This window comes from Cataglyphis hispanica, chromosome 6 (genome assembly GCF_021464435.1).
Source record: "Cataglyphis hispanica isolate Lineage 1 chromosome 6, ULB_Chis1_1.0, whole genome shotgun sequence".
Taxonomy (NCBI): domain Eukaryota; kingdom Metazoa; phylum Arthropoda; class Insecta; order Hymenoptera; family Formicidae; genus Cataglyphis; species Cataglyphis hispanica.
In genome coordinates this window covers 1,716,229-1,820,000 of record NC_065959.1, presented here as the reverse complement: position 1 = coordinate 1,820,000, position 103,772 = coordinate 1,716,229, and the positions used below count along the sequence as shown (strand labels likewise).

Here is a 103,772-nt window from a genome sequence, read left to right as displayed (position 1 = left end):
CTTGTTTTTGTGAAAAAAGATTCTATGATAAATTAATAAGACTCCTTGTACAAACGCATATTTTATTTTGAAAATACCTTATTTTGATATTATTTTTGTTTTTATTTCATTTTTTGTTTTATTATTTATTTATATGTGTGTGTACATACATACATACTATATATATATATATATATATATATATATATATATATACGTTTCTCTTTTTTCCTTTTATTTAGATTATTTTGAACATTTAACTTGATATTTTATTAAGATACAGTATTATTAATATTTTATAGTAGAATTAATCGATAAAACGAAAATATATTCTGGTGATATTTAGTATTAAACAATAAAAGGTTTGGCTGTATATTTAGAATTAAAACGAAATTGAAAAAACTTTATTTAAAAAATTATAGAACTGAAAAAAGATATGTTAAATTAAGAAATTTGTTTTAAGTCAAGAAATTTTTTAAGAAATTCCAGATATTGGAAATAATTTAATTTTCTCTTTTTTTTTATTGTAATCAGTATTATATAATAAGTAAAATTTTAGAATAATTTCATAATAATATAAAAGAAAATAAAAGAAAATGAAATATATATATTTTATATAAAAAAATTAGTTAGCAGTACTTGTAGACTCTAATGATATTTTAAAATAAAAAATTTAAAATCTATTTAATCGAAAATCCAAGGATATAAAAGGAAGGATCAAAAATCTCAAATACATTATAAATTTAAGCTATAAACATTTTTTCATAAATTAATATTAGATTTCTTTCTTTAAATATATGTGTTTTATATATTTTCCTTAAAATTTAAAAATAATTTATTTAAATACATCTTTAAAAAAATTATGATCTGCAATGAATTTAAATTTTAAGAAAAAAAAGATCTTGTGAAATTTTAGTTTTAATTTTGAAAAAATTGGACATTTAAAGTTTTTAATAAATATATATTCTTGGGGATTTTTTTTTAAATTAACAGCTGCAATATTGAAAATATTTGAAACGAATTTGTGTAATTTTAAATTTGAAATTATACAATACCTTAACAAATACCTTGTTAACTTACTTAATTATGCTACATTTTAATTTTTAATTTTGGAATATAAAAGATTCAACTCTTAGAAAAGATTAGTTAACTCAAACAAAATATCTTTAATAAATGCAACTAAAAAAAGATTCGTAATTCGAAAATTTGATTTTTAAAAAATTGAACATTGAAGTTAAATATAAGTTAAAGGGTTAACTGTATCAGGATTGATGTAGACGAAGGACATAAAAAATACAAATACACACGGATAAAAAAAACGAGGCAATTGCCAAAAGGACAGTAGAATGAGAGAAAGAAATTGCGAAGATGATAAAGATTCACAAAAGATCAAAGGACAAGGTCAAATCCCGCCGAAAAAACGACCAAGCCAAGTGAAATATTTTCAGCGAGGCACGCCGCGGTTTTTAATATTGAATCATATATCGATTGTTGTATCAACAATCGTCTATAGTTAAATCGCAATCATATTGGTTGTTGCACGAATTTATCGCGGCGAATACATTACATTTACATATGGCGGGTTTTGGCCGCAATTGTATGACTCTATGACTTTATCTTTTAGCACAAATTTGGAATTTTAACTTTTTTTTTTTCTTAAAAATTGCAAACAGGGCAATTTTCTTTATTTCCTTATTCTTTTATTATTTATTTTAACGAAATTTGAAAGAATTTTCTGAAATGAGAACTAAGGTCGTTGTTCCATAAAAGTCTCAATCTATGTTTCAGTTAAACGAACCATATAGTTTCGGCAATGTCCGGAATTATTTAAATTTGAAGGTACACGTTTTGTGTTATTTTAGAAACAACAATATTAAAGCTCTTGTTTCTATAACAGCAACATTGGATTACAACGTTAGACGTGATAAATGTGAATCTTTTGCTTGAAAATACGCCGAAATAAATTAGTGTTTTTGTATGCCATCTATACGCGTTTGATATTCACATGATTTTTCATTTCTGACGTTGTAATTCGATATAATTGCACTAAGGAATCAAGAATCGTAATCTATAGATTGGTTTTATCAATTTGAGTTTCTTGAGAAAACAGTGCTGTCTGTTCTTTGCCTAATTACTGATTATTAATTAATGGAAGGGGAACTTGAAAGTACTCTATACTGAATCGCCGTTGATCTTCGTATGCCAGAAACATTAAAAAGTTCTTGAAAAAAATTTGCGCAGAACAAAACGAGGGAATCACGTGAAGAACCAACAAAAAAACTAACTATTACACAGAATTAAAACTCAAAAAAAAAAAGAAAAAAAATGATAGGCGTAAAAATAAACGAGACCTCTGCGTAGAATTTTAAAGAAACCATTTAATTAAAACTGAATTTTTTTTTGACGTAATATGTGCCGCTTTCATTTTAACTCAGTTTTGTATAATGAACAGAATAAAAATTTTATTATAAATAAAAAAATTTTATATATATATATATATATATATATATATAATATAAAAATAATTATTTTTAAAATTTTTTGAAAAATCTCTAGCTTATAAATAATAAATATATTATTAACTGTTTCAAACATTCTTGTATTAACTTATTCATTAAAATTAATAAAATTGTTATAAATAAATTATTTTCTGGATTCGAATTTCATATGGTTTTAGTAAAAATTTTTTTCTTTTAATTTTAAAATATCTAATTTTCAAAAATATAATATATTTGATCTATTTAAAAAAATGATTCTAATATTAATCTGAAATCTTTATAAAATAAAAATAATTTTATATATCTTTAATCAATTTATTTAAATTATTGTCATAACCTTTAATAGGTTAAACAAAACATCTTGCATTTGCTATAGAATTTTTTCAAAAGAGAAGAAAAATCGTACGAAATGTCTAAGAAAGCAGTATAATTATGGGGAACTTTTTCGTAATATGCTAAAATTGTTAGAGAAAACTGAGGAAAGGAATGAAACTGAATGTTAACGAATTAAACATCGTTGAATTGAACACATTGTCCTTCTTGAATTGTTGCTGAAAGGCCATCCAAATATTCATATTCAGTATGTAATTGAGAATCTAGAGAGAATTTAAAAAAAACCGTTTTCTCTGGGATGTATTAAATTGGAACGATTATTGCGGTTGTAATAATAAAAGTAAATAATTATTATAGAATAAATCATTAAGGGGATATGCTAATCTAAAAACAAAAATGTCTTAAAAATATATAAATTAATATTTTTAGTTTTTAATAATTATGGAACTTTTTAATAAAAACATTTATTAATATATACATTACATTATTAATATGTACATTTTAAGTTGATGCAGAAGATTTGTCTCATATTTGTCAAATAAAGTTCAAGACGAAATTACACAGTTTTAATGGGAACAGCCATGATGAACTTTGATATCCACTTCGCCCATTAAGAAAAAAAATCCATCGATTTTCAAAAATATGACACTTGACGTTATTTAATGTAAACAAAACTTTATAGAAAAATGTGACAACTCTTTGCATTAACGCAATAAACCAACGTAAATTTCAAAAATTAAATTTTTTTTAAATTTGAGTAAAGAATTTTTCTTGTCGCTGTTTTTTACTAAATCGTTTACTAATTTAACTTTATGTAATTTTTCAGATAATTATTTACATTATTTCCACATTTATAATGTTTTTCGAAATAGTTTTATTTTTGTGTTGGATATCCTAATTTAAAAACAACTATGACGAGGAAGATATATATATATATATATATATGTATTTGTTAATTTAATATGATAATGCTCTCTCAAATTATCATCGCAAGCGTTTGTATTATAAATTTATATGGTTTAAATTTTAAAAATTTAAATTTATAATATAAATTTACAACTGCAATAAAAAAGATGTGAAGATAGATACAATAAATAGAGCATTAAAAACTTTCACATATATTGTGATCATACATTTGTTGATTTACTTAATTTCATTTATAAAACTTGGTTTAGAATGATGTATTTAATTTAGTATTTAGATAATTTTTTTCTTTGTATTATAAGAGAGGAGGATGAAAGAGCATAGAGGAAAAAAAAGAGAAAGATGAAAAAATAGAAGCTGAAAAAAGAGAAGAAAGTAAGAGAAAAGGAGAAAAAAGATGGATGAGGCAATCCGGGAAGTAAATAAGTAGAAATAAGAAAGGTAAGAAAAGAAAAAGACGAAAAATCGAAAAAATGTTATATTATTTTGGTTTACAATTTAAAATAGTTGTCGAATTTTTCTATATATTTGGTTTACATTAAATAATATAACTAAAATAATTATAGTTTTACATGTTGAAATGTATACATATTTCTTTCACGAAAAACTTACTAATTATTTTCTTCTTTGTTCAAAATATTCACCAATATCAAAATCAAAGAAATAGAAAGAAAGACTAAATATAGAAGAGAATTAAAGAAAGTGAGAACAAAATAGGGAGAAGAAAAAAGGAAAATATTGGAAGAAAATATACAAAAATCAGAGAGAAAAAGTTGAAATGATTGCAAAAGCAGCAATAAGTATTGATATGGTATTGAAGATAAAACGAATGATGAAAATTCAAAATGTATAAATTTAATTAAAATTTCAATTAAATTAACAAAAAATTATATATATAATTGATGTTTAAATTAAATTTATATTAATTTTGAAGACTTACTTATGTCATTTATTGATTAAGTTGAAGAAAAGTTGTGTCATTAATTGATTTAAAATTTAATTGTTTAATTAAAATTGTGCGATCGTCTCGTGCTAAAAAAATTAAATTTGTGAAATTATCACTTTTAAAATTATTAATGCAAATTAAGTGACAAATAAAAAAATAATTCGTCTGACTTAATCGACAATAACAATGTTAATTAATATTAATTAATGTTATAAAACCTATTGGAAGCTTTAGTGAACAATATTGTATGATATCGTCTGTTAATCAATATTGATTAATATCAATATCTCTACATATCTTGCAGTTGTTAATAAATAATATTGATTAATAACCGATTAATGATCGATGACGATAATTTAACATATTGTTTAATAATTGACTTTGATGTCGAATAATATTAAAGCCGATTACACTGATAACTGTAAATCAATACTAATTATTATCAACATCAATCGTTAAACCAATACCAGTCAATACCGAGACTTTGAGGTTCGTCTGTTGTTATTTGTTAATTTCAATAATTGTTCGAACTCTGCAGAGATTTTACATATTTTTTCTTTTTTAATTAAGACGTTAACGTCGAGGAGGTCTTCGAGCGCAGGATAAAATTTACAAAAGGAGTCCCTTAAGTTACGCTTGCTTGAAAAAAAGGAACACAGAGAAGAGACCGAGGATAAAAATACAAATAGTAATGAAAACAAAAAATAGGTGTTATTTTTAGATGTCTGTTAGATTACCAGAAATCAGAAAAACTAAAGGATTAAAAAAAGATGCTTAAGCAGAAAAAGGAATAAAAAAATGGACAACCTATTATTAATACTACTATTATTACTACTACTATTACTACTATAACTATTACTATTATCGCTGCTATTACTACAACTACTACTACTACTACTACACTACTATTACAGTACTCGTAATAAGGATTTAAAGGATGTAGATAAAAGTTAGTTGACGCGATTTTTAGCGGGATACGAAATAAATTTAAATTTAATTTTCTATTAATGGAGTGAGGTTTTAATTTCTCGATTGTTTAATGTGAGAATTTAATCTTGATTTGTATGATTGCGAGTTAAATTCAAATTTTCTTTAAATTTTAATATGCAAATTAATTTTGAATTTGATTTTCCAACAATATGTTAATTTTTAAATGGCTTTTTTCAAATCTGCTCATTTAGCCCATATTTTATACATATATAAGATTTTTTCAATCATGATAGATAAATGTAGAAAATAAATTGGAATTCAATTCTGAAAATATTTAAATCGTGATTTAATTTTATGATTAATGCAAAGATGTATATTGAATCACAATATATATATATATATATATATATATATATATATATATATATATTAGATTTGAATTTAATCTCTTAATTAATACAATCTTGAATTAAATTTCAATTTTACTTTGACAATATGTGAATTAAATTTGAATTTAATTTCGATTAATCCTTTGGAGTGTCGCTTGGGGACATCTTTTTCATCGTTCGACGTTTTGTCGCTTTTATTATTTAGATAATTAAAGGGAGATGGAGGATAGACACATTCACACTGAAGAAGTGAGTGTGGTGATAGATTTTTCACAAATCGTTGAAGGCCGAGATCGATTTTCGGTCACACCTCGAAGATCGTCCTCCTTTAAGGTGTTCCCTTATTCGGACACCATCCAAAGAAAAAATTATTATTGCAACAGCAATTTTGCAAGGTTTTATCCTTTATTAGCAGTTTTGAACATGGATATCTGAACAGCTTATTTCAAGTTATTTATAATAACAAGCTGTTGGTGTCTCACAACATTTTTAAAACAGTGGTTATATATAATACTTATATAATTGAGTGTTTATGTAATACCTTGTACATCGAAGTGATGTACTTGTAAAGAATGGACTAATAAAGAATAATAAGTTAGGGAAAAACGTAGAGAAAGCTGTCGGTGTATCAACATTTTTATGGGTGCGATAGTTAATCCCTGTACGTGAAAAAAGCGATGTTCTTATAAAAGAAAAAATATAAAGCAAGTTAGAGGAAGAAACTATTTAATAGAAGTGATAATATAGAAGCACGATAATGTGAAAAAAAAAGATAAAACGCGAAAGAGGGATGAGAGATTGGAGAGAGGAGGACGAATTTTGCGTGGCAATACTCCTTCAGACGAAAAGTGCGGTCCTTTTCTCGGTCGTTGTTGAGCCATGCGAACTTCATGCGAGAAAATGAGAGAGTTCTCACCCAATCTCTCATTCTTCTATGAAATACAACAAAACAAGACAAGACGATGGAGGATGATCTTCGAGCAAATTTGGTATGATAAAAGAGAAAAAGGGGAAAAATAATAGAATGAGGGTGATGATAATAATGGACAGTGATAAAAAAAGGGAAAGTGATAATAATGGGATGGAGAATTTTCTCATTAGGCGAGAGACTTTATGTTGAGGGTTGTTCCAAAGTTTCGTCAATTTTTGCGTAGCAACTTTTGATTCCTGAGATTCAAAGATCCTCAGATTTCGTTGATTGAAGAATCTAGAGATTCAAGGATCTATAGATTTCCAGCGAAAAATGCTTAAAAGGCGAAGATAGGAAGGAGAAATTTCGAGGAGAATATCGTCTTTATGTAGAAACTGATGATTATATCCTCGTAAAGTTTTAGTTTTATCCAGCATCTAAGATTTTTTTATGGATTAAGAAATCCGAAGATGTTAAAATACAAAAATTTAAGAATTTTTATTTAAATTTATTGTCATTGTTTATTCAAATCATGATTCAATCATAGATTGACGATCCAGAGGAAATTCCCGAGGATTAAACAAATGGATCAAAGAACTCTCAAAGATCCAAAAGTATGAATTTAGAATAAAGTAGGAGTATTTCAGGATTCAGAGAAATCCAAGGAATAGTCTAAAAGGATCAAGAATATAGAAGGCATGGATTTAAAGTAGAAAGACAAGTATCTTAGAACTTGAATATCCAGGGATTTTACACTTACGCGCAAAAATTGACGAGCATATTGTTAATACAAACGATCCAACAACAGAAAAGTAAATAAATCGACGACAAGAACTACACTTTGATAAACAAGCTAGTAGCAAAGCAAAAACAAAAAGAAAAAAAAGAAACGAATTGTAATAAGTAGGATGAACTGTGTACTCGTCGGTTATTTTCCTTAGCTCGGATTAATGACAAGTTTAACAATGTCATGTCGTCCAGTGATACGTGTCGGATGTTTGCCTGAAAATCTAAAATTTTCATCTCGAAGCGTGTCCATTGGTTATTCGAAGTAAAGTGAAATGGAATAATTGTAGAATTGTCATATTTTATTTTCGATAATTTTTTTAATAAAAAAAATCGAATTTTTCGATTTTTGAACAATGAAAGAAATAAAATTTTTCCACTGCTTCAAGCAGTAATTTAATTTGATCTAACTAATATATAAATATAAGGAAGCAAATTCTGGTTATATTTGATATACAGATATCCATTTCACTTTATATGAATTGCGAGCAATTAGAGTCGATGAGAGTGAATGAGAGAATGAAAAAAAAAAGAGGTAAAAAGATAAAAAAAGAGAGAGAAAGATTTGAAAGAAACAGATAAATATAGCGTTATAATGTAATATTTAAACGAATGTGCAAGTGTGTGAGTGTACGGTTTTAGACAATGAAATATGTTTAAGACCTGCGAGAAAGAATTTTACGAAAAAAAAAAAAAATAAATAAAACGGAGAAGCTTAAGCGGAGGTGAAAATACAATTATCGAGTGCAACATGATGGTCGCAATAAGTGAAGCTAGTGATAAAACGAGAATATTGGGAGCGATGTAAAATGTTAGCATTCTGGGAATCGCTATTTTAAGATCATAAAACGTAAACCTGTAAAAGGAAAAAAAAAAGATAAGATTGACAACATCCCCTTGAACGAATGATTTAAATATCTTGCATCGCGATTGAAATTAATTGCGTGAATTTTGTGCTGATGATGATTCCGAAATGAAGAGAAAGAGAGAGAGAGAGTACGGTCAGTGATTTGAACATTGATGGCTTGAATGAGGAAAGCATTTCTGTCAATTCGTCGATACCGTCGCGATATTCGATGATCGATAGTGGTTAATGCTTAGATGGAGATGGATGCGTGGGAGAGATTATATTGATTATTGCGAATTATTACGGTTAAAATATGCTAATTGGTTGACTGTCGTCGAGCGAAGTAAGACGACTATTAAAAAAAAAGAAGAAGAAAAAAAGAAGGGCAACCATCACTTATTATATATTATTGTACATATTTATCTGTAATTGCTATTCGTATCGCAGAGGTTCTGTTCTCTCAAGATCATTTCTTCGATGATTCAGCGGAAAAGAAAACAACAAAAAAAAATGTGAATAAAGTTAGATTTGTGTATTACTAAACCAATCCCTTTTCTCATCTTCGTAGAATAAGGAAATATATATATTATAGCGTAGATAATAAGACATTTTTATTTGAAAATAGAACAAAGTTAACTATTGCATTATTAAAATGTTGAATTTCAAACGTTTGAATTTTATACAGTACTATTATAAAGTAAAGATATCACAGAAACTTATAAAATTATTGAAAATTTATTTGCAATCAGAAACGTTTAAGTACAACATAATTTTTTAACAAAAAATATCAACTTTTGTGAAATACACTTGTGATAGCTTAAAAGAAAGATAATTATTTTGTAGAAATATGATTTTATAAAAAGCTGGAGAAAATAAGTACATTACTTTATAAATTATTTGATGAATCAATATTTAAATTTGTAAGAATTAAATTTTGCAAATTGTGAATGATATTATTAAGAAGTTCAGGATTCTTGCAATTAGAAATCAAGAAAGCATTTTTCTTAATATAGCGCGATAATTAATCAACTTTTCGCTCCTGCAAAAAAAAAATGTGCAGCGAATAATAATCGATTGATTGTATCATTTATCGTGTTTTAAGTGCAAGAGTCTTTTATCTCTCGATTTTCTTGCTATGCCAAAAAACTGCATTAGACGCCAAAAATATCTTCCCACATTTTGAATGAATCGACATTTATTCGTATTTAATTTTATATAACATTCTCTCTTCATATTTCATATCCGATATCCAATAGAAAGACTTGTTCTTTTAGGACGAAAAGCGTCGTATTATTAGCTAATATTTCTAGAAAGCGCGTATTCTCATTGGTTATAGAGAGTGAATTCTTCAGTTCCCGGCAGGTGGCGCGTTCACGCGAGCTTCTTATTGGTCAGCGATGACTTTTGAGATAACATGGCGGCGATCGTCGCGCGGTGCGCACATCGTAAACGCAAGCACGGTCAGTAGCCTGCGCGACTTCGTAACGTTAGTGTCGGTGTTGTGATTTGGCTAAACCTCGGGTCGATTTAACGGTGACGGAGGTGCGGTCAGTCGATGCTATTTCGAGTTACGAGCGCGCAAAATGGCGCCAACGCGTGTAATTCTGATGTCGTGCGGCAGCTATAACCCACCGACAAACATGCATCTGCGAATGTTCGGTACGTATATCACCGTTCGCCATCATTTCTTTCGAATACCTAGTGCTGTTCGTATTGAACAGCGAATGTTGTCATATTTCCTTATCGCGCGTGACGTCACATCGTTGTCACGCGTTGTCACATAAAGTCAACGCGTTTGCGTAATGCGACTTATTCCAGTTATCTATTTTTATATATTTTTTTTTAATTTGTGTCTTCAATATGTAATTGGAAATAAATGCTTAATTATAAATAAATAGTAAATGCACAGTAAATATGTAATGTAAATTTTTTTATTTTATATGAATTTTATATATATAATGTATTTATATATACATATGCAATATTTATATACACATTATATATACATTATGTATTTCAGAAATTGCTCGAGATCATTTGCATCGAATGGGTACATATATTGTTGTTGGTGGAGTGATTTCACCGGTGCATGATGCATATGCCAAAAAGGAACTGGCTAATGCGACACACAGATGTGCAATGTTGCGATTAGCATTGCAGAATAACGATTGGATTCGACTGAGTACATGGGAGACTAGACAAAACTGTTGGACCAAGACTCGCTTGTGCTTGCAACACCACCAAAATCTGCTTAATTCCATGCTATGCAATTCCAATGATATCAAACATCACTTGCAGATGGATGACACAGAATGGATTCCAGAGAATGTTAAAAACAGTTCAGATAATACACCAATACAAATCAAATTATTGTGTGGTGCAGATCTCTTGGAAAGTTTTGGCATTTGTGGACTATGGCTCGACGAAGATGTAAGTTATATACAGTATATATCAAAAATAATTGCTTTGGAAATGAATGTTTATTGACAATCACGTGAAATCTATTTATTTTTTCTTTTTTAATAAGCTTTTAAATTTACTTCATTTCTATAACTTAAAATTTTACAACTTAGAAATAAATTCTTTACCTGTGAATTATTGCATGTAATAATGAAACTCAAATAAAACAATAAAAGTCACAACAAAGAATTAATTGATTTTTGTTGTAGATTGATGCTATCGTTGGCGAGCATGGTCTTGTGGTTATTACTAGAGAAGGTTGCAATCCTAACAGGTTTATCTATGACTCGGATATTCTCTCCAAGCACATGGTAAATATAATAAATATTTATATTTATTATATTATATTTTTTTTTACTGAAAGTGACTCTTATTAAATTATGTTTGCTTGTACTCCATAATATATTAAATTATTCTTATGGTATAAGAGATTTAAAAAATTATATTTTATTAAATATTTGTTTTGAAATTATTGCAAATTGTAAGTATTATACTGTAAAAGGATTTTGTGTTAGGATAAGTTGATAAATTATTTATTAGAAGTTGTCATCTGGCATATTTTAAATAAATGTTTTGTATTTTGAAAAACTTTGTATTTAAATAAATCTTGTCGACAAATATAATTATCAGATTATGTATGAAAGAAAGATTTTTAAAATTATTGAAAAAACAATACTGATAATTACAACTTACTTAATATAAACTAATCTTTATAAACAGTCTCGATATTACTCTGACGAATCTTTTTTCAATTATTATAAATTTTTTTTTTTTTTTTTGATTGATGTATTTTATGTTTTCAGCACAATATCTGTATCGTAACCGAATGGATTCCGAATGAAGTTAGTTCGACGAGAATCAGACGAGCTCTGAAGCGCAGTCAGAGCGTCAGATATCTGCTACAGGATTCCGTTATTGATTATATCTATAAACATGAAATCTTTGATGCGAGAGCACCAAATACAACAATGTGAGTCTCGAAAATCTTGTTTAGATGTATTTTTTTTTTTAAATGAACATAGGTTTTTTTTAATGATATTTTAATGAATAATAAGTTCTCTGTAAATATTATTTGTGGCATATTGTCACAATTTTATAGACATTTTGTAAAGAAGATAGTACGTTTTATTTTTATATAACATCTACCATGATATAAAAAGACATGATAACATTATGCATAATAGAGACACTCCAGTAGCCTAATGAAACTGGTCCGAAATACAGTCACATAATAAAAACATCAAATTAATGATATATTAATAAAAAATAATAATTTAATTAGAATTAAAATTTATAAAAATATATGGTAAAAAATATAAAACTATATATAATTATGAAAAAATCTAACTAAATTAGATTTGGTAAATTATATTATTTAATTTCAATCTATCAGCTAATCATTTAACGTAAGTATTAATTTTAATTGTATTGCTTTTTATCTGTGATTTCTTCTTGATTGATCATTTATTGTGCATTTATGAAAATGTTACATCTTACTTTTTTATGTCATGGTATTAATTGTAGAACGATTTTGACTGTATAAAGATAAGGTATTTGAAAAGACTTTGTATATATAATTCAGCCATATGTAATATTGCCACATTTTGACAGGCTGATGTACAATATTCTGCTGTATAATATTCCTTAATCTAGTCTTCTTGTCTGTCTTCCGTCAAAACGCACAATACTTAATAAAGAAAAGAATTTATGTTTTGTTTATTATAATTAGTTTAAATATACAATGTCTTGTAACGAATTTATTCTGTTTATTATAATTAGTTTTAGAATTTTATTTGAATGTGCATTTAATATTCAATAAATCTTGTTATACATATGTTATATACATGTATTTTTTTTTAGTTTTATTTTTTTTATGATATTCGATATGTATAACGTGTAAAATTATTCTTTATATAGTTTTTAAAATAATGGTAGAGAAAGAGAAAGAAAGAAATATATATGTGTATAGGTGTATGTATGTATCTCTTTAGTAGATTGTACGAAATTTTTTAAATTTTATAATATTAAAAAATGTTGCTGTTATTAACAATGAGAGATATATGTATACAAGCTTATCTATAAAGTAATTGATCAAAATTTATTTGTGTGTAATATTTTTTAATCTCAATAGATTTTTTAAGATTCAAGAATTTATGATATCTACTAAAGAATTGACATAACTTCACATAATTAAGGCTACGTTCGGGAAAGTACGCTTACACGCTAAAAGTGTCGCTCTATCTTTATTAGTTACTGAAAGTTGTACATGGATAGTGCACGCTCATAGCGCTAAAAGCGTACTCCCCAAACATATCCTAAATTATCATTAAAATTAACATTGACTTTAAATAATTCTATTCACTGACAGGGCACAAAAAAATTAAAATTATTGCGATTACATTTATCGAAATAATACTTAAGATTTTATTATTGACAATACATGGATAAAAGTACAAAGTTTTGCCCGTTTAATTTAAGATTTCAAATCAGTGAATCGAATTCGGAGAAGACAGTTCAACTATTCAGTAATTGCGTGAAATCGTTGCGACCCCATTCATTTCATTTATTGCATAAAGAATATGATGAATAAAACCAAAGATGCTATCTTATATAGTCGAAATTCAAATATTTATAATATATTATAATCATTATAATAATAGAATCATTAAATTTTTTTATTTAATTTTTAATTATTTCTATTAAATTATTGTATAATAATATATTAAATTATAAAAAGTTCAAAAATATTATTAAATTTTTATAATTACATGCATATTTTGTTTCCACGGAGATTTGAAAATTAATTGATATAAGATTTGATATTTTATATGCAACAATGTAAAAATTCACAATTGCGAGAAAGAAACATGATGAGATCGTAATGAGTTCGCATTACTGAATTGTGTTATATGAAAGTGTGATTAAACAAACTGAATGTTCTTTAAAAAGAATTGTCGTGTTTTTCACGCTGCCGCTGCCTTGGACACCAAAGTAAGTTGGAACTGCCGTCACCGAACGCGAACAATTATCTGCACATAGATCCCCGATATCTAACCGCGTTCCTAACGCCGTCACCCAGCGATGTGACTATGGACTCGCCGAGCCCGATCGAGATTGCCGCGTCCATTGACGTACCGGACGCGGTGGTGCTTCGCAAAAATCTGCAGAATACGGGCAGTGGTGGCGGGCTCGACGAGATTCGCGAGCACATCATAAACGCGATCAGCAACAACGCCGACAACGGTAACGTCAAGCATATAGCTAGAGCCGCGTATCCCGGTCAGGCGAAACAGGTCATCGCCAGCGAAACCGGCGTCATGCGAATCGTAGACGAGGTAGGTCCGCTTGACGAACCGATGGCGAAGTTTCAATCTGGTTCTTCGCCAGAAGAAGGCCACAGGCCGACAGTAGATAGTGTTGCGAAGAATAAAGGAGCCTCAGATCTTAAACCTAAGGGTGCAGATTTAGGTTCAAACGAGATAATAATGCAGATTCAAGCAAGCCAGTTGAGTTCTAATGAACCAGCGTCAATAGAAGATTGTAAATTATTAATAGGAAGTATAGGTAAAGATAAAAATGAGATTGGACAGAGAGAAGTGTTAGATTTGAGATCCAAGACGGAAATTGCTGTTGTAGATTTAGATTCGAACAACGATCGCGAGATAATAATGAAGATTCAACCTAGTCAGTCGAGTTCTAGCGAACTTCGACTGGGAGAATGTTGTTGGCCCACAAAAGAAAGCACAGCGGATGATAAAATTAAAATTTGCGATCGAAAGATCACTTCTGAAAGGGAAATAATCGATGTAGAACTAGGATTAGATAAAACCATTCTTGTCTCGAAGGAAAGACATAGGTCGACAGTAGATGCGATCAATGACAAAATAGGTACCGACCGATCTAGTTTTAGTAAAATTAAACCGGAAAAGAGTCCTGAGTTGGTGAAAAATGTCGCGAAAGAGAAAGTTGATATTAGTAACAAAAAAATTAATGCTAAAAAAGAAATAGTCGATATAGAATTAGATTTTATTGATGCTGATGATGTTGTCAAAGTTCAACCTGTTCATTCCAATCATAGTATCATTAGATTACAGGAAGATCATAAGTTAATGATAGAAAAACTCACAAACGAATTTAAAAGTAAGCTCGACAAGGAAAAAAGTGAGTCTAAGGAAAATTTACAGCTGGATAAGACAAGTCAAGATGATACGGAATTAATAAGATGTAATTCAGAGAAGAAAAATAACGTTGAAATCGACGACGCGGGAATCATTTCCGGAAAGGAAATAGCCAGTCTTGAAGTGGATAAAGTTGAACATCTAGAAGACAAGGCAACCACTTCATCACCAAACATTTCTATCACATCATTGGATGGTCGTCACGAATGTGCTCTCTCCGATTTCAGCGTAGACAAAGAAGATTATCGACTCAATCAATATGGTCTTAATGAAGATGAAGAGGAAAAAGAATCTACATGTACCGCCAGATCAAGTTTGACGAAATACATTAACGATCAAAAAGAAGATACCATAGATGACTTTGCAAGCGATGACAAGACTATTACTAAAGAAATTCAAATATATAATAGTAAAGCATTGGTCAGTACAATGATTCACGAGAATCACGAAAAAGATTCTGAATATTTTATAACCAAAGAGATTGACAATCGTGCAAAATCTTCTGAAGAACTAGACCAATCGAAGTTTATTGTGGAATGGTCTCAAGCTGAGACAGAAGCGGAGAAAGTCAATGTTGAAAACGAAGAACGATCCGAAGAAGTATCAAGAATATCGCGAAAAATCGATAACGAAAGCAGAATGGAAAAAGAATCAGAGTTTGATGCACAATTTTCGGAGAGGCGAACTACATCTTGCGATTCGAGTCTCGAAATAGACGGAAAATACCTCAAATCGATTGTAAATTCGCGCAAGAGTCCAAGGAAGATCACGGTAGATCAGATTCGTGAGTTCGAAATCAAGGAGCAATATATATCCATTGATGAACCGGAGGCGATTCAATCTGAAGAATTGCAAAGTTCTTTTATAAAGACGAAGAGTTCCGAAAGACTCGAGAAGGAGCAAATTTGCGATACAGATGCTGATGTCGAAAAGAAAGATAAAATTTTTTCTGAGAATCGGGAGACTCCTCGTGCAGAAAAAGTCTTCCAAAGCTCTTCAGAATCGACTTCTAAGGGGAAGAGTTCTAAAAAAATTGAAGAACCTCAAGATGAGCGCAAATTCAAAGAATCCAACGATCGAGAGGCATCTCGATCTGAGAAAGCGTCTCAAAAGTCTTCAAAAACATCCACAAGCGCAAAGAACTCCAAGAAGAGCAAACAGAGCCAAATATTTTACAGAAACGACGAAATGAAAAATTACGATCGATCTGTCAACGATCGCGTTATTTCTCAATTGGAGGCAGTCTTCCAAGATTCTTCGAAGAAGTCTTCAACAAAAACGGAAATTCCCAAGAAAGATCCTGAAAACCGTATTGAATTGAAAAAGCAAACTCGACCTGCCGACAATCGAGAATTCTTTCGATCCGAAGAATTCTCTCATCATTCTTCCAGAACATCTTCCACAAAGAGCCCGAAAAAAACTAAGGATCAAAAGACCGTGAGACTGAACGATGACAAAATGCAACAAGGACAAGAAACGATAAAAACGACGAAAGACGCCGATAACAGAACGAAACGCGATCTCAACGATATTAAAGACGTGTACACGAGGAAGGTGCGGCGTTACAACGTACCCCTTCAGGGTAGCTTGGACTCAATGATCGTATCTGACGAATCGTCCGCGCAAAAGCCGAAGAAAGATGATGCGTTTTCAAAGAAGTCAAAGAGTTACGAGTCAATCAAACGCATTCAAGAGGTGTTTTTAGGCGTGCCATCGACAAAGACGAACAGTAGCAGTTCGCAGCTTGACATTCCGGATGAATTCTGCTCAATTTGTTGTTACATGAATGAGATCACCTTTCGAACAGAAGAGGAAGTGAGCAGCCCGAATCAGGAGACATTTTACACGCTCAGGTCGACCTGTAGCTCGCTAGCTGACGATGATGACAACGATTCGATCGAATGCGACATTTGCGGTTCGCTCAATCTTCAGGAGTCCACAGATGACCTCGAAGATAAAATTCAGGAGATTCCCTGCGAACTTTGCAGAATCTGCGGCGAGGTGGACGGTAGTTATGACCAGGATTCCATGCCGATAGATAGATATGCTTTCAAACTTGTCGAGCATCAGGATGATGATGATAGCTTTGAGATCGAAAATTGCGGCTTTCAGAGTGGCACAGAATCGGCTGATGACCGAAGTAGGCTCTCGGAGAAAGAAAAGATCAAAGATACTGGAAGATCAAAGTCGCAGTCCTTATTCATTCACGGTTCCTCGATGATCAGGGATCAGCCGCGAGAGTTATACTTTATACCCAAGGATGAGATTGCCATATTGACGAGCGGAACCAGAAAAACCGGCCGCAAAGGCTCTTTATTCAGGAAGAAGGAAGATTCTGACGGAAGCGCTCGAGATAAAAGAAGATATTCTTCAGTGGACAGTCTTCAACTGGCGAAAATGTCTCCGAAAGCGAATGACAAAGCGCTCAAAACCGCAAAGAATCCGACACTGATCGGATCTGCAGATAATTTGCTGATAACGAAAGATTCAAGTAAATCCAAGTCTCTTCAGAGATCGACTGATAACCTGGACGTTCTAAATTTGCCCACCGATAATTTAGACTCGACGGAAAATCTAGAAAAGGTAAGCGATGCTGAAGGATTGGCCGAGAAATCAAATATCCGAGATAAGGAAGCGGTGAAGATGATTCTTACGCAGCACGGAATCAAGGTCATCAGCGAGAAGGAGACTGCCTTATAACTGACCGAGTATTTGTAAATGACTCGATTTGAGGAGGGATGGAATATTTTAAGCAGTTTAGAAATTAAAAATTAACCAAAAAATTCAATATACATACTTATATATGCGAAGCAAGAAACGCGTTAACGTCTCGCATCAAATGATATAGATATGTGACAGTAATTTTATAGAAAGAAAGAAATTTTTTTTGGACGTGTACCGAATGAATAAGTATGAAGAAAATGTGCAAAATTTTTCTGTGACTTAGAATTCAATATATATACAGGATAACAGGATAAATATATACAGGATAGAAATTTTAAAAAATGTTAAATAATGGAGTTAAAATATTATAAGGAAGTTTTATCGGTTTTTAAACACAAGTATTTCCGCACGACAATTATTTCGATAAAAACCGATAAAATTTTTATAACAAAAGAAGGAAAAAAAGAACGATATATATAATTTATATCTAAATATATTACACAAAAGAAATGTGTATAGCAGTTTAATAGAATTTGCAAAATTAAGATTTTTTTTTAGGAGTATTAATAACTAATTAACACACTAATAGTTTTTTTAAACAACTTGTATAATTAAGTAAATATAATTTGATATGTACTTTTTCTGTGACAGGTCACAAAATTAATTACATAATTAACATATTGTTAATTATTTGTAATTTAATTACCTGAAAAATTTTAAAAATGTATTTTACTATATATAATATTAATTTAATTAATTTAATGAGAGGAAAAAAGAAAGATGAGTGTCAAATTTATAGTATAGTAGCGCCGAACCGTAATTATGTTATTATATCGGTATCTCGGCTTTGCATAAATATTTGCGCCATAACAGTATTATGCAATTATTGCAAAACAGTTATATTATAATTATTATTAAAGATTTAATATACGATTTAAATCGATAGCCCAATATTTAGGAAGGACCAATGGTGGAAACTGTTATTCTCGATAAACGATCGGGAAATTGTTGGATGATTTAAGACGCAAGACTTGCATATGACATAACAAGACAATCTTAATAACATTTTACAGTCAATATTGCACAGAACAATTGTAGATATAAGTGACATCGATTTAACATCGATTTAAGGATAACGCTTTGCTCTGAATTTATACAGGGCGAAAAATGAAAAAATTATTTCTTGGATGTGTCGTTTCTCTTATGTAGATTCTTCCAGATGTTCTTCCATGTAGAATTTAATTAATTATTCAAATTTTGAGGTACATTTAACATATAAAACTTTGATACATTTATTGTTTATAATTTAATAATTTAACAGACTGGTTTCTTAATGTAACTTGTCAAATTGAAAATTTACTTCTCCTTGACAAACATGTCGATTGTTTGGGGGATATTTTCTTAATAAAATAGTATAATAAATTAATTAATTTAATTATTTGGCTAACATTGAAAACTAAAAAGATATACATTAAACATAGTATCAATATTTTTATCTCAAAGAAAAATGAATTTTAAACTTGACAAAGAATTTGATTTTCACGTTTTTTCGGAATATCATATACGCGAAATATATAGAAGTAATGAAGTGTTAAGAAATTGTGAAAGAGTCTATATTATGGCGTAACAATCATTAATAAGCTCTTATGCATTTTTCAGCTTTTTACTTCGTTATCTGTACGTTTATTTATTTTTGCATGCAAATGCGGAATATGTATGCGCAGCTCTGTATTATTACGAAACACTTTCTCTCTATAACAAAAAAGTATTTCGCGTGCATATTTTTTAGCTTTAACTGCATATAAAGATATTTTATACCAGTAGAAATTTTTGTATCAAGCTTGTCAGGTTTGTTGTGATATATAAAACAAAAATAATTTTTTTAAGGATCCGTAGTGCGATCAGTAGTTTATCAATTAACCAAATAGTAGTTATTATCAGCTTATTCAAAATGTTGATATATGTCATTGATCGTTTGAAAACTTCTTTACAACGTCTTTCCCTCCCACCCTTTTGTAATCTGCTTAATATCTCTTTTTATTCACAGACAATGTTTTGATAACATCTTTTTAAGCTCTATTTACATTAATCCTAAGTATTTAGAATGCTAATGTGAGTTACTTTTTGCTTACTGACTTGATGATGAGAATTCCCTTTCATTTTATTTTATAATAATACGCGTCTGTCATCGCTTGAGGCATTCAACGATGATAAATAATTCTCATCTTGATTAACAGACAACACCAAAAGTACCTTTAAATGTTGAAATAAAACCACCAACGTTAAGTCCCAAAGTCCAAAAGATTGCACGATTGTCGACAATATGATCTGATAACGATGATTATCTTAAAAATAGATTTCTTCCTTCATTTCAGATTCGATGCTTGACGTTTTCATGACATCTTCTGATAGCTTACAGATGTTCAGATCTTCTCTCTGTTCGCTGTACTTATTTCTGTGTTATGTTTACTTTCCCATTCAATTTAAAAATGCATGCAGTTTAATCCTTCGTTTTTCATATACATTTATTAAAGTTCAAATTTAGACGATCTATGTATTTTGTTATATAACAAGATATATAAGTCCGTCTTTTTGGGTTGAATATCGAGTCGTTTATAAGAAAAATATTATATTTTGAAAGTTTCAGTTTTATGAAACGCTCTCATGAATTAGTTATTTTACGACAATCAAATATTAATTAAAATAATATTTTATAAAAATTACTTTAGTTTCGCGAGAGAAAAATTTTTTATTCTACAATTCTGTATCTGTACATAGATTAATATATTAGGAAACTTATTTTGCACATTAAAATTTGAAAGTTTAATCGTCACATCGCGTGCATTCCGATATGTAAAACTTTATTCTTCTCGTTTGTTGAGCTTATGAGATTTTAATTAAACTATTTATTGAATACTTATTGAAGGCGTGTATCTTAAACTTAAAACCCAAAATGACGCGATGACAGCTGGTATGCGTTTTTCAGTTCTGATGGAGCATGTGACGTGTGTTTTCCAGGATACGACAAAACCTGCATGCCTACTATAAGACAGATAGTTGACTGTCTTGTTGCTGCACGACCAATCCGAACCTGCGGCCCCCGGCTTCTTCTTTCTGCTATAAACTCTAATCGCGCTATTAATGATCTTAATCAGGACACTAGCAAAGCTGCCAGCATTAGCAGCAACAACAACAACAACAATAATAACAACGAGTGCGCTGAAAATTTCAAGAACACGCGGAATATGTATCTCGATCATTCTTACATCTAATTCCTACATCTAATGCTTTATTAAAGCAACCATCTATTTTTTTATAAATCTTTGAGACATCAGCTATTTAAAATAGAAAAGATTTATAGTTTATTAATATATTATTTTATCAGATTGGGGCTATCTATTTTTTATAGATTTTTGAGCATGAGCTAGCTTTGAAATGATGGAGATTTAATAATCATTTAATTGTACTGCTACTATACTGACTAGATATCTATTTTTAATTCTGTAGATCCCTCAAGCGAGCTTTCCAAAATAAAAATGTGTGGTCAAAACTTCAAAGAAATTTAAAAAGTTTCCAAAATGAAAAAAACTATAAAAGGCAGAGAAAATAAAAGTTATATATATAGTCTAAATACAGAAAGAAACAAAAATTATTTATAACAGTCAAATGAAAATATATTTATCTATTAATCGACATGTTATCCTATAATTATGTATCATAATTATTATAATAAAAATATATATGAGATGTATTATTATAGTTATAATAATTGTAAAATTAATAATAATAACAATGTAGATTAATGAACAAATTTGTGATAAGAAGCGTTTAATTATAATTATTATATTTATATCGTTGCGATAGTAATCACCAAAATTACGCATCTCTATGGCTCAGGATTATTGTCATGTGTATAATTTTATTATAAAATGATATGATTATTATTACAGAGATGATCATGCATAATTAAAGTGCATTAAGTGCAAAATGAATATAATGAAATGGCACGTTGTATGTTTGTATATAGAAAACAACGCGTATATTTGTACATGTAACATGAATATATTGTCAACAGAGAAGCGCGCATGTTTAATGAAATTTGCGCTGCAGATTTTTCTTTCTTATTTAACTCTCTTTCTATTTATCATCTTTTTCCCATTTTTACACCCATCTTACCTCTATACAAGTATATATATTATTTCTATACAGATTTAACGCGCGAAACAATATTGTATGAACAAGTATTTCGTTATTTGTTATATAATATTGCACTTTTTTTTAATTTAGAATCATTAATGAGGTTACATTTAAAAACTTAAATATTGTATGGTTCAAATAATACATCTTTTTATTGATAATATAAATAATATACGTAATATACAATTAAATAATTATTTTGCCGAAACTAAATATGCATTATAAATACAGAAATGGTTTTCTATGTAAAATATTTATAATTTTTTTTTAATTTTAAAATTAATATATACATATAATATTGTTATCACAAAAAGTAATTAATTAGCTCTTTTATATTATCTTACCTTTTAACTATATTTTTTATTATTATTTAATATACATATTATATTTCTATATATATATATATATATATATATGCAGAATTTATTTGGTATTTAAAAATAAATTAAATATTTTCGAAAAAAAAATATCAAATATTTTCAATTTACATGCATTTACAAATTGGAATTACAAATAACATCAGCTTATTCTAAAAAAAAAAATTATTAATTAATAAGGCGATGCAATGAAATTTACAGACAGTTTCTATTATAAGAAAAAAAGGGAAGAAACGTGTAAAATAGAATTTTTTTAATTTGAAGAAATAAAATTTCACTTGATAGAACTTCTCGTCAAGAAAAGAAATTTTTAAACTTAAATAAAGTTAAATAAAGAAAAATATCGTATATTATATTTACTCTTTCGAAGTAAATAATTTTTCGTAATTATTCAAAGAAATAAAATATTTACTTATTCTTTTGTACCATCAAATAAATATACTTTAACTCGAGTTTGATGAAATACTTTATACCTTTATCTAACTGAATCGTATTCTTAATTAATTGCGAGGCATTGTTGTTTTTCTTTCAAATATATTTCCTTTATTTTCTAAATGCTTCTTTTAAGATTTCAATTTTAGACCGATTAATACGAAAATAAATAACATCGATATGTATGCGCAACTCACTAGAACACCAGTGAAAACTTCCTCTTTGTCCAAGGCATAACCCTTGAAAATGACCGCTCTCAAGGCTATAGAAGGCAAGGTCGTTGGCGTACAGTAGCTGAAATAGCGAAGTACATCTGGCATTCCCTCTATCGGCCATATAGATGCTATAATTTTATCAAATTACAAAAAAATATTAATATAAATGAATAATTCTTTTTTACAAAAATTTTATATATCAAATTAGGTTTATCTTGATAAACTTTATTATTCTTTCTTATATACTATTAAGAATATTATATATATATATATATATATATATATATATATATATATATATAATATATTAATATAATATTAATATATATTATATATATAAAATAATTATACATTCTATTATATATCTATTAAATTATACATTATAAATAATATTTTATATATATATATATATGTGAGAAAACAAAGTACGTAATTTTAGAAAACTTTAGCACAATACTAATAATAAATATAAATAATAATAAATAATAAATAATAAATAATAATAATAAATAAAAATAAAAAGTAATTGTCGAAATGAAGAAAACATGGAGCCTTACCGCTTATTATTATTAACGGAAAAAAACTACCAGTCGAAGCATAATTCGCCATAGTATGATCTTTGCATGTAACGGAGATGAAAAATCCTGAGAATATATTATGCTGATGAGAAATTAATTTAATTTATAACAATTTTTTTTTTATTACTTTTATTATTTTTTTCGAAATATCGTATACCTACCGTACATTAGTCCAGTAAGACCGGAAAGAAACATGATGAAGAATACAAGGATATATGACCCTTCACAGACCAAGTCCCATATAGGAAAGAATAGGATCATTGTCAATGTAACGTGGATAATTACGAGGCTAGTCTGAGTGAGAATATGAGCTAACAGGATTTCTCCGTTCTTGACACCTATCATATTTGCATGTTATTATGATAAAAATAGTAGGAAATAAGAGAGGTGAATCGATAATTAGGAAATAATTTTAGAGGAATAGTCTCTGATTAAAATAAATTATATACCTTGAACTAGACTTCGATCCCAAACACCCTCCGATCGATCTGTGATTATCAAGGAAGTGGAGACTGTGGTAGACAAAAAAAAGAGCAATCTGGAAAAGTGTAATAAATATAGTTTTAGCAAATGATTGATTATATTTATTATTTTAATTGGAATTGCGTTTACGTGCGTGTGTATGTGTATGTGCTTACATCATTATGAAACTGGGTGCGACAAAATAGTCATAACCATGATCCATATCACTATAAACCGCATCCTCGAACTAAAATTGATTAAAGTTTTGTTGTTTTATTTTCATCCCATTATAATGTTACACGTTAGAGAAAAGTTTTAATAATAATATAATAGAGCAAATATTTATACTCACTCGAATGGGTATATTGCCAAATTTTGGTGGATATTTACATTCTTTCAACACATCTTTGTAAATCTCAAAGAAACGTTCGTACAGCTTTTTCTCCATATATTGCCCAATTTGCATGTCTGTAATAAAAATCATAAACTTTGATATTTATAATTGTATTATCAATTTTAATTAATTTGCGTGCTATTAGCTAAGATATTCGGAATCTAAAATAGCTTGCTCTTAATTTATTTTCTACGTTTTTTACTCGAAATAATTTTCTTCTCTCTCTTCCTCCCTTTCTATCTCTCTCTCTCTTTCTTTCTTTTAAATTAAAAATTTCTTAAGCTTATGAAACAGTATAAATAATATATATACGTACCACCCATATCGAGAAATACGTCAATTTTACCGGACACAATATCTTCTGTCCTAGCGTTTACGAAGTCTTCAGTTCGTCTCTGTAATGCTTCAGAGAAGTTGTGATGGAAATACATCACGCCGACGAGTTCACCGTCGCGAATATCGTGAGTCGCGTCAGACATATCGTCATAAAATTTCTAAAAATGAAATTTCAATAACAGTTTTTTCTTACTCAAAAATATATAGGTTGTTAAATACATGAAAAATGTTTTTTTTTAAATATATTTTATATTAATAAATTTCAGATTATGTATCACAACGATTCGTCAAGCAACACGCATGCATCAGTGTTTTAGCAATAATATCATGTCCAAATAAATTCGCGAAAAAATGCCAAGAGAAAAGAACTATACATATGATCGATTTTCAAATCATTGTACCTGCTCTGCGATAGAATCGCCATACCCATGAAGAAATCTACAGCTGAGATTACTAAAGTGACAGGAGAAGTTCTCCTCGTCGTACAAGACACTACCGATATTGTTACCGTAATCGCAATTGCCAGCTTCGTGATTGATGATACCAATCTTCAAATTTTTCGGATCCCCACCGACTCCAATAAAAAATGAGCTGATTTGTAACAGTGGGAATATTACCGCGAAAATTATACCTCTGGAAAAATAAACTTTATTTATTATCGTTATCATTGTCACGTGAATTTCGTGCAACGATCTATAAAATTGAATTTTCCGAAGTATAATATATTTTGTATGCAACGTGTATTTGTTGTTTAAAAAAAAATTACAAAAGTCGAGATTAAAACAGTTAAAACTTCTCTTATATATATATATATATAAGAGAAGTTTTAACTGTATATATACAATACATTTCCTCCACAAGAAAGTTAATTATTTACAATTACTTACGAATAAAAGCGGAAAAATTGTATGGCATTCTTCCCCATCAAAGCCTTGAATCTTCTCGTTGGCGAGACTTTATATGCCAATCTCGCTTTGTACTCTGCGATTCGATCCTTAATATCCACAATTTATTTTTGTTTAAATATTAATGATTTACGTACATTGTTTTTTTTTATAGCAATAAAAACAGTATAAATTCATATATACTTTCATTCGTTTATAACTATCTTCCTCTTGATGACATGCGTCATCTTCCGTATTTTTGATTGGTTCGACCACCTGCGAAGCACCTGCCAACATCATACTGTTTTGTGCCTGGCACAGTCCCAGGAATGCTTCCTCCAAAGACGAGCATTGAAATCGTTCAAGCAATTCCTGCGGCGACGATTCCGCCAACAATTTACCACTTCTCATCAAACCAATCTGCGTAACGTCGAAAATATATTGAAAATATTTAACGAAATGAGATATCCGTAAAGAATGCAACTCACCACATTAGAATCTTTAGCCTCTTGAATATAATGCGTCGTAATTAACACGGTGATGCCTTCCTCCTTAGTGATCTTGGTTAGATAGATCCAAATGCTGCACAAAAAAAAATAAATTTTATAAAAATATTTTTTTACTATTTCCGATATATATGTAAAATATTCAGGTAAAGAGAGAGCAAAATCTACTTGCTTGTTGCTTAAAATTGGATCCATGCCTACAGTGGGTTCGTCCAAAATCAACAATTCGGGACAGTGAATCATCGCAGCGGCGAAGGAAACCCTCCTTTGTTGACCTCCGCTCATGTTTTTTACTAGATGATTTGCCGGGGGTAGCTGGAGCAATTCCGAGAGGAATTTCTGTCTTGTCTCTTAGAAACAATAAACGCAAGAATCGCAGCCATTTCGAGGTAACTTACGCCATAAAAGCCATAAAAGTTCGCAAACAAGCGCGAGAGATTCAAAATAGAAATTGAAACTAATTCAAGCTCATAAAATTGCTATCATATTTTTCTATTCTTACCGATCTCTTCGTCCTCGAGTCCATTAATCCTGCCGAAGTAATAGAGGGCACCGCTCATGGAGAACTCTCCGACCAAGCCTATCTCCTGCGGCATGTAGCCTACACGAGGTCCAGGGATTCCGGAGCCCTGTTGGCCTGGTTTCCCTCCCAGAACCCATATCTCTCCCGTGTCGATGTGCTTAACTCCGACGACGCAGGATAACAGGGTCGTCTTGCCGCATCCGCTTGCACCCAAGAGTCCGTATCTGTTTCGGGCAAGATAAGAGAAACAGATTGCGCTCTATCTATGATTAATCTTTCATTTTTTTAGACGACACGTAGTATCGAGCATAAATGTATACGAGAAATCTCTTGAAGATAAACCTCCGTTAGTTTCGCAGTAAATGATTTCGCGCAATAATCACTTCCCCTTATGGATATTCCCATTGAAAGTCTCATTTATCTCGCCTTATCTGTTCGCATTTTGTGCCTCGTTGAAGAACAATAGCATTTATGATTTTTCTCGCAAATTGTAATCATCTATACGGGATGGCAAGTGGCAAATCGTTAATAAAGCATTGGCCACAATCTCGGATGGCTTTGGTCATTAAATATATAACGTAACGATCGCTCGTTGGCGAAAACGATTAGCGACCGACTATCGAGTGGCACAGTGGTGCCTAGGTGTGCAAAATTTTCATTTTCAAAGGTTTGTAATGAAATGTCAAAAAATAAACTTAACACTATTATACGTTCAACGTATCTATTGATGAGACAAAAATTAAAAAAATAAAATTTTTGACAAAATTAAAATATTTGACTTTGTCCGGAAAATATTCAAATATGTTGTTATATAATTTTGATATATGTAATCATATATGTAATCATACATCTTATATCATATATATTCCGCTTAGATAACTTCTAATTCATTTGACGATTTCTATTTGATAATATACATATGTATTTGTTTTCTTAAAACGGTATCGATGTCATGTAAAAGCGAAATTCTATATGTTTGTGTGCACAAACATAGACTAAGCTTGCTAAATATTATTTTTAAAGAAGAAAATATTTTTTTTATCTAACATAACGATCAGGATAATATATGCCTTGATAATATAAATAAAAAAAAGATAGGATAAAGCAATTATCTTATCTAAATGTTTATCAAATTACTTTTATCCGAATAATAGAAAATGGTATAATACATGCTCATAAATATTAATATAAAGAACAATACACCTATGTAATCTGAAATCGTCGGCTAAGATTGGGAAATCGATCGATCTCTTTTCCCTCTTAGGCACTAGTGTGATTTTTTTCGTTCCCGTTAGATCGCGATATAACTGAAGATGATATAATCTGGCATGAGCCATAAAATCATCGGGCGAACCCGAAACTCGCTTCAGTTTCGCCGGCGGCACGATGGTTATTAATATCATCGCGATTCTGCTGCTCGCAAGAGGAATTCTCTCTTCTCTTCCAGTCCATGGATCGATATCCTTAATCGATGATGACGTGATATCGATAAATCTGCACGCGAATAAAGCGGGTGTCGGTGATGATCTCGACAAATTGATCGAGAAATTAAAAGTAAATGCAAAGCCGCAAATTTACTTGAATTTGGGAAAAAAGATTATCGAGATTGTTAACAGTGCTGATCATGAACAGGATTGTTTTGGTGAGTTTGTTTGTATTTGATATATATGTAATATTTGTAAAAATGTGTAAAATAATTGTGATTTCAGAGATTTTTGAGCGCTAATGTTTTAAGAAAGCATTTTATGACCCATGTTTATAAGAAACTTTTTGTTCAGAATTAGATTTTTTTATAATTTTTTATTATTATTTACAATTTTTAATTTATTTCAAATTTTGTTTATTTATCGCGTAATAATTTAACAAAAATAAAATGGCTGAAAATCACGATGGAAAATATATCTCTGATTTCATATATAATAATCAATACAGAACACGCAAGAAATTATAATAAAAAATTAATAAGTTGAAATTTATATTAATGTAATTGAAAAGGTTATTCTTTTTCAGAGATGAATTTCGACAAAGTGGCAACTTTGTTTGCTAACAATAGTACGACGAATGAATTCGTAAATATAAGAAAAGGCGTATCAAAAGAAATATTTTGCAGAAATATGTGTAATGCCAATTTTACAAGGAGCATGACGTCGCATCCATTTATCATAAGCAAATTAGTAAATTATTACAAATTTCATTGAGCAATTTAGCTTTTTAATATTTATAGTTTTAATTTTAATTTTTAATATTTATCGAGACAAATGAATTATCAGACTTAAAATATTTTAATTAAAATCAATAGTTTTGATTGATTCTTTTTTAATCTTTTGAACAGGTTGACAATATCAGCAAAATCTTGCGACGTGTAATATTATTGATAGAAGAACGCAGAAAGAAAATAATTAATCAAGACTCGATCCATCATGAAGATTTATATTTTGTTGTCCCTCAAGGATATCAAAATTCTATGAATATTGATCAAGAATTTGAATATTACTCACCTTCTCAGATTCTTTCTAATATCGAACTTGCCATTGAAAGAGAGAGATTAAAATCAGGAAGTGACTTGTTCTTCGAATATACTAAGTCGATTCAAGATAGTTTGTCACGTTTAATCAGATTGTTCGATGTAAAATGGCGACACTTGCACGATGATTTTGATGACAGTTTTAGATGGAGACTCTTAAATTTACAAAAACAAGCAGAATTTCTTCTACAAATTCTAATCAAAGAGAACCAACAACAACATGCTGAAAAGAGTAAAAATTCTGCGAATAATTTTTCAAAAGATAAAAGCAGAAACGGCATTTCAAACGACAAAGAAATCAAAATTAAGAAAACAACGACGTTAAATGTAGAAAAGATAAATAATTTTCATAAATCTGATAAGACTGAGATGGTTAAGAATAAAACCCAAAGAACAGACAAAAATATAACGAATAATAAACTCGCGTCTATAATTGAAACGCGAATTATGAGTTCACAATTATTAAAAAATATCAATAGCCCTAGTTCTAAGAATAAAAATTCTTCTGCTATAAATGCTAATAATTTAAACAATCAAAACTTTATAATAAATAAATCTACCAAAGTTAAAAGTGAATTGAATAATCAAGAAGTTTCAAAAACGAACAAATTCGCAAAGATTTTTCATGACAAATTCTTCGCTGGATTAGAAGAGCGTGGAAACCGGTCTAGCGAGGCAATGGAACGTGCAATTTTATCAGGCAAAAACATCACTTCAAAAAGTATCGAAAAAGGAGAACAAAATAAAGTACACGTAATGCTTCATAAATCCTCGAAAACAAATGTAACAGATAAAAAGATCCCTTCTCGAAGAACGTTACAAATTCTCGGTCCCTTGGATGAGAGCAAAGGTAAAAAACAAAAAATTCATCACGCGTCAATAAAGAAAATCGAAAAAAATTCACATGAAAATGTAAAGGCAAGGATAAATGATATATCGGCGATGGATGAGATTCTAGAAGCGGTAGGTGAAGTCTTACCGGAAAATGTGGAAATATCAAGAAGACTGAAAAGAACGATTCCTGGGATGTCCTGATGTCAGGGCACTGCGAGAAGAAAATCTCGAAAAATTTCTCAGGATTTTCAGAAAACACGTCGACAATGATGATTGATTCTGGTAATAAACGATCAGATCTTAAATGTTAGCCTGTTTCAACCCACTCGCATACACACATATACACATACATTCGATTTTACAAAAAAAAAATCTATGACGTTCTAACGTATTTTTGGGAGTTAATTATATGCGCAAAAGTGTTGAACAGTATTTGAACACATATGCTGTGATACATTTTTATTCCCTTATTATTGGATTCTAATTTAGGTAAATATAGAAAATATTTGAGAATGTAATGAATAAACCTATATACAGGTCACAATAAAATATCGCGAAATATTAAACTATTTTAATTTGACTGTAAGAATGCGAAATTATAAAACTCCGTGATAGAATCCAAAGAATTCTTTGTCTGAACGTTGGTTGTTAGAAAGATACACGATTATCAGTGTCGGTTATTGTGCAATTCACGGCAATTTAAGCAATCGGTGAATGTACATGGAAAAGTGCGTGACGACAATTTTCAGGTCACTTTCAACGAGTCAATGGACGGAGCAATTGAAATAATATTAGCTTTATATGAGAAGTATATCGTACAAAGATGATGATTTTTTTTTTTTTGTATTTGTCGAATAATGTTAAAAATTACTCAAATAATATATTTTTAAATCGATACGATTGTTGCTTTATTGTATCTTTTTTTCAAAAAAGACACGGTGAGCATCTTTTTCAACTTTTTTCTTGCGAAACCTTAATTGCATTTAATTGATTTAATGCAAAACTCGATAGAGAAATGATTAAGTTTTGATAAATTCAATAAATAGTGATTACTTACATGGTACCCTTCGGGACAGTCATGTTCAGACCGTTGAGTATTGGTTTCTCCGGTACATAAAACTTGACAGCATTTCTCACGATCACTGCATTTTGCTGCACCATCTTGCGAAACGACGAGGACTGTTCATTCAGCGATCGAACTGTAATATATTTTGGATGATGGAAACACTGGCTAATCTTCTCTCAAACGACTAGTATTTCAAAACGTTATTGTAAAAACAAAAAAGAAAAATAATAGAGAAAAACTGTTTCAAAATTTTTCTAACTTTTATAGATTGATGTCTTTAATTTTTATTTTGGAAATACTTTTATTATTTAATTAATTTTATTTTTTATTATTTCACAAGATTTATACATGCTGGCGATGTCATATGAAGGGCGAGTCTACTTATATATGTATCAATCTTAATAGATTTATTTATAGTTTCTTAATAGTTTCTTAATAGATTTTCATTTTTAATAAACAAAATTTTTATTTCTAATAAACACAGAACAAATAAACTCTGCGGCAATGAACTAAATAATGAGAAAATGATTGAAAGGAAATATGAAAAATTTTTTAATGAATCATATATGTGTTTGCTGAAGTAATAAATGCCAAAATGTGATTTATCCCAGTTCTTTCAGAGACAATGCTAAAAAAAAGAAGCAAGAACAATGGAAGTTGCTAATGTAATTCTTTTTTTTTTTGCTGACTTGAATTTATTGTTTCGACGAAGGTGAAATGACAAAGTACCTTTTTTATTTGCAATAAACAGCGAATATAATTGTTGTGGAATTTATCAATTCAGTTGGCAATAATTAAATTGATGAAAGAAACATCAGTGGATTGTATTTATTGCACAGAGAATACTCACTAAAATTCTCAAAAACATGAATTGCAATTAATTAATTTCTAGAAAAATTAAATAATACTACAAAATAATATGGATATTGAATCAAAATTATTATTCTTGTCAGATTTTTTCAGGTCATTAAAGTTATTAGGTTCAATTAAAATACAATTAGTAAATGTTAATAAAAACTTATTTTTTGCATATCATATATTTTACATAACATATTGTAAAATTAAATTACACATATTTTTGAATAACAACAAAATGTTTGATAATGATGACTCTGATGTGTATCTGTAATAGCGATCTTTAAAGAATATTGGATAGCGTGACGATAATATTATAATTACTGTGTATAAATTATTAATGTGACAGATGTAATTTCCATAAATCTAGAGATTTGCAGTAGATATAATTTCCATAAATCTAGAGATTTGCAGTAGATATAATTTCCATAAATCTAGAGATTTCACAAAAATTGCAAGATAAAAAAATATTTTAGCTATGTTCGATAGAAATAAACATTGTTTTATTCATAAGGAGAATCTTGCTGTCAACTTGGGATCCTAATTCTAAATATTTACAAACGAATTTCTTCGTTTTATTTCGGATTTTCTAACATGGCAAAAACGGTGGTGAAATTTATTTTCGCTAATGGATAATAGCTACTCTTTATATATTATCGAGAAAAATCACAAGAAATGCCATATCTCTTATACCTTATTACTTGTGTTTTGAACTAAATATGAAGAAATATGATGTGAATGATATATCTTTTATTTTAGTAATACATTAAATTTACTTGTAATTATGTACAAAAAACATTTCACGGTAATAAAGAATATAAAGTACATTATAAAAAAAATATTCAAAATGAAAAATTTTTTTGCATATGCTGGATTTTGTAAATCATGGCTTTGAATGACAATTCCAACAATTCAGAGAAAGTCTCTATCAAAATATCAAAAATAAAATAGATTTCTTTAAAATAAATAAATTTAGAAAAAGATGTTTGAAACAGTTAGTGATTAATTAATTTTTAATTTATTGATGATAGATGATGACATAAGTTTATTTTCCAATGTTAATTTATAATTTTTAATTATGTTTGTTTTGTCCAAAAGCCTCAAAATCTATTTTTGAATATTTAGAATTCGATTTATAAATTGATTTTTCTTGTCAGTCGATTTTATTTTCTTTTAATGTCATTCATATAAATACTTTGTATTTTTCATATAGATTCACTTTCTATCACATATAATCTCATTTTAATAGTGTAATAGAATGAGATTTTCATTTTTAATGTTTATAAACTTTTTGATTATTAGTTTATAAGCCTTGATTATTAATTCACTACATTATTTATGACGTTGATATTTATATATTATATAATATTTATATAATATATATATATATATATATATATATATATATATATATATATACGATTATATCGCATATAATTTGAATTATATCAATATCCAATTCCAATTATATCCAAATATCCAAATATCCAATTATACCAATATCAATTGGATTAAATCATATTACTTTAAGAAGTATAAAGTTTTATTCAATAAATTAATCAAATTCTATGTTATTTAATAAAAAAAATTATCTTTAATTTTGTTAAGCTTATAATTTAATTTTTCTTTATTAAAAAATATTGTGCAAATATGTGTTTAAATAATGTATGTGTAACTTTTCATTATATCTTGATTGATTAATTTAATCTTGTTAAGAAACATTTTTTGATATTTTATTCTCTTTATTTTAAAATTGATTTAAATTACACACAGAGCACATTGTATCGTTTTTATATTTTATTATAACTTATATTTGTTTTTTATTATATTATTATTTGATATATATGTTAGATATTTGTATCTAATGTACCACTAATCTATGTAATACATATCAGACTGATCAAACTTGCAACATTGTTTTCCTTTTCTAGGAAGCACTTGAAATGTATGCAAATTTTCTTTTGATACAATTTCTTCTTTAAAAATATTTTCCCAATCACAAAGGAAACAATTCAATTAATTATCAGAAATTAAGAACAAAGTTATTGTTTCACAGTTCACTGAGATGTTCTTCCAACTGTTTTAAAGATCATACATTGGATTAATTGTCACAAATAAAATGTCATAAAATATGTATTAACAAAAAAATACGAATTATATAAAATATTGTGTATATTATAGAGTTTTAGAGCATTATTGTGTATATTTAAAGAAATTTCAAAGAGCTTATTATATGCGATTATTATACATTCTTTGTAGATTTTATAGAGAGGAATTCACTAGTACGCACTACGCGAAGACTGACGGCTTTCTAAACATGCCTGCTTTTTAATACAGTACGATTTATCCCCACGCACATATATAGTAATGATTGAAAAGCATAATTAATTCGTATCTTTGCAATTCAAATAGAAGCATTTATTTATATTCAATTGTTATGTAACTTATTACGTATAATATTTTATTAATATAACTCAACTATTTTTCCAACTGCGATGCTCTAATAATATGAAAAGGTCAATATTATTAATTTAGATATTTTTAGGTATAATTTTATACTTTTAAAAAAATTATATTTTTTGTTAATCAATTAAATTTTGTTTCGCAAATATAAATATACAAGTATAAAAATAATATCAAACATAAATACTGAAGATTATATTTTATCTTTAAGATTGAAGATAAAATATAATTTTTAATATTTATATTTGCTTTTGAATTATTAAATGTATTTATTCTTTTATGTTAGAAGATAAAATATAATCTTGAATATTTATATTTGCTTTTAAATTATTAAATTTATTTATTCCTCTATGTTCATACGATATATTATTGAATCTTTACTTAAAAAATAATGTATTCTGAAAGTTATATTTTTGTAATGCTTTCATGTCACATGTAATGCTCAATCCATTAAAAGTGCAATGTCGTTCATCGTTTATCCGACATCTGAACGATTGAGAGGAATTAAAAGTCAATTTTTATGCAATATTGTCTTATTATTTTTATATGTTTTGTATTGTCTACGATTATCTAAATTGATTGTAAATTTTTTTTTTATTATTTTTAGTAATAAATGTAATACAAATTCGAACAAATAGTAAAAATTATATGTGAAAAAATTAAAAATTCATTCATTGTTGTCATCATCATCACCTATATTCAAAATATATGAATATTTATGAGATATTTTCACATAGAACAGTGCGTTGACAGGTGCTTTTATTATTAGGCATAAAACATAAGAGAAAAAAAATATTAAAACTAGAAATAAATAATATTAAATATTAGGAAGAGCTATTTGTAATTATTTTACTTTAAACAAGAAAACGGAATAGATTAGTTTTTTAATTCATAATGTGTTAATCTATTGTATTTTATTTTTGTTTTGAAATAAAATAATTCTAATCTCCTAATATTTTTTAATATTTATTTCTATTTTCTTTACGAGTAATATACATTTTTATATGATTATTCTTTTTTTAATTGCTTTCTATTTAATAAAATTAGTAAAATTCTTTTTTTAATTTTGTCATGACTACAATCTCTAAACAAAGTTATTTAAAGACCAAAACCTGATTATTAAAATTTACTGACATTTATAAATTTTAATCTTGACGAAGCATTTAAATATAATTAATTATAATTGATTTGATGTTTAAATTATGTTAAAATACTAGTTAAAAATTTGCCAATAATTTTTATTATTTTAATATCGATTGGATTAGAATCTCAGCTTTACTTTAATATTTGATTTTTGATGTCATAATAATTCGACATTACATTTCAACTATATACTTCTAACTGAGAAGTATATTACATGAATCGTTTGTCACAAAAGACATAAGTCTTTTACAAAAAATTATTTTGTTTCTGTAAATAGTGCGAGTTTTTAAAAATGAACTTTTGTGAAAAGAATATATATATATATATATATATATATATATATATATATATATATATATAAGAGGTTTTACTCTACGATTTTTTAAAGTAGGATACGGCATTACAGAAACTGTTTGTAGTCACTGTATATATAGAAAAAAGTTGTTTAGTATCGGACGTTGCTTAATAAGAGATATTTTCCTTGTTCTTACTATTAAATGACAAATAATTATAATAGTTATTATTTAAAGCTTCATTAGCTATTTTTAACAAGAGATTTTAGACAGAATTAATTCACAATTATTTAATCAGAAATAATTCCCGGATATAGTTGTTGTGCTACTGCTTATTGCTGGGTTCTGTTCAATTTATTCGATGAGTAATATTCGAATGTAAACAGTTACAAATTTGCAATTTTAATGAAGCATTTTTGATTCTTGATATCATTCAAGAATGTTCTGGATGTATAATAGTGGCAAAAAAATGGTCAAAATTAAAAAGAAAACATGTTTCTTACGTTTATACTGTTTGAAAAATTAAAAAAATAAATCCGGGTTATGAAAAAAATTAAAGTATCACTAAATAATATAGATTTTGATATCTTCGTAAAAGAAAATAGTTGTAATTAATATTTTTCCTAATTTATGGCAAAAACTTTTGATTATGGATACTCTCTGAAATCAACTGCAAAAAAACAATGAGTAATTTGCAGAAAGAGAGAAAAATACAATAATAATTTTCTACAATTTTTAGTAAACAATTTTTGAATGAATAAGTGGATCTAAATCAAATTTTGCACAAATATTTATTAGAATTTCCTTAATATATGTGAACATATTTATTTCATTGGTAATATTTTTTTTCTTGTCAAATTTGTCAATAAGTTACAGTAGGCAAATTTCCATCCAAGAATCAATAGTAATTTTAAATTTATATAATTTTCAAACCGTTAAAAGAATTGTGCTCAGTTTTTGCACAAATATTCAGAAGAAAGTATATTCTGTTCTGGAAAAACTGGTATGCGAATTATTTACCGTTAGGAGAATCTTTTTATAACGGAAGTTAGTTGGAATCAGCTGCATAGATAGGACGTATTGCATGTGCAAGAGTGTAGTCTCTAAAATAATGCCAGAAAATGTATAATTTTAGGTCGATGCATTTGTGCCATGATGTTCTCAAAAATTCAAAAAATTCTATTGTAAGAAATAAATTATGACAAAATTTTTTATATTGGTAAATCTTGCTTAAATTAAAAATAGATCTCATTTGTAATATTTAATAAAAATTTAATGGTTAATTATTTTTATATAAAGTTTTTATTTTTATATAAAGTTTTTAATAAACAACCAGGAAAAATTGAAGAAAAATTGCAGAGGAAATTATTAACATATTATTTTATATATAAAAAAAATATTAAAGTGTGTATATTTAAGAAAAAGCATGTATGCATATGTATGAATATTGTAATTTTATTAATTAAAATAACTGACATTAATACTTTTAGTATTTATGCATGTATATATATAATATATTATAAATATGTTATTAATATATCTAGAGTAATATATAGAATTTAAATATCAAATGTGCAATAATCTTTTTTATAGTGGAATAATGTTAACATAAAAAAAGGAATGCAAGGCGTCTTGTTAAATCTAAATCCACGTCTCGTTAAGTCTAAATCCAATAATTTTACGAATTGCATAGATAAGAAGAGAGAAAGAAAAAAACAAAAGTAATTTATTGTTTTAATATAATGTTTGTAGAATATAATTGTAATTATGTATGTAGAAAAATTGTGTTAATTATATCGTTAAAAAATTCTGTTTAATTTGACAAATTCTGTTTAATCTAAACAAAATTAAGAAATAAATCTGAAGAATAGCAAAACAAAATATCTGATAATGTTTTTCACACTCTTTATCTTGTCTATCATTTTCTTTATTTTTTTCATTGTCAGTAAAAGTAAAATTTTTCATAGTCACCTTTTGGATTCCTGCGCATTTTCATAAACAACGATGATTTATAGGAGAAGAGGTTGACCTTTTCGATTGCGCGGTGATATTGATTATATCGAAAAACTTTCTCTTGTAAAGTTAATTAATCATTAACAAATTATGCTACTATCATGAGAGAAGTTTACAGTATCTCGCATAATAACGTAATAATGCAGTTTCCGAAAATGTGGAACACTTTCACACCATAGCAAAGTTATTCTCATTGACGTTCCATTTGCTTTCGATTTAATAAGCAAGCGCTTATTGTTTTTTTTAAGACTTTCTCGCGCGCGCGCTGTTCGTTTTGGTTGCACGTGTTATTATATGAAGCACATAACGTGTATTTTATTATTTTCTTATTTATTATTGTTAACATAATCATCATCGTTCCAACTAATCTAATGTAACATCAGCAAATTATTAAAAAAAAAGATATTAAATAAAAATGTTTTTCACATGATAAAAAAGAATATTAAATTTGCGGAAAAAAATCATGATTCAAATACTATACATAAATATTAATCCCTTGAAATTAGTTTAATACCCACATGTGATTGTATCGGTTTTAATTCTACCATTAATTCTCCAGATTTTTAAAATGTACAGATTAAAATACTTCATAAGCTAATGAAGATTTTGAAAGTGAAAATAATTTAAATTACATATAAATATAAATTTTTCAGAAATTTTAATAAATCGTATAATATTTGATAAAAGAAAGAAAAAAGAAATTAAACATCTAATATCAAAAAAAATTTTAATAAGCTTTTAATTCTACTTTTAACTTTGCAGAAAATTTCAAGATAGCTTTGTTAACAAAATTTGATAAATATCATAGATTTTTAAGATAATTTTATCAACAATATTGTTGCATTTTTAGAAATAGCACTATGTACGAAGTGTACTGTATGATATCGCAAATAATTTAATCGAACGTTCCGTCCGTCGCACAAGCCCAGCGAAGACTGTATTTGACCCCGATTTAGTAGCGCATTAGATTTACCCGGAATACTGGTAATGGCAATATATAGAGGTGGGGATCTATGGATTGATACATAGTACATTCTTTAAAAATTTTATAACTGCCTACGCTTTGTAAGATATTGCGACATTGAGTAAAATATATCCCTTGTACGATGGTTAAGCAATTTTTAAATAATTCATGGAGAAGTAATATATATATATATATATATATATATATATATATATATATTAAATTATAAAAAATCTACAATATAATTTAGTTTCTTCGAATAATAAATTTTTTGCATTCTTAAAATAAATTTAAAGTAAATAAATTTAAAGTAATTATAAATCTATTTTAAAAGCAGATCAGATAATCATGCTAGTGATTAGAAATCAATTCTGTATTTAATTCGTTGAAGAGAAAGAACGTTTAATCATATGAAGCCTTCGAGACTCGAGAAAAGATTTTTTTTTTCAGATCAACGAGAAAATGGATTAAATAATTAAAAATTATAAAATATTTTTTATTTTATAACTATTTTTATTTTATTTTATTTTTTTAGTAGTTTTAATATTAGATGAATTATTTTCTTGTAGTACATTGATTAACATTTATTATAAATATATATTCTTTCGCATTAATGATCAGACCATGGAACATTTTGTATTTTTAATTTTATTATTCAGGAATTACAAAAAATACTTTGCATTATTTTGAATTATTATAATTGTTAGGCAGGAAGTAATATACGCACAATCTGATTACAAAAATCTTTTATTAAATGCATTAAATGCATATAAAATATCTTTGAACTTTTTAAGAACATTTTTTAGAACTTCTTCCATAATTCAATAAAACATAGATGAATGCGAAATGCAACGCTTGACAACAAAGTATTGATAAAATACATCAGGCATGATATATCATCTCTTATTTTAATGTCTTTTAAAATTAATTTTTTTCAAATTTGATAAATGGGTACATATTTGTGGTACATAAAAAAAATTATTTTTGAGCATAAATTAGTAGAATGAACGTAATTTCATTTATCTCGTCATCACATTCATTATGTAATGTTTTTTTTTAAAGCATAGAATAAAAAATAAAAAAAATATAAAAAGACACTAGTAACGGGTTAAAGTTGAAACTTGAAGATTTAAAATGCTTTTTTAGTTTTTTATCTATGATTTTTCATTTAACTTCAGCGGTTTGAAAATAGCATTATATTTAGGATATGAAAAGTATTTCCTATTTTTCTTTTAAGCATAGTTTACATTACATTAGTAGTACAGTTTATAGTACAGTATTATAAAATTAATATTCTTTTATAATATATATATATATATATATATATATATGCTCTGTATATTATACTTGTTTATTTAGAAAATTGAGAAAGAAAGAAGAATTTAGAAAACAAGAAATTAATTACTCTAAAGAATATTGCTCAAAAGAAAACTCATTCTAATAGATGACAAAGGTAGAGAAAAGATATTGTGAACCTCCGAAAGGATCCAAACTGTGTGCAGCTTGTGTCAGAGTTGTCATTGTTTAAGAGTTAATAATTTAAAATAACATATAAATAGACTTAAGACCACAGCACAAATTGTTTTCAACAGTTTTGCAAATCATTGATTATTTTTATTACAAAGTGTATACTTGTAATATTTAAGCACATTTATATCTGTTCTCCTGAATTATCTCCGAATTACACACTCGACCTATCCGCAAACTTTTCCCGACTCGATCAAGAACTGTATAAAATATGCATGTACTGTCAGTTTTGTAAGGAAACAACCTCGATTTGCGAAAGTGGGGATAAAGGGAAAGAATCGTTGAACGCAAGATAGACAACGTAAGTGGGGATAAAGAGAAAGATCGTTGTACACGAAATTTACGCTATTATTTATCAACAAGTACTATTTATGCAAATCTTGGGAATTATACTCTTAGGTAGATATAACATATATGAACAAATTCTTTTCGAGAATCATTTATTGAACTATGAAAAGCAAAATTCCAGCTTTATCTCAGGACATCTAAATTTCTCAAGTCAATTTGCGGTGTAATCATATATATATATATATATATATATATATATATATATATATATATAATAACACAAAAATCAAATAAAATCATTATAAATAAATTTCAAGATTCATCCGTTGAATCGTGTCGCATTTTAAGATTAAAATCTCAGCTCGTTTGCGATTAGTAAACTAACTATTTAAAGTCTAATTTAACTAAAGTTCTAATTTAACTTAATTATTATTTCAGATATAGGAAACATAAAATATGAAATATATTGAAAAAAAATAAATAAATAATATTTTCATATAGTTTAATTATTAATCTTTAGCACATGTTCAAACTGTCAAAACAATTTCTGGGATGATGATTGCTTCTTGTACAAAATACATCAGCACAAACAAGCAAAGAAGCAAATTACTATTAAATATTCAGTAATTTACTTGCACAGAAATTAATCCAGTTGAATTTTATACTTATAAATATATGACTTTTTTGCTCTCGTTTTGCATTTTATATTGGCAGCTTGATTTCAAATTATACAAATTACTGACTGCGCAAGTGAAATAAAAAAAACGTGATCGTTGCATCATGTTTTTGCAAAATATTTAAATTTTAAATCATAAAACAATATAAATATGCATAGTAGAATATCCTAGATTTGCATATAATTGACAAAATGAATTCAAGACATTAGAAAAAGATTTTCTATTTGACACATGCGAGATATATCAAAACAGAAACGATCAGTAAAACGAGATGTAAGTTAATTCGGACAATTACGTAATCACTCTTGCATAAAAAGTTATTATGAAAATGAATTATATGTTTTATATACTAAATATGCAGTACGCAATGTATTTGATAATTTCTGCTGATTAGTTTCTTTATTCATAAAGGATATTTTATTATTAAACGATGATAAGATCATTTGTTTTATAATTTTAAAATTAAATCAATGAAAAATTAAACACTTTTAATCTCTTTGAAATCTCTTTAAAATATATTTTTTAATTTTAATTATGAATTTTATGCTGTTATTGGATTATTAAAATGAATATTGTTCAAATATTGTCTAAATACTATTAAAAAGCTAAACGCTTCTTATTTTTCACGAATGTTTTCTTTATGTCTGTGATCTATTACTGAAAATATAAGTATTCTATAAAGTATTCTAAATATTAAATATTAAATTTCTTTTTATAATTTTTCTAAATATAAAAAATTATAACAGAAGTTTTAAATTTTATCTAAAAAATCTTGAATTTATTTATATAAATCATTTCTTAACTATTGTTGCGTCCGCGCGTCGACTTCGAATTTTATCGAATCGCGCACGTCACAATCCGCACAATCCGCTCCGCGTCGTAAATAACAACACTTATTATAAATAACAGAAGAAACTTTAATATACGAACAGAATACAGAATACACAAAACAGAACAGATAAACTCGATGCAAAAGGAGAACGGGATCAATCGCGAAAACGTTCGCACGGAATCGAATCCGCCGCGAGATTATGATGGCGACTTAAAACATCCAAATGTCAGCCATTATTATAAACATCTCCTTTAGCGACGAGTCAGGGAATCATCTCCCGAAGATGGTACAGCACACCAACACAGGCGACACGCAGGGATGGACAAACAGAAGGCGGACGTAACACTATTATAAGATATTGAATTGTCAAAATATGCCATCTCCACGATAATAGCTACTCATAAAGTAAGCGAGAGAACCAATCAGCATCACAAAAAAGAAATAACAATGTTAATAACATGTTTTTTTAAGAGCTACTAACATTCCAAAACGTACACTCCGAGGAAAATTTTACTCGATGGCCGTTCCGAAACTATCTTTAATCTTTTTGCGATCGGTTCCAGGTCGGCCATCGAGTAAAATTTCTTTATAGAAAGAGCAAAATTTTAATTTAATTTAATCTAATTTAATTTTAATTTTCAATTTTACAATTGTATAAAAATTATTTGCGGTAATGTTAATAATAAATAAAAAATAATATAGTTGGCGAGCGCGAAATAATCTAAACGATAAAAATTGTGCGATTGATTGCTCCTATATATTGATAATCCATAGTCTTTGCGGCTGAAATGTAAGTATCTTGAAATAATCATATGACTCTGATCATTTTTATCATCCGACACCGGCTAATATAAAAGCATTATCTACAAGTGCACTTATTAGAGAGCAACCCGGTATACTTTCCTCTTTATGATACAAAAACAGATGTAGTCGATCAACATATTCTGAATTTATTTAATAATTTGATAATGTCTTAATTGTAATGTTTATATAGTGTATTATATTTATTGTAGTGTATTATTATTGTAGTGTTGTTAGTATAATGTATTATTGATGTAATATATTATTGGTGTAGTATTGTAATTTATTATATTTATAAAATCATTATTTTACGGAAAATAGGCTTGTCTTAATTGAATTCATCTAAGAGGGATTTCCAGAATGATACTCAATAAAAGAAAATAAGCTTCCTTGCCGTTGGAAAAAAGCGCTGATGACTCGAAACTAAAACTGGTTTGCGCAGTAGTATCTGGTTGACCTTGTCTCTGTTTGGAAATGCAGCCGCTGCTCCTGTTTCCAAATAAAAGACTTGCAATTTACTTTGCAGATGATTGCATTCTGCATATTATTATTGGTTGCATGATTTTTAATGTATCACTTTGTAAGAAAACTGTTCATTTGCAATTAAAAGAATATAGTTCAAAACAAATTATGTAATAACTTGATGGTATGATAGCAAATCTTATAGCACAGTTGTCACTGAGAGAAAACGAAAGTATGATCGGTTTATTTCAAGATGATTTTGCATTAGCTTTTCAAGCGTTCTCTTTGTGCGTCATTTCCGCCACACGAAAGAAAGTTGTAACTATCGAGTTGCATAACGATCACCAAGAGAAATGCAAATCATATATTTTTGACGGTAATTTTGATACAGAATAATATTTAGAAGTTCGCCAAATTTTTTGATATAATTATTATATTATTACTTATTTTTAAATTTCCACAAATATTAGAAGATTCAACTTCATTCAACTTAAAATATTTAAAATTGTTATATAATTTTAATTTAGAAATTAATTTGTTTAATAACAAAATTCGGGAAAATTATTTATATAAACTTCTGTAGCTTAAAATTTTTTTCTAATTTTTTTTAAAAATGCGGATTAACATTTAAATAAAAAATAATAGAAATAAAATTAAAGGAATTAAAGAATAAACGAGTAAAGAAAAAATGCATGCTGTGACAATTTGACGTGTTTAATATCCAGTATCCAGATTGTAATGAAGCTTCCTATGTTTTAATTAATCTAATTCAATATAATCTTAATAGATATTATCTCAATAGATATTAAAATAACTTTATGAAACATTTAGATAATTAGGTGTTACATCAAATAGTAATTTTTTATTAAAATATTTTTAATTAGTATTACAAAATAGCATTTACAAAATAGTTTTAATTTTTAAGAAATAGATGCTTTAAAATTGAAAAAGTTTTTTATCTAATATTACATCATAATTTAGAAATCTGACTTTCTCTCTTTTCAATATATAAAACTGATAATATGAATTTTATAAACTAGTTAAGAAATTATATTAAAATAAAAAAAAATAAATAAATAGTAAAAAACAAGTTTCCAATTTTATTATCCACAATATAAAACTGGAAAAAAATGTTTTTTTTTTATTTTTAACTCTGTGTTTTTGAACTTTTTATATTTAATTAAAATTGCGTGTATAAAAATGATACTTTGTATTAAAAAAGGAAAAAAATATTACTAAATAACAAAATTGTATATAATTTATTTTCTCGAAAATTACAAAAAAATACATCATGTTTTATAATTAATATGATACAATTTCTGAATGCATTTTACTTTTTTTCCATTACCAACTTAGCACTTAAGTCTTAAATTATAGTTTTCTAGATCTCATCTTTGTGTTTACAGCACTAATAACTATTTTTTCTATTTTTTGCTATAAAAGATTGCAAGGTGAACTTCTCAGGATTATCAACAAGCGTTCTTAGTATTGCGCGTTATTGATCATAATGACTGCAATTAATACAATTATTAACAATTGGCTGATGCTAAAAAATACCTAATAATAAAACAATTAATAATAAAGATACAATAATAAAGAAAGAAAAGAAAATTCAAATAAAGATTATATTGAAATTCTTTTTTCTTGCGCTTTTTTTACTTAAATTGTTTTAATTTACATTTTTAAAACATTTTGGATATTTAAAAAACTTTATTTTTTAGATTTTGCTATTAATTATAAATAGCAATGTATTTTACATGTTACAATTTTATCAATACTTTATCAATACTTATCAAAATTAGATAAATATCTTTTTACATATTTTTTATTATAGTTTCAAATGTAATATTTATTACAATCATATTTTAAGGGAATCTTGTCTCGCATATTGTCATTTACAAAATATCGGAAACAAAATTTGTGAACTAATACACTATGCATACTGCATATTCTGTGCATATCTCGCCTATGCGCGTCTATAGACATGTATATGGACATCAAATATTGAAATTATCAAATATTGAATGAAGCTATGTAAGCTATGTAAGCTATGTCACGCCTGTACTTGAAATATCGATGCGCTATTCGTTCTACCACTCGTTATTCTTTTATGGAACATTCTGCCTACAGTCTGCTTTAACTTTAAAATTTTGCGGAGACAGAACAATGAATAATTAATAGAATATAAATTAGAAAAAATAAAATCTTTCTTACACACACAAATATATATGTAAATATGATTATATGTATAACTTAGAATATATATATATATATATATATATATATATATATATATATAGTTTTATATCATTTAATATTAAATAATTTTACTATAATTTTATAACTGGGTTATCAGAAAAATATCTACTTTATAGATATCTCTTTTAAACAATAGTTTTCATAAATTTTTGATTTTATTTTGTCTGGCCCTCACCTAAATGCAATTTTGCACACGACGCAATTTTTATATGTTCTCTTAGCATATGTGTTTTTCAAATTTTGGATTATAATTAAAGGAATTGTAAAAAAATATGTTCAGCAAAACATCTCATTATTATTATCATCTTTATGTATATGAGGAAAAAATGGTTAACAAATAGGAAAGCTTTAAAAAGAGGATCGCCTTGATGTATCCAATGTTTACGGCATAATTATTCTTATTATTGGCAAACAAAGGAAAATCATTGTAATAGTAGACTCTTTGTGCGGATATAATTTGTATTTTTTCTATATATATATTTATAGATTTTATATTTTTATTACGCTTATATTATGTTTTATTTTGTTTCATAGAGTCTTTGTATTGTAAATAAATGCAATTTCGTAATTGCGCGCCGATACGTATAATTTGCTTATCATGTTGAATATACCACGCGTGAATATCGCAACAAAAATTTCCAGAGCACAGTTCCGGTTTCTAATCGAATTTCACTCACATTTGGTAATATTGCGAAAAAAGTCATTGAGCGTTACTTTTTTTCTTTCGCTAAATAATCAATAATTGTTGTTGTTATATTTTTTATTTAAGATTAGATATATTAAAAAATTTTTGTTTAAATATATATATATATATATATATATATATATATATATTTGCATTTTTTAACTGCAAATTCAATTCTCTAGACATTCTATAATATATATCGAACATTTGCAATTTTCAAGCAAACTACTATACTGTCCTATAATTTATCTCAATAAATAGCATGTTATATACCCTCTATTTATATAATGAATCATGTAATGTTAAATTATATAATATTATTACTATACTTTGTATTCTAGATATTGAGGTAGAAAATTGTTATATGCGATTATAAAGTATTTGTTACAGATAAAATAAGTTTTAAAAAATTTTTTTAAACAAACAAAATATATAAAAAATTTGAATAAAATATTGGCACGTTTAACACATGATGTAATCAGTTTTTCCGCCTTTCTAGGTTTCATGGCTTAAATTAATGAAAAGTTGCTTATCGTACGATATATAGGACATTGAGTTTAAAATATATATTTCTTAATATTATTTATTCTACAAATATGATTATTTATCCTATTGCTTCGTTTTGTATGTAATGCAATAAATGCATATGACAATAGTTTCAATTTTACACAATGCTTTTATAAAAGAAAAATCTTACAATCGAATTCACATATAAATCCGCATTTGTATATAAATTTTGTTCTACATTTTTAATCGCATTTTATTTAATTTTATTGTAAGGATTGTATAAAACTAGTTTAATCATTTAATTCTGTTTTTTAAAGTGCGTCATCTCATTCGCAATATTCCTTTTGCTTGAAAAAAAAAAAAAAAAATTAATGAGAACAAAAGACCTTTTGGGAATTTCCCCTGTCTAGACAGACTTCTTTCAGATCGTTTTACCTTGAGAATGAAATATAGAAGAATTACATATTTTGAATAATAATAATTTATTATAATTTTGTTATATATTAGTAAAATAATTATAATTGTTGCAATTTTTTAATTTCCATCCAAGATGAATCATTAATATTAATAAATAAATATTTAACATTGTGCGATTTTTTGTTTTATTTTTTCTGATGCACAAATCATTGCAATTCGACGATCGTTTCGATCTGGAATATCTCTTTAAATGAATATCTTATCAGTTAAAAATTTAAAATTATGTTGGCTTGGGCACGTATTGTTTGGATATTTTTTCAGAATGATCCGACATCTGTAGGTAACGTTAAAAAAATATTAATTCTTGATCCCCCTCTAAGAGAAACTGTTTTCCTCAAAAAGAATGATTGCACAAATAACATTTGAGTGTCCGCGAAGTCTGACTGGGTCAAGCAGAGCCAGTTCTCGCTGAGTCTCGCCTTGTTGTGGTCAGGCGACCATTGCTACTCTCGTACAGCCTCTAGGTTTTTCATTCGATCTTCCAATCAGTTCTTCCAGTCAGCCTGAACGAGATAAATACGCGAAACACATCGAATCTCGCAAGTGTGATCGAGTATACAGTGTCTTCACGTCATTCTGAAGTGTCTCTTAGAATTAAGAGTCTTTTATAACGATTTTGTGAGTGAAATTTTAGTTCCCCAAAGTGATTCTGTAAAAATGTCTTTTGAAATTTTAAATTTGAAAATTGAATCTCTGATACTCACGATATTATTCGATAATCGATGTTTGTATTTTTATGATGGAGTGTATTACATATTAAATCAAGACAATTAATAATAAATTGTAACTTTATAAAATAAGTCTTTATTAAATTAGTCTCTTAAAATTTAATTGTGTAACAATTATTCTTTTTTTACTGTAATATACTACTTAAAATCAAGATTTAATATTAGACACACATACACACACACACAAATGTACTTCGGAAAATTCTTTAAAGTAAATAATTGAATGAATATTTTAAATTGAATCTTTTACACTTCTGTAAGTCAATTGTCGAAGAATTTTTTCAGATTTGATGTAATTTTGATTTTCTCTTCAAAAATAGATCTTTCAAAATCTTATGCTTGGACATTTAATTGCGTGTGTTGATCATTTGTTTTAGTTCTAGTAAATATAGAAGTTTAAATTTAATAAATTTTACGTGTACTTTAAAGATAAGATTTTACTTTACGAGATAAGTTGTTCTCAATACTGAACTTTGAATACTCTCTCATGCTGAAGTCAATTAAAATCTCAAAGAATTTCAGCGTCATCTGACAGATAGGAAGCAGCAACAGTTCAATCTATAAATTTAAAACTTTTTACTTTGAATCTTCTAAAATTAAAAGATTCTCATGCCTTTACCTATATATATATTTAAATTTTATCAATGTATTAATATAATCATGCTAAAATATATTACACCAGGAACGAAATATGCATTTCTCAAGAAGAGGCAAAAACTGAAGATTCGAATGCGAATGTTATTTAAAACCAAACGTATTATAAGGATTATCAGCGATCATCCATAATAATGGCTAGAGAAGTGGTTCCGCGGAATAATAGAGCAAGTAAAATAATTATTAAAAAATAGACGCAAAATATAAACTTTAAAAATAAATTGCTCAAGATATTAATTGAAAACAGAAGAAATAATGAGTGCATGTATATAAAACATGTTTAAAACATTCAAATAATCTAAAAAGATTAAGAAGATATATTCTGAAAAATCAAACAAAACAGTGAAAAAAGCTGTTCAAAGATACATCTCTGAAGAATTTTTTTCGATACAGAGATATTCTCGAGGATAATCGGATGAGTAAAATACGATATTTTACGCAGCCTAAACAGCCATTTAAATAGAAGAAGAAGAGTGAAGTACGAATAAAGAAGAATGATTTAAGCGAAAAAAAATCATTCAAAGGTGCTTGTTAGATGACTTTGCACCGATCTCATTTTTCAAAGAGACTTTGTTCGAGGAAATAGGAGGCATCATATTTTTTGTCGTTAAAATCTTGCAGGTTAGTGCAGCCGTCGATTGCAAATCCTATTGAGTCATTACACGTGGAATGTTCTTCATAGTAATGATTCATTTATGACTCATTTTTTAAGAAAGAGATAAATTATAATTTATAACTAACATATATATATATTAGTCATAAACTGTAATTTTATTCTTTTTATTATATATATATATATATATATATATATATATATATATATATATAATATATATAAAAGAAAAAATTGTACAAATATAAAAAATATAAATCTTATAATATTAAATAAATTTCGAAACTGAGATTATTGTATTGTGACTTTTTCGATCGACATTGACATTATCCTTGCGATAACAATCTTCGATGATCGCACCAGCATCATTATCTAGCATTCATGTTTTTCTTCTGTAATGATATAGATCAATCGGATAAATTGTCATTGCAAAAAAAGATTCTGCTACATAATTGCTTTCGACAATTGCGTCAACAAATGTAAGCAATCAATTTTATTTAATTTTATATAACTTCGTAAAGGCCTTGATAAAACTATTGTGCGTATCTAAGTTAACTATTCGTTAAAAATTTGCTTAAGATTGTGTTACAGGTCTTAGTCAAGTTTACAATTAGTACAATTTAAAATATTATTTAAAATTATTAAAATTACTTGAAGAGAGAGATTTTAATGTGCGTGTTTGAATTTTTAATAATGTAAAAAATTTTAATTTTGTGAAATTTTATTTCAAGCATAGTTTCCAGGAATAAGCTCAAATTTCTTATTGATAATCATCATATATGTTTTATCATATGATTGACGAATTCAAATTAATTTACGACAATCTTTTCTCTGAATCTCGTATCTTTTGCAATATTGACGTACTTATTCGATAAGTGATTGCAGCGTAAGCAAGTTCATCGGGAAGAAACGACACGGAGAGTTGAAAGAAAGGAAAGCGATCAGACGTAACCTTAGGCGGTCTCTCTTCGTTGGCCTGCTCTTTCGTAATACATATATATCTCTCTTGCCCGTGTAAAGAAATGAACAAATTACGTGAAAGCAGCTGCGTTGCGTAGTACGTAGCTTACTCATCGCTTACATTTTACCGTTTGATGAAATAACACATTAATACCGGTTTCATAAGATAAATAGTTCGTATTTCTTGGTTATATGCTTATTGTTGCAATATGAGTTTTTTACGTATCTTAAGTCTCAGCAGATAGTACAAAGTTTCTCAAAGCTTATTGAGTTCTATTGACCGTGGATTCTTGAATTGTCATTGTGACTTTGATTATTTCCTCTTTCAAAAGATAAAGATTTTAAATATCATTTCGCAACTTACTAAATGTTAAAAATATTCAATTTTCTTAATGAGCAAGAAATGAGCAGAATATTTTAAGCATTACATATCTGTAATATTAATAATAAAATATTAAAAATTTCTTTTTTTTCTCCATCTCTCTCTTATACGTAAAAAGAAATAAAATTAAATAAATAGATTAAAAGAAATATATGTATCTAAAGTTCAAAAATCTTTTAATATCTTTTATATATATTTTAATAAATGCCATTATACATCACATATACAGAACATCGTGTAAAGTCAATTGCCACAAACAAAATTCTTTGCAATGTGACTCAATTAATGATAAACATAACGATTTCTTAACATATCGATTTCTTAATAAATTAGGAATTTGATCGAGTCATCAAATCGCAATTTCTTAAAAAATAAAAAAAAGAAGAAATCAGCTGTTTTATAATACAAATTCCGACGTTGTCTCTTAAATATTTATCTTCTAATAAAATGAAAAAATTGAACAGATTTTTAAACATTTTGTCTTTTGAATCTAATGACGTCACTGGTATTACTTTTTGACGACTGTAATATGTCAAATATTGAGATGATTATATTTTGAAAAATAATTTATTGACTGAAATAAAAACTAATATATGAATAACGTTGAAACGAATCTCAAACATTTTGAACATAATCAATTTCAAAAGTAGATTATTGGAATGATGGATATAATGAATAGTGTGTTAATTGTAAGGTCAGTTTATTAATAACTGAATTAATTCTTTGATTATTCAATGATGCTATATCGTATTTGATCAGCGGTAACTCATAATTTGTAGTGATGTAACATCATAACAGACATTCTCACTTATGTGACCGATCTAGTCGAAGAAAGGAGAGAGAAAAGGGGAAAGAGAGACTTCGAACTTTCGTTCGAAGACAGGCTTCAAGTTGATCACGTTGTTTAGTTTACCATTTTTAATAATTCAAAAAATACAAAAGATTATCGCTTATAATCACGGGCATGTCATCAGAGAAAAAAAATTAAGACTGTCAATTCTGGATTTTAAAAAAACAACCGAAATGTTTTTAATTGGATGAGTAATCAAATGAAATGGAGAGAGAAGAGAAATGCGAGTGTGATCCTATACCTTTTCTTTAAATCTAGAGATGGAGAGTGCAACGGCACCGAACATGTTGATGGAGCTGAAAACGAGAAGACAGACGCAATTCCAGTCGCAAGCATCGACTTTGGATACCAGAAGAAGGCAAGCAGTTTGCGTTAGAAGGGCTTTCAAAAAATATGGATCCAAGAACAATCCCAATATTATTCTAGATGGACTCAATATGACCGTGCCGAAAGGCACAATGTAAGTATTTTCCTGAAACATTAATGTAGAAAGTTGATAAAATTTTTGTTTTAATGATAATTATTGTAGTTAAATATTAATATTTTATAAAATGATTTAGGTTAAATAAAAAATTAGTAAATAATATAAAATTAGATAGAAAAGTTTCAATATGTTAAATAGTAAAGAATTTTTATTAATAACATTGCAATTGTTTTTATTATTATTAAAAATTTCAAATTGACATATACTAATTATATAATTACTAATTGAATCATTTATACTTATCTGTAAAATTGCATTTGCATTTTTTAAATATTAGTTATTACGGCTAAAATTACTGAAGATAAGAGAAGAAATAAAATATTCACATTTGTAGCATCGTTTTCTGCTAAATATTTGAAGAGCATAAAATTCTTCGATATTTATAAATGTCTTTCTACTTCAGATAACAAAATAATGATTATTGATAAAATAATGATAACAAAAAAAGATTAATTTTGTAGAAATAAAATTAAATTTATAAATATTTTCTAAATTTTGAAAAGACATAGTCCATAAAAGTTTCTCTTTTCTATGAGAGAAATTAATCACATAATTTTTTATATATAATAATATACTTTCTTTACAATAATATATGTAACATATATATACAATTTTTTATGAAAAAAAAAATTAAAAAATTAATATAAAAGCTGGCTTTCATTTACATACAATGACGTCACAAATAGGCATCAATAAACATTTTTCAAATTCAATGACGCGGTAAAAAGAATTTATTAGCCTTTTTATTTCTTGAAAAATAAGTACATTAGTCTTCAAAAGAAGTTTTAGTATGTGTCAGGAACTTTTTATTTTTGTAACATCATTATCATATTTATAATACGTTGGTGAGTTTGAAATTTTATGTGAATTTTATGTATATTTTATGTATAGAAAAAAATATCAACTCACGAATTGATACAATAACAAGTTAAATATTACAAGCTTACATATATATTACTTGATTTTTTGTCACATTTGTGTGAAATTTTAAATTTGTCAATGTATTTTTCTATTATAAATATGATAATGATATAATGAAATAAATAGTTATCGTCATAAAATATATATATATATATATATATATATATATATATATATATATATATATATAAAACAGTAAAATTGTATGCAATAATTATTATTATTATATTATTATGATATTTCTTTGTCATAATTCTAATAAACATTTTCAGTTATGGATTACTTGGTGCGAGTGGTTGCGGGAAGACCACTTTATTGTCATGCATTGTCGGTCGGAGACGCTTGAATTCCGGCGAAATCTGGGTGCTGGGGGGTCGACCAGGCTCTAAGGGGTCCGGAGTGCCCGGTCCTCGGGTCGGCTATATGCCACAGGAGATCGCGCTCTATGGCGAATTCTCCATTCGAGAAACATTCATCTATTTCGGTTGGTGCGCCGGCATGTCCACAGATCAAGTGAACGATAAGCTGGAATTTTTAATTAAGGTGAAAAATCTATGTCACACGAGAGGCCAAATTTTTGAAAAGATTTAATTTTAGGAAAAACATGTCAAAAATATAATTACTCGAAATTTTTATACCACCAATAAAATCTTCCAAAAATTTGTAGTATTTTTTTCTCATAAGGAAAAATTTGTTTAATTTTTTTTTTACTTTACGATAAATACTTTCATCATAAAATATTGTGACTCTCAATAATTATATTTATATTTTGATTATAGCTTTTGCAATTACCGTCGGCAAATCGTTTCGTCAAAAATCTATCCGGTGGCCAGCAAAGAAGAGTATCTTTCGCAGCTGCCCTTTTAGCCGATCCTGAACTCTTGATCTTGGATGAACCAACAGTTGGAGTGGATCCTGTTCTCCGGCAGAATATCTGGGATCACTTAGTGCATATCACCAAAGACGGTAACAAGACTATTATTATCACCACGCACTACATCGAGGAGACTAGGCAAGTTGTAAAATAATCACTTATATTTTTACTATATTTTACGATATTAGTATTCTTTTTGAGAGAGAGAGAGAAGTTTAATATTTACTAAATATATAATATGAAAATTTTATTTGTGGCTACTAATTAGTACTACTTATATGCTTAAGTTAAAGCAAAAGAGATGTTATATTTATTTAATTCTCTCCAAAATACATTCTGTATTATCAATAGAATTGTATAATATAAGTTTTTTTCTATTAAATAATTATAAAAATTACTGAAATGATGGATTGTCAATTTTTCCAGGCAAGCTGGCATAATTGGCTTAATGAGAAGCGGCAAATTTTTGGCGGAGGAATCGCCGAGGAAGTTAATGGAGATGCATCGGCTGGATACCTTGGAAGAGGTTTTCCTAAAACTGAGTAAAAGACAGAATTTAGGATTAAAGAGGCGAAGCAGTATTTTGAGCAATTTGACGGGTGTCCCACCGGAAGACGTGAGTATAAATGTCAAGGAATCTTTTGACACGCTTGAATTATTTAGTATTTGTGTATTTTTTGTGATATATATTTATTGCATGTATCTTTTTTATTACTTAAAATAGATGTTATTTAATTTATCTTTTCTTTGTAGGACATGGATGACGAAATGAGTGGCGAGTTCGGCGACAACGTGAGCGTGTGTAGTCGGAGAAAAAGCGTGGTCATTACGGATGATAACAATGTAATAATTTCTAAAAGAAAAAAACATACACACACACACACACATTTTCTCTATTCTTTTAGATTATTTAAAATTATTTATAAAATAATTCTTTTTAGTAATTATATGTTAGTAGCAATTTTTTTTATATAATCTTATTTTGTCGTCTGAAAAAATTAATTATTTCTAAATGAAAAAACTCTGCCTTTTTCTGTGCAAAACAATATTTTATTTGTTTTCACTTTATTTCTTTTCTAATAGGTGGGGGGATTGCCTCCGGAAGAAGAAGGTTCTTCCAAATTTACTATGCTCGATCCGATGCATATGCAGGCCCTTATCTGGAAAAACCTCTTGTGGATGTGGCGAAATGTCGGGTAATCCGATCTTATATTTTTTGTACCAATTTCATTTTTATTCTCGCGTTTATCATTTTTTAACTGCAATATTGTTATTTCCATTCTTACTTAAGTGTTTTTTTTTAGAATGATGTTGTTCATCATTGCCCTGCCGGTCGTCCAGATAATCCTCTTCTGCCTTTCCATCGGTAAGAATCCCGTAGGTCTAAAAATGGCTATCGTTAACAACGAACTCAACAGCAGCATGCAACCTTGTATTGCCACAACCGGATGCGATTGGTCACTACTGAGTTGTCGTTATCTTCAGCATCTGCAGAAGAAGAATATAAACTTGTTACCTTACGATAACGACGAAGAAGCTAGCAATGCAGTGAAACACGGCTGGGCATGGGGCGCTATAACGTTTTCGTCGAATTATTCCGACGCTCTCATGGCGAGGATAGATTACGGCAGAAATGCCGAGGATTGGGACATTGAATACGCAGAAATGAAAGTCATTATGGACATGTCCAGTAAGCTTTTGAATGTTATACAAGTAGAATAAAATAGAGATAAATGTTAGATCTTTGTATATGATATGTCGCATTTTAATTGTCTCGATTTTGTGAAAAGTTGTTGTAAAATAATAATCAAATATCGACATCTATATACGTTTTAACATAATATATCTTTACATAGATCAACAGATAGGGCAAATGTTGCAAAGAGATTTGATTTACGCCTTTCAAGACTTTGCGAAAGAACTTACTGTGGCTTGTAACTATAGCGCGAAGGTGACAAGCATACCTATAAATGTAAGAGAATAATCATGCAGAGAGATATGGTAGATATTGTATATTCTATTTTGTTAAATTCTATAATCTTGGTCTTTTTTCGTGTTTTGTATTGTAAATTATTATTGACAACAATTTATCTAATTGTTACATTAGTTTGAAACACCAGTCTATGGACCTCTGGAACCTATTTTTACGGATTTTGCAGCTCCTGGAGTGATTCTAACGTAAGTATTCGCATTAATGTCAATGTAATACATATAAAATTAATTTTCTTTTTTTTCTTTAATGATTCATAGGATTAAATAAATTTGTATTTTTTCAGAATCATTTTTTTCCTCTCGGTCGCATTGACATCAGGTTCCATGTTGCTGGAAAGAAATGAAGGTCTGCTAGAAAGAACTCTCGTATCAGGTACATTATAAAAAGAAATATTAAAAACGTATTATAACGATATAAAAGAAGTGTTTGAATAAATGAATAAATTATAAAATTTATAAAACATAAAATAAAAAAATTTTAAATTGATAGACAATTAATATAATTATTATAATTAATAAATAATTAATTGTAATTTTATATAATTTATTCAGGTCTCACTGGCACGGAGATTCTTTTCGGCCAAGTGATCACGCAATTTATGGTGGTGTTCGGACAAAGCGTAATGGTCCTCATAGTCTCATTCCTCATCTTCAAGATCACTTGCGCAGGCGATATAGGCTGGATCACTACTTTGACTGTTCTCACAGGTCTTTGCGGCATGTGTTTCGGTAATTTATTAACTATTTCAATATTACATCATAGAGAGTATAAAAAATTTATAAATTGCTTCTCTATAAAATAAAAAAATAAACGTTTTCTAATACTTTGCAAAAATACGTTTTGATTTATGCGAAATATTTGCGATTTTTCAAATAACAATAAATTGTAAAAATGTATAAAAAATTAGAAAGTTTGTGTAAGAAGAAAAAATTTTACTTTTTTTTTTATTATATCTATATACTTTGTGTTTTTCAGAAATATTTTATCTAAAAAATATAAGAAAGTTTTTTTAAAACACAATTCAATTTTTAGGATTTGTCATCGCCTGTTTCTGCGAAAATGAAAGAAGCGCTACATATGTGGCTATGGGCTCCTTCCTTCCAATTGTGATGCTGTGCGGCATCATTTGGCCTATAGAAGGCATACATCCTGTTCTAAAGTATATTAGTTTTCTGTTACCTCTGACAAAAAGCACAGAATCGATGAGATCAATGCTAACCAGAGGTTGGCCGATATCGGAACCTACGATATATTACGGCTTTATCGCAACCTTCATTTGGATCAGTATTTTTATGAGCTTGTCGATATTGCTGCTTAAATTCAAAAAGGGTTAACTTGGAGTAAGGGAAGGATAGTTTTACAGATATAGAAAGAAACAAACTAAATATTTTTCTGTAAATTGTAATATTATATAGAATTAAGAGATTATATAGAAATAAATAATGAAAAAAATTGTTATATATATATATATATATATATATATATATATTATATAATAAAATTATATGAATAAAAACATATCTAGACGATATGAATAAAAATATATCTTTCAATTCCATTTTATAATTTGATATTTTTATAAATTAATATTGTATTTTAAATTCGAGAATATATATATATATATATATATATATATATATATATATATAAAGTTAATTTATATTTAAAATCAAATTTAAATTTATTTATATAAAAATTATCCAAGAACACACAAAAATATTACATTGCTATATAATTCCCATCCTATGTATCAAAATAATATAATTATATAATATAGTTTAGTATAAAAAATAGAACAAGTTACTACATGGCTATTTGCCGATAAAAAAGACAGAAGACTTGCAACCAGTTGTACAAAGTGAATATTGCTTGCAATATTTCATTGCGTTTTATGTGCAAACCGTCCAGAAAGAATCTCACAAGAAAGATAATAATCTCAACGATGATGACGCAAAGTTGCATCAACAACCAGGGCGTGTGTAGCATTGGGTATTCCTGCTAAAGCAAAGCTGCATATTTTAGATATAGAAGAAATAAAGTTGTTTAATGAATTCAAAATTTTTGAATTAATTTATTGATCGATTATATGTTTTTTAATCCATTATACTCACCGTGATTGCGCCTAACATAATTAAAGTATAATGCTCGATTCCCAGTATTGACGCCATCAGCTTCAAGTCTCTTTCGACGGATTCAGAACAGTTTATTAAAATGTAAAATGGAGTAGAATTATTACCTTCTTGATTATTATTATGTCTGTGCCGCGACGATATTCTGGGAATCTTATAATTTATTGTGCGTATTATATCAAGAGTCGTGATTACCTGACGGAATTTTTAATAATGCATTTAAATGTTACATTGTTTTTTATCCAACACACAGATAAATCATTAAATTAGCATGATGAGAGTATTACGATGGACTAACTGTCCCTATGAAGCCCAAAACGATCACATACAACGAACTGCCCATGACATAATGATCGCACAAAGAACAAGCTATTCGATTACCGATTCTCTACAAAATAAAAAAAGTATGTACATTCTTTATTAAAGTTTTTAAGAATTATGTAAATTTGTTAATAACTAAATGTTATATATATATATATATATATATATATATATATATCAATTTAAAGTTCTTGAATTAATTGATTATTGTTTTTTGTAAAAATATGTTTTTTTTAGTTATTAGTTTTTAGTTTTTGTGTATATATTTGAGTCATAATTAAACGCAATAAATATTTAATTACAAAATGTCCACTATGGATTTTAATGTTTCGTCGATCACGAAAAGCCATAATTTGCTTCATATTCCAACAATTCCTCGTCTGGAAAAATTGCATTCCTCTTTTTCAAATATAAATTAAGCAATTCAATTAATGTGTGTGTGATGTTTTTCATTCCAAATATAAATGTATTAAACAATTCGATTAATAGATTTTTTCATTATATCCGCAGTATGTCTTTCGCAAATTTTTGAGGTTGTTTCTTTCGATTGATCGCAGTTTAACTATAACGTCAATCGATTGTAAGCTAAAATGAGATATTTGATATAATTTATATTATATAAAAAAGTAAAATTTTTGAATAATACATTTTATGACAGTACAATTACAATAAGTGTATGTATGTATATATGTATATACAATTCTAGTTTTTCGTTTTATCTCAATTACATTTACATTCTCATTACTTGGTTTCTTTCTCCATTTTATATTTTTCTGCATCAACAATCTCTTTTTGTTTTTGTAAATTTATTTCAGTCATATATACTTAAAAAACACTTTTATATATTTATGTATTATTTATATTACTTATAAAAAACAATATTTATAGTATATTAATAATAATTAACATTATATATATTTTTTCTTTTATGTTAAAGTATTAGTTTTTCCGTTCTAAAAAATTTATAGCCATTTATCAGTCATGATGGATCGTGTGTCAAGTCGTATTTGCAGCAATCACGAAGGTTATCCGGAAAAAATAGAAATTTACAATGATCGCCAAGCAAAAACGGTATATTACAAAATATTCACAAATTAAATTTAATATTATGTATGGCCTAATATATAAGATTTATTTTTTTCATGATTATGTTGTATATTCTATATTTAACAAAGATGATATATATGTATATATATATATATATATATATATATATATATATATATATATATATATGCTAAAATTAAAAATAAAATGAATAAAAAAATACAAATATATGGAAAATTTAAAAACTTATAAATTAAATAAAATTTAATCTATTTATACAACAACATAATAAAATTTACATATATGTATATATACCCAATGTATATATACCCATATGTGTATATACCCAATATATGCATTTTTATAAATAAGAATATAATGCCATATTTATTTATTAAAAATATGTATTTATATTTTATCTTTATATATACATTTTTCTTCAATTTTCATGCAATTTTTCTTTTCTTTTTGCAGATGATCAAGTCTAAAATATCATCGCATATATTTAAGAATCACTCTGACAGTTCTCAAATGATCAGAAAAAATGATAAATCGTTAAAAAAGAAAATGTTTTTTGACAATGAAATTTTAAAAATAAGCAGAGGAATGTTATTGGTCACATCAATATTGTTCTTATGCTATTATGGACCCATGCAGTATAGTGTCTTGGAGAATGGACAGATCCTTCGTGGTTTTTCTTCAAGAGAAACAATTATGACATTTAGTTTGGGCTATTCTATCTGGCATTCCATAATATCTGTTATTGCAACTGGCATGCTCATTTATTCCATTATCTTAGTAAATAATATTATTTTTGGGTGATGTATATTTTATATTTCCTTTCAAGTTTTGATATTTTACATATTTACTTTACACATTTACATTTTATGTAGTAATTAGTTTTATATATTTATTTTATTCTAATTATCACGCGTTTTAGAAACAGCCGCAATTTAGTTTGCCTCTCATGGGTCTCTTTTTGGCCGAACTTGTCTATGATTCCTGCGATGCGATTGAAATGCTTTGGTATCTTTTTGGATATCTTCGACTACAAACCGCGCTGCTTTATGCCGCAGGAATCCTTGTACTAATTTGTAAATTTCTTTTTTATTCTCTTTTCTTTTTTTTTCGTACTAAAAAAACATAGCGCAAAAGAGAATATATGTATACTTGCTTTAGTTAATATAAGCGATCTTATTTAGTATTGATTAAACTTTGCAAATTAATTAATTTTTAATTAATTTTTATTAGAATATTGTTTTTGCTCTTTTTAAAAAATATTGTCTATTAAAATTATCTTAAAAGTTGACTAATTTTAAAAATTCTAGAAGTTATAATACATTTTGACAAATAATATTAAATATAGAAAATAATTTTGTATTTATATGATAAATATCACAAAAAATGTGTGTGAAAAAATTTCATACTTTTAAAAAAAGATATTTAGCTCTTATAAAATATTTATAACTTTTATTATATTTTATTTATTTGTTACTTTTTTATTCCTTTTATTTTTATTTTGAATTGCTTTCACGCAGTTGTACATTTATGCTACATATGAATCTTTTATATTTAGTGGCAGAAATATGGACATGGCTGGGTATTCTGCGACTCTATGAATATCGAAATTTTCAATCATATTAGATGACATTTGACAACATCAAAACATGAAAACAATGGCTACGAAAAAATTTATATATTATATATTTTGTATTCCGTATATATTATATACATATTTTTCACAAATGGTGCAGTTTCGGCGGTATTTCTTAATTAAAGAAAAATATATTTCTTCTTCAAATTGTCTTATTAATTTTGTGAAAAATCTTATTATAAAAATCTCAATATCGCAGTTCTTTTTCAATTTCTAAATACAAATTTCCAGATCAGTTACATTAAATTCTTCTATGGCACTTCACAGAACCAATCTCTTTAAATATCTCTTGTAAATTTCTAAAAATTTCCAGTCATATGAACTGTAGGACAATCGAGAATATTGATAGAGCATCGTGATTTTAAATCAAGTATTTGCACTTCAGGACATTTATCAATCCTGAAAAAATAAGAGTTTTTATTTTATATTATTTGTGTATTATTATTTCTATTAAAACATTTATAAAAAACAGAAAAAAATAATTTTTAACTGAAAATACCTTGGACAATATTTACGCAAAGCGTCCTTCAAATTATAAATTTGCGTTGCATTTTTCGATATTTCCTGTAATAAAAATCCTAAAAATGCTTGACATTGTACTTCCGTTGCTTGCAAATCGATTGTCGGGTCAATCGTGATTAATTTGTTGGGCGTGTAATCTCGTTTTTCTCCCTTACTTCAGAAATAAAATAGAATCACTTATTGTTAGAATTATTAATTATTTATTATTATTTATTATTCGTCGCACTTACTACCGAAATTTATTGATACTCGATAAGTTGCAATACGCACTAGGATGCATAGCAACTCCGGGCGAATTCCAGAGTAAATATGCTCTTGCTGCCATCAGTAATAATCCGTTGTTCAAATTTTTCGCAATGTTAAATAATTTTGACCTTATAATTGCAAAATAGGATTGAAAATTATGCGAGAAAATATTTCTTTGTTATGTACTAATTTCTTGTCAATACTTTAACGGCTGTACTTTTTGTATAAAAGCTTTTGTTCGTCGCCGATACTTTTCGCGAGATCGCGCTTAACTATCAAATCATTAACACTACATTATTAAAATTTTATTATAATATTTATGTATATGTATAAATATAAAAAAAAAATGTTAAATTTTGACTCTGAAAACTTGGATTAAATCATAAATAAAATTAATTGAATAATGTAAAGAAAACAAAACTTTCTTAGATTAAAAGTAAGTCAAACTAGAAGGAACAGTGTATTACAAAATATATAAATATATTAAATAACCTCATAACATTATTAAATAGCACAAATTTAAATATAAATATACATATATATAAATATACATAAATATACATAAATAAACATAAAATATGTTGAATAAGAAGATAAGAGGTACAAAAAAAGTCACGAATACGTGACAGCTGATAATCGTTGACAGAACAAAATTACACACATGTGATAATAACAGCCGTCAAAGTGTTGTTCTTTTTTTGCATACAATAATTAAATATATATAATATATATTATAATATATATATATATATATATATATATATATATATATATATATATATTATAACACACACATAATTGCCCTCCCATTCACACACAAAGAAAAATATCCTGTATATAAATTAAGTATGTGCATGTTAAGAATTACGTTATATTATTTATATTAATTAATGTCATATAATAATTACTTGCTGAAAAATTCGTCGATCGATAAATCGGCTATACGAATATTGGTGTGTTGAGTGGCTAGTGCCATTTTGAAATGAGCTTCCGGAATATTTAATGCATCGGAAGTGCGCATCAAATTAATCAAATGTATCTATAAAAATTTTTATTAAATTAACTTTTATTAAATTGTGATGCACAAAAATAACATTTTTATATTTTTATATGGCGAAGAGAAAGTCTCGAGTAACAAGCGAACGTTATTTTGAATTGCTATTTGGAGAATTAATAAGAATACAATCGACTAGATGTTCCTTCTAAAAGATATAAGATCAGTATTTTCATAAAGTTTGTAAATTTTCACATTTCTCAGAAAATGTCTGCTCTATATAAATTTGTATTAAAAATAATATTTTACAAAAACAAAAATTAATTTTACTTACACTTAAAAAAAATCTAAATAAAATTAAAAAATATTGACATACATTCAGATCGGGTTGCTCTCTCGCTGCAGCCTCGATATAGCAGAATTCTTTTTTGGACCAGACTTGTGTAGCTTCCTTCACGAAATAGACATTGAATGAATGCTCGTCTTCGAAGAACCTATATTCACTAATGTTAATAGATTACGTCATTATTAAAAATTTACATTACTTACTGATTCATACAGCATGTGAAATATTTCTTCTATCACACATGCAATGTTTTTATGTAAATTATGAAGATTAATTGATTTTTATTTTTTTTTTAATATTGAAAAGATCCTTGATGAGATGATTATATACCAGCAATTATCATCACTCATTGCAGGTGAGCAAAGTATTGCCGTGACGAAGGCAAAAAGGACCAGACCGCTAATAATGAGACACGCTGTCATGAACGAGGAGAACAGATCGTTCGGCCATCTCCTTAAATGGTGCGCGACACCCTTGATCATCGGAGAATTGAATTGAGCACCCTGAATTGGACCTTCGATGTACATATACGGAAGATCAACAATCTTGACTTCGCTTTCGTCCAGGAAGAAAGGAAGTCTGTCCTCGTCAACGTCTGTGAAAACATTCGCACAAATTCTTCTTTAAGATTTCATTTATTATATAAATAATTATATTTTGTAAAAAAAAAATGGTAAAAATAACTTTTATAAAGAAGCAAACATATCGTTCTTCAACGCGATACACACGTGTAATATATTTGAAATTATGAAAAAGTTTCGTAAAATTGAGACACTTTCGAATTTTGACACTTTCGGATACTCACACTTGGCTTTCGGCATTCTGTCAAACTTTATCGAACTGTGTATTACTTCGAATTTTCGTCAACGTTGCTTTAAACTTTCCTAACGCGATTTCGCCGAGTCGACACTTCATAAAATAAAGTCGAGCGCAATTGTATCGAGCCGCAGCGACGTTGAGAAATCGACGAGGTGCCCGGATTGTGTAATTCAAGCGTGTCACACTTTTGCAAGTTTGACGCGAATTTGCCCGACAGACGGAAAGTGCACGCACATTCGTTTGTTAATTTTACTCTTCGAAGCAAAACTCTCTCGTTTTTAATGAAACATTCATTAGATTGCGATACAACGAATTACTACATCATATTTTTTATACGCAAGAATATCATACTTTTATGCACAATAATATGGATCGTAAAAAATACAAGGAGACTCGAACGTGACTCGCGGCGGCGAATTTTATGTCTAACGCCACTCGAAATTTATCGAAGAAACGCGATTCTCGAGATATCGAAACCATCAAGGAATCTCGAAGTAAAACCGAAAGAGGCGTACTTCAATACAGGAATTGATAGGAATAAAACTCAAAATAAAAATAATTGCAATTGGTGAATGAATTGCGTATAATTCGTTCAACATCGATAATTATTTTCTTAAACGAATTTTTTTAAAGCATGTGCCGTTTAAAATAAATATTGTTTTTTTTTGTATATATGTATTTATGTATTGCCACGCGCACATCAAGACATTTTGACATTTTAGGTTATCTCTGCTAAGTAAACAGCGCGCATTTACAAGAAGATTACAAAAAGATTCAGCGGGCTTGGAGAAGAAAATAATGTCGGCCGCAAAGCCAGAATTAAAGAATTGGAAGGAATACAATCGCAACCGAAAGGAACTTCGAAAGCAGTGGAGGGAAGAGAAACTGGTAAAGAGGACTAAGAAGCAGGAACTCGAAAAGGAATCGAAGAACGAGTCCAACGAGCACGTGGAAGGAACAAAGCCCGAGCGGAAGGACATTTGCACTGTGAGCATCGCTGTACCCGGGTCCATCCTTGATAACGCGCAATCTCCAGAGCTACGAACATATCTGGCGGGACAGATCGCACGCGCAGCATGTATCTATAAAGTAGACGAACTCATAGTATTCGATGACAAGGGTGATGTTACGGAGAGTGAGAAAAAGAAAATTAGAAAGGACGATGCATTGGGCGAGGGTAGGCCTGGATGCCTGCAGTTGGCTAGAATATTGCAGTATTTGGAATGCCCGCAATATCTGAGGAAGTATTTCTTTCCAATTCATAAGGATTTGCAGTACGCGGGTGTGCTGAATCCTTTGGACGCGCCGCATCATCTGAGACAATCGGACGAGTCTCTGTATCGAGAAGGAATAGTCACCAACAAGCCCATAAAGATCGGCAAAGGATCTCAGGTAAATGTAGGACTTCTAAACGAAATTCATGTGGATAAGGTGCTGATGCCTGGTTTAAGAGTGACAGTAAAGATACCAGAGGGGCAACCAAATCCAAAGAAATTAAAGGGTATCATTGTGCCACCTAATGTACCACGCACAGAAACTGGAATCTACTGGGGATATACTGTCAAACTAGTTAAGCATTTGACAGAAGTGCTGACGAATTGTCAGTATAAGGGAGGATATGACTTGACAATTGGAACATCTGACAAGGGAACATCGATTGATGAAATTGAAGCGAGGAGTTTAGAATATCGCCACTGTCTCATAGTATTTGGAGGTATCGCCGGATTGGAAGCTGCTGTGGATGTGGACCCGAATTTAGATGTCGATGATCCATCCTTGATATTTCATAAATATGTGAACACATGCCCTCAGCAAGGATCAAGGACAATCAGAACAGAAGAAGCTATTCTTTTGACTTTAGCTGAATTAAGAACTAAACTAGTGTCTAAAGAAATCATTTCCTAAAATAAATAATAATAGAAACAGATAAGTACTTCATATCTTTAAAATCATATTGAATCTTGTCATGTTAGCGCTTTTTATATCGTAAATATATACAGATTTTTGTACATATATATATAAAAATGTTAAATGTTTTCTCAAAAATATTTTGACATATTAACAAAAGTCTTAATTGTTGTTGCTATTTGAATGATTATGACCCAAATAACAATTTACTGTATCTCTAAGAGTTGTAATAACTTTAGCTTGATCAGTGGAACCTATGACAGCTGTGCCAGATACAATCATGTTAGCACCAGCCTAAAAAGATAATATAATCAATATATAATTAATTAACAAATTAGTTTCAGATAAGTTAACTTGAATCTTTTCTTAATGATGTTATTTATATATTGAAATAATCTTTGATTATACCTTTGCACAGGCTTCAATTGTAGTTGGTCCAACCCCACCATCAACCTCTATATCTAATCCAGGATAATTCTCTCTTAACCATGCGACTTTCTGTAACATTGGTTCCATAAATTTCTGTCCACCGAAGCCAGGTTCCACAGTCATTATTAAAATCATATCGGCTAGATCGACATAATCTGTTATCACATCTACAGGTGTCCCTGGTTTAAGCGCTACACCAACCTATTTTAAAATTAACATATAATCCATTAATATTTCACTTAAAATATCTAAATTTTTAGATAGTATTACCTTCATTCCTGCTTCCTTTACTTTTCTACAGATTAGAGGCACATCTTCTACTGGCTCAACATGGAATGTATACTGATCCACACTAGCATCAGCCATAGGCTCGATCCACTGTAATTATTCATTTACTTTTCTTTAATATAAATTTATTTCATATATTGTATTCCAAAATTTATATTTGTAAGCATTTTTCGTGCAATTTTTGAGAAAAATACTTGTGCTAAAAGTATTAAAGTTACTCGAATCCTACATACTTGCTCTGGACTAGATACCATCATATGTGTCTCGAAGAAGGCATCTTTTATTTTACTACGAAGACATTTTACAATAGGATGACCGAACGTAAGATTAGGAACAAAGTGACCGTCCATTACATCCAAGTGCAAGTAATCCGCGCCATTGTCAAGTAACTTTTGAGATTCTTCGTAAAGTTGTGCCAAATCAGCATTTAAAATCGACGGTCCGATTTTTGCGCTCAAATGCTTCGCCATATTACTTTTTTCAAAATTAACAAAGATTTAGAAATTGCTTGTACAATTATAACACGTATATCCAGTGTATAATTCTACACTGAGATAGATTAGAAAATGCGAAGATATGTCTAATGTAGTATATCGCATGAGAGTGATAACCTAACTTAACCTGTATCAGAGATCAGCTGATCGCATATAATATCGGTTATTCTGATTTCTATCCAACACGTGGAGCGTGGAGTTCATCTGCAGGGACGAGTTAAGAGAAGACTGTATGATATGCGAAATTTAGAACATTGTATTATTAAAATGACAGCTTCGAGTTTTATTCTCATACATATTTGATATTTGAAACAATCTGTGCCTGAATTTTTATTTTACAAAGTTATGTTAAATAGCGAGATATATCATCGAAATGGAATATATCTCTGTCAAAAAAGATGATGTTACTACATCACAAAAATCATCAAAGATTGGCTTATTTTTGATTGCAGTCACAGGTTCGTTATTTTATATTATTAATCTTGTATCATTAATTTCATACACATTACTATTTTGACATTTATTTGTGCATTATTAGGTGGAATTGCAACGGCGATTAGTGTTGTGTGTTTTCCATTTATAAGTCCTGCGTTTCGTAAGATATGTTTACCATATGTACCAGCTACGCATCAACAAATAAAAAATGTTATTCAAGCATTGAATGGTCGCTCTGGTTCCTTAATTGATCTTGGTAGTGGAGATGGACGTATTGTGAGTATGATATTTTGTAATTAGGAATTGTGAGAATAGAACATTTATCATTACAAATCTAAAATATACAGAATAAGTTTTCCATTCTTAACATAAAGAAGATAATTCAAACATAGGTTCTTGCAGCAGCAAAGCATGGTTTTAAGGCCCATGGTATTGAATTAAATACTTGGCTGGTATGGTATTCAAAATTTAAAGCATTGATTAACGGTTTATCAAATGATACTGCATTTTTTAAGCAGGATTTATGGAAATATAATTTGGGAAAATATGATAATATTGTTATCTTTGGTGTGGATCAAATGGTATGATTCGTTAATATTTGTTATGACTCTCTCTAGATATTATGAAAATTCATATATATATCAAACAGTTATATCTTTTACAGATGGAAGATATTGAAAAAAAATTTAATAATGAATTGTACAAAGATTCCCTTGTGATTGCATGTAGATATCCTCTTCCTAATACACGTCCTATTACAACAATTGGACATGGAATTGACACTGTTTGGGTTTACAAGATATGTTAGAGCTGAAAGATTGAGAGATCATAAAGGTATATTCTTAAATATTCTTGAATAAATCATGAGAGAAAATGTAGAAATAATTGTTGTATATTTAATATTTTGCATTGACAGTATAAGACTTGTAGCATTAAAAATTTTAATCATACAAAAAAATAGATTTACGTCTTTATCAAGTTGACATATGTGTGTCTCTCTTTCTTGAGTATTAAATTATATTCTTCACTATGACAAAGTGACTAAATACATGTAATCTTAGGTATGTTTTCTTATATCTAATACAGTTTTCAATTTTAATGAATTCTCTTCCAAGTAATAAATTCAATATATAAATTGCATTTAATGCTTTTTTATCCATTATGTTTTTTCTTAATATAATTGTAAAACACTATAGGATTTCATCTCTCTTTCTCTCTCTTGAAGTATACATAGCAATGCATACAATTACTTATATGTAATTAATTTTAAGTATCATATAAACGCAATCACACAGATTATGAGATGATGAGATTTTAATTATATAATCAATAATTTGTAATGAAAAATTGAGCAATGAGATTGATAATTCCAATGACAGGTATACTTAAGTGAATTAATATGGAACACGTGGTTAATTTTTCTTCTTTCTTTAAAATCGACAAGTGCAGTAAACTCGGCAAAGTAAAGACGTAGATAAATCCGCTTAGAGCGCCAGTATATCTAACGATAGTTCCAATGTAAGGCATAAAGGTCGCGAACAAAATACATATAGAAACCAGTATAAGATTAATGATGAGCACTAATGACAAGCTCTTGTTGGATACTCTTTTACATATTGATGAGAGCAATTGCACACGCAGCATATATGCAAGCAAAGGATAGACGGTCATTAATTGGAAAAGTAATACTATACGAGCACCTAATGTAAAGCCATCCCACCTTTGAAAATTATTCAATAGATTCTGTGGAACAAAAATGAGTTTCAGTTTAAAGAATATGTCAAAACAAAACTTTTTTCTATTATATTAAATATTATTGTTGTTTTTATAATATTGTATATACTTACATCTTGTATGCATGATTTTGGCAGAGGAAAGCATATGTAAAATACTGCTCCAACGATGATATAAGTTAATGTGACGAGAATATATGCTATAGTTAAATCCCTTCCCTAAAAATAAAATCATTTCTATCTGATATGCATAAATGTTCAATAAGTGAATTTGAATTAACTTACATTGTTCTTTTGATTACGATTATTTTTCATTATACTGATTATAATATTGTGGATAAAGAATGACATTGCCAGCATTCCAGTGAGGGCTGGAAATGTGGGTCGTATTACCCAACTTGTTGCCCATTCGGTTTGATCCATATTAATGCCCCATGATGCGGATTTTATCAGAATGAAAATAACCAAATATATAATTGACACTGTTCCTAAAGTATTAAAATTTTATAATATTATCAATGACCATTTCAATCTGACAAATCAGAATAATATTTGTAACTATGTAACTTATTATTATTGAATGAAAATATATATATTCTCTCTTTCTCTCTCTCAAATATATTAAATATAAAAATATGATCAATATATATTATATATACTCACCGAGGGAATTAAATTTTGTAAAAAATGTCGTACTATTAAAATTTAATAATGGAAATATCAATATAGCTAAAAACCCAGGAACAGTATTGCGTAAATCCCACGCTGGTCCCAATGCATCAAATGTTTTCTCATATATTACGACAGTATCGTTAGCTTGAGTTTCTTTTGTCGGACATAAGACTATAATAATTAAAGCGATAAAATCAATCAATATTATGTAAAATAATTTTTGTTCGCGAATAATAAATTAAATTTTATATTTTTTACATTTACCTTCTGTATGCGAAATGTTCTCAGGTATAGGATGCTGCGTCGGCCAAACAGCTGCATTATCTGCAAAGCAAACATACTTCATTACAAGAGATCCATGAGAATTTATATTCTTGCGTGCGCATCTTTACAACGACAATTTTTACCATAAATAAAATTCACGCTATTGTACAAGAAATTAGCCATCAATATCCAATAAGCTATAGTTGCGCCCAGCAGCACGGCAATACTAAAGATTTTGGCAATATATTCTGCCCATTTGCCGAGATATATTCGACTCAAGTCTAGGACCTCTATATTTTCTCCTCCACCTTCGGAAACAAACGATCGATTCGTAACATTATATCGGTAAGTTGACTTGTTATTTCGCGAAGAAAGAGATCCATTCTCTTACCGTGATACGCATGTACAACTATGAGACGGTAAGCTGTGTATAAGCATAAACCGCTCATCAGTAAATTGAGGATAATCCCAGGAAAGAATCCGGCCATTCCGATTCCCCATGGCATAGTCAATAACGACGATCCCAATATTGTATTCCATATTGAAAATCTGAAAGAAAAAGGATACAAAAATTAATACCTAAATTATTATAATATTGTCACAATGTTAAATGTTATTACATTTAATATGTGTCATCATATATAAGTCATTTTCGAATAGAGATTTATTTTATCATAATTTTAATTCGAGGATTAATAATGATATAAGAAAATGTTTAATACTACAAATATCAGAGAAGAAGATTGCGAATTTGTCAAAGAATCTCTAGTCTAATGATAAAAGCATTAATGATTGAGACATTTCACTTTTATCAGTTATTTCCTCTTTGATATAATATCCATATTACGTTACTTTCATGTACGCAAACATTTCTCCCGATAATTGATTACACTTTGCACTCGAACATTCGAGCTCGTAAAGATATTCCTATCTATCTTTTCGCAGTTAAGATTCGCATTGCGCATTATAATTCGCATTATCATCAATATTTTTGGGGGCTTTTATCTAATATACGAATCCCATGACTTGAATCATCGCGAATATATGGACCAAGGACAGCGGATATCTTTATATTGCTGAACTTGATTCATCATTGTGACCAGGACAATTTCGCGAATTTTTTACGACCGAGATAATCACCTTTTTTTTTAGAATATTGGCCAAGACGAACTTTGGCAATGCGACAACACCCGATTTCACAAACGTCACGTGTCTTTTTTTCGTTTTAATTTCGTATTTATTTCATGAACGAGCAAGTTTCATCGATTGTAAAAATGGATACTTATTTTTTTATTCGTGTATTGTAAAAACAAATACGGCGCGAATAATAATTAATAATAATAAGTAATAGTGAAAGTAATTATTAATAATAATAAATAGTAAAAATAATATAAAATCACGACTGTGCGCAGATTCAATTTTATATTTTCATTAATTTTGCGCTGCACAAATTTTAATCTTTATTTTTTTAAATATGTTATTTATAACATATGTTACAATATATTTCCAAATTGACAAGTGAAAAAATGCAGTCAAATTTTTTGACAAGAGATTAATCTCCGTCGCTTTCCATCGTCATGAATGATTATACGTAAGAATCGTTTCCAAGATCTAACAATAAGCGCTCTCTCTCTCTATCTCTCTCTCTCTCTGTCTTTTGGAATTGTGGCGCTCTCATTGCGCCTGCACAACGTGCCCGGCGAAACGGGAGCTCGGCGCGGCGGATTGTCGGCTAAGGGCATTCACCTTCGACGGGGCGGTCGTCTGTTGCCCGGGCAACAGACAGAACGGTAACCCCTTTGGGCGTCCTGTCGCGCCGCGTTCTAGACGTCGCGCGGCGCGAGGCGCGCATCGAAGCGCCGAAGGAAAGGTACCTTCGTTCCCGCGTCTCGAAAACGAGCACCGCGTCTTCCCTCCCGTGGTAGACGTCGATTAAAACAGAGAATTCTCGAAATCACGGCGCCAATGTGCGTTTAAAGGATCGAGAGAGACGGCGTCACCGACGCTCGTTTTCCAGACGCGGGAACGAAAGAGACGGAGCGAGTGGACGAGGGATATTGCAGTTCGCGGAAATCGTGGCCCTTAGATTCGACGATAGAGGAGGATACGTTACTCGAGGTAGAAGATCTCGCAAGCGGGGACGATGTTAACGTATAAATGGTGAGTTCTCTGGATGTCTTTGAAAATTCGCGAGTAGCGCAACTGTCACGAGAACCGTTATTGTTCATCGGCATCTAGCGTCTGCATGATCACGTATTTAGGTTATATCACATGTCACATGTAGCGGTTATATATACACATGCCACACACACACACAATACATATATGTATGTATATATGTGTTAGATATCGATTATGTCATGTGTGAGTTTATCGCATTTATCGCACTCGAATTGATTAGACGTAAGATATTTGATTTTACGAGAGTTCATAAATTTGTTTATATATTAACTAATTAACTGATACACTTTCACGCTAAATAAAAAAACAGTTATGGTACGATTACGATTGGCTTTCTTTTATCTTTGACTATAAAGAGTATAATTAATGCAATTTTTTTTTTATTTTTATCTATTCTATAATATATATGTGTGTGTGTACAGGGTGAGCCCAAATGTTTCGGCCAAACTTTGAGATTTTAGGAAATTTAATTTTGAATAAAGTTTTCTATAAATATGTCGAAAGATGCCTTAATTAGCGCCCAAAATCCTCTGAAATCACGGTTATTTTATTTTATATATTTTATATATTTATTATTATTATTATATTATATATATTATTTTATATATTTTTACAAATATCGGGGAAAGTATGAGTTTCTCAACAAAAAATAAAAACAAAAGTTGTAGAGAATTAAATTATTTTTCAAATGAGATCAAAATGATTGTAGTAGGTTTTGAGATAACCGGTTTCAAATGTACAAAAAAATATTTTTTCGGCTATCGATGAGTTTTTTCAAAAATACTTATGCTGTTATGGACTTAGCTAATTTTTAATGTTTACCTTTCTCATTGGTTATCGCACTAAAAAAAAAAAAAAAATTTACTTTTCTGTATTGTTTAAATCAATCACCACAGGAGAAAAGTTCTACCGATAACCAAAAAAAAACACTTTTATACATTTGAAACTGGTTATCTCAAAACCTGTCAAACTACAATTATTTTGTTCTTATTTGAAAGATAATTTAATTCTCTACAAATTTTGTTTTCGGTACTTTTTGTTAAGAAACGCATATTCTTTTGTAAAAATATATAAAATAACGTGATTTCAGAGATTTTTGAGCGCTAACTTTTTAAGGAAATAATTTTCGATATATGTTTATCGGAAACTTTTTGTTCAGAGTTAAATTTTCTATAAAATCTTAAAGTCTGACCGGTACGCTTAGGTCCACCTTATATATACATATATACACATATTTTATAAACAAAAGTAAAAAAGAAGAGATGCATTGTCGTTATACTTTCATGTTTTATATATAGCACTTTCTGTGACACAACGGGTTGTTTTGGAAAAAAATTATGTTTCCTAAATCTATGTGTTGTTTTCCAGCACAGATATAATTAGCTATCAATTGCACGAGTTAATTGTTGTTTTATATGACTATTCGTACATTATCTTAACGGCACTCTCTCCTTTTGGAACACAAGATTACTTAAACGCGATAATGTTTGAAATATAACTCTATCATACACAATTTCGCTCCTTTATGTACGGTATCGCTGGCGATGAAGAAGAAATCAATTTCCAAGATGCGCTGATGCAAGTTACAGGCCCATTGCCATCAGCCATCTATGGGAGATAAACGAGTCATGCGTCATAACATGTAAAAAAAAAAGAAAAAAAGCCGCGATACACACTGCTGTATCGCAAAATATGAGCAGAAATATGATAAACAATATGAGATAAACATTCTAATTTACCACTGATAACACCTCGTATCGATCTCTTTCTATTTCTTTCTCTTCTTCGTGTGTACATATTGTAAAATCAGCAGATTTTATGACAAGGAAATTATTTTTCAATCGAGAGCACGTGAACCTGCACTGTGAAAGGAGACGATAGATAGATTTCTCTTAATAGAGTCCTCTCTGTAAGAGGATTCCACGTGTGAAATTTACATAAGAAAGATTTCGGAATTGATAAATATGTAAAATATGTATTATTGAAAAAGTTATTATTACGAACCGTGTCAAATATTAATACAGGAATATATTTAAACGAGTGTTTTGATAATAAAAATAATAAAACAATTAAAAGACATCCTATTAAATAATTTAAAATTTGACATTTCGAAATACATTTACTCTACATCTACGTAGATAATAGATATAAATCATGTATATAATGATCTATTGAATTTAAGACTCGGGAACTTGTGTGCGATAAAGCGTATCGCTCGGTGATTCAATTGATTTTAAGAAACAGTTGATTATCACGCAGCATGACCATCATTAGTATCATCATAGTGACGCCTGTCTAGAAATGTCCGATATCCGATAGCTCGTGCGCGTCGAGACGATTCCGTATCTCAAAATACTCACATAGTGACCAATGAACTCTGCTTCAGCTTGAGATCCTTGCACGAGGCATTCACCATGTCTGGTTGAAATTGTGATCCACGTGTAAAATCTATCCCGTATGATTTTTTCGGATCGACATTTTCGTTTGTTAATATCTGCAAAAAAGAACGCATACGTGTGTAAAAGATCGAGAATGCTGCATTTAGATGCTGCATTCTAGATCCGCGCGTTCTTTTATCGAGATTTTCATCATTATATTGTTATTTTATATATTTTTTAAATATATATATATATATATATATATATATATATATATATACAATAACAATATATTGGTGGAAATCAATATATTATCATTTTACATATATTTTAAATATATATATATATATATATATATATATATATATATAATGACAATATATTGATGAAAATCTCGATTTTTTTTTTAATATATCGTTATTTTATTTTTACTATTATGTTATTCTTTTTACCAGGTCGATGTTACGCGCCTCGTAATTCTTCTCATGGATGAGATTCACGTTGCAAGGCGAGTGCGCCGCTGCCGAAAGATATAACTCGTTATTCAGCGTTAGAGGGGGCGGCCTTTTTGGTACAGCTGTTAGGGTTGTGCTATAACTGGTGGTGTCGATGCTCCCATATCTAGGCAACACAACGAAGATGCATCAAGTCACGTGTATGTATCTCCTATAAATAATATAAATATAATATTTACATGTCTTAACATAAAAAAGAGAGAAAGGGTGAGAGAGAGAAAGATATCGTACTTGAAAGAACAGCCAGCGGGGTTCGGATCTAAGTCGCTATCCAAGTCATCGGATATCGTCGATAGTTCTAGGCTCGTGCGAGATTCCGAGGAGAGAAACGGTGTGCTTTCGGATCCGCTGTCTCGTGGAGAGGTATCGCTACCACCTCGGTAAATGCGAGACTTGTACATAATACGTTCTTGACGATTAAAGTCTCTGAAAAAGAGTTTAAGGAGGCATATTTGTTTGAACTTTCGAAAAATGAGTACATTTTCTAGACTTTTTGCAACGCAACGACTTGATAAAAACTTTTTATTTTTTTACAATATTAATATAATATTATTAAGTACTTAAATAAAAATTTTCAGCTTAAAATTTTTTTTTTAAGGTATGTAAATATTTGCAGATTTATATTTTCATGCACGGTATGCATGAAAGCTCGGGCTTTCTACGTTCGATGAATTGACTTTAAATTTTGCACGCGAATTCCTAATAAAATTCCGCAACTATTAACGAAGCCTTTTTTAAATCTGGATTCCTCATTTTTTTTGTAAACAAAAAAGATGGATTTATAAAAAAACGAAACTTTTTTCAATATATCGCCATTTTCTTATTTTTTCTTTTTTTTTAATTTTGAAAAGACGCTTGTACAATAGATAATTATTAATGTTTAATAAAAAAAATTTTTGATTTCGAATATGCTAAATGAAAGTTTTCATGCACACTATGCATGAAAATATAAATCTGCAAATATTCGTAAAATTAAAAAAAAAAATTTTAAGTTGAAGATATTTATTTAAGTATTTAATAATAATGTATTAATATTGTAAAAAAAAAAGTTTTTATCAAATTGTTGCTGCAAAAAATCTAGAAAATGCATCAAAATGCTCATTTGTGAAGGTTCAAACGGGTATGTCTCTTTAAACCTTCAACATTTAAGTAGATGCAATTTTCTTTTTTTTTTTAACAATTTATAAAATAAGTACACTTACTATGCAATTAAACGACGCGTCATTTTATTGTTGTGTTAATGAATTACAAGATCCATATTATACACATTACAAGATATGTATTATGCACATGTCATTTTTTAAATAAAAATATCAAATGTACCGTTTAATATCGTTCACAAGGTGCGAGCGGAGATAGCGGATTCAATAACTTATTTCTCAAAGCACATGTACAGTTTTATCGAAACGATAAATGTATCTTTTTTTTTTCAAGTTCAAATTACAGCCGATGATTAAAAAGGAAAGAACCACACGAAAAGTTATCGTAAACTTAGCGGAATGATGTTCGATATCAGTGAACCTTCCGCGACTCTATATAAGTCGTAGGGTAAATTGAAAAATTTCCAACTCACTCTATCTATCTATATCTCTCTCTTTTCCTAATGTACAATCAATCCGATTGATTTCTTCTCATTCCGGTGTGGAAAAATGACCGAAAATATCGTCGGTTTTAAAACTATTCCCTGATAACACACGGGTACTATTGTTCCTGCGCGAACGCGATCGATTGGAAAACTGGGTTTTGGAGCAAGTTGATCTCTGTTTTATAAACTCGCGAACTTTATATCAGCCATCCTTGACTTAACACTCTCCTTCCACCCGTTTTTCAGTAGCCACCAGCGCGCGCGCGTGTCGCTAAAAACCGACGATCGTCGGTGTTGATCACAAAGTGATCGCAATATTTGCCATGATTTTTGTTGCCTTCCCTCTTTCGATATCGATTGGGCAAAAAAAAAATCGCATTGACGTATTTGGCGCTATTTTGTGTGAGATTTTATTTTTTAAACTGTTGTAGGTAGAAATAGATAACCGACCTTTGATCTATGTCGCTGAGTTAATCCATATTCTTGACGTCATTTGACTGTTAATTTCGTTACTTTCTCATACTTCCTATACGCGAATTATGCTATATAATTTGCAAATAATTTTATCCATGTGATGTGATGTTTAGAATAATACGAGCAGCTAAACATATATTAGTACACTTCTCGTAGTATTAGCGATACTAATTAGAGTTTACTGAGAGAGCCTCTTCAGCCAAACGTAGACAACTAACTGAATAAAATGTTTCACATAGTCGTACGTACAATTTCTTCTCCAATAGTCAGTAATCTTGCACTGAATCATAAATAAATAAATATCCCTTAATATGCCCGGAAATCTTATCTCTGAGGATGAAGGTTGTTTAAATATTCTAAAGAAGTGTCTGTAAATACTTTACGGACTATCTGACGGATCATATTGGCTCGTGACGTAAATCTTTAAAAAAAATTAAAATTGTATCTTGTTATTTTTATGTTTACCTTTTTTTAATTAATATTAAGGCATTCCCCAGAAAGGCAAAACCCTTATGAAAAAAATGTTTGTATTAGTGATAGTTAACAAGTACACACATTGAACAACATTTGCAAAATACAGAGTTTCTTTTTTTCTCGAGCGCTATTTTTTGTAGAAGTTAATAACGATGATGTTTACTTTTTATTATTTCCACTTGAAACATCGAACTTGCGACCCTATTCATTTATCTCTCAACGATGTGTATTATATATATACAATGCCCGAGAAATCCTGTACATTTGTTATCTTAATTTGAAGCAATATATGATCCGTGACGTCAAACTCGTGAATTAAACACGCGATTGCTATTATGTTCGATGTCCAGTTTAAGTTTAGTTCTAAATAACGAATTATCATGTTAATGTAATTGTTTTTTTTACTTTTATCAATTATCGAAAATGATAAAAGCGCGAATCCCGAAAGATTATATTCACAATATATTTACAAATCGGAAAAATCGCGACATATATCTATCTCTGTCTCTAGCTCTCTTTTTTCCTTGTTTTTAATTTGTAGGCATAATTTATTTATAAATCTGTTATCTACGCACTGTTATGTACGCACATATGATTACGAATACTGTTTATTCACAATCGTTTTTTTTATTTCTTCGTTTGATAGTTGAAATATGTTAAAATATATCATTTTGCTATTACGACCGAAAATGACCAAATTGAATCTGTAGAAATTAACGCAAACTAAAGTTTATATAATATTTTTCACTTCTCTTGAAATATAGATATCTTCTATTAATTTTTATATAAGAATGTATATAAATTCTTGATATTTCAATCGTTATTAAAGTAAAAATAATCTTATTCACGGCATACATTATTATTTATCCAGCATCTTGGATACAACTACAACAATTATAAAATTATTATAGGAATCTTTACATTTATATGGAAATATAAAATAATCTTAATTTTTTTACTTAGCAAAATAAAAAATTTATTAATATAAAAAATTGAAAGAAAAACGGCTTTTATCGAAGCTCTCTTTCATATGAAGCAGCAAACTTGTTTACCTTACAAAAATATTTTTCCATAAATCTTTTCGAAAACGAAGCCTATGCATTGTCAGATATCGGCTTGCGACATTAAATATGAAGTTTTAAATCCGTTCGATCAAAAATTAGCAAAGACTTGCTTATTTATACAAGCGAATTAAAAATTGTATTTATAAGCGGGAGTCACACTGTATATCGCCAAGAAAATTTTATATTTCCTGGCAGTACTGATAAATCTTAGATCTGTTCTTTATCTATATATTCTCTTCTTCTTCTTATCTTTTCTCGTTTCTTTTCTTTTTTTCGCACAATATACTTTATAGCGTACATTTTTTAATTTCAGAAAAAATCAGAGAACAATCGTAGAAATATTTAAATTTCGCCGTTTAATTTACTCTGATTAAATTTCCTTTTTTTTTCTCCCACGAATCGTATATTTTTGAAGCATTGTTATACATGCGATAGGTCCCTTGACCTATCTATGCAATTTCGACGTTTCGACCATGCGTACATACACGTGCGCGACAGCTGGCGCGCGCAATCTTGCAAGATGGCGGCGACCGGGCGCCTATGCCCTTGCATGTCATTGACAGACAAAGTTCAGTCTGCCGACAGTTGTTGGGTGGCTATTACGAGAGTACGATCTCTCCTTTTGATTCGCACGTTCCTCGATTACGATACATTCTCTTCTAGTTTCATCTAATTACATCGTTTTTTTTTTCTTTTACACCTTTTCCCATTTGCAACGCGCTTGCAGAACATGACCGTGACAACGACACCGGTGACGAGCCTAACGGTGAACACCCGGGTGTACGAAGGCCAGAAACCGGGCACTTCGGGTTTGCGTAAGGCCGTCAAGGTCTTTCAGCAAGAACATTACACAGAGAATTTCATCCAGGCGATATTGCAGGCCCTAGGTGATCAGCTGACCGGCTGCACTCTCGTCATCGGCGGTGACGGACGGTTTTACGGCAAAGAAGCAGTGGCGAAGATCATCCGAATCGCCGCGGCAAACGGGGTAAGATCGATCGACCGGTTCGAGCCTTTTGCGAAAATTCCATGAGATGCTATACACGCGGATTGAATTATGTGCAAGGCAATTGTGGCAATATTGCAAGACTGTAAGAGATAAAGAAATATTGATGCAAGCAACTGTCATTGAACAATTATAGTAAGCTTGATATTTGATATCAATAATGCATACATGTCTATATATAGTATGCAATGTATCTTAACTTCATCATTTTGCTGATTTTTATAATACATGTTATTTAATTATTTGATACTGTAGCAATTTTATGCGATAAAATTATACAAGTGAGTTTAAAAAAAATTTTATAAACAGTTATCTAGAAATACTTATAAATTTAAAAAGAAATTATAGTATAAAAACCAATTAGATTATACAAAACTATTATTTTTCTAGGTAGGAAAATTGATTGTTGGTCAAAATGGCATTCTTTCAACGCCAGCAGTATCAACTATAATAAGAAAGTATAAAACACAAGGCGGGATTGTCTTAACCGCATCGCACAATCCTGGTGGTCCTGATGCCGACTTTGGTATTAAATTTAATTGCGATAATGGTGGTCCTGCTCCAGACAACATAACAAATAAAATCTATGAGATTACTAAAACACTCCAATGTTATAAAATTATTCCTGATATTAGCATAGATATTCATAAAATACAGAATGTTTCTATCGAAGTAGATGGTAGATCATTTACTATTGATATAATTGATTCTGTGAATGATTATGTGGAACTTATGAAAGAGATTTTTGACTTTACAAGTATTAAGAAATTATTGCAAGGCAGTGTGGATAAGCCAGCATTTAAAATTCTCATCAATTCGATGAATGGAGGTTAGGCTATTACATAATTTACATATATTACTTCTCTGTTTTTATAGAGAATTTTGTCAGATCTTGTAAACAGAGATATTATAATAAATTTTTTTTTGATTTTTAGTTACGGGACCGTATGTAAAAAGAATATTTAGTAGCGAATTAGGCGTTGATGATACGAGTTTAGTAAATATAAAACCGTTAGAAGATTTTGGTGGTTTACATCCCGATCCAAATTTAACTTATGCCAAAGATTTAGTGATTGCTGTAAAAGAAGGACCGTATGATTTTGGTGCCGCTTTTGATGGAGATGGAGATAGGAATATGGTGAGTAAAATGAACATAATTTAAAAACTCTAAAAATCTTTATAATTAGAATATTGTTTTAATAAATTTTGTTTTGCTTATAGATTTTGGGCAAGAAAGCTTTCTTTGTTACTCCCTCTGATTCCTTAGCAGTATTAGCTGCTAATTTAAAATTAATTCCATATTTTCAAAAAACTGGCATTAAAGGATATGCTAGATCTATGCCAACTGCTGCAGCTGTCGATAGAGTCGCCATTAAGGACGGAGTGAAATTCTTCGAAGTTCCCACTGGATGGAAATATTTCGGTATGTGACATTTTTACTTTGCATTATTACTTTTAAAAAATCTGCAAGTTACATATTAATTGTAATCTCTTTAAATTTTAGGAAATTTGATGGATGCCGGAGATCTGTCATTATGTGGAGAAGAAAGCTTTGGTACCGGTTCTGATCATATTCGCGAAAAAGATGGAATATGGGCATGCCTGGCATGGCTAAATGTCATTGCAGGACTTGGGAAATCTGTAGAGAATATTTTATTGGATCACTGGAAAGTTTATGGAAGAAACTTCTTCACTAGGTATATAATGATGATTTTTTTTTACTATCCTCACAAATATATTTAAATATTCCCCAACTCTCAGCGATCCTCTATTACTTTTTCAAATTTTTAATCTTATTATCGAATTTAGATATGATTATGAAAATTGCGACTCTGGAAGTGCAGATAACATGATGCAGAGCCTTGAAGTACTGATTCAGAAATCAGAATTTATTGGCAGAAAGCTGCAGCATGAAGGTAAAGAATATGTTGTTAAGCAAGCAGATAATTACTCCTACACGGATCCTGTTGATGGTAGCAAAGCTATGAAACAAGTATGTGTTCTATGATTATATTTACTATGATGCTCTCATATTTTCAAACTATAGTTTATTATATCGTTTTGTACAATTAGGGTTTACGGATATTGTTCGAGGATGGTTCTCGCATTATATTTCGCTTATCCGGAACAGGAAGTTCAGGCGCTACTATCCGTATGTATATCGATAGTTATGAGAATGATCCAGCTACTTTCGAGAAAGACGCACAATTGGTGTTAAAACCTTTAATTAATATCGCATTAGAATTAAGCGAACTTCGTCAATATACTTGCCGTGACGCACCAACTGTGATTACATAAAACATTTTGTTTTTGTTTTTTCATCACGCGACATTGTTTCTCATATAAAAGCTGTTCAAAAGAATTTATAAAGTGAAAAGGTAAGATTTCACATCGGTATAAATTCATTTGGGTTGTAGAGATTTGCCCAATTTCATAATCGTCAAAATCGCAAAGCAATAGCATAAAATAATCATTGCTGACACCAATGAACGAATTTTCCATTTTTATAAATTGTTACCGGGGGTTTACGATTCCATCCACATAATATTTATATATATCATGCGTATTGGACGAAAACTTTTCAATATGCATATCTGTGAGTAGCAACTAAAAAAATATTTCAAAATTATATAATATTAGATATTTGCTATAGATGTTGTTGTGCTTGAATTTTTGTATTTCAAGTCAATCGTGAGAAGATGCAACTTAAACTTATTTAGATCTTACTTAAATATTTATGTGTACAAGAGGAATTGTTCCTCAAGCATCAAGAGATGACTCTATAATCATCTCGAATTCTTTAATAGGAATTTGATTAACATAACTTATACATATTACTCATATATTAATGAGTTAATAAACATTAATTGTCTTTTTATTATAATTATAAATTAGATATATCTGGTATATGTAGATATTCTACATGTGCTAGAAAATTTTTTTGGAAATATTTTGTAACATAATATGTTACAAAATGAAATTGTTGATATGCAATAACACTTATCTACTTGTTATGCCACAACATATTAATTAAAAGAAAAAAAAATTGTAATTCACTGAGTCCGAGTCATAAAGAAATACATAAAAAATGCATAGACATTCTTCGAAAAAAATTAAGCGCGAAAAACGTTCTGTATCTATTAAAAATCATGTTGATTGTACGTAGTCCGACCGTAATGTGTGCACATCTTTCACTTTTTATTAATAGCAACTTTTATTAATAACATTAAAGCCACGAAAATCTTTTGATATACTTATATTTCTGCAGCCATAATTATATATTGCAATAATGAATATCATCACGTGCATTCCGGTATGTAAAAATATAATTTGTAAAAATCACGGTTGAATGAACAAAATGGATACATTGTCAATCTTCCAAAGTTTATGTCTATCCACGATTCACATCTGATATTCTTGTTATAGTATAATTTTCATTTGTTTTTTTATCCATAATTTTCAGTGAAAATACTATCTAATATTTAATTTGTGATGCTCTAGATAAACTGTTAATTTAATATGCAATATCATTAAATTTTTACAATCGGATTAATATGTGAAAGTATTTTTTCTTTACTTTTTTCTAGTTTCATTAATTGTACAGTGTATAAAGGATGTAGAGACTGAAGTTTCACATCAGATAGCATAATATTGGAGGATTAACAAAAACGTAAATTCAATATTGTCTTTAAGGACCAGTCTTTCCACATTTAACACTGATCTTATCACTCTGACTGTATTAGAGTTAGTGTTATGATCTAGGCAGAGACATATGAAAGAGATTTATTTTTCAAACGAATATGTCATCTCCAAAGATGGAATGATTGGTCCTGTGAGTTGAGAATATAGCGTAATAAATAAGAATAAGCAGCTTTAATTTTATTATATGCCTTTTATGAGTTAAATATTTTATTGAGTTAAATTAAGTGATCTTTTATAAACAAAGAAAAAAATATGTCACTGCAATTCATAATGAATAATAACACCATTTTGAAATTCTGATGATATGGCACATAATATTTTCAATATCAAATATGTGAAAGTTAGATTTGTGCCTAAAGCTGTAGATTTATTTATATAGATAAATTTTTATATTTAAATTGGAGCAGGAAAAGATATAAGAAATTTTTTTTACATTCTTCTTGTACAGTAGCATATGTAAAACAGCCTATGTAAAAATTTATATACTACTTATTGCAACAGTAATATGGAAAGTGTAATATGGAGAGCATATTAAAACTAAAGCATCAAAGTTTTTGTAGATAATAGTGTACAACTGTAAAAATTTTTCTTTTTTATCAAGGCAGTCATCCATTTATCTTTTTTAAAATTCTCACATTAATATTTTTACATAACAAGGTCATTATTGTGATTCACAGTTTATCGTTACAGCTATAGACTATGCATATGATTTTTTTCAAAATTTCATTCTATTTATTCTCTCATTACATTTACTTTGCCATAATCGCATCGTGCAATTTTTCTATAAAAAGTACATGCTTTGTTATTTTAGCTTCTTTTGAAACTGTATACAGCTTGATTCTGACATTCGAATATCGAAAGAAGTATGGATACTTAAATTGGTGAATTCTCCAAAACCTGAGAAATAGCCATAAGAATCTTTGTCACAATTTCTCAGAATTTTGGCGACTCCAGATATAGCGATGTAGGTTGCAAATTCGTATTTAGCGCGATACTCAGCGTCTTGTATAATCTCCAAGTGTAAGTAGTAGAATATCTCTCTACATGAAATGTGAAACAATTATAACGGAAATTGTTTACATGTTATTAAATTTATGTTTATCTCTCAGAACCGTATATATATGCGGATAACACAATTCACTGAGTATCTCGTTAAGATTAATCGATAGAATAGAATACGTTTACGAACTTGTGTATAAAGAACAGTAAGATGACCAGAGAAAAGTATAAATTTCTTCTAAGAAGAAAGCAAAATCGTGCGAATAGCCAGAGAAAAAGTTTGTGCGAAATTTTAAATGTAATAACAATATATCCACATAAGAAGAAATGAACAATAGATAGTAATACGAAACACATTTGATAGATACGAGAGATACATGTTATTATTGTATCCCTCGCGAGTTTAGTGAATGTCTCGGTTTATCTTACATAATTATTAACAGTCGCGCAAATGTATTATATTACTAGTTTCTTTCCATATTTCTCTTCACTTCGTCTTTGCTTCTTTCTTTTGTATGATATTTCACTACGGGCTATTTGAAATATCACGTAAACGTCATGTTTATTGCGGATCACTTCTAACGAAAACGCGTGATCATGATTCATGTTTCATTTTGAACGAATTGGTAAACATTTCACGAGGTGTGTGTGCGGCGAATATATGCTGCGAAAAATTATATATATAAAATCAGAGGGAAAACAGAGAGAAAAGGAAACAATAATGTAAATTGATTTTTTCGTTCTTTCTAATAAATGCAGCGTGTTACGGAGAGATTTCGCAAGGCATTTATGTAAATAGTTGATGATGGTGGAGGAGGAGAAGGAGAAGGAGATACTTAGGGACCTGAGCCGACACACGCCCCCGTTTGATCTGTTAATTACGTCCTAGAGAAGTGGATACTCTGTGTACTCTGTAGAACGTAATGAAGATTATTTAACGCGGCGGCGATGTCACAGAGACCAGCACAGAGACTGCCGATTATTATAAAGATATTAACATGTAACATTTGTATCATAATATCATAATAAATACTAATTATATCATTATAAGTATATGAATGCGTGGCTGCTCGGAATGCACGTGGTATGATTCATTATGCTGTATTATCATTTTTTCTTTGTTACTGTGCGCTGCATTTTTTATAATTTTTTTGACGATAATTTTTAATAGTCTCTTATCAATTTATCGAATTTTTTTTATCAGCGAATTGTATTGAAAAATATATTATTGTACTTACTCTTGTGTCATCTAGTATCAAATGCGTGGCTTTATCATTTCCTGTATTTGCCTCGAAGTGCTATATCGTTGTTGCAAATAAGAAAGTCAAATATGTTACGTTTGTGCCGAAATCCGAAACAAGATTCTTTGCATTGTAACCATACGTAAATGTAAACATACGTTCTTTGTGTGCATATTAAATGATTACGTATAATCTGAAAAAAGGCGACGACTCTAATCCGACTTATAATAATAAACTTTATCTCATTGAATCCGTGTAGTTACTCCATATAGAAATCCCGTCAGGGAGTGAAATGTAGAAATATGTGTATAACATATGTTCAAATATAAAAAAAAAAAAGAAAAAAACTCAGGTTAGTGAATAAAATGTAATATAATCTCAAAATTGATTATATAATTATTAACATCATGCAAAAATAGTGTTAAGGAAGAATTTCTCTAAGAATAAAAAGAATGTGCTATTGAATCTTATACTAAAAGCAATATCCTCAATAATCTGCCTGTATATAATTATAATTTGAATGAGAAGTATAAGAAGTGTATAATAATTATGAAAATTCTTTGTTGAAAGAATTTGATTATAAATATTTAATCTATAATAAACACAATATTCTTTTTTATTTATAAAAATATATTTCACAAACACACATTCAATTAACACATAAATTTATGCCAAATCAAAATCGTCCCTCTGTAAAACAAATATATGTAAATGTAATTTAACTAGTAACATATGTAATGCGAGAAACTAAAGATATACTCACCTCATTCTTGTATTCTAGTACATGTTTCCTAATAGCAGAAGTATCTACCCATGTAACGAAGTCTTCCAAATTTCTGTCAAATACATATAATCATTTTATTTATTCTACATTATACGATACAAGAGAGAGAAAGAAAATTATAATAATATTACCTTGTTACTAGAAATGCAGGATCCTTTATAACTTCGACCCCAACTCTGACATGACCCTGCTCTATGAACTTTATTGCCATTGATATTGTTTGACTCATTTTGTTGCGTACCATAACAACTGGAAGTCTTCGTCTACAAAAGCAACTGGCGGTTACTTTCTGAGTTTGAGACAAATCCCATTTGGTGGATATCAAGCCCATCATATATAACTTTTCCAGCAACATAGCACTCTGCTCTATTCGAAAAGGATGATCAGGTTCAACTTCCTTAATCTTTTTACCTAATTCCCGTATCTCGCGTGACAATTTGTTGTACCTAAGATAGTAAAGTTTTTAAATTATATTATATATTATATTAAAATACATAAAATAAAATAGTTTCATTCTTACACCGTATAGTCTGATCTTCTCTGAATGCAATATCGCTTTAAGATCTTAACCTCGTGAAGATTATTGTCGGCCGGCCACGATAAAAAATCTACCTTCTTTAGCAGTTTTTGTTCATGATACTTTAATTTTCGCACCATCGTGAGCGATTAATATAACAATTTATATAAATACTTTAGTATAAAATCAATCTAGCTTTATTTACATCTGAAAAATCTTCCACACATGCCACGACCTGAGTTCTAGTAACTTGCTCTTGAATCGAGTTTAATAACGATGGAAACAAGCCCTAACACGTGTTAGTAAATTATAAGAAAAAAGTGATGCACTTTGCACTTTTAGTAATGCACTAGTTGTGTACAATCTTTTTTTTTTCAAAAAAAAAAAAAATGCAAGTTATCACACGGTAACAATAATAATCAATAAATATTCACAGGCAAATATTTTTTTTTTTTTTACTACACTGCACAAGTGTTTAATTATGATTGATGGATTTGCTTTTATTACGTTTAAAATCTTTTACCTTAAGAGCTATTAAAGATAACAAACCCGGATAGCACAAATATCTAATATTTTATAAACATTCTATAAATAACCTTTAGTGAATATTTGAATATTCTAATAAAATGAAAAGAAAAAAAAACGATCTATGAATCTACATAAAAAACTTTAACTCAATGAGACGATGTTTTAAATATATAATTTTATTCTGTTTAACAGTGAGAATGTATTTAAGGCAATAAAAGAGTGACAAGGCGTGGCTTTTTTTAAACAGCGGTTTCGTGGCAACATTTAAATGAAGCGCCGCCATGCTACAATTGGTCAATATGTCATTAAGTTATCATACGACAAGATGGTCGTGTAAATTATATTGATATCGCTTGGAGATCATTTAATTTTTAAAACTATTTCAACAAGATAGATAATTCTGTTGTAATAGAATAAATAGAAAGAGTTAAGTAGAGTTTTTTTACAGTAAAAGAAGATAGTCGATTAGATGATGACTAGTCGTGGATTAATCTCTACAGCTTGTAGAATTTTCGCGCGATATTTCAGTAGTGATAAGAGTGTGATAAAATTAGATATATATGTGACATATTAATTTAGATTGACGCGTGATAGATGCAGCATGCGTGATAGAGTGTCAATTCTAAAATTGTAAGTAGAATTCAATAGAATTAGAATAACATTTAATTGGAAAACTGCATAAAATATTAATAATAAAAAAATTTTTAATTAGAAAAAGAAATACATAATATATATATATATATATATATAGCTAATATGAGCGACGGAAGAAAAAGAATGATAACAAGAGCTTCAGCACAGGTAAATATGCGATTGTTTCTGAGGATTACACAAATATAACATGATATATGATTCAAAACAATAGACGAGAAAAACCTTTTTTTTATTGCTCGAGCTAAAATGACCATGTAAATAATAGGTGTTTTTGTATATATAATAAAATCTCTATATGTATATATATATGTGTGTATAACGTCATAAAAGAATAAAATCCGTCAATAGTAAAAAAAGTAAATACAAATAAATACATAGAGAAACCAGGAACGAAAAGAATGAAAAAAGTGTCTAAAAAAGAGAACGGACATTGTGCTTTTAGGAAAAATAGAGGAGGAAGAATTTGATATAATCAACTGATTGCCGTGTCATTTACAAGTACTGTCATTTCTGCCCAATCACGTTGTTTTATGAGGTGAATGGTAGAGAAATAATAGAGACTAAAAATAAGAATGATACTGTGTCGCAACAAGATGAATCATGCGTACAAAAAAAGAAGAAAGAGCCATCTCTTAATATTCGCGAATTCGACAATCGCATGTTAATTATTTAATATTTAATGAAATAATGTACATATGTTATTGCATATAAACGCTTGCAATCAAAATGCTTGCACGCAATATATTTTTACATTTTAATTTTAATTTTATTTTATCACGGTTTTGACGCATCTGAGCGAGTTTGTGCAGTAAGTAAATGAAAATCGCGCGTTTTTCCGCATAAAATGTGTCCCAGATAACACAATCTATATTCTGTAAATATTCATTAAATATCCTTCAGTTAATATTTGAATATTCTAATAAAGTGAAAACAAAAGATTTATAAATCTGCACAGAATTTCAAAATAAAACCGTTCTAAATACAATATTAATATCTTCTAAGCAGATTTAAAAAATATTCTTTTAACCTGAGAATATTCTAAAAAAAATTCATAGATAATTCTGTAAGAATATCCTCAAAATAGTATATTTAACACTAAATAGAATAGTCAAAGAATATATTATTTGTGCTATCAGGGTATTAGCTGATAGAATAGAACGCGTTCCATCGCATACGGCCGTTACTGTCGTCTTTTTGACGAATCCCGTTCGTTGTACAGTTATTGCTCCACTACATACAATTTGTGCATGAGTAATTTATACAGCACTGCTGCTATTGGTGGCTACAATCGTCAGTTGTGCACAGTGCCGACAGTGCAGACTCGGATAGTCGGACAGTGCAAAGACTCGGATAGTCGGACAGTGCGTGCAGAGCGGAAGGGAGCGTCGGGTCGAAGACGGTCCTGGTTGACTTGCGCGGTTCCCGGCGCTCGCCCGAAAATTCGATGAGTAAGTATCACGCCGGCCTGGCGTGGGAGATCACGCCACGACATCGCCGCTCTTCGGCGTGCATTCCGTTGTTGACGCGACTCCTCGATCGACGTGATATTTGACATCTCGTGGAGGACGTCGATGGCGTCGCGATGACGATGAGTCGCGCGTGATCGAGAGCAGAACGTTTATATACGTCGGCGTCGTCGTATGATCCGATTAAAATTTCCTAACAATAATTTCTACGTTGCGATGGATATAAGTGTAATGTACGGTGTTCGCGATATGTTGATGAACGATAGGTGGAATATCGTGATGTAAACTATTATTACGTCAAAAGGATGTCATAATAGAAGTAAAAAATTAATTGCTGAGACGATTGCTAATTTATAACTTATAACTTATATAACATAACGCTTCGAATTTCTCTCTCTTTCTTATCATTTAAAAATAGGGAACTAGTGGATTATTTGCTAAAGTAAGATCTTTCTTTCTCTGTCTCTCTCTTTATATATATATATATATATATATATATATATATATATATATATGTATGTATGTATATGTACACACTCTATCGAAATATAAATTTTTTATCATTGGAAAGGCATATCAAAGTTGTATACTTGTTAATTTGAGAACTATTACACTAATTTCAGAGACAATACTTTTATATATTGTGTGCTAAAGATATTATTTATTAAAATATTATTAATTTCAAATTTATATATCAGAGAATGATATAATTTCCTATTTTCATCTCATGCATTGCTACGCATGAAATACATAAAAGCATTTAAGTTAAAGCAATCCGGAAAATTGGAAAACATGCATATTATACAATTGTATGTATGTGACATTACTTATGTAAATTTATGTAGAGATATTTCAAATACGTAAATGAAAGATGATCTTTGACCTTATAGATGATTTAATGATAATGGTATTCAGAATTGGTAAAAAATAGTCTTCTATATATATTAAAAGAAATAAAGAGAAACTATATTTGTATAATAATTACAATAAAATTAAATATGAGATATTTGATCATTATTATATTATATTCTTAATACTTTTTAATTTTAAACATGTATTTCTTTCTTGCAGCAAAGAGATTCTTTATTACAAAAAAAAAATTCATGATATTCAACTCTGAGCAATGAGTCCACAAAATCATAAAAATAATTTAACTCCAAAAAATATGGAGTCTAACGGATATTCCACTGGCAAGATCATGGCTAAAGAAGAGAGGAATCATTCATCTCCTTGTGAGTCACTGGACTGTATGTGTGCTTAGATTGCTAATTTTTACTTTTTATTATATATTATTTATATTGGCATTGTTTGTAAATGATATCTAGTGACTTAGTGCTTGCGATTATTATGTGAATTGTTTTAGAACATTAATATTTTCTTAACTTAAAATTGTACATACACAAGCATATTAGTTTACGATATTAATAAAATATTGCTGACATACAATATGCAATAAACTAAATAACAAAATAAGTAATTGGCATATGACAAAAATTCATTCAGAATTATATGCATTTTGCTTGAGTATCTCCTAAACTATTAATTAGACTATAAATAGTAATTAAACAAGTTTTTGATGTGTGTATATCTTTGCATTTCATCACAACTTTTCTGCATGATAAGCTTATTAATAATCACAATTCCAAAAATTAAATCTCCTTCATAGTTTTTGTAAAATTGTGCTTTTTAAATTGCTAGTAATTATTGCCTTTTCAAAAATAACTATCTTTAAATATTTTTTATCATGTTTCTGCACAAATTACAATAAATGAAATATTAATGATATTGTTGTTATAGCGATGCCTTGGTTTGGAATGGATATAGGCGGTACATTATGTAAATTAGTGTACTTTGAGCCAAAGGACATAACGAGAGACGAGGCAGATGCAGAAGTTGAGACATTAAAAAATATTCGTCGATATCTTACTAAAAACTCGGCGTATGGAAAAACTGGTCATCGTGATACACATTTACAAGTCAGTACTGCTGAATATTCGATTTATAATTGCTGTAATTTATTATCTATATAAACCCTGTTCTCTCTCTTTCTTTATAATTGTTTTAACTATTATTTCAGATGAATAATGTTTGCATTAGGGGCAGACAAGGAACGTTACATTTCATTAGATTTCCTACAAGTGAAATGGGAAATTTTTTAGCACTAGCAAAATCAAAAGGCATGGCGAATCTTGTGACTACTGTTTGCGCCACAGGTGGTGGTGCCTTTAAATTTGAAGATAATTTTAAAAAGGTAGAATCATATATCTTGATATTTTATAATTATTATTGATAAATTACATAATTTCGAAATATCTTTGGCAGGAAGTAAATATGAACTTAGCAAAATTCGATGAATTAGATAGTTTAATACATGGAATGCTCTACATAGAAACTATGAATCCGCATGAATGCTATTATTGGTCGAATCCCACCGATGACAGCAAATGTCAGAAAATACCCTATAATTTTTCTGAACCATATCCTTTCTTGGTAAGGATGCATGAAAATATTTTTTTATATACATTTGTATACATTCTCCTCAACAGGAATGATTTTTGAAGATTGTATCTTGCAGCTTGTTAACATAGGCTCTGGAGTAAGCATATTAGCAGTATATGGACCAGAAAACTATAAAAGAATATCTGGAACGAGGTATATATATTTTATAATTGAACATTTATTATATATGTACATTGCATATTGGAGCAAGATTCATTGTTAAGCAATATCAATATAACATGTAAATATTTTATATAGTTTAGGCGGCGGAACATTTTTAGGATTATGTTGTTTACTTACCGGTTGTAATACCTTCGAAGAAGCGATAGAATTAGCGACGGGTGGCGATAATACAAGAGTAGATAAATTGATCAAAGATATATATGGCGGCGATTATGATCGTTTCGGCCTTCCTGGAGACCTAGTTGCGAGCAGGTAATTTACCGCAATTAATAATCGCCGTTTCAAGTAGAACAATTCTGATGTTTTACTGTTAACGCAATTTCATTTTTTATTCTTTGCTTTTAGTTTTGGACAAATGAATTCCACAGACCGCAGAAATACCGTCACGAAAAAAGATCTAGCGCGTGCAACACTTGTTACTATCACAAATAATATCGGTTCCATTGCGCGCATGTGCGCAGTAAATGAAAAAATTGAGAGGGTAATAATACACCCCCCCCCCACACACACATTATATATATATATATATATATATATATATATATATATATATATATATATGTGTGTGTGTATATTGTTATTTATAATTTCTCTACATTTTTATGGCATTTTGCAACAATTTTTGCTTTTAGGTTGTATTTGCTGGAAATTTTCTCAGGGTAAATCCCATATCGATGAAATTATTGGCCTATGCTATGGATTATTGGTCTGAAGGAACCTTGAAGGCCCTGTTTTTGGAACATGAAGTAAAAACACAATAGCCTAAAAATTTAAAAATTAATCATTTAAGCATTACAGATGTATCTCTTTGTCATTTCAGGGTTACTTTGGTGCTGTGGGATGTCTATTGCAATTTAATGGCGAATCGAGTTAAACAAATGTTTGGAAGTCGAGTTAAACAAATGAGTTAATGAAAAATGTTGAACAATCGTCACACGACATATAGCATTCCATACAACCAACTCGGCAGAATTTTTCGAGTGAGCAAAATTGTTCAACATAACTATTTATTTTTATTATATTTTCTGCTTAATTACTCGCACGAGTATATATATGAAGCAACAGTTTATTATCAGAGACGAAAGGATCTCTATATTTTAAAAATATGATTATATATCAGTAAATTATGTCATATAATTATTATCATAATTTTTCTGTAAAAACAAAAAAAAATAATTGTGTCAGGGTATATTTTTATTTTCTGTTAGAGGATAGTTATTTCAATATAATTGTTGGATTATGAATATAAATTCAGCACGACTTGGTAGACAGGATTAATAATGGACCAAATCCAAAGGGAAAGGATTGCCTTTCCTCCTGATGTTCGTTACATGCCGTATATAGACTAGTTCTACCTCATAATTTATATTTTCAAATTTTTCTACAAATGCACAGATTTTTATGTATATAAGTAATGGCAATCGTTAATACATTTACGTGCCCGACTTTTCGTAACTGGGGAATAAAATCATTGTAATGCTAAATACTTATGTATTAATTGTTGATATGCTGCGCGTTATTAGAAGGATAAATTTCTTAATACGAGCTTTTAATTGAATACAATTTTTAATCAAATATTATTCGCCTATGCGGGATTGGCAATAGCTGAAAATTAAGAATTTTTTACATTATTTACATTGTTACAGCGAGATATCGTGATTCGTAATTCAGAATACACATGCTTCCTTCAGATATTACGAAATGATATGCTCCAAAGTGTCAAATTTTGTTTTTAAGAAGTAATAGAGTAATGTGAATAAATGAAAATTATTGAAAAACAACAGCCGTGTGATGTATTTAATTCCTCTATTTTATCTGAAATGTGATAATTATTTGTAATTTATCAATTAATTTGATATTATACCATATCTTTTTATAGAACAAATAAGCATGTTTTGAATAAAGCTTATTTCTAATGCAATATATTGTGGAAGCATGCCAAATAAACATTAATTTCTGTTAAATAAAATGTTATTTTAATATATATATATATTTTTTTTTCTCTTTCTTTTTCTCATTTATGCATTCTTTATTTGAAAATTATATATAGTCATCAAAAATATAAAATCTGCATATATAGGGTCCATATCAATGCATAGACATGGTTGCTTAGTAACGATCTTACAAAACAGTTCCATTCTAAAATGTCAAGTTAACCAAGTTGTATAAATTTAGGCCAGCTGACGCGAAACTATAGACTTGACAGTATTATTATTATTATTATTATTGTCCGTATTACATTTTGCTATAATCTTTGAAGAGATATCATATAGAATCTTTCTACGTGCTTTTTATATATCGATAAAATGGTAAGTTTTATTAATTTTAAATATTTGCTTTTTAATATTAACTCTTATATCAATTTTGCTTTTTCAATATTACCACATATTTTTACTCTTTATTATAAATATTTTTATATATTTTTACATGTGTACTATAATAATAGTTTTTTAAATCTGTTATTGCTAACGAATATAAAACTTATGATATAAGTATAAAATTCTCTTCTACTTTTCTAATTTTTTCTAATTTATTATATTATAACATAAAAATTACATGTTGAAAAGGGTCCCAAAAAGGCAAAAGGAAAAACGGATCAGATTGGTGGAGTGGATACAACAAAAATGAATAGGGAGCAATTGGAAATATATGCTCATAAGATATTAGAAGAAATGGAACGTGAACGGGAGGAAAGAAATTTCTTTCAATTAGAGAGAGATAAATTGCGAACTTTTTGGGAAATTACGAGACATCAGCTGGATGAAGCGCGCGCTACAATCAGGTATCTTTAACTTGATTGCCGATGCCTTTTCCATAATATAAATGTATTTATTTCCATAATATAAATGTGTTTCATTTGCGTATAGAAATAAAGAACGCGAGAAAGAGGAATTGGCAGAGAAACACGATGCCGAACTTAAGTTATACAAGCAGAAAGTAAAACACTTAATGTATGAGCATCAGAGTAATTTGTCTGAGAATAAAGCCGAACATCTGGTTGCTCTCAAATTAGCGCAAGACGATTACGTTGCGCAAGAGAACGAGCTTATTAAAGACAAAACACAACTCAAGAAAACGCAGAAAGAACAGGAATTGGCGTACATGAATGAGATACGCGCGTTGAAGATGGTAAGAAACATGCACAGCACAATTTGTCGAAAATTATATAAAATTATATGAATTCTAATAAAAATCGTTGTTTTTTGTATACATATAAAATGCAGAACCATTCGGAGGAAATGAATAATTTAATGAAAAAATTCGAATCTGAAGCGATAGAATTGGAGCAAAAATACGAACAGAAATTAACCAGTCAATATGAGTCTTTAACGTTGAAGCATCGAATGGAAGTTACAGAAATGGAGGAGAGAAAGAACGCGCAAATTGCAAATTTGATAAAAAATCACGAGAATGCGTTTGCCGAGATAAAAAATTATTACAATGATGTCACTCTCAATAATTTATCGTTAATTAAAAGCATGAAGGTGAACTCTGCTATCTCTGTTGTATTTAAATCTCACAAAGAGGAAGTGATCTGAAAAGATTTTCAATTAACGTGGCAAATGTTTTAACAGGAACAAATGGAAGCGATGAGAAATAATGAAGAACGTATGAAAAAGCAAGTGCGAGAATTGACAATAGAGAATAAAAAATATTCAGCTGATTTAAAATCTTTGCAAGAAACATCTTCCGGGCTTAACCGTCAGCTTACAAATTATGAGAAAGATAAACAAGCTTTAGCTGTTAGTATATCTGAAATGTATCTTTGCTGTACAAAGATTTTATTATAAACGGAGGTATTTAAAAGAGTTAATGATATTTTCAGAATTCGAAACGGAGATTGTCTACAGTGGCGAAGGATCTGGAAAATTTAAAATGGGAAAATGAAGTGCTCGAACTGCGTTTTGAAAAAGTAAAATAGTCAAACTTATAAACATACGATAAAGGGAGTTTCAATATATGAACAAAAACCTTTTTAATATTATTTTACTCATTTTAGTGTCAATCCGAGAGAGATGAGTTACATTCTAGATTTGTGTCGGCTATTTTCGAATTGCAACAGAAAACAGGTTTGAAGAATGTCCTCTTGGAGAAAAAATTAGAAAAGTTATCGGAGTTATTGGAGCAACGAGAAGCGCAGATCAGCGAAGTATTGACCGCAGCTCAATTAGATCCTGCGGCGGTAATCAATGCGAATAAAAAATTAGAGGTATGCATTAAACATGATCTCGTTGCTCTATTTGAATCGCATAAGATTGTATTATACTATCTCCTCTCCTCCTAGGATATGCTTAATAGAAAAAATGCTGCAATACAAGATCTGCAATATGAATTAGCGAAAGTTTGCAAAGCACACGATGACTTATTAACGACTTATGAGAGGAAATTGCAAGAATATGGAATTCCCAAAGCAGAACTTGGATTTCAGCCTTTGAGAATGAGGATAGCCGGTGCGAAATTGGGTTTAAGTTCAACGAGTTTTGTTACTGTAAATCAGTAACATACATTTTATAATTATTTATATCAATTTTTGCAAATTTATATTGTGCCGTGTCTGAGAAAATTGCGCCGTATTTTATTACCGTTTTTACATACTATTTTAATGAAAGAGCTTTGAGATAAATTTTTGATAAGTTTGATACTATACAGAATGATGAATTGATAGATGTAATCTCTCTTATTGAAAGAAACATTGAAACATAATTTTTAATATAATTAATACATATAATTTTGACACAGAGTATTTTTATTCTGTAAAACGAATACATTTTCAACTTATGCATGTTTCCAAAAATTACATAAAATTATCACAGAGAACGTACAGAGTAGATCGTACTGATGCCTGGAAGTTGTAGTCTCAGTAATTATTTACATTTTTATCATCAGATACATATTTATCTTTTTGCTTGTAATCACACAGTTATAGCATTGACTGAATGAAAAATCTTATTCGCGGTTCATTTTTTTATCATATAATTCTATTACTAATAGCACAATTTTCTTTTTGCGTTTCAACATTTTGTCAGATATATAACAACTGGCAGGCAACAAATACGTTGAAGATACATCCATATATAGATATTAACATATAGATATTAGACACACTGACTAGTCTAATTTGTAAAACACTGTAGGTCAGATACATCAGGTCACATTTATTGTTATAATAAATTTCAAACACTGGCTTTATATGTAAAATATTTTTCCCCGTCCGCAAAGTATCTCGCGCAGTAATCTATAAACTTTTTTTTCTCTTTTTAATACTTAATAGTTAAGTGAAGAAATAATTTATCATTTGTTCACAGATTTGTAAATATTATACAACGCCTTGTATAGATATAATTTTATAATACATATATAGATGTGTGTGTGTGTGTATATATATGTTTGTGTATATTAAGAATTTTGGCACAATAAGAAATAGAATCACAGTTGAAATCATTGTACATTATAAGACTTATAGAAATGGTTGTCAATATATATCGGTTTCGTGAAGTATTTATATTGCATGTTCGCTACGATATGAAATATATATTGAAACGTGTAAACACAATCAATCTGAAACTTCACGGTACTAGGCTATATGTTATAGAAAACGATATAAACTACAAAATAATATCAGAAAATCCAGTTTTCGGGAAAGATCTCACATCAAAGTTAAAGAATCATCAATTAGATACAATTCTGAGCACTCTGCACAAATGTAAAATTTATTCATACGTATGTTTTTTTTTTTTAATATATTAGGCTCTCTTAATCGCCACTTTATTCGAAAAGGATAGCCGATATCTCTCTACATTTTTTTTGTTTTCTTTTCATTAAATTTTTATGGCCGTGTCGAGTTTGTATCGGAATCGTAGAAAAAATAAGCATCTGTTTTAGTTTTAGATATTAGTGGTCCATTGTTCCATTGTAAACCTTTTCCTCGCGAGTTCCTTGAAAAGTTTTCTCGCTCGCTACATTTATAGGTGTATCGATTTCTAGTTCGTGTACGCACACTAAATTTAAATAAGAGCGTAATATATATAAATCTATGCGCGTAATACTAAGCGCATTTTGATGCATTTACATTTATAAAATTTAATGTAATGTAGCAACACACACACTTTCATTGAATTTTACTACCGGCAAGATGTTCATGCATTTGTATGATAAATAAAAGGAAAAGATGAATATACTATATACATATTATCTAGGCGGCAGAAAGGCAAGATATACACTTTCATGTAGTTTATGTTAATGTTAATTATCATATAAATAGCAGAAGTAAATAATATATGATGATTTTTCAAGTATTTCTGATCTGATAAATATTTATAAAATTAAACATTGAATTGCAAATTCGGATAATGAAAAAAAGATACGAGTATAATAGATTCTTAGAAAATTTTCTTTTATATAAATTAATTAAAAATTCTCCAAAATAATATACATGTCGCTTTTGGAAAAAATTATGTAATTGTGTAAAAAATGTATATATATGACGCAATGTAAATATGTTTTCTGTTTATGCTCGAAAGCTTTGATTCTCAAGTTGTTTAACTCATTATCCTCCAATTTGGTAGAACATCGGCGATCAGCGTAGAAAAGTATGTTGTTACATTGTAAACTACGGTTTCGCCGGCGGCCAAAATGGCTCCGAATGAGCCATAAGTGCCGTAATCTATTATGCTGTGATTGCACGCGGATAAGACCGCTAGATCCTTGCCCGGACCCTTGCCATCCTTATCCGACACAAAACTGATTTTGTGACGCTTGCTGCGCAAGTTATACTTGCACCAGGCAATATTATCGCTCGTCACTACGAAGACAACATTGCTATACCTGCCGGCAAAATAATCCATCGCCGACAAGTAGTAACTTACCGGTGCGGGCCGCGTCTTCAGCTTCTGCCAAAGATAATCTACGTAATCGGTTCGACGCACGTGTACACTGACGTAAGTTGGTGAGGACAGGTTGAACTTCTCCGCCACGCGTTTCAATACTTTCTCCGCGTAGATCCTCAGACTCGGCTTAAACGTGAATTCCCGCCGTACGTCGTCCAGCCAGACCAGTATCAAGGACCAATAAGCCGCATGTCTAATACAAGAATATATATTTATCTTTCATTTTTAGTCACAAATTTATATACGAAGATTAAAATTGAACAAGAGTTAAACTTATTCCATTCTATTCTACACTAGTATTCGTTCTAGTTACATTTCCCGCGCGCCAATATATACCGCAGCGACAATTAGTCTAATTTAATCTGATCTCATAGTTAACTTGTGACATTTAAAATCTCCCCAACGAGGCTAACCTGGGTATAATGATGTTCTGCTCCGTACTGTTCCATTGACTGAGGGAGTTGACCACTTGCCCGACGTCCAGGGTACATCTGCCGATGTAGCTGAGCGGCGGGATGCTGAGATTCTCGAAGTGCTCCTCCAGAGTCTTGAGAATGCAGCGCGGCATGAATGGCTCCAGGCCGGTCCTACGAGCGGTCGCCCACACGGACGCGTACTCCCAGATCTGATTGCCGAGTCTCCCGCCCTGCACCGCCGACACTATGCCGTACTTGGGGCAGGGATTGTTGCGCCATTCGGGCGCCGGTGCCCGGATGTTGGACGTCTTCAGGGTCGTGCGACAGAGCGCCTGCTCGTATACGGAGATCTTCGTGTGTCGCGCCGGCGGGGACGACGTGTCATACATGGGAAACAGGAAGACGTGGATGCCGAGTACCACTAATAGCGCGAGAACTATCGCGCTCGCAAGCACATGCTGTTGAGCGTGACTCATTCTCTCTCTCTCTCTCTCTTTCTCTCTCTCTCCGCGAGACTTTTGCGTCACGTAATTTTTTTTTTTTTCGAGGATCTCTTTTTCTCTACGTACTTGCTTTCTACCCTTTCTCTTCACTACTCTGCTCTGCCTTCTCGCTTGCTCTGCCACTACTCTGGTCGGCCACTCGCTCTCTCGCGCGTACGCTAGTCCGGCATTTCGTATCTACTGGTGTGCCATGTCCTTTGCTTTCCGACGCACATCTTGGCAACGATAAATGAGCGATTAATGAACGACACAAGAAGTACGAACAGTATCGTAGGAGCGTGCCTATCGTGCATTTAAGGTGGTTTGAGATCTCTTATGGATAGGGGGTGAATGTATTGAAAAAACTAAAGTATCAAAATTATTTTGCTTATTTATTTTTTTTTTGAAAGAAACGTAAATAGTTTTCTCTCAATATCTTGAGCTATATAAAATGATTACTAGATATATCTAAGAGCTTCAAATAAATATTAAACATATGAAAGTGAATGAAAATTTTTGAAATGCTTCTCTATAAAATCATATTTTTTTAATCCTTGTGTAATTGCTGTAAAGAATTGCTTAATATAATTTAATATTAGACACGAGAAAAACTGCTCCTCCACTTTTAGATAATTAAAAAAGGACATGGTTAACACACCGTCGCTATGTAAAGCTTGATTAAAATCGCATGCAAGCAGCACTCTTAGCAGATATATAAAAAGTTACAACATCTACCTCTGTATGTAATCAAACAAAATATTTAAAAAATAAATTGTCGAATAAACGATATAATTTCGTTGAGCGCGATTTTCAACGCCGATGACAAATCAAATTATAAGCGTTAACTATGTGACGATCAACGCGAAGTTCATTATTGCATATGTGAAAAATCGTGTGAAGGAAAACTTTTTTTCCTCAGCAAGTCGAAGCTATATTCGAATAATGTTAGCAAGTGCTTAATTAATATGGAACTAGTTAATTAATATGGAATATGGAGATTAGGGAAATGGAGTGTTTCGCAGAGCACGAAACTCTTTATCACGCGATACTCGTTTCGCAGAATATTCTCATCCTTCGCCTGTTTTCCTCCAAGGTAGTATTTAAAAGGGTTTTAAAAAATAGAACGCATTATTATAATAATGCGCGCTGTCATATTCGCCGACGTAACTTCTTAACGACATAAAAGAAATTTTTAAAGCTCGATAGAAAAACACATTACGGAATACGCGATGCGAGTCGTAAACAACTCTATGCAATTTATAAATCAGGAATAATAGTAGAAGAAGACTTTTCTCGCGAATTTAATCAAATTTGTAGGCGAGATTTCTGCGTAAAAATATATAGTTATATACACCGTGTTCTCTTCTCGAAATCTGACAAAAAAATCTTTGCGATTTTTAAATATGAAACAATGAGAGACGCAATTTTTTTCGCTATCTGTTCTTATCGCATCTCGCGAAAAACCTGCTGCAAATTTGCCATACCTATGTGTACACGTATGTGTTCAAAGTTATTGCGTCGTAGGAAGAAAGTTTGATGCGTGACATACATTCTTTCAATTATTAATATCGAACGCGACATGTCAAGATGAATCTTATAAAATAGAGATTTTTAAGAGACGAGAAAAAATCTGAAATACTTCCGCGCGTTCAATAACATCATTATTCAATTTATTCCAATATTATTGCGTCGCAAAAACTGAATGCTTTCTCATCGCAACGCCGCTTATTTGTTGAATATAACAAGTAAATGTTCTCATCGCGAAATTGAAAATATGATATATAATCTATATAAAAAAAAAAAAAAAATAACTGATACAAAATTAAATCCGTACTACTGACGATTTCGCGGAGACGTTTTCTTCCTTCCGCTTATTCCGAAGCCCTTACTCTGTCACTGTCGAAGATCGAGCTCAACGAATTCATGACCCGCCTCCACCCCCGATATCCTCTCTAACGCTAGCCTTCTAACAAAATAAATGGAGTCTCACTCACCCGTTCCGGCGAACTCAGCTGTGCGATTCGCGACGCACAGGTCGAGCCTCGCGATCAGCCGCGAGTTTAGCTCACTCATGTTTGCCCGGCGTGACGTCCGCGGACGCTTGTTGCACCCTGGTCGTCGCCGTCCTCGTTCTCCGCCAGAGGCTTCGCTCTCTCGTTCTCAGGGACAGCGTCGTCTCGTTTACGTTACACCCTCGCGCTTCTAGTTGTTCCCTTCTACGAAGCGATGACGTTCCCCGATATTTCCGTGCGCCGTCCGTCCACTCGGACGGGGATGAGCCGCCATCCTCTCTCTCGGGAAGATGTTGTCTCGGGGGTGTGACGTCATTCACCCACAGCCGGCGCGTTATGTATAGATTTTTAATTTCCCTTGGCGCCGCCTCGAACCGGCGCTTCCTCGCCCTCTGTCACTCGATATAATCGTTCAATATCGAAAAACGTGTAGTAACTGTCAAGTCAAGCTGTCAAAGTTTCAAAATAATGACACGCGTCTTTATTATTATTTGCGAGTGGATATTATTTTTAAAAATTAATTATGATTTTATATATTTATTCAACTTACTTGTTATAGCGACTCGCTTGTTTATCGAGTGTTGGTTTTATCACAATGGTTATTATCAGCAGTTGTTAATATGCAGTTATTATTCGCGGTTATAAAAATATATAATTTAATTTATAAATTTTTAACACCTTAACACCTAATTGATAGAAATTAGAGAAAACATGTCTCAACTTTTATACTGCGTCCTGTAAAAAAAAGTGCTCGTTTTCATCTTGAATTTGATATCGATATGATACCGACCGAACGCATACACGTGAGTTTCTTTCCCGCCATAATCGAACGAGACTCACTTCACTTTCCGCGTTGTTTTCGAACGCAACGGCAACGTCCCAGTACATTCGCGAGTACATTTAATTGAATCTTTTGATGTTTCAACGAAGTCTGGCAAAGAATTATCACTTCATATATAATTAAGTAAGATTATATTAAACAATATATATTGAACGTTGTACGATTTATTGAGGAATTAATTTATTTCACATTTATAGGGAGTCAAGATTATACGACGTGCTGATCGTTACGTAGTAATCCGGAAATTGCATAATAAAAATTCGTTTTTGTCCAACAATGAGATCGGTGAGTGCCGATTAATATTTCATCTTTCGAGAATTCTATCGAATTAGCTTGATCACTAAGAGAGTTATTAGCGTAAAATAAAAATTTATGAAATGTGTATAAAATTTTATGCATAATAGAAAGTATCCTGTATTCCCATACACACTCTTTTTTACAGTTCCGAAGAGTTAAGCTTGATATGAGACGTTGCAGACGTCGTTTTATCTCACTTGCGGAAGGACGCGGTGGTGAGCCTCTTTTATGCAGCAAGAAAGCTTTTCTACACTATCTAGACGAGCTTGAAAGCTCGGCGCAAAATAGGCCGCGAGAAGCCGATATCGCGTCGTTTGAGAATACCCTCGATTAAATTATAATGACATCTCCACCTGTCTTTCCATTCTATTTATCAGTATCAATATGTGTATGTATATGTGTATAGAGA

At 29.4% G+C, this 103,772-nt stretch overlaps 15 protein-coding genes across 34 annotated transcripts; 9 read left to right on the top strand and 6 right to left on the bottom strand.

Moving 5' to 3' along the window:
• Nucleotides 1–9,827: 9,827 nt before the first annotated feature.
• Nucleotides 9,828–21,044, top strand: LOC126850485 (nicotinamide/nicotinic acid mononucleotide adenylyltransferase 1). Of its 2 annotated transcripts, XM_050593551.1 has the most exons (6): nucleotides 9,828–10,201; nucleotides 10,563–10,972; nucleotides 11,212–11,313; nucleotides 11,806–11,972; nucleotides 13,995–14,337; nucleotides 20,863–21,023. In XM_050593551.1, exons 1-6 carry the CDS (start codon nucleotides 10,126–10,128, stop codon nucleotides 20,890–20,892), a joined length of 1,128 nt encoding a protein of 375 aa, XP_050449508.1. In that variant the 5' UTR covers nucleotides 9,828–10,125; the 3' UTR covers nucleotides 20,893–21,023. The 2 variants fall into 2 exon arrangements, with proteins under 2 accessions (XP_050449508.1, XP_050449509.1); XM_050593552.1 differs by lacking the exon at nucleotides 13,995–14,337 and having other exon boundaries at nucleotides 9,866–10,201; nucleotides 20,863–21,044.
• Nucleotides 14,357–20,883, top strand: LOC126850484 (GRIP and coiled-coil domain-containing protein 2-like). Its single transcript, XM_050593550.1, has one exon. The coding sequence runs from the start codon at nucleotides 14,359–14,361 to the stop codon at nucleotides 17,878–17,880; it is 3,522 nt and encodes a 1,173-aa protein (XP_050449507.1). The 5' UTR covers nucleotides 14,357–14,358; the 3' UTR covers nucleotides 17,881–20,883.
• A 1,419-nt stretch (nucleotides 21,045–22,463) lies between the features above and the next one.
• Nucleotides 22,464–42,344, bottom strand: LOC126850661 (ABC transporter G family member 20-like). Of its 6 annotated transcripts, none has more exons than XM_050593876.1 (15): nucleotides 42,326–42,344; nucleotides 31,164–31,305; nucleotides 26,728–26,972; nucleotides 26,398–26,575; nucleotides 26,208–26,301; nucleotides 25,924–26,139; nucleotides 25,723–25,829; nucleotides 25,237–25,468; nucleotides 24,816–24,993; nucleotides 24,458–24,573; nucleotides 24,282–24,352; nucleotides 24,093–24,181; nucleotides 23,805–23,981; nucleotides 23,623–23,709; nucleotides 22,464–23,193 (listed from the first exon to the last, which is right to left on the bottom strand). In XM_050593876.1, the coding sequence occupies exons 2-15, from the start codon at nucleotides 31,265–31,267 to the stop codon at nucleotides 22,982–22,984; spliced, it is 2,106 nt and encodes a 701-aa protein (XP_050449833.1). In that variant the 5' UTR covers nucleotides 31,268–31,305; nucleotides 42,326–42,344; the 3' UTR covers nucleotides 22,464–22,981. The 6 variants fall into 6 exon arrangements, with proteins under 6 accessions (XP_050449833.1, XP_050449827.1, XP_050449828.1 ...); XM_050593870.1 differs by lacking the exon at nucleotides 42,326–42,344 and adding an exon at nucleotides 40,379–40,574; XM_050593871.1 differs by lacking the exon at nucleotides 42,326–42,344 and adding an exon at nucleotides 37,898–38,299.
• Nucleotides 42,345–47,814: 5,470 nt separating this feature from the next.
• On the top strand, nucleotides 47,815–57,935 carry LOC126850497 (ABC transporter G family member 20-like). Of its 3 annotated transcripts, XM_050593586.1 has the most exons (14): nucleotides 47,816–48,036; nucleotides 48,829–49,421; nucleotides 51,864–52,065; nucleotides 53,283–53,553; nucleotides 53,790–54,022; nucleotides 54,311–54,500; nucleotides 54,638–54,727; nucleotides 54,968–55,080; nucleotides 55,189–55,574; nucleotides 55,741–55,856; nucleotides 55,992–56,062; nucleotides 56,161–56,249; nucleotides 56,429–56,605; nucleotides 56,910–57,935. In XM_050593586.1, the coding sequence occupies exons 3-14, from the start codon at nucleotides 51,866–51,868 to the stop codon at nucleotides 57,209–57,211; spliced, it is 2,238 nt and encodes a 745-aa protein (XP_050449543.1). In that variant the 5' UTR covers nucleotides 47,816–48,036; nucleotides 48,829–49,421; nucleotides 51,864–51,865; the 3' UTR covers nucleotides 57,212–57,935. The 3 variants fall into 3 exon arrangements, with proteins under 3 accessions (XP_050449544.1, XP_050449543.1, XP_050449545.1); XM_050593587.1 differs by lacking the exon at nucleotides 48,829–49,421 and having other exon boundaries at nucleotides 47,815–48,036; XM_050593588.1 differs by lacking the exons at nucleotides 47,816–48,036; nucleotides 48,829–49,421 and adding an exon at nucleotides 50,450–50,470.
• A 126-nt stretch (nucleotides 57,936–58,061) lies between these two features.
• Nucleotides 58,062–61,066, top strand: LOC126850541 (uncharacterized). 2 transcript variants are annotated; one of them, XM_050593672.1, is made up of 5 exons: nucleotides 58,062–58,410; nucleotides 59,296–59,398; nucleotides 59,849–60,172; nucleotides 60,315–60,468; nucleotides 60,951–61,066. In XM_050593672.1, exons 2-5 carry the CDS (start codon nucleotides 59,309–59,311, stop codon nucleotides 61,016–61,018), a joined length of 636 nt encoding a protein of 211 aa, XP_050449629.1. In that variant the 5' UTR covers nucleotides 58,062–58,410; nucleotides 59,296–59,308; the 3' UTR covers nucleotides 61,019–61,066. The 2 variants fall into 2 exon arrangements, with proteins under 2 accessions (XP_050449629.1, XP_050449628.1); XM_050593671.1 differs by having other exon boundaries at nucleotides 59,265–59,398.
• A 13-nt stretch (nucleotides 61,067–61,079) lies between these two features.
• LOC126850532 (uncharacterized) lies at nucleotides 61,080–64,079 on the bottom strand. Of its 3 annotated transcripts, none has more exons than XM_050593656.1 (7): nucleotides 63,942–64,079; nucleotides 63,467–63,731; nucleotides 63,167–63,284; nucleotides 62,705–62,835; nucleotides 61,781–61,924; nucleotides 61,528–61,704; nucleotides 61,080–61,427 (listed from the first exon to the last, which is right to left on the bottom strand). In XM_050593656.1, exons 1-7 carry the CDS (start codon nucleotides 63,955–63,957, stop codon nucleotides 61,328–61,330), a joined length of 951 nt encoding a protein of 316 aa, XP_050449613.1. In that variant the 5' UTR covers nucleotides 63,958–64,079; the 3' UTR covers nucleotides 61,080–61,327. The 3 variants fall into 3 exon arrangements, with proteins under 3 accessions (XP_050449613.1, XP_050449612.1, XP_050449614.1); XM_050593655.1 differs by having other exon boundaries at nucleotides 61,086–61,427; nucleotides 63,167–63,293; XM_050593657.1 differs by lacking the exon at nucleotides 63,942–64,079 and adding an exon at nucleotides 63,821–63,907 and having other exon boundaries at nucleotides 61,086–61,427; nucleotides 63,167–63,293.
• Nucleotides 64,080–64,216: 137 nt separating this feature from the next.
• Nucleotides 64,217–66,022, top strand: LOC126850515 (putative methyltransferase C9orf114 homolog). 2 transcript variants are annotated; one of them, XM_050593627.1, is made up of 2 exons: nucleotides 64,217–64,523; nucleotides 64,678–66,022. In XM_050593627.1, the coding sequence occupies exons 1-2, from the start codon at nucleotides 64,237–64,239 to the stop codon at nucleotides 65,858–65,860; spliced, it is 1,470 nt and encodes a 489-aa protein (XP_050449584.1). In that variant the 5' UTR covers nucleotides 64,217–64,236; the 3' UTR covers nucleotides 65,861–66,022. The 2 variants fall into 2 exon arrangements, with proteins under 2 accessions (XP_050449584.1, XP_050449585.1); XM_050593628.1 differs by having other exon boundaries at nucleotides 64,452–64,587.
• Nucleotides 66,013–67,062, bottom strand: LOC126850539 (ribulose-phosphate 3-epimerase). The gene is made up of 4 exons (XM_050593669.1): nucleotides 66,814–67,062; nucleotides 66,563–66,670; nucleotides 66,272–66,493; nucleotides 66,013–66,157 (listed from the first exon to the last, which is right to left on the bottom strand). Exons 1-4 carry the CDS (start codon nucleotides 67,048–67,050, stop codon nucleotides 66,026–66,028), a joined length of 699 nt encoding a protein of 232 aa, XP_050449626.1. The 5' UTR covers nucleotides 67,051–67,062; the 3' UTR covers nucleotides 66,013–66,025.
• Nucleotides 67,063–67,383: 321 nt separating this feature from the next.
• LOC126850544 (ATP synthase subunit C lysine N-methyltransferase) lies at nucleotides 67,384–70,353 on the top strand. The gene is made up of 5 exons (XM_050593676.1): nucleotides 67,384–67,532; nucleotides 67,613–67,785; nucleotides 67,902–68,090; nucleotides 68,174–68,343; nucleotides 70,203–70,353. Exons 1-4 carry the CDS (start codon nucleotides 67,448–67,450, stop codon nucleotides 68,315–68,317), a joined length of 591 nt encoding a protein of 196 aa, XP_050449633.1. The 5' UTR covers nucleotides 67,384–67,447; the 3' UTR covers nucleotides 68,318–68,343; nucleotides 70,203–70,353.
• Nucleotides 68,386–77,632, bottom strand: LOC126850503 (sodium-coupled neutral amino acid transporter 9-like). Of its 4 annotated transcripts, none has more exons than XM_050593607.1 (11): nucleotides 77,561–77,632; nucleotides 75,484–75,678; nucleotides 75,190–75,358; nucleotides 74,720–74,853; nucleotides 70,570–70,727; nucleotides 70,322–70,486; nucleotides 70,179–70,238; nucleotides 69,906–70,085; nucleotides 69,528–69,730; nucleotides 69,357–69,461; nucleotides 68,386–69,252 (listed from the first exon to the last, which is right to left on the bottom strand). In XM_050593607.1, the coding sequence occupies exons 2-11, from the start codon at nucleotides 75,651–75,653 to the stop codon at nucleotides 68,836–68,838; spliced, it is 1,761 nt and encodes a 586-aa protein (XP_050449564.1). In that variant the 5' UTR covers nucleotides 75,654–75,678; nucleotides 77,561–77,632; the 3' UTR covers nucleotides 68,386–68,835. The 4 variants fall into 4 exon arrangements, with proteins under 4 accessions (XP_050449564.1, XP_050449562.1, XP_050449561.1 ...); XM_050593605.1 differs by lacking the exon at nucleotides 77,561–77,632 and adding an exon at nucleotides 77,288–77,538; XM_050593604.1 differs by lacking the exon at nucleotides 77,561–77,632 and adding an exon at nucleotides 76,826–77,181.
• Nucleotides 75,245–86,181, top strand: LOC126850506 (phosphoglucomutase). Of its 2 annotated transcripts, XM_050593610.1 has the most exons (8): nucleotides 75,245–75,392; nucleotides 79,577–79,837; nucleotides 80,246–80,684; nucleotides 80,791–80,993; nucleotides 81,077–81,278; nucleotides 81,360–81,552; nucleotides 81,665–81,848; nucleotides 81,929–86,181. In XM_050593610.1, exons 2-8 carry the CDS (start codon nucleotides 79,580–79,582, stop codon nucleotides 82,151–82,153), a joined length of 1,704 nt encoding a protein of 567 aa, XP_050449567.1. In that variant the 5' UTR covers nucleotides 75,245–75,392; nucleotides 79,577–79,579; the 3' UTR covers nucleotides 82,154–86,181. The 2 variants fall into 2 exon arrangements, with proteins under 2 accessions (XP_050449567.1, XP_050449568.1); XM_050593611.1 differs by lacking the exon at nucleotides 75,245–75,392 and having other exon boundaries at nucleotides 79,374–79,837.
• Nucleotides 86,182–86,356: 175 nt separating this feature from the next.
• Nucleotides 86,357–87,358, bottom strand: LOC126850547 (U3 small nucleolar ribonucleoprotein protein IMP3). Its single transcript, XM_050593680.1, has 4 exons — nucleotides 87,102–87,358; nucleotides 86,713–87,027; nucleotides 86,561–86,633; nucleotides 86,357–86,487 (listed from the first exon to the last, which is right to left on the bottom strand). The coding sequence occupies exons 1-4, from the start codon at nucleotides 87,236–87,238 to the stop codon at nucleotides 86,464–86,466; spliced, it is 549 nt and encodes a 182-aa protein (XP_050449637.1). The 5' UTR covers nucleotides 87,239–87,358; the 3' UTR covers nucleotides 86,357–86,463.
• Nucleotides 87,359–89,565: 2,207 nt separating this feature from the next.
• LOC126850521 (pantothenate kinase 3) lies at nucleotides 89,566–94,209 on the top strand. 4 transcript variants are annotated; one of them, XM_050593641.1, is made up of 10 exons: nucleotides 89,566–89,728; nucleotides 90,818–90,978; nucleotides 91,544–91,722; nucleotides 91,824–91,997; nucleotides 92,069–92,236; nucleotides 92,322–92,398; nucleotides 92,504–92,680; nucleotides 92,774–92,909; nucleotides 93,061–93,174; nucleotides 93,249–94,209. In XM_050593641.1, the coding sequence occupies exons 2-10, from the start codon at nucleotides 90,870–90,872 to the stop codon at nucleotides 93,300–93,302; spliced, it is 1,188 nt and encodes a 395-aa protein (XP_050449598.1). In that variant the 5' UTR covers nucleotides 89,566–89,728; nucleotides 90,818–90,869; the 3' UTR covers nucleotides 93,303–94,209. The 4 variants fall into 4 exon arrangements, with proteins under 4 accessions (XP_050449598.1, XP_050449594.1, XP_050449595.1 ...); XM_050593637.1 differs by having other exon boundaries at nucleotides 90,818–90,993; XM_050593638.1 differs by lacking the exon at nucleotides 89,566–89,728 and adding an exon at nucleotides 89,742–90,065 and having other exon boundaries at nucleotides 90,818–90,993.
• Nucleotides 94,210–94,613: 404 nt separating this feature from the next.
• Nucleotides 94,614–97,027, top strand: LOC126850517 (dynein regulatory complex subunit 4). The gene is made up of 8 exons (XM_050593632.1): nucleotides 94,614–94,737; nucleotides 94,996–95,210; nucleotides 95,296–95,557; nucleotides 95,653–95,913; nucleotides 96,004–96,171; nucleotides 96,255–96,341; nucleotides 96,429–96,638; nucleotides 96,714–97,027. Exons 1-8 carry the CDS (start codon nucleotides 94,735–94,737, stop codon nucleotides 96,927–96,929), a joined length of 1,422 nt encoding a protein of 473 aa, XP_050449589.1. The 5' UTR covers nucleotides 94,614–94,734; the 3' UTR covers nucleotides 96,930–97,027.
• A 130-nt stretch (nucleotides 97,028–97,157) lies between these two features.
• LOC126850528 (galactoside alpha-(1,2)-fucosyltransferase 2-like) lies at nucleotides 97,158–102,546 on the bottom strand. Its single transcript, XM_050593649.1, has 3 exons — nucleotides 102,208–102,546; nucleotides 99,729–100,449; nucleotides 97,158–99,508 (listed from the first exon to the last, which is right to left on the bottom strand). Exons 2-3 carry the CDS (start codon nucleotides 100,205–100,207, stop codon nucleotides 98,968–98,970), a joined length of 1,020 nt encoding a protein of 339 aa, XP_050449606.1. The 5' UTR covers nucleotides 100,208–100,449; nucleotides 102,208–102,546; the 3' UTR covers nucleotides 97,158–98,967.
• Nucleotides 102,547–103,772: the final 1,226 nt, after the last annotated feature.

Excerpts from the sequence above, each read along its gene's own strand:
- LOC126850485 (XM_050593551.1), top strand. The coding sequence starts at position 10,126 with ATGGCGCCAACGCGTGTAATTCTGATGTCGTGCGGCAGCTATAACCCA. Across the intron at positions 10,973-11,211 it reads GACTATGGCTCGACGAAGAT|ATTGATGCTATCGTTGGCGA; the intron begins GTAAGTTATATA and ends TTTTTGTTGTAG. Across the intron at positions 11,973-13,994 it reads AGAGCACCAAATACAACAAT|TAAGTTGGAACTGCCGTCAC; the intron begins GTGAGTCTCGAA and ends TGGACACCAAAG.
- LOC126850484 (XM_050593550.1), top strand. The coding sequence starts at position 14,359 with ATGGCGAAGTTTCAATCTGGTTCTTCGCCAGAAGAAGGCCACAGGCCG.
- LOC126850661 (XM_050593870.1), bottom strand. The coding sequence starts at position 40,424 with ATGACAACTCTGACACAAGCTGCACACAGTTTGGATCCTTTCGGAG. Across the intron at positions 26,302-26,397 it reads GATCCAATTTTAAGCAACAA|CATTTGGATCTATCTAACCA; the intron begins GCAAGTAGATTT and ends TTTTTTGTGCAG. Across the intron at positions 25,469-25,722 it reads CAATTTTTCCGCTTTTATTC|AGGTATAATTTTCGCGGTAA; the intron begins GTAAGTAATTGT and ends TTATTTTTCCAG.
- LOC126850497 (XM_050593587.1), top strand. The coding sequence starts at position 51,866 with ATGGAGAGTGCAACGGCACCGAACATGTTGATGGAGCTGAAAACGAGA. Across the intron at positions 54,023-54,310 it reads CACTACATCGAGGAGACTAG|GCAAGCTGGCATAATTGGCT; the intron begins GCAAGTTGTAAA and ends CAATTTTTCCAG. Across the intron at positions 56,606-56,909 it reads TCTTTGCGGCATGTGTTTCG|GATTTGTCATCGCCTGTTTC; the intron begins GTAATTTATTAA and ends TTCAATTTTTAG.
- LOC126850541 (XM_050593672.1), top strand. The coding sequence starts at position 59,309 with ATGATGGATCGTGTGTCAAGTCGTATTTGCAGCAATCACGAAGGTTAT. Across the intron at positions 60,173-60,314 it reads TCATTTATTCCATTATCTTA|AAACAGCCGCAATTTAGTTT; the intron begins GTAAATAATATT and ends CACGCGTTTTAG. Across the intron at positions 60,469-60,950 it reads AGGAATCCTTGTACTAATTT|TGGCAGAAATATGGACATGG; the intron begins GTAAATTTCTTT and ends TTTTATATTTAG.
- LOC126850532 (XM_050593655.1), bottom strand. Across the intron at positions 63,294-63,466 it reads ATGAGTGATGATAATTGCTG|TGAATATAGGTTCTTCGAAG; the intron begins GTATATAATCAT and ends TATTAACATTAG. Across the intron at positions 61,705-61,780 it reads AGTATCAATAAATTTCGGTA|TAAGGGAGAAAAACGAGATT; the intron begins GTAAGTGCGACG and ends TTATTTCTGAAG.
- LOC126850515 (XM_050593627.1), top strand. The coding sequence starts at position 64,237 with ATGAAACATTCATTAGATTGCGATACAACGAATTACTACATCATATTT. Across the intron at positions 64,524-64,677 it reads AATAAAAATAATTGCAATTG|GTTATCTCTGCTAAGTAAAC; the intron begins GTGAATGAATTG and ends TTGACATTTTAG.
- LOC126850539 (XM_050593669.1), bottom strand. The coding sequence starts at position 67,050 with ATGGCGAAGCATTTGAGCGCAAAAATCGGACCGTCGATTTTAAATGCT. Across the intron at positions 66,671-66,813 it reads TGGTATCTAGTCCAGAGCAA|TGGATCGAGCCTATGGCTGA; the intron begins GTATGTAGGATT and ends GAATAATTACAG. Across the intron at positions 66,494-66,562 it reads TAAAGGAAGCAGGAATGAAG|GTTGGTGTAGCGCTTAAACC; the intron begins GTAATACTATCT and ends ATTTTAAAATAG.
- LOC126850544 (XM_050593676.1), top strand. The coding sequence starts at position 67,448 with ATGGAATATATCTCTGTCAAAAAAGATGATGTTACTACATCACAAAAA. Across the intron at positions 67,786-67,901 it reads GTAGTGGAGATGGACGTATT|GTTCTTGCAGCAGCAAAGCA; the intron begins GTGAGTATGATA and ends ATTCAAACATAG. Across the intron at positions 68,091-68,173 it reads TCTTTGGTGTGGATCAAATG|ATGGAAGATATTGAAAAAAA; the intron begins GTATGATTCGTT and ends TATCTTTTACAG.
- LOC126850503 (XM_050593607.1), bottom strand. The coding sequence starts at position 75,653 with ATGTACAAGTCTCGCATTTACCGAGGTGGTAGCGATACCTCTCCACGA. Across the intron at positions 75,359-75,483 it reads CCCGCTGGCTGTTCTTTCAA|ATATGGGAGCATCGACACCA; the intron begins GTACGATATCTT and ends TGTGTTGCCTAG. Across the intron at positions 74,854-75,189 it reads AGGCGCGTAACATCGACCTG|ATATTAACAAACGAAAATGT; the intron begins GTAAAAAGAATA and ends TCTTTTTTGCAG.
- LOC126850506 (XM_050593610.1), top strand. The coding sequence starts at position 79,580 with ATGACCGTGACAACGACACCGGTGACGAGCCTAACGGTGAACACCCGG. Across the intron at positions 79,838-80,245 it reads GAATCGCCGCGGCAAACGGG|GTAGGAAAATTGATTGTTGG; the intron begins GTAAGATCGATC and ends TTATTTTTCTAG. Across the intron at positions 81,849-81,928 it reads GTAGCAAAGCTATGAAACAA|GGTTTACGGATATTGTTCGA; the intron begins GTATGTGTTCTA and ends TTGTACAATTAG.
- LOC126850547 (XM_050593680.1), bottom strand. The coding sequence starts at position 87,238 with ATGGTGCGAAAATTAAAGTATCATGAACAAAAACTGCTAAAGAAGGTA. Across the intron at positions 87,028-87,101 it reads AGAAGATCAGACTATACGGT|GTACAACAAATTGTCACGCG; the intron begins GTAAGAATGAAA and ends TTACTATCTTAG. Across the intron at positions 86,488-86,560 it reads TACTAGAATACAAGAATGAG|AGGGACGATTTTGATTTGGC; the intron begins GTGAGTATATCT and ends TTTGTTTTACAG.
- LOC126850521 (XM_050593637.1), top strand. The coding sequence starts at position 90,870 with ATGAGTCCACAAAATCATAAAAATAATTTAACTCCAAAAAATATGGAG. Across the intron at positions 91,723-91,823 it reads ATCGTGATACACATTTACAA|ATGAATAATGTTTGCATTAG; the intron begins GTCAGTACTGCT and ends CTATTATTTCAG. Across the intron at positions 92,399-92,503 it reads AAAAGAATATCTGGAACGAG|TTTAGGCGGCGGAACATTTT; the intron begins GTATATATATTT and ends TATTTTATATAG.
- LOC126850517 (XM_050593632.1), top strand. Across the intron at positions 96,172-96,254 it reads AAGATAAACAAGCTTTAGCT|AATTCGAAACGGAGATTGTC; the intron begins GTTAGTATATCT and ends TGATATTTTCAG. Across the intron at positions 96,342-96,428 it reads TCGAACTGCGTTTTGAAAAA|TGTCAATCCGAGAGAGATGA; the intron begins GTAAAATAGTCA and ends TACTCATTTTAG.
- LOC126850528 (XM_050593649.1), bottom strand. The coding sequence starts at position 100,207 with ATGAGTCACGCTCAACAGCATGTGCTTGCGAGCGCGATAGTTCTCGCG. Across the intron at positions 99,509-99,728 it reads CAGAACATCATTATACCCAG|ACATGCGGCTTATTGGTCCT; the intron begins GTTAGCCTCGTT and ends TTCTTGTATTAG.